Below are 120,630 nucleotides of genomic sequence, written 5' to 3' on the forward strand. Positions count from 1 at the left end.
TTTCTGCCCCTCCTCTGTGTCATACAATAGAATCCTACCATCAAAATAGTTTTCTAGAAGCTTACACAACTGCACCGGTACCTTGAGGCGGTGAGGTACGTGGGCTATCGCTTCCCAGCTTGCGCTGTTGAACGTGTTGAAAGCATTCTTCGCATCCAGAATGACAACCGCTCCTTTCATGCTTGATTGCCACCTCAGCTGTCTGAACGACCGACTGGATAGCGTCCAAAGTAAATTGGTCCAACACATTGGATTCCTGAATCCAAACTGGTTTGTGGACAGGCCGTCAACACCTTTCGTATACGGTAACAGCCTGTTGAGGATCAACCTCTCCAATAACTTGCCCGTCGTATTTAGTAGACAGATAGGTCTATACGCCGACGGGTCACCTGGTGGTTTCCCCGCCTTTGGTAGTAGCACCAATTTCTGTCGCTTCCATACATCCGGAAAGATTCCTTGATCTATGCAGCGTTGCATCGTGGTTCTGAACATGTCTGAACCCGCATTCACTGCCGTTTTTAAGTCAAGATTCGGGATACCATCGGGTCCCGGTGCCTTGATTGACGCGAACGATTTCACGACTTCTGCCAGCTCTTCGTTCGTCACCATCGCTACTTCTTCTCCTTCATCTGCCGCATACGGCGCTGGGGGCCATGGGCTTGAGGAATGATGCGGGAAGAGTACAGCGATTATCGATCGCAGCAACTAGGCGACTTCTCTTGGGGCGCTATGGCACTTTTGGCCTTAGCCATTACCACTCTGTAGGCGTCACCCCATGGACTCGAATTGGCACTCTCGCATAGACTATCAAAGCATGCCCGTTTTCGACTCTTGATTTCCTTCTGTGAGAGCTAACTTTGCCTCTTTGAATGCTTCACTGTGTTCTTCTCTTTGTGTTTCTGTGCGTGCGCGTCTAGCCCGAAGGTAGATTGCACGATGATTTGCAATTGATTCGCACCACCAGTACATCGGAGACCTGTTTTCTCTAGGAGGAGCTTTTCTCGGCATGGAAAGCATCACACACTCGTGATATCGTTCGCGCTTCAGGGTTTCAGTTCAGTTCAGTTCATCTGTTTTACTTCCATTTTGGCTGCTTCGATATTCCGCTTGTGCTCGGACATTTGGGTCCGCCCGTTAAGGTGAAACATCTCGGAATCCAAAGATGGCCGTCACAATGGCCGACTTGTGCCCCTACTCACGTTTTCAAAGGCACAAAACTGGAGAAATAATTGGCAAACATGTCTGATCTTCTTATTTTAAGCTTTCTGCTAGTGCACAAAGCCAAAATAAAAAGTTAACTGCTGATGGATGCTTTCTTCGCGAGATTTGTGCCTTTGAAGTTTCAGTGCAATCTTAGAAGTTGATTCCAAACTGTTTCACCTTAAGTGTCCGATGTCTGCTCTATCGACACATATTAGGCACTTTGCGATTCACTTACAATCGCTTGCCCTATGGCCTTCGGTCCCGCATTTTCTGCACATCATACTTCTGTCGGGACCATTGCAATTCCACGACTTATGGGCATGGCACTTTCCAAAACACTTGAAGCAAATTCCAGGAGGCTGGCGTTGGGCAAATTTAACCAGAACATCGATGTAACTGAATCGATTTAAATTCGAAATCATTTTAATCGAATCATTTTAATGGATGTTTGGCTGCTTGGGCACGTCAGGAGTTAAGGCCCAAACGCAATGATAGCGGAACGGCAACGGAAAGCGGAACCGGTTCGCCAGCATGAATCACACCATCTCGACTGAGCTGTCAACGGAAGAAAGTGAACCAACACAGAGTCGACAAGTATTTTATAGTTCGTGCTGGCGAACTGGTTCCGCTTTCCGTTGCCGTTCCGCTATCATTGCGTCTGGGCCTTTAATCATCAATATTAATTTCCTTTTCCCGAGCAGCCTAAGCGCGTGGTGTCGGTAGCGGTTGTTTCAACTAGCGATGGGCGATTTTGAATCGATGTTCCGAAAATCGATGTTTTTGTTCCGATTAATCGATTTTTTGAATCGATGTTAAATGCACTCAAAATCGAGTGAATCGATTTTCTCTATTCGATGTTTTGTTTCGATTCAACATGGTGAAAGTTATTAGACTCCTCTAATAAATTGTTAAATAATCAGCCTTACTTTGAATTAACCTTGACGTGTTTAATGTTGTAATTTCATTTCCGAGAGACGATTCAATAGTTGGAATCAAAAATTGAATCCATTAGCATTTTGTATTATTTTGAGTGCTTGATTTTGTAATTTTGAAACAAACTTGAAAATCGAATCGGTCCGAAAACATCGATTCAAAGGATTCGATTAATTTGGTGAATCGATTCGTCATATCGAATTTGAATCGATTCAGTAACATCGATGTTTTGCTGAAATTTGCCCAACGCTAGTTTCAACTGGCTAAGAATTAACACTACGGACTACCTGTTCCGGTGGTAAAAGTCCACCTAACAGGTGAACTCTATCTAATTTATGGTATTATGCGTACCGTGCCTAGGAATGAATGGTTAGGGGGGTGCTTCTAAATAAAACCTAACCGCAAACGGAGCCTGCGGAGTACCAGGGCGCCCTCTGCAGTATTGTGGCCCTTCTTGTGCTACCCGGAGAAATGGCGCAGGTGACCTTGTTTCTCTCCGAGATAATCGGCTGCTCTTCTTTAGTCTCTAGCCTGAGGCTAAATAATGGTGGGATTATGAATATGTTGCTATTTAATTTAAATTATCCCTACACTACCCGTCATAAATACGGACTCACTGAAATAAGTATTGCAACACTCAGCTGAATAATGAATCACACCCAAAAAGTTTAGCATCACCTCAAAACAGGTAATTTCACATTGCTATATTTCGAGATCCTTACGACTTGCAAAGAAGCGATCTGCAGCAAAGTTGCTCAGGGGTTCAAGGACATCCGGAAAGCGATCAGTTTAGTTCGCGATTTTGCCGTTAGGTGGCGCTAGTGAGCATGTAAAATTGAGCATTTTGAACTAGTTCTAGCTTGTGATCCATAAGAGATAGAAAGTTCGGGTCTTCGGCAAAGTTGCTCAGGGGTTTGTCAGCATTTTTTCACTTCAGATCGCTTGGGAGAGATGCAATCTTGCGTCCTGAGGTGAAAAAATGTTCACAAACTTGCATCTTGTCACCTTTATTAATAGAAGAGAGGATCGATGAAGAGAAATCGATCATGCGACTTACGCCCTTATTCCAGCACACGCTTGAAATTGTGAATAACATAATATGGAATGCTTCCAGTTAAGAAACCACCCCTCTACGATAAGGTTAGTAACTCAAAATAATCATTTTTTGTGATCGCTCTCCAAAACACTGTGAGAAGTGTGGGAGGAGGGAGCGGAAAGTGAAGGGGGAAGTAAGGTGCCATATTAGAGGCCATTTTGGTACTCAAGGAGATATGTCCTTAAATGAGCGGTGGATGGCGTCCTTACGGTACGAGAATCTTCATTGGTTGTTCTCTATATATAGTTCTATCAGTTTAACTTGGATATTTTGGGCAAACTTGCAAAGATTGACATGATTTGATGAAGTGGAATCCATTTTTTCCTCAATATTTTTGAAGAGAAGACAATGATTTGATCTAGGAAACTTTAGAACTAAATATTAATAAAGCAAACTACCCAACTTTGAAGAAATTGTTCAGAGAGCACTGTTGATGCTTTACATTTCAGAAAATTTTTGATTCTAATAATAAGTATAGATAGTAAAGTACAGCTTACTATGCATTAGGGCTTGTTCACAAATTTCATAACGCTGAAGGGGGTGGGTGGGTGTTCTGCTGGTGTTATTTATTTATTTGTTTATTTGTTACATCAACAGGCAAAGTGAGGCCCCAATGATGTTGGTAGTTAAAAACATACAAATCGAGACAAGAAAGGTCAAATCTACAAATAACACATATGGAAGTCAAGAGCTAAAACTTAATCTAAAGCACATTCAAAGCCGTTGTCAGTTGTTTCGTCCAGCAAAAAAAGATGAAAATCTTCGACGTAAGAACTCACGAGTGAGATGAAAGTTGAAGATTGATGCGACTCGGTTGAAAAGTTTCAGTAATCCGTTGATCCCACCGTTAGTACTGTAGTTCGTCCGTCGGAGAGGAAGCCTTAGGAGCGAACTATTGCGGAGCAGTTTTGGTCGAGCATTCAAGTCGATTTGTTCGAGGATTGATGCCCAGTCTATTCGTCCCTGAAGCGTATCGGCGATCGTCAAAGCTCTGATTGTGTCTCTTCGCGTGCGGAGTAGCTCGAGATCTATTAGTTGGCATCTGCTCTCGTAACTAGGTAGGCGGAACGGATTCGTCCACGGTAGTTTGCGAAGCGCAAAACGTAGAAAGCGGCGTTGAACCGACTCGATTCGCTCGGCGCCGTTGTTGTATGCAGGACACCAGACTGCAGAACAATATTCCAGAGTGGAACGAACGAGGGAGCAATAAAGCGACTTTAGGCAGTAGATGTCCGTGAAGTTTTTGGCGATCCTGAAGATAAATCCAAGGGTTCTGGACGCCTTGTCTACGGTGTACGACACATGCTGCCTGAAAGACAATTGTGAGTCCATGATGACACCCAGATCTTTCACGTGGTTAACGCGTTCGATAATCGTCCCATACAGACTGTAGGCGAATAGGGTCGGCTGCTTCAGTCGTGAGAACGTTATAATTGAACATTTGACTGGGTTAACTACCATCCTATTAAGAGAGCACCAGTTAGCGAAAGCGTCAATCTGTTGTTGCAAAAAGTGGCAGTCGGTTGTAGAGCGGATCTGTAGGAACATTTTTATGTCGTCGGCGTAAGACAAACGAGGACCTTTGATTAGCAGATGCTGGTGTTACAGCTTATACAAAATTTGTAGAATATTCATACAAAAAGCGTTACGAGGGGGTGGGTGGGTGTCAAAAATTGCTGTTTTCAGCGTTATGAAATATGTGAATGAACCCTTAAAGCGTTTTCTCAATCAACTTGTTTGATGTTGTAGTATTGAATTTTTTTCCCTGACCTCTAGTGAAATTCCCTGACTTTCCAGGTTTTTTCAGGTACCGTGCCAGTACCATATTATAGACAGCGCCATATTCTGAACGGTCCGTTCCTAATGTTGAACATTCATTGTTTTTACATCCAAAATAGTAAACTGTCAGTTCCAAACATGATTCATTGTAATGTTTCGAAACTAAAATACATGGTTAAGTTGTTTTTTCAACAAATATTATACGTAAAGTTCGTTTGCTGTCCATAATAAGGAACAATGTGTGTTCATAATTAGGACCATGGATGTATATGGCGTCCATAATTAGGAACATGCATGCGTCAGACTAACATATGATTTTTTAAATAATTAATAATTGATGGTCGTTTTATTTTAATCTATACGTTTATTTAGATATTAGACAAATGCAATGGCAAGACAAACCAATATCCCAGCTGTTGAAATCCTTAACAATATAAGTTATTCAAATTGGATTTTCTTAACCGTTCAGAATATGGTGCTTGCACGGTAGTCGACACCCTGATAATTATTTTGAAGTAGACCACTAGTCGTTCCCAAACGATTTTAAGCCCTGTTTCAAAAACTTGTACCTTTTCGTGGGCAACACTATGATTATTCCAGCTAATCGCACGTTGGTCTAAGTCCCCATCCCCTAACAAATATTGTAGCCCCCTAGTTTTGAGCTTAACTTACGCTAATGATGCTGATTCGTTCTGACGATTCTGTGGTTTGGGAAGTTTCTTTCTCTCTGGTCGAAAACAAGCAGAATACAATTTCAACATTTCCTAAAATTTTATTGTGAATATTTTTATGTGATAATTATATCTTTATGGTCGCAACACAAGTTTTAGTAATCGCGAAATAAACTACTTTAGAGCCATCGACTTTTTTGACATACACATATATGTATATTGATAATGCGGGAATATTTCTTGAAACAGCAAATCTGTTGGACACTAACTTATCAGCGAATTGTCACTTTTATCTTTTGTTTTATTATTAGGAATTAGGGTACACAAATACACACACATATATCGCATAAGCAACGAAAACAGAAATCTATTTAGGATTGAGGCAACGGAGGAAATACAGTATTGGACAAAACATTTGCAACTTTTTCGATTTTCCATACAAAATGACCAACTTTGGTAAGCTAGATCTTGGCAATGATTTGGCAACCCTGCTGAGCTCTGCTATAATCTTAAACCGTCTCCGTATTTACTGACTGTTTTCTAAGTGTAAACCGCCTTATAAATCGCGAGTGACCTTTTAACAGTTTGTTTAATCGGTGAAGTGAGAAGATTGATTGCGGAAAGGTAAGGGAGTGCATCTTTTAGCGTTTAATTAAGAGATCATTAGTGCTGGAAAAAGTACCCCGTTATATTTCTATAGTGGCACAAACAAAAGCCACAAAACGAGCGAGAGAGGCTGAAATTGAATCAGGCCTTGCATGCAAGTTTCCACTGTTACCAAGGGTGTGTGTTTTCAACATATTGATTTGTATGGCATAAATAGGTGAGGTGATGCTGCTAATTTGTGCCTCTTAATACTTTTAATAGTGAATGAAGAGCTTTCTGTGCTCACAAACTGCTATTTAAAAAACAAAAATAATTAGAAGTAGTGTAGTGTAATAGTAAATATTACCGTAATTTCTCTTTGAACACATTACCGGACAATCCATAATATTCAAGTGCTACGGAATACAAAATGCCTAATACCAATGCCTGTTTTTGCATAGTAAGGGTAACTGGTATGCAGTTTTGATTTTTTTATTATTTTTTTTCTCTCTTTTTTTTCAAGTTAATCCAATCCTTTTTTTTCTCTTTGCATAAAAGCTGTTTATCTACCTGCCTAATTTAAATTAAATGTTTTTGCTACTCCCTTTTATATCAATTTCTAACAAACTGATATTTTTATATGTTTTTTTTGTCTCTTATCTCCATTATAAAACTAAGCTGGCAGAATAAATTACCCAAAATTACGTACTTTTTTCGTCTCTGCTGATTTTCTCCGATTCTTCTTTTTTTTTTTCGCTCACCTTCCCCATATTTTATGTATACCTAATGCAGCAATCATGTGCGATCTGTTCGAATTTCACAGCAACTGAAAGTAGATTCCCCTCATTGTTACAGAATCCAACTACGTATTAAAATGGAGATTGATAGAGAAAGCGATATCGTCGAAAGCAACTCTTTAGAGGAAATAGAATCGTGTTCCTCATCTATTCTCGATACCCCAAATCGGGAAGATATGTATGTCGATGATGATGACTATGATGACGGTATAAATGTCACTATTTTATCGTCGTCTGCAACTCTCGAATTCAACAAGAAAGCTGTTGAGAATAGCATGGTGGAGAAGAAGCTAAATGCTTCTGCCACATCTAACTCAAACGGCATTACAGAAAATAATAGTGGCAATAAAACGCCATTCACTGGTGCAAACCCCAAAGATAAGAAGCATAAGCGTCTTAACGGAGCTGCTAAGAAGAGGTTTAAGTACCTTGTTGACCATGGGCACAGTCGAGACGAAGCACGTCTTTTGGCGGAAAAACCTTTCCGAGTTCTGGAATCTGATCCACATAAGCGTCGCAGAAATGCCGACCTAAGCGAATCTAATTCTAGCGAAACCAATCCACCTAAAAGGCTTGCCCGTCAGCTTGATAGAGGACAAACTTTACAAGTTAGGTCCTCAGTTCAAAACAGACTGGAACAAGCTAGGAAGGGGGAAGGGTCGTCTGTACGCAAAGAGGCTGCTGGAAACAGTGGGCCTCATAAACCATTATACTCGGAAGTAGCGAACTATATAAGGATTGGCATTCTTCCCGAAGGCTTCCCTAATATAGAACTTTCTACCCAACAACTTACTGCGACGCAAAATGAAATTCTTAAAAAAGTTGCTGAACAAAGAAAGGAACCAATCAAGCCTAAGTTCGGCAGCCGCGTGTTTAGGCCAGGGCATATGATTGTCACCTGCAAAAACCAAGATACTGCTAACTGGTTAAAGGAAACAATTTCCCAAATTCAACCTTGGGAGAACGCATGCCTAATTGCAGTGGATGAAAAGGACATACCCAGGCCTGAAATTTTGGTGGGATTTTTTCCACTAAGTGAACAAGACTCAAATGAAGAAATCTTTGCTCTAGTGGAAAGTCAGAATGAAGGCTTGCTAGTTGATTCTTGGAGGGTCCTCAAGAGATACACGGTAAAGCAACATCACGTGGAACTTATGTTCACCGTTGATAACGTTTCCATGAAGTCTCTAGAATCCAACAAGTTCATAATCGACTACAAATTTGGAGTAGCCTATATAAGGCACCGAAACACTAATACGGAGAGTACTGAAGGTAGTCATAACGAAATAACGAGAGGTGAAAAAACGGCTTCAGACAGTGTAGGATATACCAAAGAAGATCCTCAATTCAGCGGAGCTGTAGAGGATTCACAAATGGCCGATCCTACTCAAAAAGATGAAGCTGATGGACTTGAACTCGAAAAAACAATTAACATGGAAAATGGTTGTGAGGGCTCTTCAAAAACCCATAAAGATAAGAGCGACAAAAAACTAAACAGATCCATTAATCCTCTACCGGGTTCCAGCAAGGGTGGAAACAACTCTCTGCCATACCGGCAAATACGAGGGCAAATACTACCCGACAGACCAAAACAGTCAACACAGGCTGAACAATCTGCCTGCAAAACATTAGAAACAAATAAACACGAATAAAATGACGCAGAGAAGCATAAAATTCATTCAAGAGAACCTTCACCATGCAAAGGCAGCTTCAGCAATCTTATCTAGAACTTTTACAAAGGACAAAATAGACGTGGCGCTTTTACAAGAGCCATGGACGAAAAACCAAAAAATTTTAGGAATCAATATATTAGGATGTAAGTTAATCTATGATAATACTCAGCTCGTCCCGAGAGCTGCAATTCTAGTTAACTGCAATGCTAAATTTACACCAATTACAGAATTTATCGGAAAGGACATTGCTGCAATTTCTTTAGAGGTGCCAACCGCGAAAGGAAATACGCTAATATACGTTGCGTCCGCCTATTTTCCTGGCGATGTTGAAGAAGTACCTCCTCCAGAAGTTGCAGCTTTCGTGTCCCACTGCAGGAGACAAAACAAAGGGTTCATCATCGGATGTGACGCTAACGCCCACCACACTATCTGGAGCAGCACCGATATCAACAGTAGAGGTGAGTCTCTTTTCAGTTTTATATCTCAAAATGATATTGACATTTGTAATAGGGGTAACGCCCCTACTTTTATTAATGCTGTGAGGGAAGAAGTGTTAGACTTAACTCTCTGCAATTCAACAATATCGGGTAGCATTGAAAAATGGCGGGTATCTGATGAAATATCGCTATCAGATCATAGGCAAATTTTATTCGAATTTGCTACCAAAGATATAGTAAGGGAAACGTTTAGAAATCCCCGAAAAACCAATTGGGAACTTTATGATTCTCGATTACGATTACAAAATGAGTCAACTTCTAACATCATTAACACATCCGTTGAACTTGAAAAGGCAGCTGACTGCCTTACTACTTCTATTATGGTGGCTTATAATGAAAGCTGTCCAATAAAGGTACGCTCTACTAGTAGAGATGTTCCTTGGTGGAATGATAGATTAGATAAACTAAGAAGAAATGCTCGTAAACTATTCAATCGGGCAAAACGTACATCGAACTGGTCTCAGTATAGAGAGGCCTTAACCAATTACAACATAGAGATAAGAAGATCAAAGCGGAAAAATTGGAGACACATGTGTGAAAGCATAGATAGTACTCCTGAGACTGCAAGACTTCAAAAGGTTCTTTCTAAAGACCATACCAACGGTCTCGGAACACTTAAAAAGAACGACGGGTCTTTTACTGAAAATACACAAGAAACTCTAGAATTAATGATGGAAACTCATTTTCCAGGGTCACTACCATGTTCATCTGATCAAACTAGCACATTTAGCTTATCAAATGGATCGGATATGTCCAATGAAGAAGCTTCAGATCTAGCGGATCATATATTTACATATTCTAAGATAGAATGGGCATTGGACACTTTTGATCCATTTAAAACCCCAGGATTAGATGGAATTTTTCCAATACACTTGCAGAAGTGCAAGGAAAAAATTATTCCTACCCTGCTGACCCTATTCAAGTGCAGCTTTCTATTAAGGTATATTCCAACCAAATGGAGACAAGTCCGAGTGGTGTTTATACCCAAAGTAAATAAAAAGGATAAAACATTGCCGAAATCATTTAGGCCAATAAGTCTTACGTCCACATTTTTAAAATTAATGGAGAAATTAATTGATGAGTATATTAAATCAGATATAATTAAGCATAAACCGTTAAATAGAGCTCAATTTGCCTATCAGACTGGCAAATCCACGACAACGGCTCTCCATTCCTTAGTTACAAAAATAGAGAAAACTTTTGATTACAAAGAACTACTTTTGGCAGCTTTCCTTGATGTTGAAGGTGCGTTTGACAACGCTAGCTTCACATCGATGAGAAGAGCCATGAGAAGTCGGGGTTTTTCAAAAAGTATTATTGATTGGATAGAAGAGATGCTGTCAAAAAGAGAGATATCAGCATATCTTGGTGATTCAGTTGTAAGGGTAAGAGCTGTTCAAGGCTGTCCCCAAGGCGGAGTTATCTCTCCCCTCCTCTGGTCCCTAGTTGTTGATGATCTTCTTATAAAACTGCAGCATCAAGGGTTTGAAGTAATTGGATTCGCGGATGATATCATCATTATTGTTCGTGGAAAATATGATGCAATCGTTTCTGATCGAATACAATCTGCGTTGAGCTACACTTTAAGGTGGTGCCAAAATGAAGGGTTAAACGTTAACCCTAACAAAACCACAATTGTACCGTTTACTAAAAGACGCAAAATCTCCATATCGAGTCTAAAACTAAGAGATGTTAGACTGTCTCTGTCTTTAGAAGTAAAATTTCTTGGAGTTATCTTAGATAGTAAGCTCAGTTTTAACAGACATGTTGAACAACAGATAGAAAAAGCAAGAAATGCTTTCTGGGGCTGCAAAAGAACTTTTGGTAGAAAATGGGGACTAAAACCAAGGATGATACTTTGGATTTATACAGCCATTGTGAGACCGACTATTACATATGCATCTGTTATTTGGTGGGAAAAAACCAAACAAATCTCAACTCAATCCAAATTGAACAAGCTGCAAAGATTGGCTACAGCTGCATTAACTGGGGCGATGCGTAGCACTCCTTCTAAAGCTTTGGACGCAATGTTGAATCTACCTCCTTTGCAAGATTTTATACAAATGGATGCTGTTAAAAATGCTTCACGACTCAGAAGGTCCTCTACTATTAATGATAGCGATCTCAAAGGACATATGAGCATCGTAAAAACATTAAATATAAATCCAATATTTTCAATAAGCGAAGATTGCATGATAAAGCGAAACTTTTTCGATCATCTCTTTTGTGTTCCTGATATAACTCGTCAGGACTGGGAAGTGGGACAACCGAACTTCCGTTCTGGCTCAACAATCTTTTTTACAGATGGCTCGAAGCAAGATAACCTTGTTGGTGCGGGAATATCTGGCCCGGGAGTAAACGTTTCACTACCACTAGGTTGTTGGCCAACAGTTTTTCAGGCGGAAATTTTTGCCATCTTAGAATGTGCCGACATCTGTCTAAAAAGGCGCTATAAAAATGCTAATATCTGTATTTGTTCGGACAGTAAGGCAGCTCTCAATGCTTTAAAATCGAACGTTTATACATCTAAACTGGTCTGGGAATGCACCATGCTACTGCAGCAGTTGTCCTGTCGCAATAAGGTCAATCTTTATTGGGTTCCTGGTCATTGCGGAATAGAAGGGAACGAGAAAGCTGATCAGCTAGCTAAAATAGGGTCATCCACTCAATTTATTGGACCTGAGCCTTATTTTGGAATAGCTCCATGTGGTTTTAAACTAGAATTAAAGAATTTAGAAAGGACAAAGATAAAACTTACCTGGACCAATACATCCGATTCCCGTCAGGCGAAACGATTCATAGAACCGGACGCCAGAAAAACACTAAGGTTAATAAACTTGAATAAACATGAGTTAAGTACTTATACTGGACTAATCACAGGTCACTGTCCTAGTAAATACCACTTAAAAATAATTGGAAAGTTGCAGGAGGATAAGTGTCGCTTCTGCAAGTTGGAGAGTGAGAGCTCTGAACATTTAATGTGCGAGTGTGTTGCACTTTACCGTAAGCGTTGTAGATATCTTGAAAAAGGCTTATTAGAGCCTTGGGAAATCTGGAACTCTCATCCCAAACAGGTACTAAGTTTCATACGAAATGCAGTACCTGATTGGGATACACGCCAACTGATGGGTGGATAGTCACTTCTTATAGTGATGAGTCCTCTCATCGCGGCAAAAACAAAGAGGATGACACCACAAAAGATCAAATAAATGGTCGCAGTGGTAATATGTCCCCGACACCGGAAAAAAAAAAGCTAGATCTCAGTCATTTATCGTCCGATTTGAATGAAATTTTCACAGAACATCAGATATAACTTGAATTTTAACATATATTTTTGAGTGATTTTTCCAATCACGGGTTTATAAATTATAACGGTTTATCTAAAGTGTAATTTTCGACGAAAAAATCAAGACTGTTTATCTCAAAATCTGATAGCCCTACACAAAAACTGTTTTCAGCAAACTTGTTCACCTCGTTAAAATCTACAACTTTGCTGAAGATACCATGAAGCTATTCTTTCAATATGTTTAGTTATGTAATTTATAAAAAAATCGTCAAAAAATTGATTTTAGTCAAACCGTTACTACTTTTGAACTTGTGATTGAAAAAATTACTCAAAAATATATGTTAAAATTCAAGTTATGTCTGATGTTCTGCCAAAATTTCATTCAAATCGGTATATAAATAACTGAGATATAGCTTACCAAAGTTGGTCATTTTGTATGGAAAATCGAAAAAGTTGCAAATGTTTTGTCCAATACTGTAGATATCATACACGTAATTGTAGCTCACAAGACTTCACTCGAAAGGGTGAACACTGTATTGCTTTACATTAGCCATATATTTTGGACAGTGTATTTATTGTGACTGAAACAAATAGGTATATGTGATCTTGAAGCTGGAATTCTTTGACGAAACGAAAGTATAAAGCAGTATCTTTCACACAAACAAACCCCCACGTAATGTAAAATTAAAAATTGTCCTGTTGCTCGCAGCTGTTGATTTTCTAATAAAGGGCAAAACGGAAATGCAAACAGCTTCTTCTTCCTTCAGTTTCTCTTTGGCAACAACTTTCTCCTCAGTACCAGCTGATGTGTGAATCATGTGGGATTGTTCTGCTTGTTGGAGCGCAATCGAGCAAGACCTGTACGTTCCTCCTCCTCATCGCTGGTATAGGACGAAATGCCTCCTACTGCTCCCCGTAGCGAGGTGGCCTGCATCAACTCCTGGTCGGGAGCGTTTTTGTTCTCGTACAGTAAGATGTTGAGAGTTTCTTCAAAAATGCGCGCTTCCGGGAATTCTACCTTGGTGTGTTTCTTATCCGTTGCGTAAACGATGGAAGTGCAGCACACTTCGGCGACCTTCTTCCCATTGCCATAGAATGACCAACAGCAGATTTCGCTGGAACCGATGACATCTTTTATGAAGAACACACGTCCACTAAATCGCAACGAGAGCTTATCGAACAGTTCGATATTTTTCAACAGATTATCATCAGAAGTGTTTGTGTAACTGTACTTATTATTGTGACGATTTATGAGTAACTTCACGACTGGTTTGGTGGCCGTCGTTATTAAATATTGCTCTTCCTTTTGCGAAGTTATCAGCGGAACGCGACAAATTGGTTCCGATTCTCGGGATTCACGTTCCTTCTTAGCCAAAACCTTCTCGCACGCATCGCCCAGTTCCTCGATACAGTAATACTTGGACTCGGCCAACAATTCGGCGATGGCTCTGGTAGTTTCCGGGAGTGCAACGCTTCCATCGCGCAGAAAGTTGAGGATCGTGCCAAAGTGAGTGCCGCAGCGGTCAATGAGGATCCAGCCTGTGAAAGTTTATTGAAAATAATGAGAAAGTATTGAATGAACAGTGCTTTTAATGCTTCCTTATTCTGTTGAAACTCAATAATAAAAATCAATTCAGATGAAAGTTTGATCGAAATCGAATCTCCCTAAAGTATCCATCGAGCTGAAGCTGTATAAGAATTTGATGAGAATTCCAAGGAAAATAACCCTAAGATTTTTATAGAATCCACTAAAGTTGTACTGGCAGTCCACTAATTCCTTTTTCATTTTATTTAAAAAAATGCTTTTTGTATGAGTCCTCTGAAAAATTTGTAAGGCTTGGCACGCTACGTCGGACCCCCCTTGGAGCATGAAATAATTTGTGTACGACCCCTTTTTGGAAAAAAGTTTGAATACAAATAAAAATTACGTATCGTCCTTAATTTGAACTTAATCGATAATGATTCTAAATATTGTAAATTTTGCACCCTATCGGACGCGATGATTTGTTATCGTCACCGGTGAAACCGTCGCCAAAATCGTCGCCAGCCAAGCAACCGCCGTAAATTTGACGTTACACCAGTCTTACCAACACAAAGACAAATCACCTCCTTTGATTGGTTTGCTGGCGACGATTTTTTCAATCTGTTCGAAAGTTGGCGGCGCGTTTTGTTGCGAATGAAACAGACAATATATCGTCCCCTTGATGCTACAACTAGATAACTCGAAATTTGAAATTTTTGACTTCAATATGCCAAAACATTATTCTTAATTGGACTGCAAAATATCCGCAGCTCATAAGCGTGTGATTCAAAATATACATGTTGAAGTTTAATTCTCAATCATTTTCTCTGCGATTAACCATCACCTTGTAAAACGGTAATATTTTTAAAGTTACCCATCCCAAAATTTTGATTTTCGAGTTATCTAGTTGTAGCATTAAGGGGACGATATGATATGAAACAAACGTTTGTAAACGGGAAAATCACGTTGATCATTCTAAATTCATTTTTCCTTCACTTCACCAGACTAAGGCAATGCTTAGCTTAGCTTACAAGGGAAGGTCACGATGGTGTTACACGGGGTTTTCAACCGGACTCTTTTTGTTAGATTCTACATGTCGAAATATGAAAAACCCCAAAGCCTTTCGGGTGATGGACCAGTGGTGTAGCCAGGAGGGGCTCTGAAAGGGGCAATTTTGTACGTATATTATATTATTAAGCAAATTGCAAATTTGACAAAAATATTTTTTTTAGTATCTATTGTGATGGTAGAGAACGGAATTGACATTAATGTATGTTTAAAATGTATTTTCCATGCCATTGGCGTAACTAACATGGAATATGGGCACTCAAACAAATTTGGTTTTATTAGAATAGTATACCAATACTGAACCCATCTTGATTGCGCCTATGGCATGGAAAATACATTTTAAACATACATTCATATCAATTCTGTTCTCTACTATCACAATAGATATTAAAAAAATATTTTTCCAAATTTCCAATTAGCTTAATAATATAATATACGTACAAAATTGCCCCTTTCAGAGTCCCTCCTGGCTACACCACTGGTCCATCACCCGAAAGGCTTTGGGGTTTTTCATATTTCGACATGTAGAATCTAACAAAAATAGTCCGGTTGAAAACCCCGTGTAACACCATCGTGACCTTCCCTTGTTAGCTTAGACTGACTACACATATCAATGGTTGCTATTCCGTGATTGACCGAAGTCAGTGAAAATGCACAAAGAATCAACTAGAAGTTCAGCTGGGATTGGCCATAATCTTCTTCAGTGTGCATAATTCAGTGCCTCTATTTATACAAGGTCAATAACGGCGCCGGCCACGTCCTTGCAGTCAGGTGGGATTGAGGGAAGGAATGTTAGTGTGTAACCTTTGCTATTTGGAGACCGTGTTTGCCTCTGCATCTCCACAAAGGTTACTGGGAGGGATGTTTGTTAATGGGGAGGATCGTTGGGTCAAAGGATTCACTTTGATAAGCGATTAGACCATGATAAACAATAATTTGTGAGATATATACATGCTTATACGTAAATATAATTGTTCATATAATTTCTGTGTAGCGGAAAATTATGCCGACACTTGAGGTGACGAACCATTCAAAGTTTGTTGTATGTAAGTATGTAAGGGTTACCACTCATTGTTGCAGGGCACAGCCGTTAGACAGTAGACTGTCCTCTTTGTATGATGTTATCCAGTTGATTGTTCCAAACCTTTGTTAAAATTCAAGGTTTACTCAAGGCAATCCCAAAATTACAACCCAGATTCTAGCCACTGATCGACTGGTCATGTCATCATACAAAAGGATGTCTCAATGAATGGGGTTGAAGGACCATCCTCTATCAACAATATGTTACTGACAAGGAGTTGGCAATTCCACTCTCCCCATCCATATTGCTTCAATTGGGTATCCTGTATGGTTAATGGTATATTATGATAGATACGATTTGTACAATTGATTATCAATTGTAAATAATTGACTTACCATCAGATTTAACCTCACCTGTTTGTTATTCCATTGTGTATCTTACCTTTCATATATTTGGAATCTTGATATGTAGGGTAATAAGGTACAAAATGAGTTATAGGGCAGGATAGGTCATTGTCGTTTTGACGCGCATTAAATATTGTTTTTCCGACATCAATATTTTTAGAGCATGTAAAGAGGCATTGATTTGAATCTACATATGGGCTACGTATTAGGATAATTATTTTAAACAATTCTTACTTATTCCTTCAGCGATGCAATCGAAACATAATTGGAAAAGGAGGAAGTAAGTTCGCTCTGTTTTCTGAAGTCATTTGTGAAATCTTTTTTTTCTGCTGAAGGACTATTCTGTAATATATATCGTTGAAACACCATATGGCTTTGAAATTATTATGTAAGGTTGTTTTTATATTAATAGCATACATTCTGAAAACTGATGGAAAAGCGGATATCCAACTCAATGACTTTTCATTTGCCTTCTATCACATCATATTAGTGTATGAAATAGTCTACGACCGATTTCTTCACCCCCGCTTAGGCCCTAAACTTAGTTTAGTCAAATGGCAAACGTGATTTACGGCCCAAGCGAAGATGAAGAAATCGGCCCTTGGAAGGAAACAAGTTAAGTCGATTTGTATATGGAATGTTATAAAGATCCTTTCCTTCGGTGACCCATCTTGCCCATCCTTACCCTACTCAAATACATTTTTTTTACAATACACCGGTGATCTCCTCTCCTAAATACTGTTACTAATACCAATTCAGACCGCCTCACTTCGTTGCGATCTTCCTCCGTGCTCTCCATAGTAAAGGTTTTAGATCGACCATTGTTCTGCTGTTTTTTCCCCTCTGGCCAGGTACAACACTTCCTCCCCACACAGATGCACTTTCTCAATATACACTTTTCTCCCTCATAGCACAACAGAACCTGTGTTGGACAGCAGAGCCCGTTTTTGTGTGAATCATACTCTAATACCTATGTGTTATTATTTTTAGAACTCCATGGCTTCTGTCTTCACCAAAAACTCGCTTTCCACTTCTACAAAGTCACTATTCGACATGTTTATTAGATTTGAATTTTTCAATCAATCACTAAACACATTTTAGCATCACACAATTGTCTTCACATAATTTGCCGGGTGGCATAGCACCATCAGCCGAATCAACTTTTCACCACCCGAACTTGAAATAGCGCGGAAGCGAAACAAAACGTGACATGAAATTTCAAACGCAGTCACCCGCGCGCACAGCCTGCTGCGATGATGCGTTGTCTACTGCGATGATTAATGAGTTGCGAACCATTCAAAGTTTGTTGAACAAATACCTAAATGTAACATTCCTACAGCTGTCAGTACGAAAGCATGTGTTATTATATTTTACTCATTTGAAAAGAAACAAAAGACTCAATTGGTTGGGACATCATAGAACACTCTTATTCTTATGCCGACACTTACAGTGGCGAACCATCCAAAGTTTGTTGAATAAAGTGAACCTTTCGCAAGTCTACACTTGTAGTGTCGAACCATTCAAAGTTTTTTTTAATTACAAAAATACAGGTATATAAGGGGTGTTCTGAAAAAAAAAAAATGTTAAACATAAATAAATCATGAATCAGAGTTTGTGTCGACACTCACAGTGACGAACCATCCATAGTTTGTTGAAACATCATATTTACATCCCACCATTGTAACGATTAAATGTGCAGTCATACATATTTTATAGATTAGAAATAGTAGCATGAAACGAGCTCACCAATTGATCCGTTATCCTTGACTGAGCAACCACAATCCACTTTCAGCTTCACTCGTTTGCTCGGCTAGCACTCAGAAAAAAAAAAAAATAGGCGCGCGACCCGAAAAAAAACACGGACGACAGCTCGGACTTTCTTGACGCACTGCCCAGGAGCAAGCGTCAAGGTCGTCGAAAGATCAAAAAGAACGAACCGATCGCGGCACTTTTTAACTTACTCCAACCGAACTCCCCGATCACGCCACTTTTTCACTTACTAGACCGACGCGCGACATGTTCGATCCTGCCCTCGTCGCTCGCTCCGGCAAAAGCAAGCGTCAAGGTCGAAAGATCAAACAGAACTCTCACTTCACCAGACTAAGGCAATGAATACTAAACTCATTTTTTAAATTTCGTTGTTAGTATCTTTCCAAGCATTACATTCATTTCATATATCTAGATGTTCTGTGTTATTAGGAAACACTATCATCCTAATTTGGTAAAACAAATTTAAGTTTTTTTTCACATTTTGTTAACAACCCAAGTAACCTGAAGCCTTAGGGTAACATTATCCTATAGAGCTTATTAAAGTACAAACAAAGTGGAAAAAGGCCCCACTATAGTTGTTTTAATGCAATACATGCAGGCATGATTGCTATCATTGCTAATGCAATATAAAAGCGCAAGCTTTAATCAAACTTTTGAGTATGCATACTGTGGAGTTTCTTGTTTATCTGACATGACAACTTGAATGATAATGATCTTAGAGCCATGGCATAGGCCTATTCAAATGACGTCTCAAATCAGCTGATCGGGAAGCACTTTGACATTTCTTCTATGAAAATGACAGGCCCGTGTTAGCACCGGTCCTCCACCGATGTAAACAAATGCATAGACGGATCTGTCACATGAAAAGGCCTATACTGTGAATGATAAATCACCACACATACTTAGTGCATGACGTATAGGGAGCCGGACCCAATTCTTGGCACTTTTGATTCACTTCGGTAGTGGGGTTTTTTAAAAGGTACAAAGCTCATATTTGGCCACAATATGCGTCGTAGTGAAGTGCTCCTTATTGCAAAGTTTCAGACAATTCGGCCGAGAAAAACCCCCCATGCCAAAGTGAATCATGGAAGTGCCCAAGTGGTTCTGCACCCTATGTGCTTTAAAGAGTGCTCACTTAAAGTTACCCAAAACAAAATAAACAAAAAATGCTCTCACTGTAGTTATTCGATCTACAAGTATTTATTTCTTCAAGTAAGGTTTGGAACGGGATTCGAACTTAGGTTGCTGCTGTGATGCTGATCGATGTAGTGTATTCCTGGTGCACTATTCCTTCATGCCATAAGAGCTGCTGGAATCTGATGTTCTAAACGTACTATTTAAGTTACGTTCTTCAAACAAGGGTAGTGAGTTCTAAGAAATATAGAGAAAGAATCAAGTTCAAACAGATTGTGATGTCGGTCCCATTGATTTTCATAAGTTTCTCTAGGATTACGCCTCCTTTTAAGCCTGTGATGATCTGCTATGTTTCGGAAAAATCAAATCAAACCAATCCATTTTGCATTCCCGTTTACGCCAGCAAAATCAAATGGGTTCGAATGAATGCACATCTTAGGGCGATATTAATTAAGACAATACCATCATGCAATGTTAATGCCACTAAAAAACATGCAACGATTTGAAACTTTCGTAATGTAGATTTAATGTATCATTCCTAAAAATATGCTTTGAAAAAGCTTCTTTGTAGTACAGATGCTAATTTCAAATCAAATTAGGGCAATGATATAATGCATTTGGTTACATGGGAACATATTAAAGACTGTTAATTTTATAAAATGGACACCTTGTTTGTGCTATATCTTTTTTATTTATTGATAAAATTGTAATCGGTTTTCTGTGTATCGTTCAACTATTATTCTACAATACTATGAAAATATAAAATCTAACCGAATACTTTTGGTTGAAGAACTGGAAAGTTTTTCCAAAACCTCCTAAAGAAACTGTTCATCAAAGTTAAGCACTATTTTTCACAAAACCAAAATCCTTATTTTTATGAACAAATTGTGTGATTGTATACTAAACTATTCAAATATAGGAGGAGCTTGAAAAAATCAATAATATTCCACCACTTGACACTAGATCGCTCAAGGGATTAATTCCTTATGGCTAAATTTACTGTTACACCATCCTTTTACTCCTAGAAAAATAGTAAAGTAGAAAGCGTGTTTAAATTTGACTTGGATTACTGTAGAAACTATATTTGTATAAATGTTGTAGAAACTATATGTGTATAAATGCTGCTTACATTACAGTACTAACGTGTTTGGAACATATCTCAAAATTTCTCCATAGTAATTTTCATATAAACCTACATTGTCTTTGGGTCACCTTTAAATCACCACCTAGAAAGCTGAAAATTTCACAGAACACTATTTTTACGGTAAGGATGATAAAGAGCATATGGGAGATTGGATTCTCAAAAATTTTTAAATTTTGAATTGCCCTAGTGTCCACTTTATAAAATGAACAGTCCTTACACTTCATTAGTTTTGGGGATAAACCTGCCTACGGTAGAAAATCCCTCAATAAAAAAGGAAAAAAATCATTTGCAGTTCAGATTTTTTACAGGTGAGTTGATTTCACCTGCTTATAAGAGCAAAAAAGCTTTCAATTTATTTAACCTAAATATACATATAACACAATAATCGTGACAATTGAAGATTGTAATGATTTTTGCCTGAAATTATTAATAATTTCATTTGACATTTGGTCAGTGTTCAGACAGACCGGACTAGATGATATTTTGGCGCTCAAAAGGTACGCAAAGAACTCCACTAATTATAAATTTTCTAATGATATTATAATACAGATATATCATCAAATAGATAAGTTGCATTTTTACAGTGAATAATGCAAATATTTTGAAATTAAGTATTTTGTTCCAATGTTTCAACATTGGATATTCTATGTAACTCATTGGTACTATACAAGGAAGGAAGCTTCAGAATCATTTTAAAAAATATTTTGAATCCTCTGCAGAGCTTTCTTCCTGGTATTACAACAGCTAGTCCATATTGGTACAGCATACAACATGGCTGGCCTTAAAATTTTGATTGAATATAAAAAGCTTGTTCTTAACAAAAAGTTTTGATTTTCCATTAATAAGGGGATAGAGACATTTTACATATTTGTTACATTTGTCTTGAATGCCCTCAATGTGATTTTTGAAAGTTAAATTCTTATCTAGCATGAGCCCTAGATACTTATCTTCATCTGACCAATTTATTAGAACCCCGTGACAACATGTCTACTTGAAGGTTCCACATAAAGAGCTTTTGATTTATGTGGGAATATTATTAATTGAGTTTTGGAAGCATTAGGAGAAATCTTCCATTTTTGCAAGTATGAAGAAAAAATATCCAAACTTTTTTGCAATCGACTACAGATGACACGCAGACTTCGTCCTCTGGCGGAGAGGCCTGTGTCATCCGCAAACAATGATTTTTGACATCCCTGAGGTAACTCAGGTGAGTCAGATGTGAAAATATTGTATAATATTGGTCCCAAAATGCTGCCTTGAGGAACACCAGCTCTTACAGGAAGTCTTTCAGATCTGGAGTTCTGATAATTAACCTGAAGTGTACGATTTGACAGATAACCTTGAATTATTCTAACAATGTATGTTGGAAAATTAAAGTTTTTTAATTTTACAATCAAACCTTTATGCCAAACACTGTCGAATGCTTTTTTTTATGTCTAGAAGAGCAAGACCAGTAGAATAGCTTTCAGATTTGTTGGAACGGATCAAATTTGTTACACGAAAAAGTTGATGAGTGATCGAATGTCCATGGCGGAATCCGAACTGTTCATTGGCAAAAATTGAATTTTCGTTGATGTGGGCCATCATTCTGTTCAAAATAACCTTTTCAAAAAGTTTACTGATGGAGGAAAGCAAACTGATTGGACGATAGCTAGAAGCTTCTGCAGGATTTTTGTCTGGTTTTAAAATTGGAACAACTTTAGCATTTTTCCATTTCTCAGAAAAAATTTGCTAATTGAAAACATTTGTTAAATATATTAACTAAGAATCTGGAAGTTTCTTGATGAGGATATAGAAAATTCCATCATCGCCAGGAGCTTTCATATTTTTGATTTTTTTTATATTAGTTCTCACTTCTTCCAAATCAGTCTCACAGGCATTTTCGAAAACGTTTTCTTGATTGAGAATATTTTCGAAGTCCTGAGTAACTTGATTTGCAATTGGATTAGTAAGTCCTAAATTAAAATTGTGCGCACTTTCAAACTGCATAGCAAGTTTTTGAGCTTTTTCGCAATTAGTTAGTAATAATTTGTTTTCCTATTTCAATGCCGGTATTGGCTTCTGAGGTTTTTTTCAAAATTTTAGATAATTTCCAAAAGGGCTTAGAGCCAGGGTCCAATTGAAAAATCTTGTTTTCAAAATTTTTGTTTCTTAATTGAGCAAAACGTTTCTTGATTTCTTTCTGCAAATCCTGCCATATAATTTTCATAGCAGGATCGCGAGTGCGTTGAAATTGCCTTCTCCTCACGTTTTCAAGACGGATCATGAGTTTAAGATCATCGTCTATAATCACGGATTCAAATTTTACTTCACATTTTGGAATTGCAATGCTCCTGGCTTCAACAATGGAATTTGTTAAACTTTCAAGAGCATTGTCAATATCAAGTTTTGTTTGTAAACAAATGTTAACATCAATATTAGAGTCAATACGTGTTCCATATATTTTCCAGTCGGCTCGAAAATAATTGAAAGCGGATCTGATAGGATTGAGAATCACTTCATGGGATATTTGAAATGTACACACTTAGATTTTTTCACGGATTCCTGTGAAATTTCACCGAAATCTCAATAGCTGAACATTCGGTGAAAATTCACCGAACAGTCTGTGAAATCGTTGAACAAAACCATAAAGAAAAACACGAAAATGGTCCTATCGTGAATCGAACTCTCGACATTTTGATCAGGAAGCAGTCTTGTTACCACTACACCAGCTTACACTGCTGATAAGTGGTGTGCAAAAAGTGGAATAAATGATGGATGATTTCACAGAAGTTCGGTGAAAATAATGCTTTCACCGAACTGTTCCTTGGTATTTTACAGAATTACGGTACATTTGTTTGTTTTCAAGGATTTCAGCGGTAAAATAGATTTCACAGATTTTGTCGGTAAAAAACTAGATTTCACAAGAAAATCTGTATTTTTGTAGTTTACAGTTCATATTCGGTGATTTATTTCACAGTATACTGCGATTTATTCTAAGTGTGCAACAGGGACATGATCAGAATCAAAATCAGCATTATTAATCTATTGGCTACAAAGATGACTAGAGTCGGTTTAGACCAAATCAATCGTACATGGGTTTCTAGAAGAAGAAAGACATGTAGGGCTATCAGGGTATTAAATTGAGAAATATCCTGAAGAGCACTCATAAATTAAAATTCTGCCGTTGGAATTACTTTGTGACCGCTGTTTGGTATTAAAGTCACCAATGACAAAAAATGACTTATTGCGAGTCAATTTTCGCAAGTCAGTTTGCAGCAATTTAACTTGTTGCCCAGAGCATTGAAAAGGCAAATAGGCAGCTATGAAAGTATATTTACCAAGCTGTGTTTCAACAGAAACACCTAAAGTTTCAAAAACTTTAGTTTCAAATGACGATAACAGTTGATGTTTTATACGGCTATGAATGATGATTGCAACTCCCCCACATGCGATCATTTTGATAAACAAAAAAGTTAGGATCTCTTCTGAGTTTGGAACCAGGTTTTAAATAGGTTTCAGTGATAACTGCTATATTTACCTTATTAGCTGTAAGAAGGACGAGCTGTGTCGTCTTCACCATTCAAAGAACGAGCATTCCAATTTGAAATATTTAAATTATTATTTATTGGATCCATTAGAAAAACGTAATCCAATAACAATTTGATTTGTAAATTTTACACCGACTTGGACTGCTTCAGTCATAGTGGTGGCTTTGAACATTGCATCAATCATTAGATTCAATTGTTCAGTTAGAAAATTAAAATCAGAGGCAGACATATCACTTGAAGTGTATACATTTTCTGTTGATTTCCCGTTAGAATTTTCGGTAGACGAAGAGGCGGAGCAGAAGTTACCTGTGACGATAGGGATTTTTTCATTTGATTCGAAACAATTACTATGGGTACTCATAGTATGAACAGGGGAGGAGTTCAAATTACCTGCTACGATATCGGCAAAGGATTTTCCTTGGGTGGATACATTCGAAATTAAAAGATTCGAACGGCTACCCGAAGGATTAAAATTAGTTTGTTAATGAGCATGATAATAATTTTCCTGATGGGTATGATTCTTGAGCAAGCGATCGTTAACTGAAAGATGAGCATTGTTCGATACTCTACCAGAGAAATTCCGGAAACGACCGTTATCGTAACGGACATTACCGTTCATCTGCCTGACACGAGCCTCGACGATTCGCCTACGCGAAGGGCAAGCCCAAATAGAAATAATAATTGCAGAAATCTGGCTTGGATTATTACTAGGGTTCTCACATCACTCTTGGCAGGATTTTCAAATGATGGTGGGTAACATTGGTGGGATTGAGTTGGATTCTTATAACATTTTTGACATGTTTCTAATATAAAATTTAGAGCAGGAACTCTAACGAAATAAATTATGACATAATCTTGAACACAACTCCTTCGCGAGATCAATAGAGAATGCTGAGTAGAATTCTTAATGAATCTTTTGTAGAATGTTTTATAAACAATTATCTCCTTAATTTTCCTAAATGAAATTTGGGTTTCCTTATTCGTTTAAAGGAAATGTTGGAGCTGTTTTGGCCCGCCACGCAATATTATTTCTGGGATATGACTCGCAATATTATTTCTGGGATATGACACCGTGGGCAAACCTGCTATAAACTTTTTATTAAATGAAAGAATAAAAATATCTAAAAAAAGTTACTTAGGCTGTGAACCGTTTCACCGATTCGTTTAACTTTTAGTTAAAATTTGACACCTTGATAGTTATTTTCCCTCAAATGGTTAAATTAAACTTCGCGGTCGACCCATTTAATTTTTTACAGTCGAAGAGTATTTCAGAAAAAAGTTATCAGATGGAAAGTTTTTTTTTATTTAGATCGTTTATTCAAAGGTTCACACGGCGTATCCAGCTTTACAGAGCCGATTTCTGCTTTCTACTATGCGTAGAATGTTCAAAACCATTGTTACATTTATTTTCAAAAATAGCATTTTTTCCATCAGAAGATGTATTGATTTGCGCATGATCAGTGTTTGGGGAACACTGATCAGAACAAGTCTTTTTTGTTCCACTCTCTTTGTTGACCCGCCTCGATCGCCGTCGTTTGTTTTTCGTCCCATTGTGTTCTGTGGATGAGCTGGATGCTTTGTCATCGTCAGTCCACACGTCGTCGTTATTTTGATTTGTTTCTTCTGGCTCCTCTACGTTAACTGGAGAAGGAGATTGATGATCGATGTTTATCGGCGGGAAGTCCTCCTTAGTGAACAGCCCGACGGAAGATGTCGATGTTGTTGATTCTGGAAGTGTTTTGCCAGCAGGAGCGATGCTTGAATCTGGACATTTCTTGCCAGGATGGAGCGGTTGCGCGCATAGGCGGCAGGATTTAGGTTGGTTGAAATAAGACACCATTGTAATTTCATTCTCAATGGTAATGAATGAAGGTACGTGTCTAAGCAGATTCATCCTGAGAACTCGCACTCCATTGGATAGTCCCGGGAAATAATGCTTCCATTTCTCATTCCGAATGGAGATTACCTCTCCATATTTTAACATATGGTCGGCGACGGTGGCGTGACTCATCGCCGGGGGAAGATCGTGGACACGAACCGTCACTGCCTCACAATCCACGTACACGGGAATCCGAAATTTTGTGTTTCCACAAATCATTGATCGCTTCCAATTGTGTTCTGCTTGGTAGCGCGCAACGATTTCATGCGACTTCATTTCGATGAGCACACAGTTGCGTGAGTGATGCAACTGAATGCTCCTAATATCCGCATATTGGAGTTTTAATTCACTCTCTAAAAATTGATGCACTCTAGCCACTTCGGGGCGAACAGGTAGCACTAAAATCAACCACTAGGGTGTTTTTTCGCGCACCGGACATTTTCCAAAAACTCAAGCGTGTGCTAGATTAAGGGCGTAAGTCGCATGATCGATTTCTCTTCATCGATCCTCTCTTCTTTGAATAAAGGTGACAAGATGTGGGTTTGTTAGCATTTTTGCATTTCAGGACGTTAGGCAGCGATGCACTCTTGCGTCCTAAGGTGAAAAAATGCTGACAAACCCGCATCTTGTCACCTTTATTCACAGAAGAGAGGATCGATGAAGAGAAATCGACCATGTGACTTACGCCCTTATTCTAGCACACGCTTGAACTGCGAAACAAAGCGAGAGGTAAAGAATGACGTCCGACGCGTGCGATGTCTGGCTATCAACTGACAGATGGAAAGTTATTCTCAATTTACCGGGAGCAGAAAATAACTTTTGAACTGTCAAGCTTAACCATTCTAGAGCAGCTGCTAGGGTTATTTTCATCCGGAGGGAAATAACTATGACTAAAAGTTAAACCAAGAGGTGAAACGGTTCACAGCCTTAGGATTAAAAAATACTGATACTGTTTACTATTATTTGTAGCTAATTCTTTGTGATACAACAATAATTTTTAGAATTAGAATTTGCCACAGGAATCTCGAAGTACATAGGATGTGTATAGTGCACTTAAAATTCTTTCCCAAGACATACCGAAATTATCAGCGTTTCGAAATTTTGCAACCTTCATTATTGAGTCACACACTTCCAATTCAACCAACAGTATACAGATCATCTTCTGCCTTCTTTTTCATGTCGATTCAACTCTCTCTCTATCGAAATCCAAGGTGAAAGGCAAAACAAAAGAAGTGCATATCCGCATTCGGCTATTCCCAGAAATCGCTTACCTTCGGAATCGGTCAGCACTTCCATCCGGCCGCTGAACATGGCCCGGAGCATGGTGTCCTGCTTGCAGAGGGTCCCGATGGTCGTGTAGTGCAGAGATCCGCCTACATTCAGCTTCACGTACTGGGATGGGTTGCCCTTGATGAGGGTTTTTTGGTCACCCGACATCCTGGACGATTCCCCGTGGGACTCAATTTTGGCGGATTGTAGCTACACACGGGACACACACGTTTCTCGATGGCTTTTTTCGTCGGAACCGTAACAATCCGATTAGTTTTACAATTAAAATTTACAGTTTTGATAGCAATTTCACTATTTTCGTTGTCTGCTGCCTCTTGCGTTCAGAGGGCAGATGATGATGGATGACAAAACGTCTGATGGTTGCTGTCAAAACAGAACTACAGTAGAGCCGCATTTATGGCACCTCGTATGAACATTATTTTTACGCAAGCAGCTTATATGAAACTTGCATGCAAGGTAACCATGGTAATGGTTGATCCAACATTTTAAATAAAGTTGAATAATGTTTAGAATACTGTATTTATTGTGTATGAGTTCTTCAGTAAAGTGCGGTTCTAGAGATGAGTGAAGAATTTGGAAAATCCGGTCTTTATATCGATGATTTGTACACACTACGGGTGATTGATCCAGAAGTAGCCAACGAAACTAACGAGTTGAAGGATGAGTGTGAACAGTTTACAGATAGTAAGCATGAGATTGATCCTACGAATTTTCTGAATATTTACACTTCCCGTCAGATATAAAGACTCGCTTGAAAAAGTATTGCAACACTCAGCTGAATATTGAATAACCCTGGAAAGTTTAGTATCACGTCAAAACATATGATACTAGGGGAAGACGGGGTAAGAGCGCCCGCCGGGGTAAGACGGACCACCTTCAGTTTGACATGAGGACGGCGATTTTCTAGAAAGTTCACCAAGCACTTTGCATAAACACAAGATTTTTGACATTTCAAAGCATTCAGGGTGATACCAACATTATTTTTTTCATAACAAATGTCAAAAACAAAGTTTTTGCTTGTAGATACTGAATTTGATCTAATTTTAACAGATGCTCACTTATGGGTTTTGGAAGGGATTTTTTTGTCAAAACATAACAAATTACCCGTCCATGCTTTAACATAAATGTGAAATATGCTTCAGTGAAGTGAAATATGAATTGTAAATTTTTAGCTTTGAAATAAGACTCTACTTGTGAAAATTGCGCAAGCGGGGTAAAACCGACCACTGCACAATGGTCCGAGGGCGGCCAAAACCTCAAAAATCAAAGTTGTTTTATCCGAACAGTAATATTTTTCCCGACTTCCTCAACACTTCTGTAATTCGAATCCAAAGTTTGAAGCAAATTCATTGGAGTTTGAATTTTTTACAGCTCCTTGAGTGGACCGTGGACATGATTTTTCAAGAAAATTAATATTTACGATCCATTTTTCACAAGCTATTTATGAATTTAAAGAGAGCTCAAGCCACAATGGTGTCTTCAGAGAAATTGTTTTTATATACATCAAGCACACCTGAGTTGAATAAATGTTTTTATTATATTCATACAAAGTGAATTAAAGCTAAAATTGTTCAAAAAACATATTATTTTTTTTATAAAAGTACCCTAAGCCATTAGTAGCCCGTGAATGCCCGCGATGAGAATAAGTTCATTCGAAAGCTAAAAACAAAAGCTTTCAGGTAGGGTACAAATTATTTTGCGAAAGCTTGCGATAGACCACTTTTAACGCATTTGAAGGTGTACGGAGTGTTATTCAAATTAAATAATAATAATCCTGTAATACGCTAGTACATGCATTGTAATCGCAGTAGCCATGAAATGCATCCCGTCCCGAGAAAAAAACGAAAAACTCGCTTCAATCTTCTTCTTCTTCTTCTTGTGATTTCTAGCGTTACGTCCCAACTGGGACATAGCCTGCTTCCTAGCAGGCAGGTGTTCTTATGACCACTTCTGGAGTTATTAACTAAGGACTTTCTATGCCGATTGACCATTTTTGCATGTGTATATTATTTGGCAGGTACGATGATACTTTATGCTCTTGCAAGTTGAGAAAATTAACTTTACCAAAGACCCTGGACTGGTGGGATTCGAACCCACGATTCTCAGGTTAGTCTAGCTGAATAGCTGCGCGTTTACCGCTAGAACTCTCTGGGCCCCTATGTATGCAATATTCTGGTGTTATACCTTAATTAAATATTGTCTATACCTTTATTCGATATTATTAGGATATTGAACAACCTTGAATTTAAATTTGAGCTGTCACTTAATAAAATAACACAAATTATCTCGGCTTATTAAGATGGTTGAACGAAACTTTTTCCTTCGACATGCAGCCTCCAGATAAAATGTAACAAACTGAAAAAATCATTCCCTACGTGGACTTGCTTTAGCTGTTAAAACAAGTATAATAACAGACTGAAGCTAAAGGCATGACATGCTAAAACTGATTAAATGGATGAACTTCCATAAAGGCAGGGATAGATCTGAGATATTTATGGATAAATGTGCATGAAATTTTCACATTTTTTTCAGACGTCACATAAATTTCAACATATATTTTTGAGTGGTTTTTCCAATCACGAGTTCATCGTAGTGTTTTTTTACAAATTTGAAAAATTGGCGCATTTAATAAATAAGGTGATCATTAAGACAAGATGAACATATTTACTTATGATGGTTTTTGTGTACAGCTTCCATATCTTTACTACTATTCATCGTTAATATTTTTTTTGTCAAAAATTGCGCTTTAGTCTAGTTGTTTTACTATTGCAGTTGTGCATGGAAAAATTACTCAAAAATATATGTTGAAATTCAAGTAACGCCTGGCATGCTGTGAAAATTTCATTTCAATTCGTCAATAAATAACTGCGAACCAGCCTGCCTAAGTTGACCATTTTGTATGGAAGTTGAAAATGTATTGTCCAAACCTGAATATTCTTATTAGGGTAGAAGTACCGGTTTTGGCCATACGGCAGTTGTAGCCATAGTGCGTTATACACCGTTTTACACAGTCAATCAGCATGAAATTTTTTGTGTTCAGTAGATCACATTCACATGATCGAACTACATCCATTTACTCGTCCAAATTGATTCAAAACATAAGAAAAACAGTTAATTTTCCTTATAATTTTAACTCCCGTACACCTTATTTGGCCAGGGCACTCCCAATTTGGCCACTCTCATGAGAAATCAATGCGATTGGCCAATATAGGAACCGAAGTTAAAACTCTGGCCGAAACTGGTTCCGTTGACCTATATTGACCAACGGGGTTTTCAAAGCGAAAAAATGGTTTTAGCTCTGTTTTGATATTTTACACACATAATATGGATTGAAAACTTGCATTTGACATATTTGTAGTGTAAAAACGGATACCCATTTAATTTTTGTTGACGTTATCTCTTAGGCTGGCCAAAACCGGTGGTTTTACCCTATCAGTCCAAAATCGAAAATAGAAGTCCTTAATAGTTCAACATGGCATAAAATATGTCAAATATATGATTTCAGCTATTTTGAAGAGAGTTTGAGGTTTTGTCCGACATTTGTTCTAGATCGAACCACTGTGCACTGTTGATGGGGTAAGACCGGCACCACCGGCACCCCTAATTTATACCAAATATAATGTCTAAACCATTTTAAAAGTTGTAACTACGTTGTACATTACTATTCAAGTTAAATAAAATCAATTTTGTTAAAAAAAAAACAAACTAAATTCGCATATTTTTGAAAAATATGGGTGTCTTAAGGTAATGATAAGTATATATCTAAGTTTTTTGATATAATTAACTCTTAAAATGATTCAATATCCACTTGAATCAATGTAGAATTCATAAAACAATATTCTTTTTAGAATAACAGGGAACTGATATAATTTTTCGCAAAATTGTGAACGAAAATCGAGGTGGTCGCTTTTACCCCGTGGGTGGGCGGTTTTACCCCGTCGCTAAAAATAAACGTGATAAGAAATCACTTTTTCAAGCTTCAAGAAATAAATATTTTTTTACAAATACAAAGCCTGTGATATTTTTTGATCATGCCCAAGGCTTCAAAAAAAGACATGCTGCACCCAAAAAGGATTCATTGATTCTTGATTTTGACATGTGAATTAAATTGCTTAGGCGGGCGGTCTTACCCCGTCTTCCCCTACAGTCGCCTCTCCACATCTCGATATCGAAGGGACCATCGAGATAGGGAGAGATCGAGATTCGTGATCAAACGTCAACATCCCACCGCAAAATCGCTAGTGTTTGGAGGTGATTTATTTGCCAAATAACCTCCAAAACATCACCCCCAAGTTAGTTCTAATAACCTCCGTTATATGAAATATGGTGGCGCGTCGATCGTCGCAAGTTTATCGTTAAACAGTCAATAAAGAAATAAAATTTGATGAATAGGGTGAATTATGTATTTTCGACAGGCTAAGGATATGTCTGTAAACGGCGATCGATTATCTGCCTTAGATACTATTGTTTTATTATGTTATGATACTTATATGCTTAGTGCATCATTGTACTTTGAGTTTCTGGAGAGAAAAATGCTTACAAACTGTAGCATTAGCTGCTAAAATAGCGTTTTTAACGGCCTGTCTGTTATACATTTCGGACATCAAATATACATTTTGGACACCCTCATGTGAATATAATTTGGACAGGTCCGTTATCTCAATATCAATTCAATGGTTTCTTAAAAAGACGGTCATATCATAATGTTCTAAGAGTATACATGTGACTCATGCATTTTTTCGCTTATTGGATTATTGGATGTATATTAGTGATAATCAATAATTTCATTAAATGCAAGCAAATATCATCAGATCCACGAAATACGCCTGCAAGTATGCATGCATGCGACATTCCAGTGCGTTTCATCAGATGGCCAAATTATATCAACTGAACAAAAACCGTAATCTATTTTGGACATCACCTGATTCATGCCTTATTACTCATGTTAAGATTTTAGATGAACTTAGCTTCAATTTTAGACATATTTTATCATATTGCCGCCTTTAAACTTTATATGAATGCTTATTCTGAACGCTATTTTTGCGTTTAATGTATGTTCTTGAAATGTACATCCTCTTGCATTCGTAGGTTTCACAGATGTTCTGTTGATACCATTTACAAATTTGATATTTTTGAAGCCAATTTGTAATTGTTATGAAAATTGCCATCATTAATAAATAGCATAGTGTATAAATAATGCAATACATGATTTCCCGTACATAAATTCCTTATCATCTAATTGTAAATGAGCATAGAACGACCAGCCTGTCCAAATTATATGCATGTCCAAATTATATACGTTGCCCTAAATAAATTGAAAAACACTCCGTTGCCAAGAAAGTAATACATAAACAGACGTCATTTTGCGATTTCAATTTGTTTTGAATCCCAAAATTTCGGTCTAGTAACCTTCGGTATTGGTCATATCGACATACGGAGAGAAAATTGAGAACAAAAAATCAACAGAAACACATCGAGATATGGAGATATCGAGATAAGGAGGATATCGAGATATGGAGAGTGAAAATGTATACAGACTGAAGGGACCTATGAAATCATCGACATTGGGAGAGATATCGAGATGTAGAACGTCGAGATGTGGAGAGTCGACTGTATATCTTGAGATGCTGTTTTCAACAAAGTTGTTCAGCAGAACAAGAACATCGTTTTTAAGTGTAAAACTGAGCATTTTAAGCATGTTCTATCTTGTGATCCACATAAGATAGAAAGTTCGAGTCTTCGGCAAAGTTGTTCAAAGTCAGGGACATCCGGAAGACAAATAATTTGCCGATTTGCCAATTTGATAAAACTTTAGCTTAATTAACTCATTACGCGTGGTAAAGATGGATCAATTATGGGTGAAATTATGAAAAAAATCCACGAGCTCGACTGAGATTCGAACCCAGGACTCTTGTATGCTAGACGAGCGCTTTACCAACTAATCTACCGAGCCACTTGGTGACCCAATAACTCAGTTGATTACAAGTTTAGAATCCAAATCCCCAAAAGGTAAAGCGTTCGTCTAGCATACAAGAGTCCGGGGTTCGAATCCCAGCCGAGCACGTGGATTTTTTTCATAATTTCACCCATAATTTATTCGTCTTTACCAGGCGTAATTAGTAAATTTATTTAATAATTATGCGGATTGGACTACCGAACAGCTCAATATAAGCGTCATTTAAAAAATAAGCATTTATCTCATCATAGCATAGATTGACTGTAGGGAAAGTGTACCAGTTATGAACATAATGGTTCCCTATTTCGCCATGGGGCTCTGCATTGTTTTTATTTTGTATGGGATTTTGATTTTTACTGGCCTTGTTGTTTACAAATTTTATGGAAGAGTGAATGAGAGAATAAGATTTTCGTGCAGAGCTCCATACGTGATAATTTGATTATTTTCAAATTTTTAATCATTCTGTGTGTTTAAGTAGTTTGGTATCAAATGAATCTTGATGTTAAAACATTAAAACAATATTCAAAATGTGAAAGTTTTCGAGAAAACACATATGGCCAAATAGGGAAACACTATGACCATAACTGGTACACTTTCCCTATGGTTTAATGGTTGCTACTCCGTGATTGATCGGAACTGCCAAGAATTGCACTCAGATCCAAATGAATAAGGAATGGGATTTTCCGTTTACTCTCGAAATGCACCTTGCGCATTTTAGCACTTCTCATATTATTGATCAATAACGGCGCCGGTAAAGTTCTTAAGCCAGTTGGGATGGGCAAGGAATGTTAGTGTTTTGCTTTTTGTTGCTTCTGGAGACCGAGAATACCTTTGCATCTCCACAATCGTAACGAGAAGTGTGTTTTTTTTAGTGAGGAAGGAAAAAGATCTGGGTGTCACCTTTGATCGGTGATGCGATTCATGGATAAGACCACTTAATTAAAACTAGTTTTGCATTTTTGTCTCGCGATGGAAATATATTATTCTACCAAAGTGGATACGAGTAATCGAATTACGAGTGTCTGTCAAAGATAAGCAATTAGAGCGGAATTACAAGGTACAACGTACTGAAATCTACTTTTATGATTTTCTAAATTCAGTTTTGTTTCAGTTCAGCGCTGATTCACTTCATTTTCAAGTGATTCATGTCTGATATATTCACGTGGTTTAGGTACGATTTAGGCACATTACATTCATTTCTTATTTCTAGGTGTTCTGCGAAAACACTATAATCCTAATTTGGTAAAACTAAATTAAGTTTGGTTTACAACATATGACATTTCATTTGTTCTAGCAGTTCAGAAATTTTACAGAGATGCATTTTGAACGCCATGTTCTATGAGCGTTCGCAAATGTTCCTTAGATTGATCTCGTGTTCATGTTTAGTTTCTTGAACAAACATACGACCACTAGATTGATCAAAAAGTTGTGATCTGCAAACTTGATGTCAAATGAGCTTTCACATATTTCGACCTTTTTGGTTCACGATCCGTTCTACTAATAAACGCTCAAGAATTAATCATAGGGCCCATTCACAAATTTCATAACGCTAGAGGGGGTGGGTGGGTGTCGTGAGGCTGTTAAGGCTCATACAAAATTTGCAAAATATTCATACAAAATGCGTTACGAGGGGGTGGGTGGGTATCGACAATGGCCATTTTCAGCGTTATGAAATTTGTGAACAAACCCATATGGAGAGAGCATCGACGTGTAACTGTCGTCCTTAAACGAAACATTGCCGAAAATCCATTGCAATGTGGATGTATCGCAATTCTAAACATCATTTATAAGTGATGAACGTTGATGGATAACATGGCAAATAAGTCTTTGGGCATTAGATGCAAATTATTTCAAGTAGGCTTGGGAACTGTGATCACAATTTGCCACAGTTCATCGATCCTGCCAGTCAACCCAAACACAAAGCAGTGCAGCAGCATCAATTCGCGACTTCGAAGGTAATTACCACAGTTGACCTTATGCGTGAAGCTCCGATTATTTTACATGGCAAAGCAAAGGAAGTCAATTTTCAAATGCTTCTAAAAAATTCAAAACATTTTATAATTAAATTCTGTAAATTTACGGGGTTAGACTATTGATCAACTATAAAATCAGCAGCATATTGAGAAAAAATATAAAACACAAAATTATATGCCTATAATGTAGCCCATCAAAAGTATATCAACATATACTGAAAAGATTTTAAATAACTATAGTAGTTAATTTTATAGGAACATTTCAAATTTCGCTTCCTACTTATACCTTGCCGGGTAAAATTTTCGACGCTTCACGCATCGAGCAAACTTTTCCTAGATGGCAGCACCGTACCTTCGTACACTCGAATACCACCAGGCGTTGCGCTGCCAACGGTTCACACACTGCTTGACTGTTTTTGTCTCTCCACTGTGATCGTTTTCGGGCAGCCATTCCAAGGTGAATGATTGAAGAAAATGTTGAATAATTCAATCGTCAATATTTCACTTGTGTTTTCAACTAATTGAAATCTATTGACTCTAACAGCAAAAGCACAATCATTCCGTTGCGATACATATAAACAAGTTCAATTTTATGCCGCCTTTACCGAGCAAAAAGTCAAAACCCCGAAAATCGGAAAAATCGTGTTACCACTGTGCTCGAGTCTTTTCGCATTCGGGTTTGAATAAACGTTGGAAAGAAGAAGATTACAGTTTTGAAGAGCCGTGACATTTTTTTTGTTTTGAACGGTCATGGTTTGCTTTGGATTTTGATGGTCGTGTAGAAACATGTGAATGTCGAGGTGGTAAATGTTTGCGACAGTACATTTCCCATCCCTGATTTCAAGTGCTTTGAATATTTTGATAATTGATCAAAATTCAAAAATGTGGTGAAAAATAAAGGACATTTTTGAAATTATGGTTAACAATGTTTATTTTAAAAATAATGAAATTTTCTTAAGTCTTGAGTATGATCTCTACCATCACCTACACAAACGTATGGAGCTTTTTGAAAGCTGCGATGGAACAGAAGGGAGGTGGTTGGTGTGTTATGGTGTGCTTTAATACTTAGTGACTCAGGTCTGATGTTTTTAATTATCAAATGATTTAGGTTGAAATCTCTTCATAATCGACAAATAATCGCTTTATTTTCAAGTGTTTCAGGTCTGTTATACGTCATATTTAAATCATACAGATTATATTCACTTCATATACAAATGATTCAAGTCTGTTTCACTTTATAATCAAGAGGTTCAGGACTAATTCACTTCATATTCAAATAACTCATGTTAGTTTCGTTCCACATCCAAGTGAATCATTTCATTTCTGAGGAGTTTAGGACTGTTTCAGTTCATTTTTCTAATAATTCAGGTCTGATTCACTTCATATTCCAATAATTTAAGATTGGCTCACTTCATTTTCAAGAGATTTTGGATTGGTCTACTTATTATTTATTTATTTATTTGGTTCTACATCAATCAACTTGATAAAACCTCGCCAACAATACATCGTCAATTCACTCAGTTCATGGCCGCCTCTCTCCATCCTCGACTTCGACCCACGCTTTACAGGTCATGGTGCACCTGGTCAATCCACCTCGCATGCTGCGCCCCACGCCTTCTTGTTCCGACCGGATTCGAAGCGAACCTTCTGAATACTGGGTTCGCCGTAGAACTGGGCGAACTCGTGGTTCATCCTTTACCGCCACACACCGTTTTCCTGCACGCCGCTGAAGATCGACCCAAGCACTTCTTCTTCTTTCTGGTGTTACGTCCCAACTGGGACAAAGCCTGCTTCTCAGATTAGTGTTCTTATGAGCACTTCCACAGTTATTAACTGAGAGCTTCCTTTGCCGGTTGACCATTTTTGCATATTTTTTTTGTATATCGTGTGGCACCACCATCTTCGTACCATACTCTATGCCCTGGGAATCGAGAAAATTTCCTTTACGAAAAGATCCTCGACCAGCGGGATTCGAACCCACGACCCTCAGCATGGTCATGCTGAATAGCTGCGCATTTACCGCCACGGCTATCTGGGCACTCCCCCCCTCCCCCCTTCGTCCCAATCAGGTATCAGAAGGGCGGCTCCAGATGCACGTTCCCCGCCATTTGGGAGATTTGTGCCATCGCCATATTTGAGCCTATTTCATCATCTACCCGATGGGAAAGGAAAAAGAAGGGAAAGATGGGAGGAAAAAGGAGTGGGGTCCCTTGAAGAGGGAAAATCGCATAAGCGAATTAAGAGCATGTAGCTCCATACCACAATGGGTTCGAACAGCGCCCTAAAAAGGGCACTGCAAAACGCATGAGCGTAAAGAGAGCCTATAGCTCATTACCACTGCGGGTTAAGAATACCAGAAGGTCCTGAAGATTCAGTTTTCTGAAATCAGTTTCACTTAATAAGTGTTTACCAAGTAATTGGAATCGCAATCACGCGAAAAATTGACATTTACATATCAGGTGATAAAAAGTTCCATTATCGGAATCACAACTACCACACACAAATGTATCAACACACTGAATATTTGCCATGTGGTAGTTAAGTCAGCAGTGGCCAGTCAAGGTTGTAACCAAGCGACTGCAATTCTGCTTTGACAGATTTGTTTAATACTTAGCCACCCTTTTGGATGGCTTAGTAATATACAGACGTCCACTCGTCCCGCGAAGGGAGTTGTGAGGAACATTTCCTACAAGCAAAGTAACAAGCAATTGAGAGATCACTCGAAGCAAGGGCAATTGTGTCCCAATTCACCGGAAGTGGAAACATCCAAATCACTAGAATTTCCAATGGACGGAGAAAATCCATGGAATTTGGTCACAACCAATTCCCAGTTTGTGGAGTATAACAAATGCAAAGTCTGCGAATTTACATTCTAATGTTCATATAGAGATGTAGCGATGATCAGATAATGATTCATCATCTGATACATGCCAATTCGTCAACTCGTGACTGATTCTATTCGAGCAGAGCATTATGTCTAACACTTCTTCTCTGGCAGATACCATGAAGGTAGGAGGATTTCCTACAATAAGTAATCCAAGATTTGAACTACTTAAGCATTCTCTGGAGCATTTGAACTGGAGCTTCTCAAATTGGTATCATTGCCCACAAACAGCAGAAGGCCTTTTCATAGGCAGTGAACGAAAACTCGTTTGAAATCATCCATTGGGGATGGTTCATCATGTGGTAAATACACCACAAAACGAAAGACGTATTTCCTATTGAGGTCACATACAGAAATATCAATTGTGACAGCATATACATCTCTGGTTGTTAACTCAGAAATGAGTATGGCGACGTCAGCGCTATTTACGAGCACGCATGCACGAGGCATGGCACGCAAATTTGCCATTTCATGTTTCTGAAAGAAGCAAAAACTGGGTCCACTAGGTTTCCTAGATAAAAGTTTACAAAAGTAAGGTTTTTGAACTAGCGCCACTTGAGCTGTACCATTTGCATGAGTCTACAAAGATTGATCATTGCTGACATTTTATGCTGGAGATTGATCTAACTAAGCTATCCTAGCCGTAGCCACTACCCAAACTAGGCAAGATTAAGCTTTTCGCAATCTCAGAACGAAAAAGATCAGCAGCGAACAAAAACCAAATCGGTATCTCTTAAAAGTCGCCAAAGGCGGCGAAAAGCACAGAATACACTGTGTAAAACGCATAATGCGAAACCATTGAGGAGAAAATTTAAACTAAATTACATTAAATGTATTAATAATCCCTCCCTTATTTAGTCTCAGCCTTGAGACTGAAGAAGGGCAGCCGATTATCTCGGAGAAACACAAGGTCACCTACACCATTGCTCCGGGTAGCACAGGAAGGGCATAATACTGTAGAGGGCGCCCTGGAACTCCACAGGCTCCGTTTGCGGCTAGGTTTTATTTAGACCCCCCTAACCATTCATTCTTAGGCACGGTAAGCTTAAAGCCGTATGAATTAGGGGTTACCTGTGAGGTGGACTTTTACCACCGGAACAGGCAGTCCGTAGTGTTAATTCTTAGCCAGTTAAAACAACCGCTACCGACACTACGCGGCTATCTAGGCTGATCGGGAAAAGGAAGTTAACATTGATTATTAACTCCTGACGTGCCCAAACAGCCCCAAAACGACCCTCAGCATGGTCATGCTGAATAGCTGCGCATTTACCGCCACGGCTATCTGGGCACTCCCCCCCTCCCCCCTTCGTCCCAAGCACCCAGCGTTCAAAAACCCCAAGAAATTGCAGGTCCTCTTCGAGCATAGTCCACGTTTCATGCCCGTAGAGGACTACCGGTCTAATGAGCGTTTTGTACATCGTGCATTTGGTGCGGGTGTGAATCTTTCTCGTCCGCAATTTCTTCTGGAGCTCAAAGTAGGCACGATTTCCACAGATGATGCGCTTTCGTATTTCAAAACTAACGTTACTGTCGGCCGTCAGCAAGGATCAGCGGTAAACGAACTCGTTAACCACCTCTAAAGAATCCCTGTCTATCGTGACACTGCTTCCTATGCGGTCCTTGTCGCGCTCAGTTCCACCTGTACTTTGTTTTCGACGCATTCACCATCAGTCCGACTCTTGTTGCTTCGCGTTTCATGCGGGCGAAAAAATCTGCCACCGTTTCAAATATTCTTCCAATAACATTCATGTCGGCGAAGCAGACAAATTGTCCGGATCTCGTGAAAATCGTGCCTCGACTATTAAATCCGGGTCTCCGCATGATACCTTCAAGCGCAATATTGAATAGCTAGCACGAAAGTCCATCACCTTGTTGTACTCCCTGGCGGGATTCGAACAAACTGGAGTGTTCGACCGAGATCTTCAAGCAGTTTTGCACACAGCTCAATCTTATGAGCTTCCCGGGAAAGATGATTTCATCCATGATCTTTCATAGCTCTACACGGTCAATACTGTCGTACGCCGCTTTGAAATCGATGAAAAGGTGATGCGTAGACACCTGGTACTCATGGCATTTCTGGAGGATTTGCCGCGCGGAAAAGATCTAGTTCGTTGTTGGGCGGCCGTCGATGAAACCGGCTTGATAACTTCCCACAAACTCGTTTGCTATAGGCGATAGACGACGGAAGATAATCTGGATAGGCGGCGATAGGCGGCGTTTAGGATAGTGATCGCACCATAGTTTTTACATTCTTATCTCTACACATTTCGGCTTGCGGAACGAAGCCTTTTCGAAACAGCTGCTCATTTTTTTCGTTTCCTTTTATATCGCTTCACGTTTTGTCGCGTTCAATAATGCAGCATTGCAGCACACGCTGTGTCCTTCTCCTCTAAAACCTGCCTGCATTCCTCGTCGAACCAATCGTTACATGTCCTCCTCTCCACGTACCCGACGATGCTTTCGGCGCTGAGTTGTTGATTGATACTTTTATGGTACTCCAGCAGTCCTCAAGAGGGTCTTCGTCAAGCTCGCCCGGAGCTTCTGGAAACGCTATATCGAGATGCTGCGCGTATGCTATGACGACTGTCGGTTCTGTCAGTCGCGCTAGGTTATACCGAGGCGGTCGTCGATACCGTTCATTGTTGATGACGGATAGTTTTGTGCGCAGTTTCACCATCACCAGAAAGAGGTCGAAGTCAATGTTAGCGCCACGATAGGTTCTGATGTCGATAATGTGGGAGAAGTGCCATCCATCGATCAAAACGTAATCGATTCTCGATTTTGTCTGCTGTGGTGATCTCCAGGTGTACCGACAAGAGAGGCTGTGCTGAAAGTAGGTGCTACGAATGGCCATATTCTTCTAGGCGGCGAAATCTATCAGTAGTAGATCGTTTTGATTCGTAAGCCGGTGTGCACTGATCGACGGTTTGAACTCCTCCTCCTGGCCAACCTGGGCGTTTAAATCTTTTATGATGACTCTTGACGTCGTGGCTTGGGCAGCGGTCATATTCGCGTTCGAGCTGCGCGTAAAATGCGTCCTTGTCATCATCTGTGCTTTCGGAGTGAGGGCTATGCACGTTTATTATGCTGACGTTGAAGAACCGGCTTGACTTGTACATTCTTTCGTTGATCGGCCACCACCCGATCACGTCCCAGACAACCAAAATGTACGTATAACGAAATCACCTGGAGGATCTATATGTGCAAAATTTCACTTATAAGATGTTGCAAACGGCCTTCTACGTACAAATGTGGAGGCGATATGCGTGCATATATTATGTGATGAATAATAACATACAATGCGAGTGTATAAATATTCTACCGAACTAACCTGCAATATTATGCGACTTAACTTATGACAACAAATAATGATTTGACAGCTGCTACGGATTGATTCGACTTACTTTGTACGTGTGTACGGGACGAAACAAAATGTACAAATGAACTCAGAAAAGAAGTGTTTTATGCGAGGAAACTCATCAATCTGACGAGTTTATCCACATTGTTTAGCGAGTTTGATGTAATTAGTATGAATAAACGAGTTCTAACGTGAAATTTCATGCGATTTCTGGTTGTCTGGGGTGCCTCTGCATATCACCCATCACTTCTTCTTGGCATTAACGTCCGTACTGGGACAGAGCCTACTTCTCAGCTTAGTGTTTAATTAACTGAGAGCTTACTTTGCCATAGTTGCCATTTTCGCATTCGTATATCGTGTGACAGGTACGATGATACTCTATGCCCAGGGAGGTCAAGGAAATTTTCATTACGAAAAGGTCCTGGGCCGACCGGGAATCGAACCCAGACGCCTTCAGCATGTCTTTGCTTTGGAGCCGCGGACTCTAACCACTCGGCTAAGGAAGGCCCATATCACCCATCACTATAAAAGCTGTTTTCAGCTCACGTGTATTGCCAGTAAGGACGTAACACCAGGAAAAAAGAAGAGTAAGCGTTACAGTAGCCTTAAAATTCAACAAGTGCTAACAAGGTGAAAAACTCATTCTACTACTTAAAATCAAGATGCTGTCAAAATCCAAGATTACCGCCAGATCTTTTAACCCAAAATAATAATCCTATTCTTTAATTAACTCGAAGAAAACACTAAAGATTGAAAACTTGTTTTTTCTGTAGTACGAACTGTATTAACCCGTATAGGCCTGAGTGAAAGCAAAAATGCTAAAACCCTCACCGCTTAGCGAATTCTTAATGGATTCCAATCAGAGGCGTCGCGTGACTTAATTATCCACCTGTGCACTGCTTACTTAACTTTATCTCTTTTTTTTGCAATATGTATGCTCCACGGACCAAGTTTTTTAGTATAAAGAGCGTAATCACCATTCTCAAATATGTGTTTTTCTCAGCTTTTCAATCGAATTAAGTATTTTATATTTTATTTAGTAATCAAGCTCTTTAGTTCAATTTATCAGTAGAGTTGTACATTGGTATCCAATTTATGTATTCTAAATCTTCGTTAAAAATTGAACTAGAATCCTGTTTCAACATTTTCCGTGCCCTGAAACTGTTAATTCCCCTTGTAAAATTTTACTACAGGCCGAGCTGTCGGGATGAGATGTCATTGAGCCTGAAATTCGAGCTTGAAATCTATTTTGATCATTCAGAATATCAAAAATAAGATGTCGAGCGTAATAATATCGTTCAAAACAAGAAAAAAGTGCGCTTTTGATCAATGGATCATTAAAATAACCAAAACGGCCGCTATGAAAAGCACAGATAGCGCCGCCGTAGTCTTGTGTGTTTGACATAACAGCGATGCTGTCACAATGTTAAATTCCATATACGGAAGCGCCGCTGTTTTGATGCGGTGAGTACCGAAAGAGTTACCTTCAATGATCCATTTATTCGTGATCAAACGTCAACATCCCACCGCAAAATCGTTGATGTTTGGAGGTCATGTTTCTAAACCCACCGTTATATGAATAATGGGGGCGCGTCAGTCGTCGCAAATTTCTTGTTAAGCAGTCAATAAAAACCGGTAAATTTGTCATCGCAAAATAACCCAATAATCAGTCATCATTCAATGATGAATTCTGAAGAAGTAGTGACAATTTTCAACAGCACTGGTTTCAAACTAATCTTGCAATTTAAAACTGTGACTATCTATGGTCACCATGGTCATGTATATCTTTACATAGAATTGAACCAAAACAGTTTGCATCGTGTGGGGCCCAGATAGCCGTAGCGGTAAACGCGCAGCTATTCAGCATGACCATGCTGAGGGTCGTGGGTTCGAATCCCGCTGGTCGAGGATCTTTTCGTAAAGGAAATTTTCTCGATTCCCAGGGCATAGAGTATCTTCGTACCTGCCACACGATATACATATGCAAAAATGGTCAATCGGCAAAGATAGCTCTCTGTTAATAACTGTGGAAGTGCTCATAAGAACACTAATCTGAGAGGCAGGCTTTGTCCCAGTTCGGACGTAACGCCAGAAAGAAGAAGAAGTTTGCATCGTGTAAAATACTCGCTTTTGTTACATGTAGAACAAGCGTGGTGACGACGATGGCGCTGGGGGTGGGCGCGTCCATTCTGCGATTGATTATTGCAAACACTACTGCGCAGGATGCGAAAAGCGAGGTTTGATTACTAAAAGTCAACTAAAAAATAATCCACCTTCCGCTGTCTGAGACACACCCGCGCTTCACACCACAAGCATGGTGATGCTGATTGCTGATGGCGCGAATTCCAAAAGAGAGCAAGCAAAATGAATCTCTCTCGTGGATTGATTTCTCTCTTTTCATGCCCATCTTCACTCTCACACTGGTCGACTTGGTTACTGTAACAAGATGTGCACTGGTCGGAGTTGACGCTTTGGCTACTCACACACTGGCATTTGTAGTTCAAAAAGCTCTCTACCACATTGGCAGCATTGCGTGTACGATACCGGGCAGCCCGTTTACCGATAAAAGTGCACACGTTGGGTTTCATCGTCCCAGCCAACAATGTCTAGCGTGGGATAAAGTGTTGCGTAGCATGCTTCACGCTGTGCGCGAGCAAAAGAATAGTTCTCAGATCGTGTGTCGCACGAAATGCCTATTTCATTTAATTTGCAAAGCAAAATTTTAACAACTATTTTTGATGAATGTAAATTATTTAGCAAACTATTGATAATAGTGATACTTGTAAAGGGCTATATTTTGTTAGGTGAATGAATTATTAAATTGTCATTGATAAGTTATACATATTGTTGGCGGTCAGGATGAAAGAGATGCCACCTGTGCAGTGCACATGTTGCACATGCGGACGCGACGCCTCTGATTCCAATGATTTTTTGTCAGTATACTGGCACATATATCTACAGTCGACTCTCCACATCTCGATGTTCTACATCTCGATATCTCTCCCTATGTCGATGATTTTTCCGGTCATTTCATTCTGCATACATTTTCACTCTCCATATCTCGATATCCTCCTTATCTCGATATTTCTCTATCTCGATGTGATTTTCCTTCCCAATTTTCTCTCCGTATGTCGATATGCCCATTATCAAAGGCTACTAGACTAGATTTTAGAGATTCAAACAATTTGTGAAGACGAAATGACATCTGTTTGTTTTCGATTTTCCTGGCAACGGAGTGATTTTCAATCTAGTATTCGTTAAAAATGTGTTCTATGCCTCGATAGGGAGAGTATCTCGATGGTCCCTTCGATATCGAGATGTGGAGAGGCGACTGTAGTATCTAGTTTCTAGAAGTGGACAGAGGAACGCGGAAATATTCATGTGGCCAGAGTTATTCCGGAGGATCACTGGGTCAGGTCGGGTGAGAATGGTACTGTGCGTTTATGCCCCTGGAGATAGGCAAATATCAAGTCAAAGATAATTTCCAGAATCGGCTATAATATGGCCACTACATGACGGAATTTTAAGAAAATTGCATCAGCGAAAACTTTTTGAGAAACGATTGAATTGGATAACCATGAGTTTTTTATTTGACCAATCCAACAAATGACCATTTTCGGGTCTCGGGACGCCTCAAACTTAAGATAAAGTGGACAATTTGTATCTGAACATCTGTGCCAAGCTTATGGGAATGCATTTTAGTGCACAATTATGTTTGATTTCCACTTTTCGAGTATTGAAACGGTTTAGTATCCAACAAATCTATAGCCGGTTCTTCTGGGCATTACGTCCGAATGGCCACATCCGGTATATTTTAAACGGTGCAAAACTCTTAATTTATAGTGTTGAATATCAGATCTTAATGATTTATGCAAATTAAAATGATTGTCATTGCAAATAAATAAAGGTTACTTGGGATGTCCCAAAAAATAGCCCTTTTTTACCCGACTTGACCCAGTGACCCACAGGAATAACTCCGGCCACAAAAATATTTTCGAGTTCCTCTGGCTTCTTCTAGAAACTAGATATGTGGACCAGTGAACTGACAAAATATCATTTGAATCCGTTACAAATTCGCTAAGCGGTGAGGGTTTCAGTATTTTTGCTGTCACTCAGGCCTATACGGGTTAACGATGTGCGCGCCTCGGGATGTGAGGTTTATAACGTAGCGTTTTAAAAATGATCGTTAAATTAGTGATCTATGCATATTTCGTCGGTGTTACGTCTGTGGTATAACTATTGAGAAGCACTGTATTTTATTTTTAAATTTGTTTATCGGCATATCGGTCTATTTTGCTCGAAGTAAGAGGGAGCATGGAGAAGAAATGAATACTAGATGGTGTATAAGGGATCGGCGAGAGAAATTGGTTTAGATGTTGAAGAGGGCATACCATATGAAACAGTATTACTTGAAACGTCCTTCCTTGTGGCTAAGGTCCCCTATGGGAACGGCTTGGGTGTGTATTGAGAATGACACTACCAAGACAGCTGTAGGCTGTTTGGTAAGCTGTCGTGTGCTGGACTGGACCTAGGTGAGCCACTGATGGTTGCTTTGGTGCTTAGGAGCCTCCCCGATTCTTTCGACACGCTGGCGACGGCCCTAGAAAGCCGTTCCGACGATGACCTGAAGCTGGAGCTGGTCAAAAGCAAGCTGCTGGATGAAGTGGCCAAACGGGACCATGGATCGACGGATTCAGCGATGAAGGCAAGTTTCCTGAAGAAAAAGAAGCCGCTGGTGTGCCATTTTTGCAAGAAAACTGGCCACAAGCAAAAGGAGTGTAAGTTGTACGCCAAGGAGGCGGAATCGGAAAAAGGTCGTTCACCAAAAGCAAGAACTGCACGCAGTGAAGACGCGGTGACATTTGCCCTGATGGCCGGTGTCCAGGCGAATTCTGGTGAGTGGATTGTGGACTCGGGAGCATCCCGGCACATGTGCGGCGAACGAGGATTTTTCGAAGATCTCGAAGAAAGCGCTGTGAAATCTGTCAGCCTGGCGGATGGAAAAAATGCGAAAGTAGAAGGTGTCGGTTCCGGTCGGTTGTTATGTTACCATGACAACGGTAAAACAACTACGGTAACCCTTGGAAACGTGCTGTTCGTACCAAGCTTGGAAATCAACTTGCTCTCTGTACCGAAGCTCGTAGAGAAAGGCGCCGCAGTGACGTTCGACGAAGTAGGGTGCCGGATTCTCGTCGGTGGCCAATTGGCAGCGGCCGCGATCAAGACTAGTGGACTCTACAAGGTTAGAACCTCGAAAGAAGTTTTGATGGCTGCGAAAGATCACCACAACGTGGACTGCCAACACGTGTGGCATCGGCGCTTTGGGCATCGTGATCCCAACGCTCTCGGAGAAATGGTACAGAAGGACCTGGTGAATGGACTGAAGGTGTACGATTGCGGTGTGCGAGAGGGATGCGATTGCTGCCAGAAGGCCAAAATGAGTCGGAAACCATTTCCGAAATCGGTGGAGAGGAAATCTTCTGCCGTACTCGACCTCGTGCACACCGACGTTTGCGGCCCTGTTGAGAACGTGTCGGTGTCTGGATGCCGTTATTTTATGACCATCATCGACGACTACAGCAGATTCTGTGTCCTGTACCTGCTAAGAAAGAAGGAAGATGTTCCAGAGAAGATAATGGAGTACGTGGCCATGATGAAGACCCAGTTCGGCCGACCGCCGAAAATAGTCAGAAGCGACCAAGGAGGCGAATACACAGGAAGTGCGCTGAGGGCTTTCTACAAACGTGAAGGTATTCGAGCGCAGTTCACCGCAAGCTATTCCCCCCAACAAAATGGTGTTGCCGAGAGGAAGAATCGGTACTTGGTCGAGATGAGCCGGTGCATGTTGTTTGATGCCAATCTTCCAGAGTGCTACTGGGCTGAGGCGGTAAGTACTGCCGTTTATTTGCAGAACATTTTGCCATCGAAATCGATTCCAACAACCCCGTTCGAGCTCTGGCATGGAAGGAAGCCGGATGTGACGCACCTGAAAGTTTTCGGCAGTGCGGCGCACGTCCATGTCCCCAAGCAGAAGAGGAAGAAGTTAAGCCCTACATCGACGAAACTAACGTTTGTGGGGTACTCACCGGACCACAAAGCATATCGCTTCCTGGACCGGTCGACTCGACGAGTGATTATCAGCCGTGATGCGAATTTCGTTGAGGAGGAGCGCCTCGATCAAGCCGAGAATGTCAATCGGCATCATGAAGCGGAGAATGTTGTCGATTTCGAGTTAGGAATCAAGCCAACCGCTATTGAAGTAACGCCGGCGGTCAATTCAGAACCGTTGGATGCGTCGGACATGGATCTTCTGGACGATGAAAATTGCGATTATGACACTGCTGATGAATCAACGTTGAACGATGAAGCCGCTGCGACCCCTCGTAGATCGAATCGTCAATCGAAGGGTATACCACCAGTACGTTACCGTGAAACTATTGGCATGGTGTTGGATTCGATTGCTGAGCCACGCAGTTATGAAGAAGCTTTAGCAAGTCCTGAGAGCGAGTACTGGAAGACTGCGATGGATGAAGAATTCCGTTCTCTGACGGAAAATGACACATGGGAGATCACCACACTACCAGCTGGCCGCAAGAAAGTTGGTTGCAAGTGGGTCTTCAAGCGCAAGGAGGATGAATCCGGTGACGTCGTGCGATATAAAGCCAGATTAGTCGCCCAAGGATATTCGCAAAAATTCGGAACCGATTACGATGAGGTTTTCGCGCCGGTGGCTAAGCAAGTCACTATGCGTTCGCTGCTGACGGTGGCGGCTGAGCGAAATCTCGTTGTCAAGCATGTAGACATCAAGACTGCATACTTGTATGGTAAGTTGGATGAAGAAATCTTTATGAAGCAGCCCCCTGGTTACGAAACCGGCAATCCCGCCGGTGTGTGTCGTCTGAAGCGAAGTCTGTACGGGCTCAAACAAGCGGCACGAGTATGGAACAGAACGATCGACGATGTGTTCAAGCGAGCTGGATTTTTGCAGTCATCAGCCGATGTGTGCCTCTACGTTCGGACGAGGAATGGACAACAAGCGTTCATCCTGATCTACGTGGACGACATCTTGGTGGCCTGCTCTAGCGAAGTCGAATTCGTCGAGATAGTTGCCCATCTTCAAAAATGTTTCAAGCTGACGGTGTTGGGTGACGTCAAACATTTCGTTGGCCTCAAGGTGACCAAACATCAGAATGGGTACCTAATCAATCAGCAGGGCTATATCACCAAGCTTGCTGCACGGTTCGGCCAGACGGATGCGAAAGGGTCGAAAATCCCAATGGACCCTGGTTACCAGCAAAAGGAGGAGGATTCGGCTGTTCTTTCGAATAGCGACCAGTACCAAAGTCTGGTGGGTGGTTTGCTGTACATTGCAGTAAATTCACGGCCGGATATTTCGATCAGCGCATCGATTCTCGGACGATCCGTTAGCCAGCCCCGAGTTAGGGACTGGACAGAAGCGAAGAGAGTGTTGAGGTATCTCTACAGCACTCGAAATCACCAGTTACAGCTAGCAGCGAATGGTAAAGGCTTGGAAGTTTACTGCGACGCCGACTGGGCCGGTGACACCAAGGACCGGAAATCAACTTCTGGTTTTCTCATTTTTCTCGGTGGCGGAGTCGTGAGTTGGGCTTCCAGGAAGCAATCGTGCGTGGCTTTGTCATCCACTGAATCGGAGTTCATCGCTCTGGCTGAAGCGTGCCAAGAAATCCAATGGATACGCAAGCTTCTTAAGGATCTGGGGAAGAAAGTGGATCATCCGATCTGCATCCGTGAAGACAACCAAAGCTGCATCCGGCAGGTGGAGAACGAGAAAGTGGATCAACGATCGAAGCACGTCGACACAAAATATTGCTTCATCAAGGACCTGAAAAATAAGAACATTATCAGTTTGTCGTATTGTCCTACAGAAGACATGCTGGCAGACATGATGACCAAACCGTTGACGAGTGTGAAGCTGGGAAAATTAAGAATTGCAGCAGGAATTGTAGCTATCGATGTCGAGGAGGAGTGTTAGAGATTACGAATCGTAGCAACCATTGAATTATATTGAATGTAACGATTACTCGAATAAATTAGTCTTTAGTCAACCGTCAATCCGTTCAGTCGAACTTCTCCTGCCCTCCGAATACCCAATAGTTCCCGGTTTCCGTCGGAACGCCATTAGCCCGGTGCTAATTTCGGATAAGTGTGAAGTGAACTTTGGTGGAGCTTAGCCACCAGCTGTTCCGGACAGCCGCCATCTTGGTGAAATTGGTGAACAGTTTGTCCCAACTGGCGAAGAAAAATCGGTCGGCGTTGCGCCACCAAGTGTGTGCCCGTGGCACGGAAGAAGCTCGCCATTTTGGCAAAACGGAGTTGTGTGCGTGTGCTCGTAGCACTGAAGAAAGTGGAGGCCATCTTGGCGAACGAAAAATGTTGCCAGCTGCCTGCGTGTGTGTCCGTGACAACACGCGTCAGTGAAAAAGTGTGTGTGTGCCCGTGGCACTGAAGCAATCGTGGTAGTCATCCTGCGAACGAATCGGTTCAACCGGTTGAACCGAAGCCATTTTGACAGTTAAGCCTGTCATGTGTGAAAGTGGTTTGAAAACAAACAAAACAAAAGTGGCCATAGAAGAGGCAAAGAAAATAATTACGAATGAGTGATTCTGAGACGCCCCGTGGACCGTTCTCAAAATTCATCCCGAGAAGAAACATTCTGGACGCTTTATCGGGACCTTCAAGCAGTGTAGTGAAAACTATAGCGGAACAGAAAGCAGAAAAACAAGCCCAAGAAAGGAGTCGCATCATGGAGAGAAATTTGGAAGTGCTGGTCGATCGGCGAGACATGCTCGTCGATAAACTCATGCGGATGAATGATTCATTGGACGCTGAATCGGTCAGTATTCATTTGTTGAAGCTGTTTGAGGAGAATCTACGCCGAAATGCTGACGAGTTTGAAAAAGCGTATTGCGACATTTCTCTTCTGCTGCCAAAAGAGCAAAGAGCAGAGCATCGACAAGAGTACACCAACTTCGAGCAGCTCCACAACGAGGTTTATGTCAAGCTTCAAGGGAGGATCGCTCAGACGGAGTTGACGAACAAGCTGGCGGAACTGCCGAACGCATCAGCGGTCGCTGCGGCCCCAAACCCCGTTTACGTCCAAGCCGCAGCATCAGTTCCCCATCTGCAGGCTCCGTTTCCAACGTTTAATGGTGATCCACAGAACTGGTACAGTTTTAAGAATCTGTTCCAAAGCATCATGTCGCGGTATACACAGGAGACCCCTGCCATGAAAATATTACACCTACGAAACGCCCTCACCGGCGAAGCGAAGGATAAGATTGACCAGGACATTGTAAATAACAATGACTACGATGCTGCCTGGAGGATCTTGGAAGACGCATACGAGGACAAGCGATTAATTTTGGACACCCACATCGATGCCATCCTGGATTGCCCAAAAGTTGCAAAAGAGAATCGCGGCAAATCCATCACCAAGCTGGTCGAAATTTGTGCAAAACACATCGATGCATTGGCTGGACACGGCTATCCAGTTGAAGGTCTGGCCGAGCTGGTGTTGGTGAATATCGTGTACAAGAAGCTCGACAAAGAAACGCAGGAACAATGGGAGCTGAAAATTGGAGTCGGAGAGTTGCCCGATTTCGTTGAATTTATGGAATTCCTACGGGAGCGTGGTCGTGTTCTGCAGCGCACAAGCCGGTTCCAGCAGCATCCAATGCAGCAACCGTCAGCTCCCCCAAGTAAGCAACGTCAAGCAATTGGACAGAAGCCGCAACCCCCACTCAAGTCGTTCGTTCAAACCACAACGGAAGTTTGCACCTGCTGCAAAGAGGAGCACCCAATCTTCCGGTGCTCAACCTTCAAAAACATGACCTTGTCGGAGCGCAAGTCCGTTGTTACTAAAGGGAATTTATGCTTCAATTGTCTGAAAGCGAAACATCGAGTGAGTGAATGCCAATCGGAATCCCGATGCAAGGTGCAGGGTTGTGGTCGCAAACACCACAGTCTTCTGCATTCCAGCGATACCCGTGCTACCTCAGTTCCAGAACAAAGTGATGAAGTGAAACAAGCCCAGTCAACGATTCCAACCAGCAATCAAGCAACCGTTACTGAGCAGCAAAATGTTGCGGTGTCCCTTTGTGCTAACGTCGATAGGAGCAAGCGCCAAGTACTACTCTCAACGGCGGTAGTGATGCTAGTTGGACACGGCGATACCATCATCAGATGTCGTGCCTTGCTAGACTCAGGATCTGATAGCAACCTAATCACCGAGAAGCTAGCACGCAAATTGAAGCTGAAAATGGATCACGTGAATCTACCAGTTTGTGGTCTAAACGACATACAAACCCAAGTTGAGTATCAGTTGTTCACGAAGTTCATTTCCTGCATTAATTCTTTTGCCTCATCCATCCTAGATTTCCTGGTCGTAAAACGAATCACATCGAGCTTGCCCGTGATTGAAGTTGACACCCGATCCTGGCCCTTACCACCAGGGCTGAAGCTAGCTGACCCTCAGTTCCACACCCCTGGAGAGATTGACCTTATTATCGGGAACGAAATTTTCTTCGATCTGATTAAAGAAGGTCGCCATAAGATCGGCAACAACTCGCTTACGCTAACTGAGACGGAATTGGGATGGGTCGTTGGCGGATCGGTGCCGACCAGGAAAGCCAAACCATGCCCGCGTGTGTGCCAACTAAACCGTTATGAAGAAGAGCTGCACAAAACGATGTCGAAATTTTGGGAAATAGAATCCGTCCATCCGGAGTCCGAGCTGACAGCAGCTGAGGCTGCCGTTGAAGAACACTTCACTAAAACCCATACTCGTGATGACAAAGGGCGGTATGTCGTCCGACTTCCGTTCAACAACCAACAGGGTCAACTAGGCGACTCTTACAACAATGCCCGGAAGGGTTTGGACAAACTCATGATGGCGCTGTCCAAAAATCCATCGAAGCACGACGAATATTCCTCATTTTTGATGGAATACCTCACATTAGGACACATGAAGGAAGTCGAGCCCATCAACGACGGTGGCTACTATATTCCGCACCATGCAGTCTATAAGATGTCCAGCTCGACTACTAAAACAAGAGTAGTATTCGATGCATCAGCGAAGACCACGTCAGGTTTATCGTTGAATGACACGCTATCTGTTGGGCCCACTGTGCAAAACGACCTACTCTCAATCATATTGAAATTCTGTACACACCAAGTGGTGCTCACAGCAGATATCCCAAAAATGTACCGGCAGGTTAGACTGCACACGGAGGACTGCAAGTATCAACGGATCCTATGGCTGGATGACGACAGCAAGCTAAAAGTGTATGAGTTACAAACGGTAACGTACGGTGTTGCCAGCTCACCACACCACGCAACAAGGGCACTGGTACAATTGGCATCGGATGAAGGCAAGGATTTCCCACTGGCGTCGAAGGTGATCATCGAGGATAGTTACATTGACGACTTTTTAACTGGTGGTTCATCGACGGCTGAAGTTATTCAAATCTACACGGAGCTAACGCAGTTGCTACATCGAGGTGGATTCGGCGTACACAAGTTTTGTTCCAATAGCGCCGAAGTACTGCAAGCGATTCCAGTCGAGCTGCACGAGAAACAAGTTCACTTCGAAGATGCTGATATAAATAACTCCATCAAGACACTTGGACTAATATGGAACCCGATGGAGGATTATTTCGCCTTCCGTGTCCCCCGGCCGGTTGACATGAACTGGACCAAGCGAATTGTGTTATCGGAGATTTCCAAGCTCTTCGATCCTGCTGGATTTCTTGGCCCCATCGTCACAACATGCAAACTGGTTATGCAGGATGTTTGGCGTCAAGGTGTACCGTGGGACGAACTATTACCAGACGAGCTTTCGTACAGGTGGAGGCTCATCCGTGAACAGATGCCAGCAATCAACGAAATGAAAAAGCAGCGATGTTTAATCTCCAAAGATGCAGTGTCCATTCAACTCCATGGTTTTTCGGACGCATCGATGCGTGCCTACGGCGGCGTGCTGTACATCCGAAGTGTCGACAGGGACGGCACCATTAATGTGAATTTGGTTGCCAGCAAATCACGCGTTGCGCCTCTCAAAATGCAGACGATTCCCAAACTCGAAATGTGCGGCGCAAAATTGTTGGCAGAGCTCACCCAGAAAGTAGTATCATCGATGCAAGTTCCATTTGATGATGTGATCCTCCACTGTGACTCAAAAATTGTTTTATGCTGGCTCAAAAAATCTCCGTTGACACTGAAGCAGTTTGTGTCGAACCGCGTTGCTACAACGGTAGAGCTTACTCGAGGATACACGTGGCGGTATATTCCAACCGGCCACAACCCTGCTGATGTTATATCAAGGGGCGCGCTTCCGGAAAATCTCCTGCACAACGAACTGTGGTGGAGTGGTGCTCCTGAATTATGGGAATCCCAGCTTCCAGAAGATTTGTCGGAACCGTTCGATGAGTCAGAGCTTCCAGAGGTCAAGACGAACAAAGTACTGGCCGTTGTGAAATCAGAACCACCGATCAATCTGACTAGGTGCAGCAACTACCGAAGGATGCTGAGAGCGTGGGTGTACATCGAGCGTTTTATCAACCTGGTGGTGCATAAAGTTTCTTCAACATCGAATATTACCGCCGACGAAATGGTTCGTTCAGAGAAGAACATGCTATTGGTACTCCAGCGGGAGGTATTTGGCGATCTTTTGAAGCTGCTCAAGGAAGGGTCTACCAAGCGACACCCTCTATCCAATCTGGCTCCATTCGTGGGTGATGACGGCCTGATACGAGTTGGAGGCCGTTTGAAGTATTCCGTTATTCCCTACGAAGGTAAGCATCAGGTGTTACTGCCTGAACGACATCACATTACGACGATCCTGATACGAAAGCTGCACGAAGAGCATTTCCATGTTGGCCAAAACGGACTGCTGGCCATCGTCCGTGAGCGATATTGGCCGTTACGAGCAAAAGCGGTGATCAAACGAGTTACTTCGAAGTGTCAAGTCTGTGCGAAGCAAAATCCAAGGCCTGGTAGTCAGTTCATGGGGAACCTACCGGAATTGCGAGTCAATCCCTCACCGCCATTCTCCAAGGTGGGTATCGATTATGCTGGACCGTTTATGCTGAAAACAGGAGGAAGAGGTTCAAGATTAGCAAAAGCGTACGTGGTCGTTTTTGTGTGTATGGCGGTAAAGGCAATCCATTTCGAATTAGTGTCTAACCTTTCGACGGACAACTTTATCGCCGCTTTGCAACGATTTTCAAGCCGTCGTGGACTGCCAACTGACATCCATTCTGATAATGGCACTTGCTTCGTGGGTGCCAATCATGAGCTCGCTGCATTGAGAGATTTATTCAACGATCAACAACACCAACGCAAGCTGGATGAATTCTGCAGTCTCAAGGGAATCAGATGGCATTTCATTCCCCCGAGGAGCCCTCACTTCGGGGGCATTTGGGAAGCAGGAGTGAAGTCCATGAAACACCATATGAAGCGAGTCGTAGGCGAAACCAAACTCACGTACGAGGAGATGATCACATTCCTGGCGCAGACGGAGGCCATCCTTAACTCACGGCCTTTGTGTCCGATGTCCGAAGACCCCAACGATATGGCTGTGCTTACACCATCGCATTTTTTGATTAACCGGTCCGCTGTTGCTTTTCCGGAGCCATCGTATGAAGATGAGAAGGTAGGACGTCTCAGCAGATGGCAGCATGTGCAAGCCATGCAACAGCACTTGTGGAGTAGATGGTCCCGGGAATATCTCCACCATCTACAGAGTCGTCAGAAGTGGCACGATGGAGTGAAGGAGTTCAAGGTAGGTTCGTTGGTCCTGCTGATCGACGAGAATCTGCCCCCACAGCAGTGGCGACGAGGTCGAATAATCGCTACACACCCCGGCGATGATGGTGCTGTCAGAGTGGTGACAGTAAAGACGTCGAGCAACAGTTTCAAGCGAGCAATCACCAAGGTTGCTTTGTTACCTTCTGTTGAGCCTGAAGCCTCAACGGGGGGAGAGTGTTTGGGCGCACTGCGCAAATAATTTGTAACCGTTTCACTATCTCAATATCATTGGCCCATCAGGCAACACTGTAGAGGAGAAAAATCAGAATAAATCGAAACTTTGTGAACCGAAGACGCGCGTGTTTGATTCTCCCGTCCAGAACCATCCAATTTCTGCCGAATTGTGTTTTTTCTGAGCTATCGACGAACAGAAAGAAATGCGCAATATTATTTTAATTTCAATCCTAACTGCATGACCCGTAGGCTCTATGCGTATGATTGTTCATTATTTTAGCTAAATATACCAGTTATTCCTGTACATCAGAAGAAAAGAAAAACGGTTAAGAATATCTTGCAGCGTAAAGTTTAAGTGATCAAATATTAATCCTTTCTTCGAACCTAATTTCATTATACATTGGGTTATGCTATGCTTCGCGTGTGATACGAACAATTAGATTTATCAATATAATGCATTAGCATCCAAACAAATACCCTAGAAAATTTTCTTATTGCCCGACAAACATTTCAAAACAATTACGAACTGCAAAAATTCAACGGTAACTTTACTCAACAAAGCTTTCATTCGATCACCCTTAAAATACACAGTCATCAGTAGACCATGCACTATAATATCCTCCTAATATAACACAGAGCTAAAAATCCTCTCTTGCTTTACCCAATCTGAACAAGAAAACATTTTCAAATACTTCCCATAATTTGTACACGGCAAAACAGATTCCACTTTCTACGTAATGTAACCTAGTATGAACAGCTGCCCAACTCTCCAGACCTGCGCCCTCCAAGATCCAAGGTGCTGCTGCCTTACGTTCAAAACTTCTTTCCTCAAAGTCTGTCTATCAATTCCGAACTCTATTGCATACTACCATACCAATCAGACCCTATTCCTGACAAGACACAGAGTCATAACCCCAATGTGATGGATTTACCCAGTAAATCCACAACCTTGTCCTAACCCCTCTTACGTTTCGCTATCCTCGAAAGTCACCCATATTGATGCTTGGCAAAAAATATCAGTATTCAATCCACAAATCCCGAATTACACCACATTACGTTGGTCCGTTTAGCGTCGCCGGTGGATACCTGTTCTGACATTCGTTTCTTTTAAACTCCATTTCAACCATGTCCCTCCACTTTATCAATACGAATGTTGACGAATCACGATAATCTGAAGATCGTGACCAGAACGGAGGTAGGATAAATCACTAGGGACCAACTACCACCTACTTCGAGCAAAATAGACCGATATGCCGATAAACAAATTCAAAAATATAATTATCACGGTCGATACCTTTGTATGTAAAACTGTATTTTATAATATTGCTACCGATCATACAATGCATTTTTTTCATCAACTTTCATTTATTAATGTCTAAAATATGTTCCCATAGGGCTGTCGGAGTTTCGTCGGATAATAGAACAGTTCACCAGCATTGTGGAAAGTTTCGCAACCGAGGTAGACCACGAGAAAATGCGAGCAATAGGAATCCAAAACTTGCTGAAAACATTTTCCAAGCAAAGGGAATCGGAGCAGCAACAAATTCAGGTTCCACGGAGGGGAAAATTGATGACATATTTCTATTGACTTTTCATATCGTTTGCTTTACAGAGTGAAATTATCGAGAAAATGGTCGAGCTGGACAAGCTGAAAATCGAATACCAATATCTGCAGAGAATCGAATCCGAGCAACAGGAAATTATTGATAATTTCTATCAGAATCAATAAAAATGTAACAATTAGAAGGAGTTATGCTTTTTGTCGGAATGTGATACATCACTGACTTTGGTTAAAGACCGATAAGTTCAAACGAAAGACACTTTATTGCCCTTTCTTTTGTAACTACAAACTACAAACTGTGTGTGTGTGTGGCATGTTCAATGTTGAAGGTAGTATGTATGAAGGGCCAAAAGGATGCTATATTGTTTTAGACATTATTTCCGTCAATTGTGACCGAGTTTGAGCCACTGACTGTTGCTTGTTTGCATGCCATACAAAATAGGTTATCATCATCAATCGTATGTGCTTGGTAAGCTTTGAGAGTTATATTTACACTAGATGGAAAGCTTTGTTCATGGCTCAATTTTGCAGGTAAGTTTCAATTCAGACACATATCTCTTGGCCAGGCGCTGTACCAAGAACGGATCAATATCCGGATTACGTTGGGCGAGTTGCATAAAATTTTATTCAGCACGATAGTAACGTATTTTTTCCGTTAAGAATAGTCTGTACGATCTACAATATTTGATAAACCCAATTTGTACCGCTGTTCAATAATGCGGAACAATTTCAATAAAATCAACAGTTTTGAGGTACTACGTGGGAATTTGAGAACTATGTCGGACAAATTGCTAGAATGCTTCATAGACCGCTTCACGATGGCATTTCTAGGTTGGACATGTTAGCAACGACTACTTTTAAATACTGAACATACGTAATAGTGTCATTAAATGTGAATCTGTTTGGCTACCACTATTACTCATCTTAGATTCATCTTTTGCCTTACAGATTATGGGTGTTGTTTAAAGTAGGTCAATTATTAAAAACTGGCTCCTAATGAGCGAGAGTGCGAGTAGGACAGGAAATGGTGTGATTCCTATACATGAATTGGTTTATCATCAACGGTTGAGTTGGATTTCTTGGTTTTGTAGCATTTACCAGTTGGTAGCTAACGGAGGCTGCCTTCAGAGTACCTTTCAAAAGTAGTTGAATGTACTTACTGCGATCTCGAGAGTATGGTAGATAGGTGTGCATATAAGGGTTTTGTTAGGGCTTGAGAAATTATCAACGGATTCACGTTGATGAGGACGCGATGTTGTCATCGGTGTCCATAGCGGCCGAACTGGATTCAATCGATGCCACGGCAGCAGCGGCCTCTTTCTCTTCATTGTTGCTTGTCGTTTCGCAGTTGCTTCCGTTGCTGCCTGCTGTCGCCGCATCGGTCTTGACCTTCTTGCAGTCGGTTTCTGGTTCTGGTGTGCAAGCTCGCTTCCTCGATGCTGCGCCGGTGAAGTTTGGCTTGAACTGAACGATGATTGCGGTCATGTTGTCGCAACCGGTACCATCTCCTTTGGTGTGTGGTGCCAGGCAATAATCAAACATCTGTAAAGTAAGGATAGGGCAATGATTTTTGTACTGGATTCATATCGATAAACCATTGCGCGATAGTGTTTTGTGAAATGACACCAGGCATTTTACTTTTGCTGCAAAATTGAGTTCTGATTGATTCAATTATTGTAAACTTTTAAGAGATGGTGAAGCATTGGATTAATTTTTGAGCAGCAATTTGAAGAACAAATCAAACCAAGAAACTTAAATCTCTGGTTTATTGGTACGTATTACATTATTACAATTAAACCGCGTATACAATTCCACGAAATACTACTCGATTTTGTAATTGACGTGAAACGTTTGAAGACAGTTCAATTGCATCGTGTGCTTAATATCTAAGAGTTTCTTATATAAGGTACCGTGGGGCAAATGGGTAATGGATTTCGCATAGTTGGGATTCTTCAAATTTTAGAGACTTTAAATAAAAACAAATCAGGTCGTGTATATTTCTTAGCTTGACTCCCACCAAATATAAGCAGTATGCTGAAATTGATTTTAATGTAAAATTGAAGAAAAAAGTACAAAGAAAGTTATTGAAAAACGTCTCCTTACTTTTCATTTGCCCCACAGGTGGGGCAAGTGAAAAGTTTATCGTTGTAGGGTACCGATGGCCGCCCCGCAATGATCTAGAGCGGCTTAAACAACCGGATGTCGCAACTGCGTACTTACAGCACCTCGAGGCTGCATTGCCGGAAAAGGGTGAGCTGGATGAAGCCCCTTTTGAGGACTGCTGGAGAACAGTGAAAGCAGTCATCAACGATGCAGCTGAGAGCAACGTCGGGTACGTGGGACGGAGTCGATGGAACGATTGGTTCCGAGGAATGGAGGCAGATCCTATAGTAGAAGAATGCAGCGCGGGCGATCATGCTGCAACGAGGAACCCGGCAGAACGTGGAACGTTATAGACAGAAATAGCAACAACAAACCCGCCTCTTTCGGGAGAAACAACGCCGCCTAGAAGAGACGGAGTGCGAGGAGTTGGAACAGCTGTGCCGGTCTCAAGAAACACGTAAGTTCTATCAGAAGCTCAACGCATCCTGCAACGGCTTCGTGCAGCAAGCCGAAATGTGCAGGGATAAGGATGGGAGCATTTTGACGGACGAGCGTGAGATGATCGAAAGGTGGAAGCAACATTTCAACGAACACCTGAATGGCGCTGAGAGCACAGACAATTAAGGACGGGACAACGGAGGAAATGCCTTCATCAGTACTGCCGGCGATGGAAACCAACCAGCCCCCACTATGAGGGACGTAAAGGATGCCATTCACCAGCTCAAGAACAATGAAGCTGCTGGTAGGATGATATCGGAGTTGAACTCATAAAGATGGACCCGGAGAGGCTGGCCATTTATCTGCACCGGCTGATAGGCACAATCTGGGAAACAGAACAGCTACCGGAGGAGTGGAGTGAAGGGGTAATTTGCCCTATCTACAAGAAAAGCGACAAGTTAGATTGTGACAACTTTCGAGCGATGACCATTTTAAATGTGGCCTATAAAGTATTATCCCAGATCATCTTCCGTCGCCTGTCACCTGTAGTAAACGGGTTCGTGGGAAGTTATCAAGCCGGCTTCATTGACGGCCGATCGACAACGGACCAGATCTTTACTGTACCACAAACCTTCCAAAACTATCGTGAATATCAGGTCCTTTTCATCGATTTCAAAATGGCATACGATAGTATCGACCGCGTAGAGCTATGGAAAATCATGAACGAGAACAGCTTTCCCGGGAACCTCACGAGACTGATAAGAGCAACGATGGAAAGTGTGCAAAATTATGTGAAGGTTTCAGGCGAACACTTCAGTTCGTTTGGATCCCGCCGGGGACTACAAAAAGGTGATGGACTCTCCAGCCTGTTGTTCAATATTGCTCTAGAAGGCGCTATGATGAGATTCGGGCTTAACAGCCGGGGTACGATTTTTACAAGATCCAGTCAATTTGTTTGCTTTGCGGATGATATGGACATTGTCGGCCGAATATTTGAAAAGGTGGCAGACCTGTACACACACCTGAAACGCGAGGCAGCAAAAGTTGGACTGGTGGAGAAAGGGACCAAGACAAGGTACATGTAAGCTGGTGGAGCCGAGCGCGACAGGGCTCGCCTAGGTAGGAGTTTTACGATAGACGGGGATACGTTCGAAGTGGTCGACGAGTCTACCTTGGATTGTTGCTGACGACTGACAATAACGTTAGCCGTGAAATACGGAAGCGCATCATCAGTGGAATTCGGGCCTACTATGGCTCCCACAAGAAGCTGCGGTCAAAAAAGATTCACACTCGCACCAAATGTACCATGTACAAAACGCTCATAAGGCAGGTAGTCCTCTACGAGCATGAAACGTGGACGATGCTCGAGGAGGACTTGCACGCACTTGGAGTCTCTTTGGTGGTGTGCAGGAAAACGGTGTTTGGCCGCGAAGAATAAACCACGAGCTCGCCCTACTCTACGGTGAACCCAGTGTGGCAACACTGCCACCCAACGACAACCGCAGCTTACCTAGAGAGAAAGAGTAGCAAGTGAGAAGCTTTCGCGAGTATCGCATCGAATTCTGTTTGAATAAAAGACAAGTAGTTTGTAAAGTAAACGTCGCGTATATTTTATTCGTTATCCGTTCCGTAGAACCGCAATCCGTCCGCTCCGTGACAAATCTTCCCACAATTGGTGACCTCCGACGGTTGTTTCCGAAAAAAATCGAAACGATTACGACGCGAAAAGAAAACAAGATGGCGACTCCCGCTGCAAATCCAGAGCCAGCCGCTACAGCTGCCGTTGCAGTGAAATTACCCGACTTCTGGAAATCGGATCCTACTATGTGGTTCGGACAAGCCGAGGCGCAATTCGCATTGGCTGGCGTAACACAAGACGTGACAAAATTCCACCATATCGTCGCCAAGATTGATCAATCGGTGATCTGTCATGTCGCGGATCTTGTCAAGGAACCACCCGCCGATGGTAAATACAACGCCATCAAAACACGATTGATTTCACGATTCGAGCTCAGTCCGCAATCAAAATTGGAAAAACTACTAGGAGCCTGCGACCTGGGTGATTTGCGGCCCACCCACCTGCTGGCCAAGATGCAGGAATTGTCTTCTGGACTGAACGTGGACGATGCATTCCTGAAAATGCTTTTTCTCCAAAGGCTTCCGGCAAACATCCGGACAGTTTTGAGCATCAACGAAAGCAGTCTCGCTAATATCGCTGAAATGGGGGACAAGATGATTGACCTCGTTCCACACGTCGCCGAAGTTAAAGTGATCCCGGCATCAGCACATGCAGAGCTGTACTCTCAGGAAGACCTCGCTGGACAAATTGCTGCACTAACTGCAGAAATACGCCGCCTAAAATCTGGCCCGGAAAGATCCCGTTCCCGTTCAGCATCTCGTCGCCGAAGTGAAAACACAACTGACATCTGCTGGTATCATCGTAAGTACGGTGGCCAAGCTGAACGCTGCCGTAGCCCCTGTAAGTATCAACAGCCAAAAAACTAGTATGCCGCCCACCAGAAACGTGTGAAGTGGGCGCAGGACAACAAAGCCGTCGGCTGGTTATATACGATAGGACGTCAAATGTGCGGTTTTTGGTGGATACTGGATCCGACGTGTCAATAATACCAGCATCAAGGAAGGATAAATTAAACGGACCGTCACCTTTTCAACTACATGCTGCGAACGGATCGAAAATTTGCACCTACGGAAGTCGTTTCATCACTACGGACCTCGGTTTACGTCGCAGATTTTCTTGGAATTTTCTTCTTGCGGATGTCACTACAGCGATCATAGGCGCCGATTTTCTGGCAAATTTTGGTGTCCTCATTGACCTCGCAAACCGCCAACTGATTGATGGGCGTACGAAGCTACATTCTGTCGGTGGGTTTATAAATGCAAAATTGCATAGCGTAACTACTGTTGATCAGTGTCATCCGTTCCATGATCTTCTTGCGGAATTTCGAGAAATCACGATGCCTCCAACAATGCGAACAGCAGTACATCATGAGGTAACCCACCATATCCAAACAAAAGGTCCGCCTACCGCATGCAAGTCACGTCGAATGGCACCCGACAAGCTGAAGGCTGCAAGGAAGGAGTTCGAAACTATGATGGAGCTCGGAATTTGTCGACCATCCAAAAGCAGTTGGGCAAGTCCGTTGCATTGTGTCCCGAAGAAAAACGGTGAGTGGCGCTTTGTGGGGGATTACCGTACCGTCAAACGGGGTGACTTGCAACACTTTTCAACTTCAATAAACCAAAACCATGGTCTAAACGTCATTTAAAAATCTAAATTCCTCGTAGAAGTTTGAATGGCCGGCCCGCCCACAGAATGGCATGACAGAAGATTGAATCGAATTATTTTATCATATCAAAAGTCATCAAAAAGGTGAAATTTTTTTAATGTCCTTGTGCGGGGTGACTTGCTACACTCAATGCTAATTTAGTTTTTGCCAACAAAATGTTGATATTTTTTTTATTAATCACACTTGTTAAGTATTGTTATTTATGTGTTTAAAGCTTTCAAACCAGTACAAGAGCATTTTGAATACCTTTTAATAAGAAAATAATTGAGCTATTTTTGTATGGGAAAAAGAGGCGTTAAATCATCAAGGTCCAATATCATAACTGAATAATATTTTTAACGAGTGTTTGTATTTCATTAATGAATTATTATTCTTATAATTATAAAGTAGACCTAACCCAAAAGTTTTAAACTTTTATAAAACTCTAAATTGGTTAGAAATAAAGTGTTGCAAGTCACCCCGCATAGGTACATTTATATGAAAATAATTTTTATTAAAAAGTTATTGTTACAATTTCGTAAAATAAAATTTGTCATATTATCACTTATTAGTTATAGAAACACCATGTAGAGTATTACTTTTGTAAATTATATCTATCTCATGTTTTCAGGTCACGATTTTGAATCTCTATCAAGTATCAGTTTTCAAGACATTTAAAAGAATTATGTTTAATGTATAAACATATTTATAATAACAGCTTTAATCGTGGCCGTTACTTGAATTGTGAGTCACACGTATGAAGCACCGATTTGAAACAAATTTTCTTTTGAAATTTGGGTTTTATAGTGAAATTTAGCTGTAAATTACAATGTGTTGCAAGTCACCCCGCCGTTGCAAGTCACCCCGTCTGACGGTAGTCTTAATCGGGTTACAATTCCAGACCGTTATCCCGTCCCACACATCCACGATCTTCTGAACAACTTCCTGGGAAAGCGCATATTCACAACATTGGATATGGTTCGAGCGTATCATCACGTCCCAGTCGAAGACTCGGATATAGAAAAAACTGCGGTAATCACGCCTTTCGGGCTGTACGAGTTCACGAGGATGCAGTTTGGGTTATGTAACGCTAGCCAAACGTTTCAACGTTTTATGAATCGCATTTTCGGAGATCTTGATTTTGTTGTTGTATTTGTCGACGACATATGCATTGCATCTGCATCGGAGGAAGAGCATCGGGAACATATACGTACAGTATTCGAGCGCCTCCAGCAAAACGGACTGGTTTTGAATTTGACTAAGTGCAAATTTGCCCAAACCGAGGTAGACTTCCTCGGTTATCGTGTTTGTAGCGATGGAATTAAACCTGATCCCGAACGCGTCCGTGCCGTACTTCAGTATAAGCAACCTGAAACCGTTAAGGAGCTTCGGCGCTTCTTGGCTCTGGTAAACGGTTATAAACGTTTCATATCCCGAGCAGCAGCAATTCAAAAACCCTTACAGGAGATGATTCCTGGTAATCGCAGGAACGATATGCGTAAATTATGTTGGAGCTCTGCGACTGAACGAGCTTTTCTGGAGTGCAAAAACAGCCTGGCAAATACAGCTTTACTGCAGTATCCAGATGCGTCAAAAACGCTGGGCTTAATGGTCGACGCCTCGGATGTTGCAGCAGGAGCGGTTCTACAGCAGCTCGTGAATGGTGTTTGGAAACCTCTGGGATTCTTTTCTCAAAAATTTCACCCTCGCAAAAGAAGTACTCCGTGTTTGGCCGTGAACTAACAGCGATGAAGCTTGCCGTTAAGTATTTCCGGTATCTCGTAGAAGGTAGAAACTTCGTTATCTACACAGATCATCGCCCGCTAACGTATGCTCTAAATTCCAACTCAAATCACCTACCGCACGAAGAACGTTACCTGGAATACATATCAAGTTTTACAAAAGACATTCGGCACATCAGTGGTAAAAACAATTCTGCAGCGGATGCACTATCTAGGGTAGATGCAGTTGTTGTTCCATCCGGAATAAACTTTGCGTCAATTGCTGCTTCACAAAAAGACGACGATGAACTAAACCGATTTCTAAATGAAAAGAAAACATCTTTAAATCTTGAGTTGAAACAGACTGATCATTTGGATCAACCTGTCTACTGCGATGTGACAAACTATCGAGTTAGACCATTCGTGACAAAGCAACATAGGCAGCACGTTATGAAAACGCTTCACAGTCTGTCGCATCCGGGTGTTCGTGCTACGAGGAAGTTGGTATCAGCGAGATTTGTTTGGCCATCTATCAATCGAGATGTAGGTCTCTTCGTCAAATCGTGCACCGAATGCCAACGATCAAAAATTCAGCGGCATACTGTGACCCCATTGAAGGATTTTAATCTGCCCAACGGCCGCTTCAAGCACGTGCACATCGACCTAGTTGGTCCACTGCCAACTTCAGGAGGAAACAAATACCTTTTGACAATGGTGGATCGGTACAGTCGCTGGCCAGAAGCAGTTCCTCTACCAGACATGCTTGCTGAGACTGTCGCGAAAGCGTTCTGCAGTGTTTGGATTTCCCGTTTCGGTGTACCGGAGATCATTAGCACCGATCAAGGTAGGCAATTCGAATCTGAGTTGTTCTTAGAAATGACTCGACTTCTAGGAACACATCGCGTTCGAACAACAGCCTATCACCCTCAGTCGAACGGGTTAGTCGAAAGGTTCCATAGAACTCTCAAATCAGCCGTAATGTGCGTAGATCCTAAACACTGGTGTGATCGATTGCCGTTAATCCTCCTGGGTTTGCGTTCAGCCGTACGAGAAGATATCAACTGTTCGGTAGCAGAGATGATTTATGGACAACAGCTTCGTATACCGGGAGAATTCTACGATTTCTCTTCTAAGGACATCGATCGGACGGAATTTGTAAAATCGTTACGAAATATGATGCAGCAAGTTGGTCCTATCAGCAACAGTAATCATGCTAAACGTCACGTTTTCATACCCGACGATTTGAAGACTTGCAAGCACGTATTTGTTCGAGTCGACACAGTCAAGCGTCCACTACAGCATCCATATGAAGTCCTTGAGCGGAGCGACAAATCGGTCCTGGTGTTCATGAAGGGGAAGAAACAAAGAATCTCGTTGGATCGCATCAAACCAGCATACATTTACAACTGTGGATTGGAAAACGACGAGGAATCCAACAAAACCAAAGTTACGCCATCGGGTCATAGGGTCCGATTTCTGGCGTAACTGGAAGGGGACTCTGTGGCAACACTGCCACCCAACGACAACCGCAGCTTACCTAGAGAGAAAGAGTAGCAAGTGAGAAGCTTTCGCGAGTATCGCATCGAATTCTGTTTGAATAAAAGACAAGTAGTTTGTAAAGTAAACGTCGCGTATATTTTATTCGTTATCCGTTCCGTAGAACCGCAATCCGTCCGCTCCGTGACAAATCTTCCCACACCAGTATCCAGAAGGTACAGATTGGATATTGGAGATCTCACTGAACTTTTCTAAACAATCTAAGTAACAATGAGCGATATTCTTTTCTCCCGCTCTCTTCTGATTATGACAATGCAATACTGGGGCTTTTGGAAATATTTTCACTATAGATCGCAAGACAATGTCATTGGCTAACGATGCGTACAAAAAGCGAGATTTATTTCATTGCCCTAAAAAATGCGAGAGAGGCAACGTCCGGATTCATGTTTAGCTGATAATTGAATAAAACAGGGTTTACCTTACAAAAAGTCCTTAGAGGTGCCGTGATCGAATCTGAAACTCGTTCGGTTCTCAGGCGTAAGCGAAACTTTACGAATGCATGAATGGTTCGTTGTAGTTTTGTACTTCAAGAACTTCCTGATAATTTTCTTCTTTCGCCCAACATTACATTCCAATTGAGAAAAGCACGCAGATTTTTCCAAGCTGTCTGAAATTCCAGTTTGGCTCGACATGCCATGATATCATGATGATCAACTTACCTCTTCGCAGATGTCTGTCAGTTTTTTGGTGGGATCTGCAATGCGTTCCTGCACAAATTCCACCACGTCATCGCTGGTCATGAAATTCCAGATTCCGTCGCATGCCAACACCATAAACTCATCTTCTGGTTCGATTGTAATCTTTTTGATATCAGGAAGAGCGGAAATCATTTGTTCTTCCGGTCGTACCTTTTTGTTCTGTATGAGGAAAGAAGATATTCAAATATTAGGCTTGGATCATTTATCTATTAGCATTTAGTCATACCATTTTGTAGCCATGGTCACCGATAGCCCGGGACAAATTGAGTCCGCCATTAACACGGCCATCCAGTGTTACACGACCACCAGCCTTTTGTATCCTCTCAAACTCGACTTGATCCTCCGGTTTGTGATCGATGCTCATCTCCAATGCCTTTCCATTGCGGCAAACGACACAGCGTGAATCACCTATGAATGAGGTCATGCATCGTTATATCATTTCAAAAATAGAGATAAAACCATCTACTTACCGGCATTGGCTACGAAAAGCTCCTTATCGTGAAGCAAGGCAACGACTGCCGTGCAGCCGCTGTCTTTACCAGGCTCATCTGTGATGTTGTTCATAAACGCTTCATCCTCTTCATTCATGTAATCCTCCTCTTCTTCGTCGTACTCGCCTTCGCCCTCCTCATCATCTTCTTCTTCTTCGCTTTCTTCCTCGCTGAAATTGATTTTGCCATAAGTATTCAATCATTGTTCTTTCACATCAAGCAACTTACCCATAAGGATCTTCTTCCCCATCCTCTGTGCTGGAGTTTTCATTAGAATCCTGAACCGGAGGAAACTCTTCATCCGTTTCCGAATCGTCGTCATCGGAATCATCGTTGACAACATTGGCCGCTCCGTTCTTGGCCTTTCGTTTCTTTGATCCAGCTGCTGCTGCAGGAGCAGAGGAAGATGAGCCAGCTGAAGAGCTATCAACGTTTGTGCCGCTCTTGCTGCTCGATGACGATCCGGCCAGTTGCGGCATGCTCTTGCTGCTTCCACCAGCTGCCGTATTGCTAGATACTTCTCCGTTTTCTTGCGCCGAAACAGAGGATGAAACTGCTGATTTACTGGCTAATTCTCCTACTTCGCCATTAACAGTTGGTGCAGCGGAAGAACTATCCGGAGCGCATTCCTCTTTATTTGCTTTCTTGGCAATGACTCCGTCAGTGTCACTGATTTCGTCACTTTGTTCGGCTTTCTTATCAGCCGTTGAAGATTCTGGCTTTTGAGAAGCCTCTTCCGATTTATTGCTGGAACTACTCACAGTTGAATCAGCGGCATCAGCTCCAGCTGGCTTCTTGCTTTTGGAAGCATCTGCTTCGGCTGATGACGCTGTGCTGCTCGAGCTAGGACCTGGCTCATCTCCATCCGTAAGACCCTTCCGTTTTCCCTTCAAATACGGAGATAAGGGCTTTGAACAGTTTCCTTCTTTGACCTTGGCGAGAGCAGGATTCTTTTTATCCTTCTTGTACATCTGCAAGACCTCGTTCAATGGCATGCATGCCTCCTTGCACAGATCATCTACGTTATCATCTTCTTCCTCTTCGTCGTCTTCCTCTATTGCTTCCTCGCCGTTGGTTTTGTCGGAGAGCTTTTTCAACTCTTCGATGACCTTCTCATCCAACAAAGTGGCATCGAATCCAAGAAAGGCGTCCTTCAGGGCCTGTTCGAAATCCTTAGACTTGTATGATTGCAACTGCTTCAGGAATTTCGGTAGATGCAGACTGCAGTATTGAGCTACCTCCGCCCCTCCATGCCCGTCGTAAACGGCGAAAAATGACGTTTTATCATCGTAGTTCAAGATGCAGTTATGGGCGTCCTGTTGAATAAATGTAAGCCAGTCAAATAGTGATTCAAATTGCTTTTAGAAATTTAACACAATTTAAGACAATTTTGTATTGAAGACTTAGGTGTCTAAGCTGTAAAACGCTTATGAGACCGGTGCGCCTATATAAACAAGACCATTCTTGAGGAGGACCTGCAAGTACTTGGCATATTCGACAATGCATAAAGCCGGTTCTTACTCTTGACAATTTTGATTCACTTCGACAGGAGGGTTTTTATAAAGCTACTCACACAATCACCACCAGAATAAAGTGAACACTTGCTTGTTATCACGCAGTTTGGCGTACACTGATAGGCAAAATAAAGTGCCCACCTTACCAGTTTTCGAATTTTTCTCATTTATTTGGTTCAATTTAAAGTTAACACACTTAACCCTCTAATACCCAAATTTTTATTTTCGATCTAAATATCATTTTTCGTTATCTAAAATCGTTCTAAACACGTTTTGGGCAATGATTTATTTTTATTCACGAATTCTCGAAAACTTATTCATACAGACTCAAGTCAAAAAAGTATACAAACTTACTTTATCAATCCTACGTGTTAAGCAGGCGGAATTCTACACGTACCGCTCTGTACCAACTCAACTTTTCACTTTTAGAACGTTTAATTTCCGGATTTACAAAACGACGAAAGTAAGATTTTCAACTTTCGCAACCTAACCACTACTTTCGCCGCCCCGCTGTTTGGAGAGACAAAGTGACTTAACCACGAATCAAAACAAAACACTACTTGAACCGATTTTACACTGGTAGAAAAACGTCGAAAGTAACTGAATGAAACGGCTTATCATTTTCTTATAATTATTTTTGTGGTAAATAATAGAAACTACCTAGTTTTTGAACGTGAGCTGAGTGTATGCAAAATTTTAGCGAAGTACACGGCAAAAAAATGTTAAAAAGGTGATTCATTTTAAAACAGTTTTAGAAGATAGATTGTGATTTTTCCTTATTAATTTTCTCAAAACCGTATAAAAGTTACTTACGTCGATTTGAAAAAGTAATCGAGAATTTGTGAATTTTGGTTTTTGATTTTTATTATTTTTATTTTTGAACATCCCTATCCTGTTTCATTTTTTCTTGAAGCCTCTTCTGGTTACTGATTTTTGGCAATAATAAAAATTTAAGTTTTCAGGGTACTTTTAAAAATATGAAATTTTTATTTTTTTTCTGTGATATTTTTTATTTTCCGTGTAATTAACGGAAAAACAGGTTTAAAATTATGTTAATACCACCAAGCTCTTCTTCTGTAATAGATTGATCGTAGAAAAATAAAAAAGGTTCGCATTTTTATATTACACGTTAAATGAACCCCAGGCATTTGAAGGTTATATAGGAATACAATTTTTCAAAGAATTTTCAAATATAGAAAAAAGTTTTAAAAGTCATAAATTTTTTTTCTTATATGCATGTTATGAGTCAAGGTTAAAGCCACAAATAAAATAATTTTGATTTCTGAGCTACGAAAAAATACACAAAATTCCAAAGTGTACCCCGTCTAAAGGCGGGGTTGGGTATTAGAGGGTTAAGTCTTTTTTGATATTTTATTTTTGATATTTGATAAAATAATTAATTTGGAGCTTTGGATCGCGCCTGGGAAGAACTAGATCCACAGCACCTACAAAACATGGTGAAAAGCACGCCGAAGCGCTTTAAGCAAGCCCTTAAGGCAGGGCTGGTAGCAAAATGTGGTACCGAAAATAGTTATTTTAGTGACCAGATTTGAGAAATGAGTAACCAAAAAGTGACTTTGGATTCTCAAAAAAGTGACTTAAAGTGACTAGAAAATCTCACTTTTTTTTTGTATGGTATTCAGTTGGAGCTGCCTGACAGCTTAACTTGTCAAGGCTGAACCCTCGGTCTGGCTTTTGTCAAGTTTCCCCTCTACCAGGACCAATACTCAGACGGACCAGGCTATGGTGCCCACATGAACACTGTTTTTTATTAGTATTGCTTCTGAGAAAAGGAAGCATTGTGAAAATCAGCAGCTCCACCAGAATTTGTTTGAAATAGTTTGAAATAGTAGTGTAGTAGTGTCTAGTCGAAATGGTTTTGAATAATTTGTCATTTATGTGCAATTTTGATTACTCATGTCTATTACGTAAGATAAGAGTCTTAAATGTCAATTGTCGTTAAGTCTTAACAAAAGAAGAATAAGGTCATTTTCCTTGTCTGTTCAACAATTTCTCGAAACTAGCATGTGCTCCCTAATGATCGATCTCAGCGTCTTACTTTCCAGTCATTTTTATACTGCCCATAAAGGCATAACTGTCCCATATGGAAATAGTAGGCATTGAGAAAATTGCGCTCGAAGTTTGAGTTTTGTATTCTCTTACAAATGTTCATAATTTGGTAGTACATTTCTGCATGGCATATTTATTTCGCACCACCGCACAGATAACTCATTTTGCTTTTATTGATCAGCAAAAAATATAATCTTGAACACAACTCACGTTTTGCATTTGTTATTACGGTGGAAAGTTCATATAGAGACTGTTATGCCTTTATTTTTCAATATGGGACTGCACCAGCTTCATATTTTCCCCCAACTTTTCCGAACAAAGTGTGTTAATTTTTATATGCATAGTAAAGTACATACAAAAACATGAAAGTTGCGACAAAAAAAGGTGTTGGTTCGAAAATCCTTATGGGACAGTTATGCTTTTATGGGCAGTATAGTGAATATTTAAGAGTAAAGTTACCTTAGGCTTCTATTACAAGATTCACTTTTCGGTGGCAAATGCAATGCTTCCCAACGCCTACTTTCTACATGTAAATTTTGCGAAAATGAAGCTTGAATTAGATTATTTTTATACCGTTGTTACAAAAGAGGTATTTTTTTTTATGGCAATGTAAAAACCATATTAAAATAAGATTGTCGCCACTCATTTGTACTCAGTGAATCTACTAGTCGTTTTCCTCAGAGTAATATTCCCTACGTCGTAAATGATAACGATGTGTCTAGCTAGCTAATAGTAAGAGTGGCTACGGATCATTTTGGTTAGCAAAAGGCAAACTGATCGTCACCAATAGTATTAATGTCCACTTCGAATGGATTAATTATTTGAAATGGGCATCAATTCTATCAATAACGCAGAATGTCCGTTGGATCACATCCGAGATATTATTGCGTCTATGCCATATGATTTATGACGCGGCTTTAAGCAAAAAGTGCCAAAATGTGATACCACCACTACAGGTTACGCTTTTGGTTTCCATCATATGGGCTAATGAATTATGCCCTCCCATCGCGGCAAGGTCGCATAACCAAGGGGAGGGACTAGAAAATCTCACCGTAATCACTTTTATTTCAATTATATTACACTGTTTTACGATCAATATCCAATATGATCTACTGCATACAGGGCAGGCAATCGTCAGATTCGTCACAGTGCGATGACGAAATAAAAAAAGACATCGTCGTCCAGTATAATAACTCTGGCAGGTCGTCGTCTCGTCATCGACGAAAGAATGCACGACGAACGTCAATCCAAAATCGTCAACGAACAACTTTGTCTTCATTCCGTTCGCTCGCTTTTCTCAAACGAAGGAGAAGGAGGCGTTTATTGTATATTCGCTTGCTATGCACAAAACGGCGTTTCCCAGGCGCGCTCCAAGGCTTCAAAATTGTTGATGCGATCGTGTTTGATGGTTGTTTACGTTCTGTACCGATAACTAGTACCGTTTTTTCTCGCGTAAATTTCACTATCGGAATTGAATTTCGTGTATTGTGGAAGCCGTGTGATTGAACAACACCTGTCGTGTGGACGTTTACGCGTAGATTGTGAAAACATTGCGAAATCGATCGTCGTAAATATACTGTTTGCTGCGAAATATTAGTGCTGTGTTTTGTTTTACTTGCTGTGCTCTCTGTGCACTTTTTCGGCTACCGTACTTCTCCCGCGCTGCGATAAACAACGAGAAACGAGACACTGCAGAATCCAAATTCAAGCGTAACATTTGAAAAGAGCCTAACTGGAAAACCACCGTTGCTGCCTCTAAAGTGCCTAATTCATCATGACATCGGCGTGTGATCACTGCGCAAAGCCTATCAAAGGAGAGGACGAATCTGTCTCCTGTATGGCGTTTTGTGATAGGATGATTCATTTGAGATGTTCGGTTACGAAGTTGAACAAGAATTTCGTGAACATTGTGCAAACCTGTCCAAACTTGTTTTGGATGTGCGATGAATGTGTGAAATTAATGAAATGTGCGCGTTTCAAGGCCACTGTCTTATCGTTTGGTGATGCGATTAACGCAATGACCGAGAGACAAGAACTTGCTCACGCCGAACTGAGAAAGGAAATCGCTAAGCAAGGTGAGCAGATTGCTAAGCTTTCCAAAGGGATTGCACTTTCTACTCCCACCCTCTCTGGCTCCGGGGGACTCGTGCGCCAACCTCCGCTGAAACGTCGACGTAATGAGGGATTGTCTACTAGCAAACCATTAGTCACTGGCACGAGAATCGTAGCTGATGACAATGTTTTCACGGAAGTTCGTACAGTTCCCGAACCTCCTGAAATGTTTTGGCTGTATCTCTCACGAATCCATCCTAGTGTTAAATCAGAATCAGTTGAGAAACTGGTTAAAGACTGTGTTCATTGCCAGGATCCAGTCACGGTAGTGCCACTAGTAAAGAGAGGCGCTGACACCAGTCGAATGAGTTTCATATCGTTCAAAGTCGGAATGGACTCGAAATTTCGGGAGACCGCACTTAACTCGGACACATGGCCGCAAGGTATCCTGTTCCGGGAATTTGAAGGCACCAGCTCAAAAAACATGTGGCTACCTCAGTTGACCACACCTACCATTGCGATCACTCCGGCGATGGAACGTGCCCCATTTGTGACGCCCACCACCTCGATGGACCAACGCTTATTCCACAACTCAGACGCATCGTAGAAAGCTTTTTGAAAGCCCCTAATCGCCCCAATCCAGTCCTGCCTCCTGCTGCCTGCGCTCATCACTGTCGTCTGAGTCCTGTGATTGGTTGTCGAAAGGGGGTCTTCCATCAAGCTTGCCTAGGCAAGTATTCTTGTAATTCAAACTATTCGTTGCGTGATAAAATTTCCTGCACTCAGAACGTTTGCTGCTCAGACCACAACAACTTACCATCGACGCCTACCACACATCTAATGCATCAAGCAACTTTACCAGGACGCACCACAGAAAGCACTTTGGGAGTCGCCAGTTACTCTAGCTCAGTCGCGCCATTTGCTGCCAGCGTTCTTCAAAGTCGTCCTGGCCCTGAGTCTAGTTGTGGATTGGCGGCCTCCCAGTCCGCTATCTCAGGCAAGTACAATGATGATCGAGAGCTTTCACTGCCTGATACGAATCAAATTTATAGTACCTCCGGCTACACTTCATCATCTTCACCGTATCCTGACTTGACGTTGGAAGAAGTACTCCATGGCTTAGCTGAAGACATCTCTCTTGGCACTCCTACTGCGACCAATGCTGATTCGTCATCTTTTGACATGCGTAGTAACAACGAGCATCGTTTTCAACACCCGGGACGCACAATCCTTAGCACTACGGGAGCCCCTTTGCCCCCCTCTACAGTAGTGACCATGCAGCCAGCGCTCGACAGCCGTCTCGGTCCTGTAGTAAGGTATGGTGAAGGGGTCTCCCAACCTGTGCAGTCAGGCAAGTACACATAATGTGCTGACAGTATACTACCTGATGATCTCATACCTTCCAGTCTGCGCATCTACTACCAAAACGTCCGTGGCTTGCGTACAAAAATCGAGTCCTTCTTCCTTGCTGTTACCGAGCTGGATTATGATGTGATTGTTTTAACCGAAACCTGGCTAGACCACCGCATATTGTCAGCTCAGCTATTTGGGAGTCACTACTCCGTGTTCAGGACAGATCGCAGCGCTCTAAACAGCAATAAATCGAGAGGTGGCGGAGTATTGATAGCTGTTTCTTCGCAATTCAATTGCTGTTCGGACCCTACACCTGTCAATGACCAGCTAGAACAACTTTGGGTTAGGATCCTGTTGCCTGACAGAAATGTGAGCATTGGGGTATTTTACCTACCACCTGACATGAAGAACGATGCGGATGTTATTCGTTGTCATATTGAGTCAATCGCAGCCGTTCACAACAACCTCTCAGAAAACAACTTAATTCTTCAGTTTGGTGATTATAATCAGTCAGACATCTACTGGGCTGCTGAAGCGGACAATCGTCTCTCTATCGATCTAGATCGCTCTCGTATGTGCCCAGCGAGTTCTGCACTTTTGGATGGGTTTTGCTTCCATGGACTCTCTCAGGTCAACACATTGACGAACACGACAAACCGTAGGGGAATGTGGGGCAAGATGAGCACCCGGGGCAAGATGGGCACCCCTAGTTTGTGTCGTTCCTACCGATTTTTTTTTCAATACATTATTTGGGGTTCTGATGAATATCATTAAATTGATATGATGGCCATAAATTTCAGCTAAAAAATCAACAGCACAACGTAAATATTGTCCAAAATACATAGAAGTCCAAAAATTTACCTTTTCATATAAGATTTGTTCATTTAAAAGTGATATTTTTGTTGCGTAAACAAATTAATTCATACGTTTTTGGCCGTATAGTTATAGAATTATCTTCTGCAGATAATCAGGAGCAAAACTTTTTATCAAATTTAAAAAATATTTCAATTGTTTTGATTATATTAATAAATTTACACCCTTGGGGCAAGATGAGCACCATGTTCAAAATTAAGTAAAAGTTTGAAATTATAGAACCACATTTAGCTGTGAGCTTGACTTACGGTATCTTCTTTGCACAAAACAATTTTTCTAAAAAATAAACAAACAAACAACAAATTTAATCGTTTTTTAAGTAAAATCTTAGCAATTTATGAAAAGTTATTTATTTTCTAATAAAAGTTTTAAAAACTAAGCTAGTTGAAGATAAATATTATCAGATATTAAAGATAATATCTTGGGATATTGCAAGCATTAAAAAATAATAGTTTTCTTTAGTAAATTGCATCTTTTTATGGGGGTGCCCATCTTGCCCCGCAGTTTTTTTGACCGATGATAAGAAAGCTATTTTTTAAAGTGTTATTTGGAAAACTATTTATCACTTTTTAAAACTTTTAATGGTTGGAGGTCAAAGTAATAATGTAAAAGATAAGGATGGTTACCAATTTTACCAAAATAATAACGTTTAAGAAGGCTTAAATCGCGCTTATCCTTAGGGTGCTCATCTTGCCCCGCCTGACCCTACCCTCGATCTCGTCCTCGTCTGTGATACTGTGTTGCCTAATTTCACACTTCTCGCAGCGGCCGAAGCACTCACGACACTTGATGACCATCATCCTGCAATTGAGCTGATAGTCATGTGCCCATTGCCAGTTACATACGAGATGTCACACGACTACACTGGATTTAACTTCCAAAAAGCTAATTTTGAGTCATTAAATGTCGCATTAATGTCTGTTGACTGGAACCATCTGGATTCGATCCCTGATATTAATGAAGCTGTCGATTTCTTCACGAATTCTGTGCTCCAAGCAGTCACGAATAATGTTCGACAGCGTCGCCCGCCCAGCAAGCTGCCTTGGTCTAACGGTCAATTACGTCTGCTTAGGCGCCGACGTTCTGCTGCCCTTCGGTGCTATTGCAATAATCGATCGCAACAGACAAAATTGGCATTCAAATAGGAAAGGAAGGAAAAGGTAGTAAAGGAATTATAATGCTTTACTGTATGCTCGCTATAAACGAAGAACGGAACAGAACCTTCGTACGAACCCAAAACAATTTTGGTCGTTCATAAATTCGTAAAGGAAAACAAACGGCCTACCGACATCGATGTACCTAGACGAGCAGTCAGCCGACTGCGCCAGCGACAAATGCGAACTCTTCGCGCAACAGTTCCAACGTGCTTTCAACAATTTCGTTGCTGCGCCATCGCAAGCTCATGTTGCATTGGATGATACTACTCGTGATGTCTTCAGCTATGAAATGTTTGAAATCTCTGAACGGGAAGTAGCAAGTGCGATAACCAAGCTGAAGCCCTCCTACACTCCTGGACCAGACGGGATTCCGCCAGCGCTACTAAAAAGATGCTCAGCGTTGCTTATACCTTTGGTGAAGCTGTTTAATCGTTCACTTGGATGCCGAGTATTCCCACGAAGTTGGAAAATGTCGTTCCTATTTCCAATTCATAAAAAAGGTGACAAACGTAGCGTGAGTAATTACCGTGGTATTACTTCACTATGTGTCTGCTCAAAGGTATTTGAAATTATCATCAACGACTCCTTATTCAATAGCTGCAAACAGTACATCTCCAGTGATCAGCATGGTTTCTTCCCGAAAAGGTCGGTCACTACTAACCTCGTTGAGTTTTCAACGCAATGCATACGAGCGATCGATGCTGGTAAACAGGTGGACGCAGTGTATCTGGACTTGAAAGCGGCGTTTGATCGTGTTGACCACGGAATCCTTCTACAAAAACTTCGCAAATATGGCGTGTCTTATAGCTCCATCGATTGGTTTGAATCATATCTCACCAACCGATCGTTATGCGTAAAAATAGGCTCTAATGAATCGAGCTCATTCACGAATTTATCCGAAGTGCCACAAAACAGCAATCTTGGGCCTTTGTTGTTCTCACTATTCATCAACGACGCATCTCTAGTCTCACCGCCCGGGACCAGGCTGTTCTACGCCGATGATACAAAAGTCTATATGATCGTCGACTCCTTGGATGACTGCCATCACCTTCAGAGATTGTTGAATGATTTCGAAGCGTGGTGCTCACGAAACTGCATGACTTTGAGCATTGAAAAATGCCAAGTTATATCGTTTAACCGAAAGCGGAACCCTATTCATTTCCAATACACGCTATCTGGTACAGCGATTGAACGAGTACAACGTGTCCGTGATTTGGGCGTTTGGTTGGACGAAGAATTCACGTTCAACTATCACTTCTTCAATGACATCGTTTCGAGGGCAAACAACCAGCTTGGTTTTGTTCTGAAGGTAACAGAAGGTTTCAGCGACCCGCTGTGTCTGAGATCCCTTTATTGCGCTCTAGTTCGTTCTATTCTGGAATTTGCTGCGATAGTGAGGTGTCCGTTCCACGCCAGTTGGATTACCCGAATTGAATCTGTTCAGACAAAATTCCTGCGCCTCGCCCTTAGAAATCTTCCTTGGCGTGATCCCAGTAACCTGCCTCCTTACGAAGACCGCTGTCGTTTATTGGGGATTGATACTTTGGAGAACAGGCGTTGTGTATCGCAAGCCGCTTTTGTAGCCAAGTTGCTTCAAGGGGACATCGATTCGCCATCCCTTCTGGCTGATGTCAGCATCTACGCTCCGGAGCGGAATCTGCGTAGACGGAATTTTGTCAGTCTCGGCAGTCGGAACTTTCTATACGGACAGCATGACCCAACTAGATATATGGCAACGAAATTCAACGAAATTTATCATCTTTTCGATTTTAACATCACTATGACGACGCTTCGTAATCGATTTGCTGAATATTTTAGACATAGTTAAGTGTGCATTTCATGTAATGTTGATGTTTGTTGCTCGTTTTGTTTTTTAGTTTTACTTATATTCATTAAGACAAATTTTATGTCAGATGGATCAAATACAAATAAATAAATAATTAAATATTATAATAAAAAAATAATTATTTTTGTTGGTAACACCAGTTTTGTCAACCCTGGCATCGAGAATCGCCCACGAATTCTCGATGGGGTTGAGGTCTGGGCTTTGTAGAGGCCATTCCAGTGGTTTAATCCGACAAGACCGGAATAAAGACTTGGTCTTCTTGGCAGTATGCTTCGGGTCGTTGTTCTAGAGAAATATGAATTTTTCTTCAAGGCCCGTCTGGATCTGCGAAACCTCCAGATTTTCCCGCAAGATGTTAGTGTAGGAATCTGCCGTCATTATTCCGTCGATTTTTACGAGGCTTCCTACTCCATTCCATGAAAAACACCCCCAGACCATCGGGCGATTCTCGAAGCCAGGGTTGACAAAACTGGTGTTACCAACAAATAATTATTTTAAAGCCTTGGAGCGCGCCTGGGAAGAACTAGATCCACAAGATCTACAAAACCTAGTGAAAAGCATGCCGAAGCACCTCCAGCAAGTCCTTAAGGCCAAAGGAGGACACATTAACTATTAAATTGCTTTTTATTTTTCTTAAATCATCTTTTCTGGGGCCAAGAAGGAAGTGGGCACTTTTTTGTCACTATTTTTTTCAATAATAATTGATTTTCTTTTTCTTTGAGTAAAACTCTTTTTTTTTATCAAATTTTCGTAAGTGCAACTTTAAAAGAATATCAAAAATAAAATATCAAAAAAGGTTTAAGTGTGTTAACTTTAATTTGAACCAAATCAATGAGAGAAATTCGAAAACTGGAATGGTGGGCACTTTATTTTGCCTATCAGTGTAGGTATAGGCACGCGTCGGCGGTCGACTGTTGAAATCCGAGCTTCTTCAATCTGCTATCGATCGTCTGATTCCAAATCCGTTCGGACTGCTTCAAGCCATTGATGCTCTTCTTCAGATGGCACACCTAACCAGATGCACCCGTATCCTTTTGGTTGGCACATGTACACAGTCTCGCTTAGAGTGCCGTACAAATAGGCCGTTTTTATGTCGACGTGCTTCCTAGAAGATGACGACGAAGGGCAATAGTAAGCAATGTTCGGAATGTTACCTGTTTTGCCACCGGGCCGAATACTTGGTCGTAGTCAGTGCTAAACTTCTGACTAAAGCCTTGCGCTACCAGTCTTGCCTTGTAACGCGTTACTTGTCCATGCTCGTCTACACACTTAAAAAAATTACGGATTACGGTTAAATTTCACCGTAATCTCAACAGCTGAAGGTTCGGTGAAAAATCACCGAACAATCTGTAAAATCGTTGAACAAAATCATAAAGAAAAACAACAAAATGGTTCGACCGGGAATTGAACTCATGACCTGCCGATCAGGAAGCAGGCTTGCTACCACTAAGCCAGCTTTCACTGCTTGTAAGTGGTGTGCAAAAACTGAAACAAAAGGAAGCTCATGCCTACCAGAGCGGCTGTCACAAGATTTCACAGAAGTTCGATGAAAATAATGCTTTTACCGATTGCATCTCCTCCTCCATTGCTGATATCCATGATTCGCTTTCCGGACTATTCACCGCCTCATCGTAGGTGGTTGGTTCAGCAACCATGTTGCTTGTTTCACGGTACCGCCGAGGAGCGACACCCTTATTAGACCGCTCGGATCTCCGTATGATGATTTCATTCAGGTCTTCCTGAACGGGCTCGTTGCAAGAATCGAAATCGGTCGCAACCGACATTCCGTCCTCACTGTTGCTTCTACGGACTCTTGATGCACTGCTACCATGGGTGACAACAGGTGTCTCGACTTATGACCAACTTGTTAGTGGCCCTATCGATGAACCGGTATGCCTTGTGGTTATTGGAATAGCCGACGAACGTCATTTGCTTCGCTTTTCCTTTGGCACATGGACGAACGCTTTGCACCCATACACTTTCAGATGCGATACGTTCGGTTTGCGTCTCCAGCAGAGCTCATACGGTGTCGTCTGCATCGCACGAGAAGGAAGATGGTTTTGCAGATACACATCCGTATAACTAGCTTCGGCCCAAAATCTTGGAGGCATCTTGGCATCCATCAGCATGCACCGACACATTTCGATAACGTATCGATTCCGGCGTTCCGCTACTCCATTTTGTTGTGGCGAACCTCGTTGCCGTTGACAATGTAAACCGTAAAATCGTACTTCCGCTTTTCGGGTGGTCATAGTAAGCACTGACAAAAGATTTGCTGATAGTTGCGGCACAAACATCACGTGGTGCAACCGAATTTGATTCGTCCTTCCAGAACCGTCCACACATTCGATCACGCCGGTTCTAGTACCAGCTACAGCCACTACGCGGCCGTCGGCCAACTCCACCTCACCTGATGCTGGTTCCATTTCGTCGAAGAATCCTCTATTTGATGTCATGTGCGAACTCGCACCAGAATCGATGATCCAATCGTCCGTTGTGGATCCGTTTTCAATGGTCAGCGCATACATAGGGGCCGTCCATTTATTACGTAAGGGTTTATGGGGGGAGGGGGGGTTTCAGATTTCTTACGCGCCATACAATTTATTGTTTATTTTTATACAAAAAATCTTACCATGGGGGGAGGGGGGATTGAAAAATCGCAAAAATTGTCTTACGTAATTAATGGATCGCCCCATACCTCGGTCACGGGCAACTTTTGCATTTTGCTTCTTCGGTCCGCGTGGGTCTTTCTGTAGCTTGCAGTCACGTTGCTTGTGGCCAGGTTGCTTGCAGAAATGGCACACAATCGGCTTTCGACCGGCAGCTTTCAGCGCCGATCCCCTAGATGAATTCCGGTTTTGTTTGCTTACCTCGTCTAGCAGCTTCTCTCGGATGAGGTTAAACGTGAGGGCATCATCGGCACGTGTCTCCAAGGCAGTAGTAAACGCGTTAAATTATTATGGCAATCCTCGCAGAATGAAGGCCACTATGTGTCTTCTCCCAGGTCCTTTCCTGCACTGCACAGTTTCGTGTACAGGTCCTCCATTTTCGTGAGATAGTCGTCCATATCCTCACCTTCCGTGTACCAGGTCTCGCACATCAGTTGCAGTAACGAAACCCTAGTGGACAGCGTTGCCTTTTGGTGATGCTTGGCCAACGCCACCCACGCTTCCTTCGCCGTTTTCGTCGCTCGAATCACGCCGAACTGGTTTTCTTCCAGCAGTAGCAAAATCGTTGCAGGTGCTTTTTCGTCACCTTCGTTCCATTTTGCCAAGGCTGCCGCAGCTCCTTCCGCTTGATCTCCATCTGCTGCCTGGGGGACGTAGGTCCACAGTCTTTCCCGGATCAGGAGCGCTTCAGTGCGGAGCTTCCAGGCTTCGTAATTCGAGTTGTTGAGCTTCGTGGAATTCTTCAGATCCATCCTATCGCAGGAGTGGCTCCAATCGTCGAACTTCCGAAAACTTCTTGAAAAAACGACACGGTGCTAAAGGCTCATAACCCAATGAGAATATATACTAAGGTGTGGAAGAAGAAGCAAAGGCTATGTATTAGTATAGAGAAAAAACGTAAACAAAAATAACTACGTCACTAATTTACATGGCTTCTTATGGGAGCTCGCTCGCTTGTAGTAGTGAAACATTTTGCACCGTACACGGATGTCACGCACACTAAATGTCTTCTTCCTCACCTCGGTATATTATATTCTCATTGCTCATTCGATTCGAAAAGATTAAAACAACAACAGTAAAGAATTACAATTTTTTTCTAATCCCGTCCAGCCGTGGAAGTTCATAAAAAAAATCGAGTAAGCTGACAAAAATTTCTAAGGATTATGCCTAACATATCATAATAATTCCCCATTGTAACCGCTACAAATAATAATTATTTTGTTTTCAAATTTGTGCTGAAAAAAAAACATTCAACTCTGAGGAGATAAAATTAGGCTAGTAATCTCTAATTGACAGAATATCATTACAAGTATTTTATTAGTAAGGTACAGTGGGGGAAGTGTATCAGTGGGGTAAGTGGATCTTTTGTCTATATTGAGCATAAATACTTGAATATGTTGAATGTTTTCGCAGCATTGCTTCGTTTTAGGTTATGTTCTTACGTCCACACCGATACTAATGCAAAACTGATACTACACCAACACTAACACAAGCAAAATTGTTGGCTGCAAAAATCAATTAATTTCAAAATTGTTTTCCGTCCATCAAAAATTCATTGTATCTCTGCCTTAAATCAAATTCTACTAGTTTTTTCAACGCATGGTGAACATTTCAGTTCTAATTGTATGTATCAAAATAAAAAAAAATGTAAATTTTATAAATAAATACAGATATATTTTACATGGTACACTTACCCCCACTTTTTAATGAGGTGGGGAAAGTGGATCAAGTATTATTACCATTTATTGGCAGTCTGCTTACGATAATTTGAATAAGTTTGAATACTCGCAAATATTGTTTTGTTTTTACTGTTTCTCATTACTAGCTTAAATTTGTCTAATTGACTATAGAAAATTTGAATTAATCCACCTAAAGTTTATTTTAATCTTTCTGGTATAAGAAAATATAAAAGAATGAATATTGCAAAATTCTAACAAAACTTTTCGTGGTTTATTAAAGCTGAGTTGCAAAAAAGCAAAATATACAAATTTTCCAATTGAAAACATATTATCGTACCTTATTTGACCATATAAATTGTTCTAGACAGATAATACAAATACATTCAAAAATAGAATAAGAAGATTTCAGTTTGTAAAACGAAAATAAATGTATCTAATATTTTTAAACTACAAGTGTTTTTCGAAAACATCATTAGGAATAATCCTGCAATACTTCTTCATAACTTATGTGATTATATTAAAGAATTTTCTCAAAATAATTCTAGCTACAATGTTTTATTTTTGTTTGAATTAGTGTGAACTAATGTATAAATATTTTTTATAATATTTTGATAAAATGAAGACACTTTTCAATTTTTATGATATCAAAACATAACATAACTAACACTAATAACAAGAACGAGAGCAATATAATTCTTAGTATACATGATTACACCTGGGAGGGAGAAACCAATACAAAATTTCTGTACGTCATAGTGAGCCGGGATTCCGCTGTCACGAACTGTCACTGTGAGCCCAGATCTCAAACAATGGACTAACATGGAAAAAGCGCGTAACTGATTAAAACACATTTTCGCATTTCATCAAAAGTGACAAAAATCGATTCAAATCAATTCATGCACACAATGCAAGTAATGTCACGTGAGCACCTTTCAATCGGATTGGATATAAAGCATTAAAAACGCATCGTTTTACTTTTTCCAATAAAAATGAATATGTAGTGCATAGAAAACTGTGGCCCTTTTTTCATGTTTGTCAGAAAAAATCGAAAGTACACAACAAAAGAAAACTAGCGATTTTCCCCAAGCCTGCCTTGATTGTTGTTGGCAAGCTGGAGTTATCTTGCAGTTCAAACAAACATTGTTCTATATTTCGTGTGTAGTATCGGTGCCTCCCTCCCAGGATTACACCATATATGTTTTGAGAAAAGATTTTTTTTAGTTGTGATCCACTTACCCCACCATAGTGAGACAAGTGGATCATTTGGCGCAAATTTTCAAGTCCCTCATACTCAATACATAAAAATCAGAAAAATCTAAATAAATGGCGATTTGAAGTATATATGTCCCTCATTTGTTATCCACAGAAAAAAGTCTGAATTACATTATTTACGTAAGCTGTACGTAATAATGAAGTTGACTAATGATTTTTCTGTATCCACTTACCCCACGGTACCTTAATTGTGTCAAAGTCATTCGATTATTTATTTGGAATATCTAACATCTGTACCCCATTAACAATGATCCCTGGCAAAACAAACGAGGTGAAGTATTCTTCACACTTATTCATCCCTTTTTAAAATTGCTTCGCGGACCCCCTTAGAAGTCGTCACGGCTCCGAGGAGTCCACGGACCACCGGTTGGGAAACCCTGTCTTAGATACTATTACAAATAACGTGGAACTCTATGAAAGGTTTCCAATCTTTTATCACAAGAAACCAAGAACCAATTAGGTTTATTCTACAACTGGCGTGAGGTGACAATTGTCGGTCTCGTATAGCGAAGTGACAATTCTCGACTCGAGTGAAGTGACTCTCCATTTTGGGTTTATAGACCTTTTCATGTGACAGATCCGTCTATGCATTTGTTTACATCGGTGGAGGACCGGTGCTAACACGGGCCTGTCATTTTCATAGAATAAATGTCAAAGTGCTTCCCGATCAGCTGATTTGAGACGTCATTTGAATAGGCCTATTCTACGACTGTCGTAGAATAAACGCAAATATTTTAGTTTTTTTTCCTTTGGGGTGTCTAGTTAGACGGTTAAGACCGATCACGGTCCATCTCGCCAATATTTTAGACTTGCATGAAGTTGTTTTGGTGATGATCTAACTTAAAATTAAGCCTAAATTAAAATAGGCCGGCTCGTAATTTTCTCCAGAAAATTTAGCTTACAATAGTTGAAAAAAGTGACTTTTGACGAAATAAGTGACTTTAGTTTCAAAAGAGACTACAAAAACTGTAATATTTTTATCACAATACGTAATTGAAATTTTACTCATACTCATATCAAAACACGCAACTACTAAACGAGCCGAGCAATGGCAAAACAACATAGCCATGAGCAAACCATGGTCGATGTCTAACACACACACACTCAAGACTCGAGTCAAAATGTGCATCGCGGGTCGGGGTTCGGTTTTCATCCAAGAAGGCAATGCCGCGCATTGAAGGCAACGCGAGGAAGAACACAAACCAAGATGCCGGAAGATTACCATGCCGGATTATGAGAACAGCCATGTTCCTGCCGAGGTGCCGATTTTGAAATGCATTCCGATACGTACCTCTTGACTGATTCGCCAGCCCTGCATCGAGCTGGAACCACAAGCCAGTAAGTCATTGGCCTCCTCGCTGGAATCCTTTGTCGTAAGTGGTTCCGAGAGATACGCGCCCATTTTGGCTTGCAGGCAGCAGCACTTATCAGGGGAAAATGTTCCGGTTCCTAATTCACCTTATCCACCGGGTTTCACGCCAAACACTCAAACTTATTCAAATGCTTCCAACTTCCGGCACGTTCTGCACTTATAATTACACCGATCCGGACACGAATGAACAGTGGACATCTAGAAAATCGAGCGGAGATTTGACTTTTTCGCAACGTTTCACGGCGGCGGCGAAGGAAGAAAACACTTCGGTAAAAACCTCGCGTCACATCACAGATTTGCAAATACACACACATTTACACAATTAATTCGAACGAGAACCAAAAGGTACGCTGGGTTAGAAAAAACGTCGGTGTGCGTGATATCCTTCACCAAAGTTATTATATAAACAAGGTAAGCACATATAATTCAGGCTGCGAACTATTCCACCAATGTGAATAAAATAATCGATTCACTTCATTTTGAGTAAAATATTGTAGGGTAGATGTACCAATAGTGGAGGTACTAAGCACTGTTGAAGTTCATTCAACCCCCTAAATTGAAGAAGCGCAATTAATGTACATGTTAGTGTTGTAACGGGAAATAACGACCATTAACTTAATGAAAAAAATGATTTCATCGCAGTAATCCACGGCATGTCAGTGAAAAATAATACCTCCACTATTGGTACACTGTTCCTTTAGTTGCGGTATATTTTTAATTTGTGTTCCTATAGTTGCGGTATCCGTGGTTTTCTTATGGGATCCTCCACTATAGGAACACTTTACCGCAACTATTGGTACAAGCAAGAACAGTTTTAGCAATTTTAGCGATACAGTCGAATTTCGTTCGTTGCACTATCTTTAAGTGGGCTACGTTTTAATTGGGCTCCCGTTAGTTGGGCTATAGCCCACCTAAAACGAAGGCAAACGTCACTTTCTGACATAAGGCGCAAATTATCAATGTTGGTAGCTCTGTTTTTCTTTTGTTCTATGTTATTTGACAGCTCGAAACTCAGCCCGATTAGTGAAATCCCAAGGAACAATTGGTAGCTTTTAAGATACTTACGTGCTTAATACAAGCTGCATAGCAGCAACCATTGCTGAACAAATTTTTAGTTGAATCATTAATTGAATAATATTAATTTCCGCTTATAAAAAAGCTGTTATTCCACTTGCAGTTTGTGTTTTGAATAAGAGCTGAATAAACCTCCGAAAATGCAAATATAGTAGCTTTTGTTCTACAACACATAAGAACCCAAGTAACCATGGAGCATTATATCATTGCATATATAATGCAGTTGCATTGCCTACCATTAAAGTAGTTAAAAAGTGGAAAAGGGCCCTTTTACAGTTGCACTAATGCAAACACGATGATAAATCAATGAAGCAATTTATAAAGTAACATTAGTGCAGCAGTGCAATTTATAAAGCGATATTAGTGTATTGATACATTTCTAATGTAGAATTAATGCTTTGTTGCTTGACAGCTCTTGAAATTTGTCGAATAAAAGCAATGTTACATCAATGTTGTTGATATGCAGTAGAATACGTGCAATGTTATAATGCTTGTGGTTACTTGGGAAGTTTAACAATTGACTGATTAAAAGCTTCTATAGGTTGTAGCCATCATTTTAGTAGAATATTGAACAATTGATTAACAACAAATCGTACAAAAGTTTCAGTGTCTAATACTTAAAATGTTGACCAGCATGATTAGTAAAACTTATAAAAAATGTGAATGACAGTATATGAGTATGCTTTTATTCAAGCAAAACGTATTATGTCTTTTTATGTTATTTTCAAATGTTTCAAATGTTTTTCAAATCAAATCCAAGACGTGTATGCGATGGATGGATTAACGTAATGGACGTATTGGCGACGAGATGGATCAACGAGGGTAAAGTTCGAATCACATTGGATTAAAAATATCAAAATTCAATTTTTCCAAATGTAGTGATCATCATCTGCGACGTTATTGATATCGGAAAAAGTTACTAATCATAACATTTTTAATGATAATCGAAGTATAAATAATAATTTAACAATAGTTACATGAAAGTGGTTACCCAACTTACAGTCCAGTGTCACAAATAAACATATACATAGTTAATTATTGTTGAATAATGGTGACAGCTGAAAAAATGCCCTACAAAGAGCTGAGAAGATGGTATTTAGATCCAAATTTAAGTGAATGTTCAACATTTTTCATTGGAATGAATAATAGTAGAATCAACAGTTATTAAACTTCTCCAAAGAATCTCTGCCGACTTGTCAAGATTATTTTACTAATGAGTTGAACAAGTCATTTTTCCTTCTATTAAAGAGCCAATATTCCACCAAACAAATATAATTGTGTAAACAGATGTACAGGAGACGAACTAACGTTTTGGTTGCTTCGCACTTCCGCTGTTTCCATGTTTAACATGAACATGATTATAAGCTGAACAGGTATTTTATAAAATCCTAATACAACATAGATATATCATCCGAGCAGGTCATCCAAAGAAGTCCAAAATAACGATTACTAAACACATTGTTTAGCAACAAAGAAGCCTTACAAAATAGGTCACACCATAGCCAAATTTTTGAAAAATGGACAAAATATCTAAAAATTGCGTTGTATTCCTAATGTATTGCAATGTTCAACTTACTAATATTATTATTATTTAGCTTTCTTTGAGTGGCTTTTCGCCCTTGGCGAATTCGTCACTAACTTACTAATATATAAAAACATGTTGGATACAATAATAACTGATGCTTTCTCAATCCAATATTCAAATATGTTTAGAAAATATTTTGAATCAGTCTTCTGACATAGGATTATTGATTGAAATATATTTTATATTTGTATATTGATCATCTTATGTTTTTTTAGAGTCCGGCGGCGGTCGTACGCACAGGACTGAAACGGCTGTCATCCACGAACAACTGAAGTGAAACCAAAAATTTGGTGCTGGAGAAGGTGCTGATTTGACAGCTCGACCAAAAATACCGTTTTAGGCACGAGACACACTCGTTTTCGAATGCGACATTCATATTTTAGCTATGAATCTGGTGTTGAGTGCGTATTACTTTACCCAGTTTTTCTGTTATTGCTAGGTAATTTAGCCACATTTTATTAGGCACAACGAATAACGATTATCAATAGTATAATGTTTTTCTCATACGACATTTGTCGCTTCCGCACGGGGTTTGATGAGGGCAAAGCCTAAATTTGTTTACTCCAGCACTAGCGCCACACAGATGGTGGTAGGCTTCAAGAACTAGCGCTTTCTTCAGGGGGTTGGTCGTACGCCTGCAGCCGTTACAGCGAACTGACACCCACAAGGTTAAATGAATAGGAAATCTTTCCCGCCTGAATTGAAAGCACGTGGTTTTCGCGGAATGACAGCAGTGCGTCTATGTATTAGTAATAGATATCAGGAGTCACTGAAAACGATGAGTGTACTTGCTGTCTAGTCCATGTACTGTGTTTCGAAATCGAAAGTTCTGTATGATCAGTGAGTGCTGCGCTTATCTTTGAAGACATGGGCACATACTCGCCACAATTGGATTTATCTCGAGACAGACAGTATTGTTTAATAGATGGAAAAAGTGCGACAATTAATTAAAGTATTAACCTAGTAGAAATATTAACCTAGTAAAATTTAATAAATGAATTTTATTATAGTTAGATGAACAATTCAATTAAAGTTTTAACAAGTTAAAACTTATTATGAAATTCGATTAATCATTTCAGACTGTTTTTACTTTGTGAATAAACTTTATTTTTGACCAGCATTGAAATAAATTTTCTCATTGTGCGCTATTAATAGCCATCTGAGTTCAGCTCGCATCAGTACTGAACAGCAGCAGAAGTAATGCGCTTATTCAGTTGTTGATCAGCATAGCACGTGTTGATTAGCTATTGTTGAATAGAAGCTCAAGCATGATCAATAATCAGCTACAAGAGGTTTATATTGGGCACTGGAAGGCTGATATATGAATTCAAGGATGGCGCAGATGGCAAGGTATACCGCTGACGATGGGAAGGTCTCGAGTTTGAATCCAGTATTCAGGTAATTATTAAAAGTGTGGTTATTAATTCATGGTAAAGGTATACACTGCATTTGATGTATACAATGTTAGCTATTTTTAGTCATTTATTTGTTTTCAATCAATTTTGTGGCAGTTGAATAAAAGCTGAGATGAATGCTTATAAAGCGATTTTGAAGTTGTAGAATAAAGTCAATATACAACGACACGCTTTATAACTTCTCCAAATTTGTGTGAACAACGCCTGAACAAAGGCTTCACTAGGAAATAATTAAAATGTTGTTAAACATGATGCTGGAATAAACTGCAATAAAGTAGTTTGTTGAACTAGCGTTGTTAATTCATCAATCCTTATTAAGCTAAGTGAAACCTGAATAAACATCATTACAACATATGATTACAGTCACTGTTGGGGATTGCCAACCAATTCGGGAAATTCCGAAATAATAATCCCGGAAATAAGAACAACCAATTTCGCTTGTTTGGTTTCTGACCGGATGATTATTATTTTCCTAGAAAAGTATGTAATTTCAATTTTCTGTCTACACAATTTATGTTTCATGTTTGATATATGTTTATACGTTTGATGCAATGTTTCATGTCTGATTATTGTCTAATATCACTTACGTTTAGTTCCAACTTTCGTACTTGCTCTGCGTCTGGTCTTAGTTATGTCGTTTGGTCTGTATGAGTACTGTCTGAACTAACTGTCGTTGTCACTGGTCCGTACTAATTGCCGTACTATAATTAGTTTTAAGATTGCATGGAATTTTAGTTTTAAATTTGCATGGGATTTCAATTGAGTATTTTTACCTTTTTAGTAGTAATATATATCGCAACCTTCTAGGTTATATACGTCCAATTCAAGGTGTAACCAAATAGAATAGTTCAACTACACAAATATTTTAAAGATAATATAAATTCGAACAATTTCCATAGAATTAGATTACCTTTAGCATAAGCCACAAATTCACTAGTATTAAGCTATAATTTAGGTTTAGGTTGAAATAATTGAATCGTAGAAACAACATGTACTTTCACTTTTCTAGTATTTGCTTCTCATGATCCCTGACAATTCAGATGTCCGTGCTTTGGGTGACTCACCGCATGACAGTGAAAACTGTCATTCCGTTCCGTTTCGGTACCTGACTCCGAGGGGTACGAACGTTGCTAGATTGTCGGGTTACAGTGAAGGCGCGCTGGCATGAACGCCAACAGTCCCCCCAGGTACGATGGCCAACGGGCCAACTTACGTTACGTCACGCCGTACATCCAGCACGGCAAGCTTAGCTACTGGGCGTTCATAAATCCCGGAGGTTGTCCTCACCGTCGCCGATCTGGGTTGACCATCGCGTCCTAGGTGAGTGCAGATGATTCTGCCCTTTGGCCAACAATTCCGATGAAGTTTAGGATCGACTATTACCACTACATCATCTATCGCAATCGGCCTTGTGTGCGTAAACCACTTGGGCGGCGGGTTATTTCAGGCAAGTAATCGGTAACCCAGCGCTTCCAAAATCGGTTGGCCTGTACCTGAGATAATAACCAGCCTTGACGAAGTGCGACGCCGCTATCATCCGAAGTACACAAAGGTTTCGATCCATTGGACGAGCCTAAGAGAAAGTGGTTTGGGGTCAAGGCAGGGGCTGAGTCATCGTCGACCGGAACGTGCGTAAGCGGCCTAGAGTTGACAGTGCCCTCGATTTCTGTTAGCAGGTTACGCAATACTTCGTCAGTGAGCTTCCTTGTTGATAGAGTTGCCATTAGATTTTTCTTGACGCTGCCGATGAGGCGTTCCCAACTACCGCCCATGTGCGGTGAAGAGGGAGGCAGAAACGTCCAGCTGGTATCAATATCCGTAAACTCCTTCATCAGCTCTTCTTGATTGATTGTATTCTCAATTTCTCGAAGTACTCGACTTGCACCAACAAAGTTGGTTCCTCGGTCACTAAAGAAGGTTCGCGGTTTACCTCTCCGTGCAATAAAATTGCGCAGGGCCATGATACATGAATCAGTACTTAGAGAATGGACAATCTCGATGTGGATTGCGCGAATTGTGAGGCAAGTGGCGAGTAAGCCCCAACGTTTCTCTACTCGGCGACCGTTGACAACTTCGTACGGTCCGAAAAAATCAACACCAACGTGCGTAAACGGGCGAGTGAACGCATCCAGGCGTGCTGCAGGTAGGTCGGCCATAAATGGTACACGTGGAGTTGCACGGTCATTCTTGCAGCGTTGACAGTTGTTTCTCACCTTTGCGTATGTCGATCGAAGTCGTGGAATACTGAATTTCTGACGAACTTCATTTATAACGGTCTCGTGGTTTTGATGGTGGAACTTCTGATGGTAGTGTGCAATAAGTAATTTGGTGGCTTGGTGGTCACGATGAAGTATAATTGGGTGTTTCGCATCTTCGGTTGCGTAATCACAGGCAGTGATTCGGCCTCGCATCCTAAGTACACCGCATTGGTCTAACCAAGGTGATTTCTGGTGAATCTGACTTGACTTAGGTATTGTTAAAACAGTTGGCGCATTGCTCGATTCAGGATTATTCTGTGATCTTTTGAGGAGTGCCAATTCATCAGGAAAAGATTCTTGCTGAGCTTGGCGGAAGATATACGATTCGGCAGCTTTGAATTCTTGATTGGAAATGGGTCCAGTCATGATTGGCTTTCTTTGGAGTTTTAGCTTGCAATTGCTTGCAAACCGGTAGAGTAGAGAGATGACCTTGACTATCCGGTTCCAATTAGAGTATTCTTCGAAATGTATTACGGAATCTGTGGTGACAAAGTGTGACATTAGGCTAGGACGGAGCTCCAAATCGGTGGTGCTAGATTTCATCGATGATCGTGGCCAATCTTCTTCCGAGAGATATAGAAAATGCGGGCCGGTGAACCATCTTGCTCGAGGATTCAAATTGGGAAGTCCTTTCCATTTTGTGCCGTCATCTGCAACGTTCAGATCAGTGGGGACGTATCTCCACTCCGTCATTTCCGTTAACTCGAGAATCTCGCTAATCCGGAACGCCACAAATAGAGAGTAGCGGCGGTGATCAGATTTGATCCAGCACAGGACATCTTGTGAGTCGGACCAGAAAACTCGACGAGAAATCTGAATCGTGAGGGCTTCGGTGAGTGTTCGAGCTAGTCGGGCACCAATCAAAGCCGCTTGAAGCTCCAGTCGAGGTATGGAAAGGAATTTCAACGGCGCAACTCTGGTTTTGGCGGCAACTATACTGCACTCCACATTGTTGTCATTGTTGAAGCGCAGGTAACAAGTGGCTGCCATACCGTTTTCACTGGCATCCACAAAGGTGTGAAGTTGCACACTTTCGTAGTCGGTGCTTTCAGCACTAAAGTAGCACCGAGGAATGCTGATCTGCTCGATTTGCGGGAGGACTTTCAGCCATGTTTGCCAACGTTCGAATATGTTGTAATCAACTTGTTCATCCCAACCGATGCCTGAGCGCCAGACGTCTTGCAGTAGGATTTTCAGGTACACCATAACCTGGGCTATTAGCCCAAGCGGATCGAACACTGACATGAGTACACGGAGCATCTGTCGTTTCGTTGGACGGTTTTGACCTTCTAGCAATGCTCGACCGTAACGGTCCCACCCAACCTTGTAGGTAAAGGTATCCAAGTCGGTACACCACCACATACCGAGTACCTTTTCCGTGGCGAGTTCAGTTGACAAATCGAGGCTTTTCTCTTCCGTATGATTCTCATCCAGGGCATTGACGACGCGCTTGGAATTGCTGAGCCAATTACGGATTTCAAAGCCGCCTTCTGCATGCACCTTCTTTACTTGCTGTGCGAGTTCAATCGCTTCTTCTTCTGTCGCCACACTCACCAGCATGTCATCAACATAGTGGCGCTTCTGGATCACATCAACGGCCGCTGGGTAGTCAGCCTTAAAACGCTCGGCGTTTAAATTCTTTACAAATTGAGCGCTACTAGGTGAGCAACACGCTCCAAAGGTCATCACCTGGAGAACGTAAATGGACAGAGTTCCGTCTTCATCATACCAGAGAAACCGCTGGCATTGCTGGTCTTCCGGACGCATAAGCACCTGCAGAAACATTTCACGCACATCTCCAGTTAAGGCAACTCGTCCTTCCCGGAATTGGATAAGTATGATGAATAATTCGCAGAGCTGATCTGGTCCCTTAAGCAGTGCTGAATTCAGGGATTTACCGTGGACTTCCGCTGCAGCATCCCACACCATCCGAATCTTCCCAGGCTTATTGACATTCATTACTGGAAATATCGGAAGGTACCACGTCCGGGAGTAGCTTTGGGAAAGCTCTTCTTTGGTTAGCTTCCTGGCGTAGCCATTTTCGACGAAATCGCTAATCTTCTTGTTGAGAGCATCCGCTAGCAGAGAGTCTTTGCTCATTCGCTTTCTAAGACATTGCAGACGTTGGAGGGCCATCTGAAAACTGTCTGGCAGCCGAACATTGTCATATCGCCATAATAAACCTGTTTCATAACGGTTTCCTTTCAGCACTGTGTAAGTTTCGAGAAGACTTTGCGCTCGCTCTTCTTCAGCCGAGAGAAGACGTTTTTTCGGTTGAACAACTCCTAGGCTTTCTGCTGCGAAATAATCTTTCATCATTCTGTGTAAGTCCTCATCCGAAGACGAATCGCAAGCGCAGATGTGGAAGACTGAATGAACCAGTTTGGCGGCATGGTCACTTTTGCCTCCCCCACAAATTGTCCATCCTAAACGAGTTTTGACAGCGATCGGCTCGTGTAATGCTCCTTCGCGGCTTTTCTGAACAAGGGAAAGGTGCTGATCCTTCATTCCAATGAGAATTCTCGGCCGAACATTCTGATAGGAGGTGATCGGCAAACCTGTGAGGTGTGGATACGCTGCGACCATCTCTTCGAAGTTGAGCGTTTGTGATGGGAGCAGAAGTTCAGCTACTGTGCGTACTCCACGCATTGTGTACTTCTTCGATCCGTTATGTTTTGCGGTGATTTCAAGCTGTACACTCTTTGAGCCATCCTCTCGACGCTTCGCTCCTCCAGTCCAGAGTAGGCATAGGGGTGCTGTTTCTCCCTCCAACTGCAGCTCATCCGCTAGATCTTCGTCAAGCAGCGTAAGTTCCGATCCGTCGTCCAGAAAGGCAAATGTTTCAATTGACCGGTTCTTCCCGTGAAGTACTACGGGTAGGTATCGAAATAGCACCTGACTAGAGGTGACCTGGTGAGTATGACATCCGTGCTCGTTTGAACTTGTCGCTTGTGGTGTTGACTCTGAACTCTGATTCGGTGCTGATTTGCTAGCGTCATTTGGAGAAGTGTTGGACGACTTGGGTGCTCTCTTATGATCGTTATGTAGCAACTCGTGGTGCTTCAGCTCGCAACCATTCCTTCCACACAGTTTTGCTTGGCATCCACCACTGTGTTTGCGTAGACACCGGCGGCAGAGGCCTAAATCTCGAACAGTTGCCCAGCGAGAATCACGAGAGAATTCCAGGAAACGTTCGCATTTGGGTATAGATTTGCAGCTTCCATTGCATACAAGACAGCTATCAGCTGCGTCTTTCGCGGTGGATGTCGCTTTGGAGTGATAACCTGATAGTGCTTCTTCGGAGTGGGCGTTGACGAACGAGTTGCTCTTCTTGCTCATACGTGAGTCGCTACGTTCGGGTTTGGGTTCAAAGGTAGTGTTTGGGATTGCTACGGCACTTGCCGCTTCTGCTAGATGGTAGAGCCAGTTGCTGAAAGATGCTAAATTGACCGTCGGTAGTGATAATCGATACTGCGCCCAATTCAACTTGATCGATGGCGGAAGCTTGTTGACGAGCTGGTGGAGGAAGGTCATATTGTAGAAGTATTCTTCTAATCCGCACGCGTCCACTGTTGCGCAGAAGTTTTGAACGCTGACGGCAAAATCCACGATTGATTCTAATTTATCCTGCTTCAATGTTGGGAGTGAGTTGATCTTCGACATCATCGAGTGGACGATGACTTCCGGTTGCCCAAAAAGCATCTTGAGTGTCGACATAACTCCGCTGACGTTCGAAGGGTGCAGTAGTCGGCTTTTTACTGCTTCAAACGCTCGACCTTTCAAGCTACGCTGCAAACGGACGATGTTCTCTTCGTTGGTGAATCCACATAGAGCAGTTGTGCTGTTGAAGGTCGACAGGAACAGAGGCCACTCTTCCGGGTTTCCGGAAAATATCGGAAGATCCTTTGAAATGGCTTGACGGGCAGCTAACTGCTTCCTAGAAATCGGATATGAATCAGCTTCATCCTCTTCCTCTTGGTTGTAGTCTCGGTAGTCTCGCATGGTGGAAGAATGCGGACGGCTCTGGTGGGGAAGTACTGGTCGGTGCGATGGTGGGTCAAATCGTTGGTACTCTGGTATCGACACGTTATTCGACAACCGATGGGATGGATCCGTTTCGAAATTTTGTGAAGCGTTTGGCGCAGTTACTCCTCGTCCGCCAGAATGAGGTAACTGTGCTATCGAAACTCGACGTGAAGGTCCGGATATTGGAATCCTTCGAGGCTGTTCCGGAAACGGAGCTTGATTTGTCGACCCGAGATGCATTCCGGCGGTCAGTGCAGATGGATTTATGGGGCAGCTCAGCATGGACTCAGGCGCGGGGAATGGATCAGGAGGGTTTGGTTCTGGGAGTGACGATCGAGTGCTACCAATACGCCCAATAATTGGATTCCAAAGCTGTACCTTACCAGCGTGCATGTTTGAATCGACTACGTCCTCCGTTCGACAGGCTGTCAGCTCATCACGGTGCGCATTCGTAGCTGTGACCCAGTTCTGCGTTCTGGACACAGAACCGTGCTTGGATGAGCCATTTTCACTCATGGCTTGCTCCAACAGTTAATACTTCTGCTCCAGGAATGCTTTTTCTCGTTTTGCTTCCTCCGCTGCTATTGCACGCTGCCGCTCTGCTTCATGCCGCTCGACGATCCTCATCTCCTCCAGCATCTGAAGTTTCAGCCTAGCGACGGCTTGGGAAGAGCGACTCGATGACACCGATGGAGTTTTAGATCCGTTTTGAGACGGTGACACAATCCATTGCAACGAGGTAACAAACGGTCCTTGATTTGCTCCCTTGGGTTGGCTCAACTCATCAGCTGCCATGGAGAGGGCTAATTGACTAGCTGTTATATCAGTTCGCTGTTGCTGGGGTTGTTGGCGCTGATTTTGATGCTGAAGCTGATGCTCTGGCGGCATTGAGAGCCGGTTCAGATACGAATTAGATGACTGCCCTGATGGATCACCGCTTGTCTGAAGAAGAGCTGCAGAAGACTTGTTTTCCTGGACACCTTTCGCGGACTCGCATTTGGTACAACTCCAGGGAACATTTTCTATTTGCTGCGTGACTCCTACACATTGGAAGTGATGCCACTTAGAACACACGTCGCATTGCACCATCTCATCTGAATCCAGCCCACGACATACTTGGCACGTTCGTCCGGGGTGGGACTCCTCTGGATCTGCCGTGACCACCACTTGCACACCACCATTTGCACATAGATTCACACTATTTATCTCACCAACCACTTTGCCGGACCGTAAGGTGCGACTTGACATGACCAGAGTATTCGCGATAAACGAAAATAATAATATGTTGGGGATTGCCAACCAATTCGGGAAATTCCGAAATAATAATCCCGGAAATAAGAACAACCAATTTCGCTTGTTTGGTTTCTGACCGGATGATTATTATTTTCCTAGAAAAGTATGTAATTTCAATTTTCTGTCTACACAATTTATGTTTCATGTTTGATATATGTTTATACGTTTGATGCAATGTTTCATGTCTGATTATTGTCTAATATCACTTACGTTTAGTTCCAACTTTCGTACTTGCTCTGCGTCTGGTCTTAGTTATGTCGTTTGGTCTGTATGAGTACTGTCTGAACTAACTGTCGTTGTCACTGGTCCGTACTAATTGCCGTACTATAATTAGTTTTAAGATTGCATGGAATTTTAGTTTTAAATTTGCATGGGATTTCAATTGAGTATTTTTACCTTTTTAGTAGTAATATATATCGCAACCTTTTAGGTTATATACGTCCAATTCAAGGTGTAACCAAATAGAATAGTTCAACTACACAAATATTTTAAAGATAATATAAATTCGAACAATTTCCATAGAATTAGATTACCTTTAGCATAAGCCACAAATTCACTAGTATTAAGCTATAATTTAGGTTTAGGTTGAAATAATTGAATCGTAGAAACAACATGTACTTTCACTTTTCTAGTATTTGCTTCTCATGATCCCTGACAATTCAGATGTCCGTGCTTTGGGTGACTCACCGCATGACAGTGAAAACTGTCATTCCGTTCCGTTTCGGTACCTGACTCCGAGGGGTACGAACGTTGCTAGATTGTCGGGTTACAGTGAAGGCGCGCTGGCATGAACGCCAACAGTCACTAAATGATAAGAAGCTTAATAATTTCGCCAGATTTGCTTGAACAATGTGTGCGTAGCAGCTGCAAAATAATATAATAAAGCAACTATTCAGTATGTAGTTGTGAAAAATTGCTTAATAAATGATTATAAAATAGGCAAATGTTTCTTGGGAAGTCTTTCACTAAGTGGGCTACAGGTTTAGTGCAACGAACGAAAGTTGACTGTATTTCGTCAGTTTTAAAGCAATTTGAACGCTCTTTCCAACTATTCCGTGTATCAACAAGCCAAGACGTCGAGTGGCAGTGTCGGTTCTGTGGTTAATGTAATAAAATCAGTGAAAACGGCACTACCGCAACTATAGGAACACCCACAACTAAGGGAACACTTACCCTATATCCACTTCAATGTTGGATTATCCCGTCAATTTAGAAGACTGTTCAAAACACCCAAGTAACCATGGAGCATTGCATATATAATGTAGCTGCATTGCCGTAAGCATACCATTAAAGTAGTTTAAAAGTGGAAAAGGGCCCTATTACAATAGCACTAATGCAAAAACGACGATAAAGCAATGAAGCAATTTATAAAGTAACATTAGTGCAGCAGTGAAATTTATAAAGTGATATTAGTGCATTGATACATTTGTACTGTGGAGTTAATGCTATATTGCTTGACAGCTCTTGAAATATGTCGAATAAAGGCAATGTTACATCAATGTTGTTGATATGCAGTAGAATACGTGCAATGTTATAATGCTTGTGGTTACTTGGGCAGTCGTCGGAAATCGAGGGGAATCTCAATGTATTCCATCCAGATGAAACATTTTTTTTTTTTTATAATTTCATTTATTTGGAAGGCCCAAACGCCTGGAGGCTTCACGGGGCCGAAAAACTATTTTCTCACATTGAAAACAATAGACGAGTGGGAATCACAATCACTTTGTGATCCCGAAAAGGCACACATTTTTTTCTTCTCCTTGCCGCGCCTAGCTGACAGCCGTCGTTTGTTGGTTCCGTCAAAGCTCTCGCATGGGGATGATGAACAGTTACTGTTATCGTTGCCACTGCCATCGTCATCGTCGTCGGCGTCGTTGTTCGATGTTTGTTGCTTTGAGTCAACCGTACACGCAAAAAAATTGTGCGGTAAAAACTACCATTCTAGGGGGTTAACTTAAGCGCTCGCACCGGCAATTTTCAGCAGACCAGAAATGCGCTTGATTTTACCATGTCTGTAGTCGAAATCAGATTGTTGTAAATTATTTCTGTCAAATGTACCAGTATTGCGGTGGGGTGTACCGTAAACATAGTATATTGGTCTGAATTTCCATGGTAGTTTTAAGAATGGGCGTAGTCAGCTAAAATAGTTATTTTTACCACAGAATTTTTTCCCGTGTAGGTAGTGTTTTTGAATTGCTCGATTTGGCTTCGTCTTCATCCAGGGAGCGTTTTGCTCTAGCCAAAATTTCGCTGAACGTATCGCGAGAAGATGATGCTGGTTGCATTGGTGGGAATTCAGTCTCGTCCAATGTTGTTGTTTTGTTCACAGATAGCGGGGTTGATTCTACTGTTGAATTAATCGCGTTCTCAGCAGCAGTCACTTCCAAACATTTCTGATTGGGATGAACAGCCCTGGAGCAATACTTGCAGGTTTTGGTCTGGTTTTGATGGAGAACCGTGGCTGTTTGGTTTTCGATAATGATGAAAGATGGTATCGATTGCTTGAGCCTCATCTGCAAAACCCGCACTCCGTTGTAGACTCCACCGAAGTAGTTTTTCCACCGCTCGTTTTGTATCGATAGAACATCTCCAAACCTCATCATGTAATTCCCAACGGTCGCATGGGGCATGGAGGGAGGGAGATCGCATACTCGAACCGTAACTGCCCCGCTATCCACATACACGGGGATCTTAAAAGGTTTGTCTTTATAGACAAAAGAACGTTTGAGGTTATTTGCCTTTTCATACCGCAACGCTGTGTCACCGTCTTCCATTTCGATGTACACACAGTTGCGGGTGTTGTGCAATTGAATGCTATTGACATCCGCGAGGTTGAGGCTAATCTCGTTCTCCAGAAAATGCTGGACTTTAGCAACATCTGGTAGGACCGGAAGAACGTTAAAATCCACTAGCAGAGTGTTTTTCCGAACACTACTCATTTCTACCACGAAAGCAGTACGAAGCACAGTAGCAAAATGAAAAAAACTTCCGAAGGCTACGAGTAAAGGCTGTCAACTGCAGATGAAACAATGTTGGCAATGTTGTTGAAACACATAATTAGGATAACTATACATACCTTACGCGCAATAAACTATTGCCACTTATTGAATTGTTTCATTGAACCTGTATTTTGAGCATTAGAAACATTTATCATAAGTTGAATTTTGTTTAGTGAAACATACTTTGATAAACATTCCATCCAACCACCCCTCATTTTCCGAGCCGTGCAGCCGGCACTCGGCAGCCGAGTGTCAACAACAGCTGTTTTGGAAATCTGACTCGACGCCCGCTCTGCTGTCCTTGTTGCTCTACTTGAAAGAGTAGGGGAGCTAGTTTGCGCGCGAAAATCTTCTCGCTCGTTGTTGCTGCCAAATCTGACAGCGACTGTTTCACCGACCGTTTAGAACGACGACTGTTTCAAACGGTCGCGAACTGCTAGGAACTGAACGGTCAATAAGCTCAAAATTTAGGTAAACAATTTTTCCCGTGTGAAATACATTACACACGCAGTCAACTTCACTTCACTTTTGATTTGAAATTAGCAATCAGTAAAAACAACAAAAGTTTTTTTCGATTCCGTGTTCGAAAAACTTTTCGTCCAATCTACACGCAAACAATGTTGTATAATCTACCGAATCCATGGTAGAATTAAGAACTGCACCAACGATTTTCAACCGACTACAAAAATCTGTTAAGTTTACTATAATCTGATGAAAATCACTGAGCAGTGCAGTAAATTTGACTATGTCCATAGAAGCATCCACTACAAAGCATTGTATTTCAATCAGTGAAACCCACCGTACAACACAGTTTGGTCAAAAGTATGATGCTAAACTTCTCAAATCAAGAATGATTCTAGTCAAAAATACTACAACTCTGGTTAAATCAACAGAAGAAATTTGCTTGTGTAGTGATGTTGGCTATTTTTTGTAGAGTTAACAGATTAATGTAGTCGGTTGAAAATCGTTGGTGCAGTTCTTAATTTTACCATGGATTCAGTAGTTTCTAACGCTGAATCTAACGTTTATTCCCGCCACTGTTGCGTTGATCAAAGCGTCTGTCAGTGCTGGTGCTTTCAATATTTGCACGTTATCTATTTCCTTGCTCACTTGCACATTATATGACGTTTGAATCGAGTCCTGAAAGTAACACAATCTCTTTTATTTTAGGTGAACCTGAGGGGCGCACTACCTTGTCATCACATAACTACAGATGATCACTTTATCCACACAGAAGAAAAAGTATGAAGAAAGCATCAATGAACCGTGTAGTGTAAAAAACAAAGTTATGTCGATTTCTCCAAGCATTAATTTGAGTGTACATGGATATTGTAATTTGTGAATAAGTTAGGTAATTATTGTTTTGAACTGAATCAAAGTAGATACTTAGCATTGTAATTCCCGATATTTTATTTGAGCATTATGTGGTGTCAAGGTCATACGTATTCATTAATATGCGGTCACTTTGCTTGACTAATTCATTTATTTATAGTTAATAATTCAATCGGTATAAAAACATAACATATTTGTGATATTCAGTGAGTACTAATTCATTAAGTTGAAAATAAAAGTAAAAATAAATGAACATCTGCAACGTTTGAAAATGACAATCTATTCTGGATCAGCTTCAGATTTTCGTACCTCGTTTACAGTCTTAGGCTCTCCAGCACTTTCAATGGCATTCCTTGGTGTACCGTGCTCTTCCCCTGCAGCAGGACGTTTCCATGATCTGTTTTGACCTTGCTGGTCAGACCACGAGCACATACGAGCAATGTGACCGGTTCGTCCGCATTAATGGCATACTTTATCAGAGATTGGGCATGCGAAAGGTTGATGCAAGTTACTGCCACATCTCCAACAGCTGATACCACGCTGGTTTCGTAGAAAACCTTGGTGAAATCCTCTTCCGCCTCTTCTGAAACCATGGTTGCCTCGTGTTGTTGCCATGCCACGCCAGTTTCCTCGATAATTTGCTTGGTACCGTGCGTGAGACTCCGGGATTGTTTTAGAAACTGCTGCACTTGTAATCGTGTCTTCCCGACTATGGATCCTGCGGAATTCTTCCTCATTTGCTTTTTCCAACTCGCGGTCACGCACTAGGTCAATGAGGTCTTTCAACGTACCTTGTCGCACCCAATTCCGGAATGCCAGAACTCGAATCCTGCTGTCGCTTGCGCTTTTGGTGACTACTCTCACCACTGCTTCCATCTCCTCGTCCATACCGTAGCTACACAACTTTTCTGCATTTTATAGGGCAGTCTATATTTCGGATTATACTTCGGATGACGTCCACGAGGTTTGCCCGACAAAACTGGAATGGTTTCTTTATTCATCAATCTTACAGAGGATAGAGGAAATTACACTCTAAACGGAATTTAATAAAAAACATGAAACACGGAAAACGGAATACACTGAAAACACGCTAATCTTAAATCGGAATGTGGAACGGAATACACTCTTAACAAACAACAATGATTTAGTCTGAAATTCTACTACAACTCGGCCATACCTGACTTTTGATCGACTCGATCATGTAACATATAGATTAGTACACAGGAAAAGAAAGTGCAACCGATTTTTTCCGCGGTCGACTCGGAATATTATTAAACACAGAAGGAAATCAATAGAGACAGAATAACACAAATGAAAAGTATTGCTTTCTCAGTCATGACACGATTGAACATCAATTATTTCCGATTGAGGCGATGGTTCAGATTTTCCACCCTCAGATTTCCTCCAGTCAACCCATCGCTTCATTCTGCATGCCTCTATTATACCATCATAGGGTAATTGAGAAATTTGTCCATTCTCTATGTCCCTGATGACGTATCTATCATTTGGAAGTACCTTATATACGCGATATGGACCCTTATATTTTGGAACAAACTTCTTATTAGTTCCAATTGTTGTGTCAATGTTCCGAATGACTACAAAATCACCTTCAGAAAACGTGAGGGGAGCTTTATGTCGTTTTCCAAAATAGGCGGAATTCCAGTCTTGGGCAACCTTTATGTTCCCGGAAGCCAACTCTCGCAGTGAAATCAAATCTCTCTCAGAATTGAAAGGACTGACATCCTCCAGAAACTCGGATAAAGCATCTACTTCACGACCTCGTTGATTCACACCAAATAGTAGCATGCTAGGTGTCTGTTGCGTAGCATAATGGACAGAGTTATTTTATAGCATATTCTACCTTAACCAACATCTTGGTCCAATCAGAATATTGAAGGGGCTCCGACTGCTTGGCAAGCATCGACTTTATCACTCTATTAACCCGTTCAACTTGGCCGTTTGCTTGGGCGGACGCGGTGGCAACCTTAACATGTTCAATGTTATTATCCAGTAGATATGAGTTGAACTCCAAAGACGTAAAACAAGATCCACGATCACTGATAATTCGCCTCGGTCGACTATAGTTTTCAAAATACTTGTCAAGGCAAATGCATACCTCCTTGATGCTAGTCGAATTTACTGCATACAATTTCACGTACTTTGTAAATGCATCAACGACAGCAAAAATATGTTTCCTTTTAGACACAATTGATGGAAGAGGACCAAAATGATCAACGTGTACAGTATCGAATGGAATGGGCTTCTTTGGGATGTTGTGCAAGTTACGTGCGGATCTGCTCGGTGGTACTGAATGCATAACGCAACGCACACAGTTTTGAATGTATTTATTAACTTTGTCCTTCATGTTTGGAAACCAATAATGCATTTTTATCTGATCAATACATTTTGTCACCCCCATGTGACAAACTTTTTCATGCGCAAGCCGAATTATGTTATTTTCCATTTCGCGCGGAACATAGAGTGAAAGTTTATCAGACTTCCCTACATCGGATATTCTGTACACCAATCCATCTTCCAAGGCAAAACCCTTGACCACGCCTGTCTCTAACTCACTACGTAACTTAACAATTTCGGAATCACGATTCTGAGTCACTTGTAACTGAAAGAAAACATCATCTGGACTAACAGAGGAGATGATTTGACCAGAAATATCAATCGTTTTAACATAAGTCCAGTTGTTAATTACACCTATCGTTTGTCTGGTGAGTTGCACGCTTACTGTCAATGATGATGTCACGCTACACGATAAGTGTTCATCTGCAACAACCAGACAGCTCACCAATCCACCGCGAGGTGTATCGTGCTGAGTTGTTAGTCCAGTTGTTAATTACACCTATCGTTTGTCTGGTGAGTTGCACGCTTACTGTCAATGATGATGTCACGCTACACGATAAGTGTTCATCTGCAACAACCAGACAGCTCACCAATCCACCGCGAGGTGGATCGTGCTGAGTTGTTGAGTTGAAGGAGAGCGAAAGAAGGAAGGCACAAAAGTCTGTTTGACAGCTCTGCAGAAAGCGCGTGCGCACGGACAGAGCGCGTGCGCACGGAAAGAGCGCGTGCGCACGGAAAGAGCGCCAGTTCGGCTCGATTTGCAATGATCGGTTATTATTATTATTTTTTCGCTATTGGATATTCTATGGTTTGGTTGATCGATGTTAAAGTTTGTTTTAAAAGCAGCTCCACTTATTTTGAAACATATTGCCGTGTACAATAGTAGACAACACAACTAATTTAATTAAAATAATTTGAAATTATAATTAGTACATATACAAAAGGGGAAGAACGTTTAGGCTGGTTGTGCATTACGATAAAATCTCTTAACATAAGCAATGCTTGTTGTTGGTTCTTGTGGAAGGATCAACATGTTCGGCTTAACGAATCTTATTTTAAATATCGAATAACACCACATGCAATTGAACAAAAAGGATGTGATTACAATAGACTTTTGATATTTTCAATTCTGAACCACCGCAAAAAAAAATATTGGGAATCAAAATTCTCCTGAGAGGGATGATGTGGGGGAGGCTCATTCTAATTAATATTGTCGTTCAATTATGTGGATAAATTAAAATTGTTATTGTTCTATACATACTTATTTATTATAATTACCTGTAAATATTGATACAGCACAATTCAAGTATTTAAATATCAAATAGCAAACATAGATATGGTCGGTGTTCAGACAGACTGAACCAAGTGTTTTTTTCAATCGAGTAAGAAAAATGTACCCCAAACATGTGAAACATCAAAATACTATAGATATTTACTGTAATAATGGAACTTATCTATTTGATGATACATTTGTATCAAAATAACATGGAAGATTTAAAATTGATGGAGTTCTTTACGTATCCTTAGAGCTCCAAAATTCATCTAGTCTGGTCTGTCTAAACTCCGACCATATGATTCTCAAAAACTCATGAGAATGGTATTTTACTCTTTGAACTGTTACTTAATTTGGATGTGTTTAAAAGATTTATAAATTTAATTTATTATTGATGTTACGAGCTATGTCTGTAGTTAAACTTAATGCTACACAAGAAATATATTTGAATCAAAGTATTTTGATATATAAATCATATGAAAAAAAATGTTCCAGAAAGTACTCTAGAATTCTTTGGGAGCGTCTCCCGGGATTCTTCCTTAAATCAATAATGAATCCTTCAAATCCTCTCTGGGATTGTTCTGCTGAAAATCTTGAGATTATTTCTGAATTTTCTTCCAGATATCGCTTTGGGATTCATCCAAAAAAAACTTTACCATTCCGGTATTACTTCTGAGATTCTTTCGGATATCCCATTGCGATTATTCTGGACATCTTTTTGGATTTTTTTTGCAGAACTCTGTATGTGATTTTGCGTGTATCTCCTTAAGGATTACTTTTGAAATCCAGGAAATTAAATTCTTTGAAATTCTTGAAAATTGTTTTCGAAATACTATGGAAGATTTTACCATAAATCCTGATGCAATCCATTTGGATATTTAAAGAGGATTTTATCAAAAAATGTACGACTCTACTAGAAATTCTTTGAGAATTCCTCCGAAAATAACTCTAGATTTTTATCCGGAAATACTTCTGGTATTCTTATGAGAATGCCTCTGGTATTCTTCCAAAAATGACTTGAGATGCTTTCGAAAATCTTTCTGAAATTCTTCAAGAAATTCCACTGAGATTTTTACGCCAATATCTTTGAAATACTCCTGGGACTCTTACAAAAATCCTGTTGGAGTTTTTTTTTCGGATATCTTTCTATTCTAAATTTTTCAATAAATTTTGCTGTAAAACCTGCTAAGATTCATTCAAGAATTCCACCGAAAGTTTTCGTGAGATTCAACCGTTAATCGTTCTGGTATTTTTCAGAAATTCCATTGAGATTCTTAAAAATATCCTTCTGAAAAATTTTCTGAGAATTGTTTTGGGATTATAGAAGGATTTCCAGAAGAATTCCAAGGTGATTCACAGAAACATCACTTCTGTATGAAGGATTATCGTTAATATCTGAAATAATCCCATGAGAATTCTAAATCCAAATTACAGTGATATTCAAAAGAATCCCAGAAGTTATTTCGCCAGAATCCCTGAAAGATTTAAAGGATATTCACAGACATCCAGAAGATTTCATGAATATTTTCCAGAATAATTCCGATGTCCAGATGAACTACAGAAAGATTCATGGAATAATTTCAAACGGGATTTTCGGAATCATTTGAAAGTAACTTTTAGAAGATCCTCAGAAAAAGAAATCAGTAATCAAAGTAATCGAAAAAATCTCATTATTTCAAGCAATGCTCGTTGGTTCATGTCGAAGGATCAACATGTTCGGCTTAACGAATCTTATTTTAAATATTGAATGACACCACATACAATTAAACTAGTATGTGATTACAATTCTGAATCACCGCAAAAAAAATATTTAGAATCATAATCCTTCTGAGAGGGATGATGTGGTGGATGCACATTCTAATTAAAATTGTCGTTCAATTATGGCGATAAATTAAAATTGTTATTGTTCCATAAATACTTGTATATTATAATTACTTGTAAATATTGATACAGCATATAAAAAGACATTGGTCCAGAAATTACTCCAGAATTCTATGGAATTTCCCTCCTGGGATTATTCCTTAAATCACTTATGAATCCTTCAAAACATCTCTGGGATTGTTCTGGAAATCTGAAGATTATTTCTGATTTTTCTCTAAGTTCTTCTGGAAATCACAGAATACTTACAGATATCGCTTTTGAACTCATCTAAAAAAATCGTTAGCATTCCGGTACTATATCTGAGATTCTTTCGGATATCCTTTGTGATTCTTCTGGACATCTTATTGGAATATTTGCATAAATCTGTATGTGAGTTTGCGTTTATCTCCTTAAGGATTACTTTTGAAATCCTGGAAATCAAATTCGAATCGAAATTCTCGAAGATTCTTTCGGAAATTCAATGGAAGATTCTAACATAAATCCTGATGCAATTCTTCTGGATATTTTTAGAGGATTTTGCCAAAAAATGTACTACGACTCTACTACAAATTCGTCGAGAATTCCTCCGAAAATAACTCTGGCCTTTTTCCGGAAATACTTCTGGGATTATTATGAGAATACCTCTGGTATTCTTCCGGAAATCACCTGAGATGCTTTCGGAATCCCTTTAGAATACTTTCGAGGATGCTTCCGAAAATCTTTCTGAAATTATTCTAGAAATGCCACTGAGATTTTTACGTCCATATTCTTGAAATTTGTCTGGGACTCTTCCAAAAATCCTGTAGGAAATCTTCCAGATATCTTTCTAGCATTCTTTCGGGAAGCCTTCTGAGATACTTTCGAAAATCTTTCTGAGGATCCTTCAAATCCTTCTGTTAAGGATTGTTGCAGAAATTCTTCTACCTCTAGACTCTGGGAGTTTCCTGAATTTTTCAAGAAAACTGTTATTATTTCGACTATCTCTCTAGGATTCTTTCGGAATTTCTTCTACAATACCCCCAGATTTCTTTCTGTTATCCTGCTGGAGGACTTCAAAACATCTTTCAAAGATTCTTCCAGAAATTTTACTGGAATTTTTCAAGAGATTCTGCTGGGATTCTTCCGTAAAACCTGCCGAAATTCATCCGGAAATACGACTGGAATTCTGCTTGAATGATAAGCATTCAAGAATTCCACCGGAAGTTTTTGTGGGATTGAACCGTAAATTGTCCTGGTATTTTGTTTAAATACATTGAGATTCTTAGGGAAAAATATACAGGATTCTTAAAAATATCCTTCTAAAAATTCTGCTGGAAATTGCTTTGGAATTAAAGGAGGATTTCCGGAAGAATCCCAGGTCGATTAACAGAAGAACCACAGAAAAATCACTAAAATATTATCAGGGAGATTTCTAAAGGAATTATTTTAAGGATTCTCGTAAATTCCTGAAACAATCTCAGGAGAATTTCGAATGGATTTTGAATGTTTTTTACAGTGATATCCAAAAGAATCCCAGAAGTTATTTTGCAAGAACCCCTGAAGATTCAATGAAAAGTCACAGACATCCAGACGATTTCATGAATATTTTCCAGAATAATTACGATGTCCAGAAGAGCTCCAGAAAGATTTACGGAATAATTTCAAATTGATTTCCAGAACCATTTAAAAGTCACTTTCAAAAGATGCTCAGAAAAAGAAATCAGTAATCAAAGAATCTCATAGGTATTTTTTAAAGTCCCAGTGACTGTCCGGTAGTTTTCTTGGAGGATTTCCATTTGAAGTCAAGAGGGATTTTCAGAAAATTCTGCCAAGGATTTAAGAAAATTTTCAAGGAAAATCGATGATTAATCACGAAAAAAATCGAAAACACTTCCTTATGAATTTCCAGAAGAATCACAGAGTTTTTTTTGCTCAAAAAATCTTAGAAAAAAATTCTAAAGAATCACGAAGGAATTTTCGGAATAATTCTGGATATACAAAATTATCTCAGGCAGAAACAATAAAATCAATAGCAATAAATCTGTAAGAATATAAGAAGGATTTCTGTAAGAATATAAGGAGGATTTACAAACAATTACAGAGGAATTTTCGGATGATTTCCATAAATAAAGATTTAAAAAAATCCCCGTCATCTGGAAGATTCTTAGCAGGATTTTCGGAAGTATTCCACAGGGATTTCTGGGAGAATTCCATTCGGATTTACAAAAGAATTCCAGAGGAATTTTCGAAAGAATCCCAAGAATTTGCACGGAAGAAAGTGAAGTGAAATAATAGATTTTTTTGATTATAGTCTCAGGCGTCTTTCCGAGAGTATTCTAGAATAATAGGTATAATCTAAGACATTTTTCGGAAAGAATCTCAAAGGGATTTTGAAGAACTTTCAAAGAGTTTCACGGAAGAAATACTGAAGAATTACGAGGAAAATATCAGAATTTAAATAATAATTTCGATTGGATTTCCAGAAGAAATCCCGAGAAATTTTGTAAGAATCCCCGAACCCAGATTTTTAAAATAGATTCCATTACACTGGAAAGCAATCATTAAAACATTTTCGGCAGAATTCCAGAATTTTACGGCAGAATTCCAGAATTTTACAGCAGAATCCTGAAAGGATTTCCATAATAACCCAAGATGGGTTTCTGGGATAGTCCAATAGGAAGTCCCAAGGAGGTTATTGGAAAAATCAGAGCGATCAAAGAAATAACTACATATAATAATTTCAGAAGGGTTTCTGGAAGAATCTCAGTGAATTTTCAAGATGTCCTCTAGCAACACAACTAATATATACTAATATTTACAACTCAATACTTAATTATAAATTGCGTTAAGGTGATTATAGAACAAAGCCACACCTCAAATTTTCAAAAGCACAAGACTTGAGAACCAAACAGCTCTCACCGTTGAAAATTTATCCCATTAGTCATCACCAGCAAGCAAGCAGATTGATTGGTTTTCAACGCAAACTGTTGTCAGATTCTCCAGTCTTGTGCCCTTGTTTGGCTTTGTTTTATAATCACCTTAACGCTGAGTGTACGCCATCCAGTTTGGGGGCGGATTGACGGTATCGAAGTAGATTAAAAACAATTATAGGAGAACGTGTGGAAAATACATATGAACTGCGCAGAATACATCAGACCGATTTAGCATTGCTGCGCACTTCTAAAAGCATTTTATTTTTATTAAAATGTTTGATAATAGTAGAACGACAATGATCATCAGTTGATTTTCCGCTACTGTTTTTTTTAAATCACAATTGTTATTTCTTTCCGTGCACGCGCTCGGGAAATGAATCTGGCCATGGTGCAACAACCGCGCTACATTCGATGAATCCTATGCGACAAAAATTGTCGGCGCTATCCGTCAAATTCGCTCACCAAAGCTATTTTGGTGACTTTAACATCACAGCTATAAACTGAAGGGTATCGACAATAGAGATAGAAAACTATAGAGGACGAATGTCGCTGCTGTTCCCATTGTTCTCGCTCAGAAACATGTCGGGTACATAACTGTCAAACTGCATACGTTTTCGCGTTGACATTTATAGCCCCGCCTATCTCCGCCAGCAAAAGATGTTCCGACGGCGACGCCAGCGACATTCTTCTTCTATGGTTTATTATTTCTATTGTATCGACTCAAAGCATCAACGTGTGTCATTAACTTACCACACGGAGAAATATTTTTACCTAATTTTAGAGTTTACTTTACCCAAAATTAAGTATATCGATTATAGTTTCAACCCAAAATCTCTCAGTTTTCTCTTTCTCCCACACGAATGTTGTCAAAAATAGAGAGAGCTGCATCTACCCAATGGGGGTACTTTGGCCCAATAAGCCAAATTTGGGTAAATGCAACTTTTCTTATGTTTGGGTGGAAAGAACTCAATTTTGCGTTAAATCAACCCAAAATTGAGTATATTTTTCTAATGGAATTAGAGCCAAACTACCTAGTGGGGACCTTGGAAATTTAGCCAAAATTGAGTTATTGGGCTCAACTACGGAATTGCGTTGAAACAACCCAAAATTGAGTTGAATTCCGTCTCCGTGCACTACGATGTTGAATCGTATAGTGGTAGTTTTCCAACTCTAAAGCCCAGCGCGCTATTCGTGCATTTACACTTTTACGGTTCAAAGTCATCGTTAACGAATTACAGTCAGTAATAATCTTAAACGGAATGCCTTCAAGGTATATACGAAATTTACGAAGAGAATATATGATAGCCAGAGTTTCTAACTCGAAACTATGATAGCGAGACTCAGCGGGGGTAGCTCGTCTTGAAAAGTATGCGACTGGATGCCATTTCCCATCTTCCTGTTTCTGCAACAAAATACCACCAAAGCCCTCAGAACTAGCGTCGCAATGCAACTCAGTCTCCCTATTAGGACAGTACAGGGCCAACAACGGAGAGGAAACCAATTTATTCTGGAGAGTTGAAAAAGCTTCCTTGCACTTCTCGTCGAAAATAAACTTTACGCCTGGCTTAACCAATTCACGCAGTGACTGTGAGATGCTTGAAAAGGATGGAACGAATCGACGGAAATAGGAAAAAAGACCAAGGCATTTACTTACCTCCTTGGCGTCTGATGGAAATGGCAAACCTTTAATAGCTTCCAGATGGGTATTATTTGGCCGTATGCCATTTTGATTTATCGTAAAGCCTAATAAATCAATCTCTGTATAACAGAACAAACATTTCTTGAATTTCACTTCAAGTCTGTATTCTGCTAAACGTCTCATAACACGCTTCAGAAGCTGAAGATGTTCCTCAACAGTATTTGTTGCCAACGTCACATCATCCAAGTAAACAGTGACAGTTCCTTCCTTCAAAAAGGGTTCGAGCACTCTATTAATAAATCGCTGGAATACCGCTGGAGCATTACGCAACCCAAATGGCATCTTAACATACTCATACTGTCCACTTGGCGTCACAAACGAAGTGTACGGAGAGCTATCTTCGGAAACGTTAACTTGACGGAACCCGTGCTTCAAATCGAGTACTGTAAAATACTTCTTAAGCCTGATTCGCTGCTGACAAGTAATTTCTCGGCCTATCTTGATGCATGGGAAATTTCTGCAAGGAATCGATCAAGAATGCGCTTTTTTCTGATCGCAGTACGCAGTTGAAAGGAACTGTCAGTTTAAATGGGAGTCGCTGTAGAAAATTTCTGCAAGGAATCGGCGAGAAATTTCTTTAGCGATTCCTTTTCAGTAGCAAATCAGGCTTTACCCTCTAATCGTTCAAGCAATCATCAATAAGCGGAATGGGAAAACTATCGCGATCAGTTATTTTATTTATTTATTTATTTTAACCAACAATTTTGAAAGAGGGAAAAGCCCCTTTGAGTGATTTCGAAATCTTTCTCAAAGAGGCATAAAACCTCTTTATCTTTTCACATAGGGTAGGTGTACCAGTTATGGCCATAGTAGTTCCCTATTTCGCCATACGTGATAACTTGAATGTCTCAACATTTTGAAAAGTTTTTTTGTGTTTTAGCAGTGAGATATAGGATATATATTGATGTTAAAACATTCGAAAAGTTTAAAAATTTGAAAAATTATCCGAATTTTGCATATGGCCAAATAGGGAACCACTATGGCCATAACTGGTACACTTTCCCTAACAGTTATTTTATTCAAAGATCTGTAATCAATACATAATCGCTTTTCACCAGACTTCTTATTTCTCAATACGATAGGGAAAGAGTAAGGGGAATCACTGGGCCGGATTATGTTTTCCTTCAATAATACATCAACAAGGTTGTCTACTTCTTTTTTATCGCAATACGAAAGTCGACGAGGAGCAAAACTAATCGGAACATCGGAAGTCAATCTAAGTCTCATTTCATAATCATGCTTCACAGCAGGGATCGACTGCCAATCGGAATAGTTGTGCTCAATAATGTCACGTATAGCCTCTCTAGTTTTACGATCTAACTTCGTAAATATCAATATTATAATCTTGCACGTCATCAATCGTATCAATGCAGAACACATCGGGAACACACGAAAGTACGGAACAATTCTCGCATCGGAATGGAATGGAACCAAGATCATACGGAACGGAACATAGTCCACAACTTCGTAATGTCGGAACACACTGTTGTCCCTTGTTCGGAACGGAAGAATCAGAGGCAGACGGAATATTCATTGTATCAGGAGTCACTGAAAGCGATGGTTGACTGCACTGAGAGCATTTCGTAATAGTTTTTGAATCCATGCCAGTCGTAAAATCAAACGCACAATGTAACACTTTCCCATCAATTTTTATTTGGTCCTTTTCTAGTCCAACTTCTACATTAGTTTTTACTCTGGCAGCTTTAACAAACTTTGTGTCATACAACGTGACACCAATTTTCACTAAAAAACATCGACCCAAAAGCAATGGGACGCAGATGAAACTGTCTGGTACAACATGTACCTTGATCATGGTTTTCCGATCGCGAAATATTATAATCGCATCAATTATTCCATAAGTACATAAAGGATGATTACCGATACTTTTATATCCAGAATCCGTTTTTTCTCTCAAACTGCACAGCGGAGGAACCAGCGATCGGCGTACGAAGTTAATTGGACTGCCAGTGTCGAACAATGAAATAATAGTGTTACATTGTTGCGTGTCAATGTCATTTGAAAAAGCAATACTTACAATATTTAGTTCCGATAGTGTTGCTGCTGCTTCCTCAGCAGCGGAATCTCTTCCGGCGTCCCGACGAAAGTCATCCACTAGGGCCACCTGATTGCTGTTGCATGGTGCTGGTTTTGGACACTCTTTCAAAAGATGTTGTGTGGAGCCACAACGGAAGCACGAACCCTTTGCTCGACGTGGTTCCTTGCAATCCATCGATAGATGACCAATGCCGGAGCAATTGTAGCACCTCGTTGTATCTGCCTTTCCTTCGGGTCTTGGTTTCTGAACTGGTGGTCTTTGCAAAGATTGAGCATGATACATATCGCGCAGCTGCGCATACCGACGAGAAAGCTGCTTCAATTCTGCAAGATTCCTGGCCGGGTAAAGAACTGCGATATTCGCCGAAATATCCTGAAATCCATCGATGATTAGCTGAACAACCTGGCTTTCTTCGATGTTGGCTCTCGATGCTATTTCCTGCATCCGTAGGATGTAACCAGTAACAGACATCTTCGATTTTCCAAACGTAGTTTTCCGCAACTTGTCGATGACTTCTGCTACCGAGTAACGATACCCGAAATTCTCCAAAAAGCTTGCACGGAATTCCCGGTAGTTGGCGAAGTTATCTACCCTGAGGAACCATTCGGCCTCGGTTCCAGTTTCCATAAGCTGACGTATGCATCGGAGCTTTTTTTTTTTTTTTTAATTTTTTTATTAGTATCATTCCAAACATTACATTCATTTCTTATATCTAGGTGTTCTGTGTTATTTGACAACACTATCATCCTAATTTGGTAAAACAAATTTAAGATTTAATTAACATTTTGTTAACAACATATTACATTTCATTTGCCGTAGCAGTTCAGTTTTTTTAAAGGTGAGTTGATTTCACCTGCTTATAAGAGAAAAAAAATGTTTTTAATATACTTAACCTAACTTAACCTAAACATATAACGCATTAATCGTGGCAATAGAAGATTGTAACGATTTTTGCCTGAAATTATTAATGATTGTATTTGACATTTGTTCCAATGTTTCAACATTGGATATTCTATGTAACTCATTGGTACTATACCAGGGAGGAAGCCTCAGAATCATTTTCAAAATTTTATTTTGAATTCTCTGCAGAGCTTTCTTCCTGGTATTACAACAGCTAGTCCATATTGGTACAGCATACAACATGGCTGGCCTGAAAATTTGTTTGAATATCAACAGCTTGTTCTTAAGACAAAGTTTTGATTTTCTATTAATAAGGGGATAGAGACATTTTACATATTTATTACGTTTGGCTTGAATGCCCTCAATGTGATTTTTGAAAGTTAAATTCTTATCTAGCATGAGCCCTAGATACTTAACTTCATCTGACCAATTTATTGGAACCCCTCTCATCGTGACAATATGTCTACTTGAAGGTTTCAAATAAAGAGCTTTTGGTTTATGTGGGAATATTATTAGTTGAGTTTTGGAAGCATTAGGAGAAATCTTCCATTTTTGCAAGTATGAAGAAAAAATATCCAAACTTTTTTGCAATCGACTACAGATGACACGCAGGCTTCGTCCTTTGGCGGAGAGGCCTGTGTCATCCGCAAACAAAGATTTTTGACATCCCTGAGGTAGCTCAGGTAAGTCAGATGTGAAAATATTGTATAATATTGGTCCCAAAATGCTGCCTTGAGGAACACCAGCTCTTACAGGAAGTCTTTCAGATCTGGAGTTCTGATAATTAACCTGAAGTGTACGATTTGACAGATAACTTTGAATTATTCTAACAATGTATGTTGGAAAATTAAAGTTTTTTAATTTTACAATCAAACCTTCATGCCAAACACTGTCGAATGCTTTTTCTATGTCTAGAAGAGCAAGACCAGTAGAATAGCCTTCAGATTTGTTGGAACGGATCAAATTTGTTACACGTAAAAGTTGATGAGTGGTCGAATGTCCATGGCGGAATCCGAACTGTTCATTGGCAAAAATTGAATTTTCGTTGATGTGGGCCATCATTCTGTTCAAAATAACCTTTTCAAAAAGTTTACTGATGGAGGAAAGCAAACTGATTGGACGATAGCTAGAAGCTTCTGCAAGATTTTTGTCTGGTTTTAAAATTGGAACAACCTTAGCATTTTTCCATTTGTCAGGAAAATATGCTAATTGAAAACATTTGTTAAATATATCAACTAAAAATGATAAGCTACTTTCTGGAAGTTTCTTGATGAGGATGTAGAAAATTCCATCATCGCCAGGAGCTTTCATGTTTTTGAATTTTTTAATAATAGTTCTCACTTCTTCCAGATCAGTCTCCCAGGCATTTTCGAAAACGTTCTCTTGATTGAGAATATTTTCGAACTCCTGAGTAACTTCATTTTCAATTGGACTAGTAAGTCCTAAATTAAAATTGTGCGCGCTTTCAAACTGCATAGCAAGTTTTTGAGCTTTTTCGCAATTAGTTAGTAATAATTTGTTTTCCTCTTTCAATGCCGGTATTGGCTTCTGAGGTTTTTTCAAGATTTTAGATAATTTCCAAAAGGGTTTAGAGCCAGGGTCCAATTGAGAAATTTTATTTTCAAAATTTTTGTTTCTTAATTGAGCAAAACGTTTCTTGATTTCTTTTTGCAAATCCTGCCATATAATTTTCATAGCAGGATCGCGAGTGCGTTGAAATTGCCTTCTCCTCACGTTTTTAAGACGGATCAAGAGTTTAAGATTTTGGAATTGCAATGCTCCGGGCTTCAACAATGGAATTTGTTAAAGTTTCAAGAGCATTGTCAATATCAAGTTTAGTTTCTAAAGAAATGTTAACATCAAGATTGGAGTCAACATACGTTTTATATATATTCCAGTCGGCTCGTAAATAATTGAAAGTGGAGCTGATAGGATTGATAATCGCTTCTTGGGATATTTGAAATGTAACAGGGACATGATCAGAATCAAAATCAGCATGAGTAATCAGTTGGCTACAAAGATGACTAGAGTCGGTTAAGACCAAATCAATCGTAGATGGATTTCTAGAAGAGGAAAAACATGTGGGGCTATCAGGGTATTGAATTGAGAAATATCCTGAAGAGCACTCATCAAATAAAATTCTGCCGTTGGAATTACTTTGAGAATTATTCCATGACCGATGTTTGGCATTAAAGTCACCAATGACAAAAAATTTTGACTTATTGCGAGTCAATTTACGCAAGTCAGTTTGGAGCAAATTAACTTGCTGCCCAGAGCATTGAAAAGGCAAATAGGCAGCTATGAAAGTATATTTACCAAACTGTGTTTCAACAGAAACACCTAAAGTTTCAAAAACTTTAGTTTCAAATGATGAAAACAGTTGATGTTTTATACGCCTATGAATGATGATTGCAACTCCCCCACATGCCCCATCAAGTCGATCATTACGCTAAACAAAAAAGTTAGGATCTCTTTTGAGTTTAGATCCAGGTTTTAAATACGTTTCGGTAATAACTGCTATATGCACGTTATTAACCGTAAGAAAATTAAACAGCTCATCCTCTTTACCATTCAGAAAACGAGCATTCCAATTTAAAATATTTAAATTATTATTTGGATCCATTAGAAAAACGTAATCCAATAACAATTTGATTTGTAAATTTTACACCTACTTGAACTGCTTCAGTCATAGTGGTGGCTTTGAACATTGCATCAATCATTAGATTCAATTGTTCAGTTAGAAAATTAAAATCAGAGGCAGACATGTCATGTGATTTCCCATTGGAATTTCCGGTAGACGAAGAAGCGGAGTTACCTGTGGCGGTAGGGTTTTTTCCATTTGATTCGAAACAAGTAGAATGGGTACCCATGGATCGAACAGGGGAGGAGTTCAAATTTCCTGCTACGATATCGGCAAAGGATTTTCCGTGGGTAGATACATTCGAAATTGAAAGATTCGAACGGCTACCCGACGGATTAAAATTAGTTTGTGAATGAGCATGATTATGATCTTCCTGATGGGTATGATTCATGATCAAGCGATCGTTAACTGAAAAATGAGCATTGTTCGATACTCTACCAGGCAAATTCCGGAAACGACCGTTATCGTAACGGATATTATCTTTCATCTGCCTGGCACGAGCCTCAATGACCTTTTTGCGTGAAGGACAATTCCATAAATTGGACTTATGGTTAGCCCCGCAATTACAACATATGAATTTGGTGGTATCTTCCTTCACTGGACAGACGTCTTTGGCGTGAGAAGAACCTCCGCAAATCATGCATTTAGCATCCATGCGACAATTTTTTGTACCATGACCCCACTTTTGGCACCGACGGCACTGAGTGGGGTTCTGGTAATTTCCTCCAGGTTTCTGGAAATGTTCCCATGTCACACGGACATCAAAAAAAAATTTTGCTTTTTCTAAAGCTTTAATATTATTTGGTTCTTTTTTGTTAAAGTGAACTAAATAAAAATCTTGAGAAAGCCCTTTCCGAACAATGCCAGATTGGGTTCTCTTTTTCATAATGATTACTTGGACTGGGGAAAATCCAAGTAAATCATTTATTCCATTTTTGATCTCTTCAGGTGATTTATAGTCACTTGAGAGACCTTTCAAGACAACTTTGAACAAACGTTCAGTTTTGTCGTCATAAGTAAAAAATTTGTGCTTCTTCTCTTCAAGATGTTTGAGAAGAAGCTCACGATCTTTAAGAGTTTCCGGCAAAACGCGACAGTCTCCTTTCTTTGCGATTTGGAAGGAAACCTTGATTCCCCTAATGGAGTTCAAGATCTCCTGCCTAAATCCCCCAAATTCGGAACAACTGACCACGATAGGCGGCACTCTTTGCTTCCTCACTTGAATCAAAGAGCCTGGGCTAGAGGCTGCTTCGATTTGGTGTTCGGAAAATTTGTCTAGAGCATCGAACTGATTGCTCATTTCGATACAATTATTCATTTCACCCTTGGAAGAAAGTTCGCATTCCGGAGAAACGTCCTTTTTTTCCATTCTTGCCACGTGTAGTGACAGTTTTAAAACCCACTTTTTTGGAAGGAAGTAGTGAATTCAGAGATTCACCCTTCCTTTTGTTTGTTGTTGATACCATGTTTAATTAATAAACGAAAGAAGACGTGACCTTCGAAAGGTTTTTTCCCAAGACGGTGTCCAAGAAGGATTACCACCGCTAGCTTTCGCCAACGGGTCCAACGAAAAATCGAAGGCACGGGTCCAAACAAGGATCGTAAAGGGATCAATAGTAGAAAAATAGTACTGAAAAGTACTGTTTTAGTAGCACTGAAAAGTACCGTTTTTAATTTTAGCACTGAAAAGTACTGTTTTTGTAGCACTGAAAAGTACTGTTTTATTGCTTTAGGTAATTTTTAAGAAAACTTCCAAGAGCAGAGAGAATTCGTGTACGCACAGCACGAAGGTACGATGCGCACGTTTCACATGTCGACTCGAATTCGGTGAGCCATCGGTTGGCGTCACAAGTGTCTCCTCCAGAAAAACGCATGATGGAGCCTGTTACATCTTTCACTTCCGGCTGTCTCACTAACAGACGCTCCTCCTCCTCCAACTGTCGGCGTAGCTTTAGGATCCTTTGACGTTTTTCCAGAGCGCGCAATTCCTCGTCCAATTCATCATCCGCTGGCAATGGGGGGTTTTCATCTTCGAGTGCTCCGCCCCGGGCCCCACTGGAACTCTCATACAATGCTCGCAGATGACGCAAAGTTGCGGATTCCGGAAATTCCACTTTATTCTGCTGCAGTCATTCAACAAGTTCTTCGCGGTTTAGACGGCTCATTTTTACACGATTGCGCGAGAAAAAATCCCACTTCTGAGTTATAGGGCAGTCTATATTTCGGATTATACTTCGGATGACGTCCACGAGGTTTGCCCGACAAAACTGGAATGGTTTCTTTATTCATCAATCTTACACGCAAAAAAATTGTGCGGTAAACACTATTGTTTTAGGGGGTTAACTTAAGCGCTCGCACCGGCAATTTTCAGCAGACCGTATATGCACTTGATTTTACCATGCCTGTAGTTGGAATCAGATTGTTGTAAATTCTAGCGTAACATTTGAAAAGGGCCTATCTGCAAAACGTAAACATTGAGAAATTCTCAATTGAAGATTCCGTACCATATTTATAATTCCTATTTTAAACCCATTCGCATTTTTACTAGTTTCATACCTGTGTTCGACACCCATTAAAGTCTGTTGCGTGGCCCATTATGTTTCTAATCTCAAATAACACAACAACTCGTAAAAATTGATGAATTCAAACATCATCGGCAGATAGGCCCTTTTATGAATCTTCAAACCAGTTAGGCCCTTTGATTGAACATGGTTTCAGTTAGGCCCTTTTATAATTTGCTAATTTTATTGATTTTTGAATTGGTTTGCATAAATCTTGAACAAAATTTAGCGATTATGTGAAAAAACACTATATAATAGCTAAATATTGGAAATTTTCGGTTAAAGATTCAGTACCATATTGGTTATTCCTATTTCTAACCCATTCGCTTTTTACTAGTTTCATACTTGGGGAAGATCCAAAAATGACGTCCACCGTTTTTCGGGATTTCTAGAACCCTTCTACCCCCTCTGTCACGCTTTTTCTAATACCCAATCCATGCACTGTCACATTTGGTACATCCCCCCATTGGAGGAGGCCCCAATTGATGGACGTCATTTTCGGACAACCCCTTGTGTTCGACACTTATAATGGTCTATTACGTGGTTCACAACGATTTGAATTTCAAATAGCACAACAACTTGTAAAAATAGTTCAATTCAAACGTCATCCGCAGATAGGCCTTTTTACGAATTTTCAAACCAGTGAGGCCCTTTTTGAATTTGCTAATTTTATTGATTATTGAAGTGATTTGCATAATTCTTCGACAACATTTAATGATTATGTGAGAAAACAACACAATATCATACAAGCTAAATATAGGAAACTATTCTAAACAAAATCAGCAACATATTGATTATTGATATTTCAACCCCATTCACTTTAATCATTTAATTTTCATAATAATAGTTTTATTCTTGTGTTAGACACTCATTATGGTTTATTACGTGGAACGTTAGTTATCTCAAATAGCATAACGACTCGTGAAAATGGTTGCATTCAAATATCATCAGCAGTTAGGCCCTTCAATGAATCTTCAAACCAGTTAGGCCCTTTCAGTTAGGCCCTTCGATTGGACATGGTTTCAGTTAGGCCCCTCCAGTTAGGCCCTTTTATTAAACATAGTTCCAGTTAGGCCCTTTTGGAATTTGTTAATCTTATTGCTTATTGAAGTGATTTTTCATAGTTACAATGAAATAAAGCGAGAGAAAAACAATGTAATAGCTAAATGTTGGATATTCTCGGTTGATGGTGCAGTACCTTAT

The 120,630-nt window shown here is 40.6% G+C and overlaps 3 protein-coding genes across 3 annotated transcripts; 1 reads left to right on the forward strand and 2 right to left on the reverse strand.

Moving 5' to 3' along the window:
* Nucleotides 1-13,015: 13,015 nt before the first annotated feature.
* Nucleotides 13,016-27,618, reverse strand: LOC23687759 (BTB/POZ domain-containing adapter for CUL3-mediated RhoA degradation protein 3). The gene is made up of 2 exons (XM_021843851.1): nt 27,264-27,618; nt 13,016-14,059 (listed from the first exon to the last, which is right to left on the reverse strand). The coding sequence occupies exons 1-2, from the start codon at nt 27,427-27,429 to the stop codon at nt 13,335-13,337; spliced, it is 891 nt and encodes a 296-aa protein (XP_021699543.1). The 5' UTR covers nt 27,430-27,618; the 3' UTR covers nt 13,016-13,334.
* Nucleotides 27,619-27,721: 103 nt separating this feature from the next.
* On the forward strand, nt 27,722-57,221 carry LOC5570728 (intraflagellar transport protein 20 homolog). The gene is made up of 3 exons (XM_001659270.2): nt 27,722-27,966; nt 56,870-57,024; nt 57,088-57,221. Exons 1-3 carry the CDS (start codon nt 27,843-27,845, stop codon nt 57,202-57,204), a joined length of 396 nt encoding a protein of 131 aa, XP_001659320.1. The 5' UTR covers nt 27,722-27,842; the 3' UTR covers nt 57,205-57,221.
* A 59-nt stretch (nt 57,222-57,280) lies between these two features.
* Nucleotides 57,281-85,472, reverse strand: LOC5570727 (probable protein phosphatase CG10417). Its single transcript, XM_001659269.2, has 6 exons — nt 85,108-85,472; nt 67,560-68,647; nt 67,311-67,501; nt 67,067-67,248; nt 66,802-66,999; nt 57,281-58,578 (listed from the first exon to the last, which is right to left on the reverse strand). The coding sequence occupies exons 1-6, from the start codon at nt 85,216-85,218 to the stop codon at nt 58,270-58,272; spliced, it is 2,079 nt and encodes a 692-aa protein (XP_001659319.2). The 5' UTR covers nt 85,219-85,472; the 3' UTR covers nt 57,281-58,269.
* Nucleotides 85,473-120,630: the final 35,158 nt, after the last annotated feature.

Source organism: Aedes aegypti, chromosome 2 (genome assembly GCF_002204515.2).
Source record: "Aedes aegypti strain LVP_AGWG chromosome 2, AaegL5.0 Primary Assembly, whole genome shotgun sequence".
Lineage (NCBI taxonomy): Eukaryota > Metazoa > Arthropoda > Insecta > Diptera > Culicidae > Aedes > Aedes aegypti.

Excerpts from the sequence above, each read along its gene's own strand:
- LOC23687759 (XM_021843851.1), bottom strand. The coding sequence starts at position 27,429 with ATGTCGGGTGACCAAAAAACCCTCATCAAGGGCAACCCATCCCAGTAC. Across the intron at positions 14,060-27,263 it reads AGTGCTGACCGATTCCGAAG|GCTGGATCCTCATTGACCGC; the intron begins GTAAGCGATTTC and ends AAACTTTCACAG.
- LOC5570728 (XM_001659270.2), top strand. The coding sequence starts at position 27,843 with ATGAGTGAAGAATTTGGAAAATCCGGTCTTTATATCGATGATTTGTAC. Across the intron at positions 27,967-56,869 it reads GTGTGAACAGTTTACAGATA|GGCTGTCGGAGTTTCGTCGG; the intron begins GTAAGCATGAGA and ends ATGTTCCCATAG. Across the intron at positions 57,025-57,087 it reads CGGAGCAGCAACAAATTCAG|AGTGAAATTATCGAGAAAAT; the intron begins GTTCCACGGAGG and ends TTTGCTTTACAG.
- LOC5570727 (XM_001659269.2), bottom strand. The coding sequence starts at position 85,218 with ATGGGCGCGTATCTCTCGGAACCACTTACGACAAAGGATTCCAGCGAG. Across the intron at positions 67,502-67,559 it reads GGGGAAGAAGATCCTTATGG|CGAGGAAGAAAGCGAAGAAG; the intron begins GTAAGTTGCTTG and ends AATCAATTTCAG. Across the intron at positions 67,000-67,066 it reads GTGACCATGGCTACAAAATG|AACAAAAAGGTACGACCGGA; the intron begins GTATGACTAAAT and ends TTCCTCATACAG.